This window comes from Triticum aestivum, chromosome 7B (assembly GCF_018294505.1).
Source record: "Triticum aestivum cultivar Chinese Spring chromosome 7B, IWGSC CS RefSeq v2.1, whole genome shotgun sequence".
In the NCBI taxonomy this organism is placed as follows: domain Eukaryota; kingdom Viridiplantae; phylum Streptophyta; class Magnoliopsida; order Poales; family Poaceae; genus Triticum; species Triticum aestivum.
This window is the reverse complement of record NC_057813.1, coordinates 570,773,881-570,918,059: the sequence shown is the minus strand read 5'-3', so window position 1 is coordinate 570,918,059 and position 144,179 is coordinate 570,773,881.

Here is a 144,179-nt window from a genome sequence, read left to right as displayed (position 1 = left end):
AGCTCCTGCAGGTCGCATATGGCTTCGGATCGCGATGGTCCCAAAAGCAAAGTTATAGACCTTGCAATGTAGAAAAATTTGTTAGTTGAACACTTTTTCATCCGAGGTCATCTTGATGTCGAAACTGGCCCCGCAAATCTGCAAATAGTGTTAAAATTCCAGTTTTCGGGGTGCTCCGCGTGCAAACGTTCGGTTTAGCCCGGAACCTCCCCGAAAGTTTTGCCCGGAACTTCCGGGGCAGACTTATGCAGCACATTATTTTGGCTCTAACTTTTGCATAAGAACTCCGATTTAGGCGTTTCTTATATCAAAATCGATCGTTTCGACGAGACGAAGACAATCCGTGTAGAAACCTTTCCCATATGAGGCCATCTTGGGGGCATAATCATCCGAATAGTGTTCTGAATGCAAAATCTCAGTACTTCAAACACAACTTCGGCCTTAGAGATTAGATCGGATGGCTACGGCCCAAATATCGAAGTTTCTCCTTTTGACGATACGGAACTTTCTCACTTTGTGCACTTTTCCATTTGAAGCCTTCTTAATTACGTTTTCGACCATGCCAAAATCTGGTGTCAACATGAAGCTGCAGAGATGACTCGCTGAGCACCGGTATACAGTTGCTCAATCAATGTATAGGCCACTTTTAGCTTCATCCGCATGTTTGTCCCAAGATGAGTAATGCGATTGCGTGCGAGTTAAACCGGTTTAAGAAATTCAAGTTAAACCGGCGGAGTTGATAGTACTACAGAGCAGGTGTTCTAAGGTACTTACCAAACACGGCAGCCGTCATGGAATTCACTTGATGCTTCAGACCCATCAGTTCTTCTTCCACTGGTTTAAGGGCTGCTTCAGCATCTTATGCCCGCTTCAATAACGTAGCCCTTTCAGTCTCCCAGTTGGTGCGTTCAGTTTTGAAGCCCTCTTTAAGTTGCTCCATGGTTGACAAAGCACCCTTGAGCTCTTCTTTGTCTTCAGAGGTCTCTTCTTGCTGTAACTTAAGGATTTCTTGAAGATCGGCGATTTGGGACTCTTTGATCTTCATGTCAGCCTGCAAAATCAGATGATACAACAGTTAAAAATCTCTTAAAGTCCCAAGCACATAACAAGTTATACACTTGGCACTTGGGGGCTAATGTGGATTGCTTTTTAAAGTGGGTATTTTTCAAGTCCCAAGGCTCAATCCAGGTATTAAGCTTGGCACTTTGGGGCTAATGCACATTTGATCAATCATAAGGAAAGGCAATTAAAAAAGGACAGACAGTCCTAGTTTGTCTTCAAGAAGACAAACCGGCCCTTGGGGGCTACTACATTGAAGTGTTCTTTATGTCAAAGTCCCGGTTTATCTTCAGGAGAGAAACCGGCACTTGGGGGCTACAATGGAGAAGATATACAAAATAGAATGTTTCAAAGAGTGCATACATCATAAAGCTCCTTCATCAGGTTCACCAAACCGGCTTCAAAGTCACGGCTGGTGTACAGGCGGTTTAAAAAGCCGGAATGAAGTTCTTCACCGCTAAGGTTGATGAAGTTGGATAAATCCGTCTTCCCGTTCCCCTTGCCCATAGCAGTGAATTCCTCCTTGGCGGTATGTTTGGCCAAGATAACCGGATTACCAGGACTGGTGTGAGCCGTGCCAGTAATTACAACAACATCATCATCGTTTCTTGGTGGACTTGGCGGATTGCTGGTACCCCTAGCTGGACTTGGCGGATTAGCAGCCGGGCTCGACAGATTAGCAGCCGGGCTTGGATGGGTAGCATGAGGGCTCAACGGATCAATATGAGTCGCCGGGTCAGCCTCCGGCAGATTAGCCTCAGTGTTCTCGCCTTGTGGGATGGAATCATCCATAACATTGGTATTTCTACCAGTATCCTCAGCAGCCTTCTCCGGTTCAACCTCACCAATAGGAGTACCAGTTTTAGCCTTCTTGCTCAGGCGGGCTTTGGCACTGTGACATCACAACAAAGATTAGCACGGTAAACCGAGCTATGAAGGAAAAACGTGAAGAACAATATACTTACCCAGGGACGGGTTTAAGGGGACGCAGCTGAGTAGTTGATGAACCGCCAGACGAATTGGAAGACGCCTGGTAATTTGGATCAGACGGATTAAGTGGGTATCTGAAGAAACCCTTCAAAGGATAAAGTTTTTCGGGAGAACAAGTAACCTCTGGTCGACGTTTCCAGGTTGGTGTATCCGGTAAACCGGAAGAGGTGATTTGCTGGCCACTGTGCCGGGTTGTGCGACGTTCTTCAGCTTGCTGTGTCTTCAAAGAAAATTTTGGATCCAGATATGCAAGAGGGTGAGAGTATTTTACTTTTCGAACTGCACGGCGAATTCTTTGGAACCGGCACAAGATCTGAATCAGAGGAAAGAGAGTTTACCTCAACATGGTCTGCACGACTGGCTGCCGCATCATCCTGGGAATAGTCATTGTCAATAAGGTGTATGAAAAAGGAACCTAGTGAATCAAGTTCTACCTCTGGATCTGATTCGTCAATATCTTCTGGCGGATCAGAAGACTCGGTGGTTTTCTTCTTGCCAGCTTTCTTGGTGACTTTGCTCTTTGCACGAGGAGCCCTAGCCGGTTTAGTACGTTTCCAGAAGGAGTTGTTGGCCTGAAAAATTAAAACAAAGGAGCATTAGCACATTGTTAAAGCAGAGGCGAATCATTGAGCATTAAGTTAAACTTTACCGCTGGCGGTTTGTTGGTGGCGCAAAAAGGTGGCAACCTGATTTGACTGCATGCTGTGATCGGTTCGTCCAGCATCTTCTTCACAGATTCAGTAACTTCAATATTTGTCATTACTATTTCAAGATATCGTTGAGGATCCTTGACGTTGCCCGTATATTCATGCATTAATCCGGGGCGGTGACTTAAAGGCAAGATACCCCAGGAAACCCAGCAGCGGACGAGATCAATACTATTCAAACCGTTGGCCATGAGAGCCCGGAGCTTGGCGAGTTGAGGTGCATAAGTTTTTCATTCTTGGGCAGTTAAGCGTAGAGGTAACGGGTGGCCATTGCTAAGCCGGTGAGGGCGGTAACCCGGCAAGGGATTTTCTCCAGCAGGGGCAGTATTCCGGCAATAAAACCAAGTTTGGTTCCAATCTTTAGGATGGCTGTGGTGTTTTGCATGAGGAAAATCAACTTCTTTCTCTCTTCTGGATTGATACCCCACCAAGTTCCATCTTGGGACCGTCAGAGAACTCTGTGCGGCGGTTTAAATGGAAAAAATCCTGAAATAGCTCCACAGATGGTTCTTCTTGAAGGTAAACTTCACAGAATACTTGAAAATTGCATATATTGGACACGAAATTCGGTCCAATATCTTGTGGATGAAGTTGAAAGCTCGCAAGGACATCCCAGAAGAATTTTGATCCGGGCGGGCTGAATCCCCGGTCTAAGTGTTGCATAAATACAATCACCTCTCCATCTTGAGGTTCAGGAGGGCACTCAAAGCCCAGAACTCGCCAATGAAGGACCCTTTTTGAGGCTAAAGCGCCAGTGGTGACATATCCGTTGATTTGTGTCTCCGTGATCCAGGACGGAACCCAATTGCAAGTAGAGAATTGTTTGGTCATCTTGGAAAAGCAAACTATAAAAGAAAAAAGAAAGCCAGTTTACGGTTGACGGTTTAAGTATACTACTCGGTGTTAAACCGGAAAATTGCTATTCAAGTCAAGTTGGTGGCTTAAGTGAGGACTAATGGTGTATGGAGGATTGACTATCAAAGGTTAAACCGCCCTTAGGCAGAAGAGCCAGAGCTGAAAATCTACTAAGTGTTTACAGAAACAGGTTTCACAATATAGCAGTATAATTTTGGATCTACCGTGGATAAGTAAAGAAAACTTTTCTGAGCCCTACAATGGTGCTAAGAGGAACAGAGACGATCCAAACAGACTCGGTTCGGGAGCGGCAAGACGCTACGGTATGGTGAACTAACAAAATGGATCTAGCCGCAGATCAAAGCTAGCAGGCGCATATATAAACTCAGTAAAAAGACTAAGAGAAGGGCGCAGAAGAACTAATGAACAACAACGAACATGGATGAACTCGAAGCCCTAATGGAGATCTAGGGTTACAGGAAAGTGAACTTACCAGGGCCACTCAGCGGCGGAGGAGCGCGACAGGGTTTCTGGAACAAACAGGGTGATGCAGTGGCCTTGGTCAGTGCTGATTTGAAGGTCGACGGCAGCGGCGGCGCTGGGGTCCTTTGGGTCGCGAGGAGGAAGACGATAAGAAAGGGGAGAAAATGGAAGGGCCCGTTGGGCTTATTTATAACAGGGCAGAAGATAAGCGACAGGCGCGAGAATCAAGGAATCCAAAGTGGCAAGGGGTGCAGCTGTCACCTCGATTTCCGGGATGCCATTAAATGAAGGGAATCTTTTCAATCGTTTTTTACAGAGTTGATGTCATGATGATTCGTTGTTGTGATCAGAGGATGACGTCACGGCGGTTTAACAAAGTTCATAAGAGAAAGACATCATGACAGTTTACGAGAAATGAAGGAAGATGTTCACAGGATTTTTCTAAGTACTGAAGATTGACATGAACAGGTTCAAATCAATCTGGGGCCTAATGTTGGGGATATAACTACTGAGTGTAAACCGCCCAGGAGGGGCCGGTTCACCCTCAACTATATTGGAACGCATGAAGACTCAGAAGATGGCGTTTTACTGATAGAACTTAAAGTCCCGGAGCCCAAAGGCGGATTAGGGCCCATAGTGGTAAACCGCCATAGTCATGTAACTTGTATTGTAAGATAAGGAAAGGAGAGACCGAGCCAAACACTTGTATGAGTCGGCCTCGGGACTCTGTAAACCGGCCGGACGTCAACCCGTGTATATAAGGGGACAACCCGGCGGCGGTTCAGGGACAAAAAAAAACAACTCGAGAGCCAGGCATAGCGTGTTTAGCTCCCTGGTAATCGAGCCCCCAATAATCCCAACACAACTAGACGTAGGCCTTTACCTTCATCGAAGGGGCCGAACTAGTATAAAAACCCTCGTGTCCTTTGTCCGGTTTAACCCCTTTAAGCTAACCCGTCGCGATGGCTCCATGACTAAGTCCTTCTATGAGGACATCTGACGTGATATTTCCACGACAGTGGGTCTTATGGAGCAAACAGCCGGGTCGGGGATGCGCTGACGATGGCGAATCGGAATCGGCGATCTCGGTCGTCTGAGGTTGAAGAAGACGATGAAGATGGTGCTATGGGGATGTCCGGCGTTGCTTGGCTCATCGGAGACGAAGATGAAGATGCTGCGGAGCCTATGGGCAAGACGACGAGGCATGGGGATGGTGGTGGCCGCGGTGACAGTGAGAGGCGGCGACAACGCTCTGGGGTGCGTTCGGGGAAGAGCGAGGGAGGAGGGGAGCGAGGCCAGGGAAGCAGAGGACTGGGCGAGGGGGCACTGGGCATCTCCCAGGCGCGAGAGGATGGGCACGGGAGAGGCCAGCCAGGCAGGGAGGAGGTGGAGGCACTACAAAAAAAAGACATATCCATGATATTTTGGGCCGAACGAATTTTTTTTCTGTCATACATATGACACTTCTATGACAATAATTGTGACAAAACCCGGTATCATCATAGATGTGGTGGGCTCCTACTTCTATGACAAAAAATCATGACAGAAAATGGGCTTTTCGTCTTGGGCGGGCCGGAGACGCAGCTGCATGACATTCTTTGGGCCGCCCATGATGGAAAAAACTATGGTAGAAGCGAGGGCGAGGAAAATTTCGGGGAGTTCCCGGTTACGGTGGGTGGTCGGGAGCCGAGCGATGCGCGTTTCTCTCGTACACGTACGCGCGTGTGTGCGAGGCGTTGGCTCTAACTGAACCCGAGCGAGGCATTGGGCTCTAACTGAACCCGAGCGATTGCACTGCAGGCTACGCGTTACTGAACCTGAGTGATCGATCGATGGCTGTTAACTGAACCCGATCGAGCGATTCCTTTGCTACTGCTGCTAACTGAAGCTGATCGATTGAATGAACAGTGAGCGTTGCGGGGGGGGGGGGGTGGATGAACAGTGAGCGGTGGCGTTGCCTATGGATGAACAGGACCCCGTGGTGTGGAGGGCTGGATGAACAGTGGACGATGGAGGGGTGCCCGTGGAGGGGTGGATGAACAGGACCCCGTGGTGTGGAGGGCTGGATGAATAGTAGACGGTGGAGGGGTGCCCGTGGAGGGGTGGATGAATAGGACCCCGTGGTGTGGAGGGCTGGATGAACAGTAGACGGTGGAGGGGTGCCCGTGGAGGGGTGGATGAGCAGGACCCCGTTGTGTGGAGGGCTAGATGAACAGTAGACGGTGGAGGGGTGCCCATGGAGGGGTGGTTGAACAGCAGCCGGTGGAGTAGCGCGGTGTGGAGGCTGGATGAGGTCGACGGTAGCCAGTGGAGGCTGGAGGAGGTCGACGGTGGAGATGAACAGTATCCCGTGGAGTCCCGTTTTGTGGTACGCCACACCCCTCCCGATGAACAGGACCCCCGTTTCGACCGTAGCGCTCCAACACAAGTCCGTTTGGTCCGTTTTGCGGTACACCACACCCCTCCCGATCAACAGGACCCCCGTTATGACCGTAGGAGGTATGTTTCCTCCGTTTTGTGGTACGCCACACCCCTCCCGATCAACAGGACCCCCGTTTCGACCATAGGAGGTCCGTTTCCTCCGTTTTGCGGTACGCCACACCCCTCCCGATCAACAGGACCCCCGTTTCGACCGTAGGAGGTCCGTTTCCTCCGTTTTTGCAGTATGCCACACCCCTCCCGATGAACAGGATCCCGTTTCGAACGTGGCCGGTCGAACACAAGGCTGTTTCCTCTGTTCTGCGGTACATCAGGCCTCATTTCCATCGCCTATTCCGGCCAAGCCCTCCCGATGAACACGACGACGCATTCCGTTCTGACCCAGCCGGTTGGCTCCCCATGAACACGACGACGACGTTGTTGCTCCGTTCCGACCCAGCCATGTACATGAGCCCTGGCCGTACGTATGCGCGAGTAGGCGTTCGAGACCCCGCCCGTATGTACGTATGTGGCTGTATTTTCTTTCTTGCACCCTGGCCATTGTACGTACGTGTACATGATACATGCGTGCCTCTACTACGACACGTGCGCGCCTCTAGTACGACACGTGCGAGCCTCTACATCGACCAGTATGTACGTACATGTTCACGACCAGAATGACAACGCTACGTACGCTTCGACCAGGTGGGTCCCGACTATCAGACACTTCCTTGCCTGCGAAGATGTAGCTGGTGGGTCCCAGCAGTCAGGGGGGCGAATCTTTTTTTTTCCCGGACGCACTTCCTTGCGTGCGAAGATGTAGCTGGTGGGTCCCAGCAGTGAGGGGGGCGAATCGTTTTTTTTGCCCGGACGCACTTCCTTGCATGCGAAGGTGTAGCTGGTGGGTCCCAGCAGTTAGGGGGGAAACATTTTTTTTCATGAAATATGGTGGCCCGTCCGGTGGGTCCCTGCTGTCAGGTGGAGGAATCATTATTTTCCGCATAATAAGGAGGCACTTCCTTGCTCCGGACGTGGACCCCGTTGTCAGCCTCTCCACGTACAGTCCACGTCCGATTGAATTCTTTCCTTGACGACGTTGACCACGCCACGCCGAGAGCACCAGGGCAGTGGACGACGACGAGGCCTAGGAAGGGGACGACACGGAGCCGGTGAAGACACGGCAGTGGATGCCCACGCGGAGAGGAGTATGAGGGTTCACTCGTTCGGCTGCGGTGTGAGGCTGCCGTCACCGCGGGGCCTGGCCAGCGGTGGGAATAGTAGGGGGCGGTGAGGCCTCCATGGCAGCACAACCGGCCACGGGAGGCAGGAGCAGGCGGCACGACCGGCGCTGCTTTGGGCGGCTGGAGCAAGAAGACCAGAGGTTGAAGAAGCACTACGGCCATTGAATGGACATCGTACGATCACTGGAGCTAGAATCGTTCATATTGACTAAGTTGACAAAGCCCTCTGCCCCGTCAACTTAGTAGGCCCATAAGTCAGCCTCCCACAAAGGTGGGTCCCAGCTAGCAGGGGGAGTATTCATTTTTTTTGTGCATAATAAGGAGGCACTTCTGGTGGGTCCGAGCTGACAACGGGGGGGGCGTTTTTTCGCGAAATAAGGTGGCCCGTCCGGTGGGTCCCAGCAGTCAGGGGGGACGTTTTTTTGTGAAATAAGGTGGCCCGTCCGGTGGGTGCCTGCTGTCAGGTGGAGGAATAATTATTTTGCGTGTAATAAGGAGGCACTTCCTTGCGGCCGCCGTGGACCCAGCTATCAGCCTCTCCACGTACAGTACTCTTCCGACGGAAGTCGGTTGTTGACCATGTTGACCATGCCGCACCGAGAGCACCAGGGCGGTGGACGACGGCGAGGCCTAGGAAGGGGATGCCGCGGAGCCGGGGAAGACGCAACAGTGAAAGCCCGCGCGGAGAGTAGTACAAGGGTTCACTAGTTCGGCTGCAGTGTGAGGTTGCCGTCGCCGTAGAATAATAGGGGGTGTGGGTGAGTGGAGGGATGGCCTGGCCAGTGGTGGGAGTAGTATGGGGGTGGTGAGGCCTCCGCGGCAGCACAGCCGGCCATGGGAGGCAGGAGCAGGCGGCACGACCGGCGCTGCTTTGGGCGGCTGGACCAAGAATACCAGAGGTTGAAGAAGCACTACGGCCGTTGGATGGACATCATACAGTCACTAAAGCTAGAATCGTTTATTATTGGCTAAGTTGACAAATCCCTTGGTACGCTCCAACTTAGTAGGCCCACAGGGCAGCCTCCGAAACGGTGCGCCCCAGGTGTCAAGGGGAGGAATCATTTTTTGGGCGGCTGAAGCTAAGAATATACCAGATTGAAGAAGAAGCACGACATCCGTTGGATAGACATCCAACGGCCACTGCTGGTAGAACCGTGTGTTGACTATAATAAGTTGACAAAGCCTTGCATACGTGTCAACTAATTTTTTTAGGGGACGCGTCACTTAGTAGGCCCACAAGTGTGTGGCAGAGAACTTATAGCCCATTTGCGTTTCGTAAGAATGTACAACCCATTTTTGGATTCTAATGGAATTTACAACAGCCCATTTACAGTTTGTTAAAAGTACAGCCCATTTTCTAGCTAGGACAACGATTAATAATTTCAACCAACCGTTGAAGACATAATTCAATAAAATTTCCCACATTTTGATGGGATCCGAAATATTTTCATCCCGAAATTTCTAGTCAGATTAAATATAAATTTGTATTACGTAAAAATCCAACAAAACATTGTGCGCGCAACAATGAAAATTTAAGATTTTCAAAATCCATAAATAATATTTTATAAACTAATTTCGTGTTTGGTGCACTTTTTTATAGTTACTGCCCAGTTTTTATAGTTACATCCCATTTATTATTTTTTAAAGCCCATTGTCCTGTTAAGCCTAATGCATCCCTCCTAGGAAAGATTTGCAGCCCAGCGGGGCGGAGAATAACAAGTTGACCCTGGATATTCCTCAAAAAGACGTATAGCTGGGCTAGCCATTTTCATCTTGAAAAAATTAGTATCTGGGCTGGATATCTGGCTTGGGCTAGACGGGCCATAGCTCGCCCAGTTAATACCCTTCTCTCCTCTGAACAACAACGAAATCATCACCAAGAAAAACTCTGCAGTGCTCACGCCTCAAAAACACAAATACTGCTCGAGCTGCTTGGTCCCAGCTGTCGGCCGCACCTTGTGCAATTCTCTCATTTATATTGACTACATATGTTGACAATGGTGTGGGACTGTGATGTCAGAAAACCAGGAGAAAGCAAAAAAATATAGTTGTACATAATAAGGAGGTACTTGCGTACATACGGCTATGGCCCTAGTGGGTCCCTAGTGTCATCCAGTCAAAATAATGTCATCTCTTGAATCCTCATGTTCGTTGACGATGTTAACAATGCTCGGCGCCACGGTGACCGCTACAACTCGAAGGACAATGGAGAGGGCCTCGCGGGCCCTACGGATGGTCTGATATAGCGCCTGCTCCTCATTCAAGAAGCCAGGATCATCGGACACCTATGAGCACCTTCGAGAAACTGAGATGGCATGAAACAGTAAGGCCGCTCTTGGGAGCTCTAGTTTATTTCAAACCTGTATTAACATACATGAGTGTAATTTACTCATCATCGGCAACAACGTGTAAAATACAGGCATAATGAAACAGAGGGCCCAAGGTCTGTAAGTAAAACTGGCGGGTTACGCATGTAATTTGATAGACCAGTGTATATTTTATGAGCACTGCTATATGGACGACATTACCAGACGATACATGCACGACGTGTGTATCATGCCATCCATAGGCAAGGCTGAAACAGCAGCTAACGGCTGGATTAGCGAGTGACGTTCAATGTTTTTACTAGTCAAAATCGACCAACCAAGCGCCTTCGCCTGAGACCATCTGCTTTAATTTACAAGCGTCAGTTTTACAAGCGGTTTTGGTTGGAAAACGATGATCCAATCACGACCTAATATCATGAGTTGGTCGGAAGATCATATGGTTTCACGTCTAACCTACCCGACTTGTCGTATAGGCTATGAATGAAACATCAGACGATGAACTTCTTAAGCACGGAAACAAAGAAGAGGATGATCTTCTTAACAAGCAAATCACTGGCATTAGATCGACATGCAAAACAATACGAAGCATTATTCTCAGGAGGCACGGTGAACAGCTCGTGATGCCGCATGCCACAACATTCCAAGCTCAACTTTGCAATCAAACACAAGGCCTGGCATTACATAGACAATATTAAGAACAAACTCTTAACACAGGAATATCTCAGCAGAGTAACTATTTACTTCTAAACTGAACACAGGAATAGGAAAAAACACTCGACGCTGCTCACAGCAAGGGCGTCCCACTCAAAAGTATCAAATGCATGTCTTCTGGCTAACATCAATGAGCAAATTTTGACAAGGTTTTCCAATTCCAATATATTAAACTAACGTCTTATTGCTAACATCAATGATTAAACATTGACAAGCTTTTCCTATTCAAAATATGTAATGCCTATGATCGTGGAGTCCTGTCGTAGCTTCTTAAATTGCCAATGGTCTCTACAGACTAGTCATGTCACCAGTGTCTAATAATACTCTATAAAGCTTCTCGGTCATTCCTTCTGTAATGTAGCGTAAACAGTGACTGCTTCTTTCTGCAAAGTGGAACGACCAACTGGACCTAGTAATGCAGCAGTTTGCCTTGGACACATTGGCTCCTTTTATGCAGTTCAACTAAAATCAAAGTCGGAATAAAACCAAGCTTTAATTTTGATATCCCTGTAAGCAACAATAGGTACAAGGGAAACAATTACTGAGAAATAATGGTTGATGACTTGTACTCCCACAAGAAAAGCATCTACTGATCTACTTTACCTTAATGGGAAACAAAGCAGGAGAGTAGCAATTCTCCATCAGTGTGATTCATTCATATTGACTGAGACATTATCTTAACAATGCCTTGTTTCAACATGTATAAAGAACGACAAAGCAGAAAAGTACCATTCCTAAAACAATGCAAACGATTCATTTTAACAGAGAAATTATCTTAACAATACCTTGATTAAACATGTAGAAAGAACTACAAAGCAGGATAGTACCATTCCTAACAAGTGTTGCAGTTTTGAACCAAGATTCAGTAGTTAATTAATTCTGAGAGTGGCATTGCTTAATTTTACCAGGGGCAATAGATTAACGAAAAGCATAAACAGTTCCAGGGGAGAGTGGGCGCAACAACAGTATGTGCTTCCATCTACTTATAAAGGGGGTGATGCAGAGTTCGTTGTAACAAAGCAACAAGCATCATGTCTGGGTTGGTCCCATTTTTGTTCACTACTTAATGGGAAAAGACAGCAATACAATAGCTTCAATTCAACATTTATTTAAAACAGTACAAATACAAGTAGCACAACATCTCAAAGCACACTGCACAATCATGTGGATGAAGGCCTGCACTGACCTTTCATGAGACGACCATTATAAAATACGAATCTACCAAAGCAAATAGGAAATCCAATCTCGTTTTGTGCAGTTGCACTGAAATCAAGCAAAGTGTTTCGCGTAGCAAAGCAAAATGTCGCAATAGCAACAAGTTGAATAGATATCCCTGTTTAAATAGAGGCAAAAAAGGATTCAATTACTAGCTAATAAAGGAGGATGAAACATGCGGCCACAAAAATGGTAATCCCGCCAATCCCTAACAAGTGTTGCAGTTTTGAAATAAGATTCAGTAGTTAATTCTGAGAGTGGCATCAATTACTGGCTTATAAAGGGGTGATGCTGAATTTGTTGTAACAAAGCAACAAGCATCATGTCTGGATTGGTCCCATTTTTGTTCACTACTTAATGGGAAAAGACAGCAATACAATAGCTTCAATTCAACATTTATTTAAAACAGTACCAAAACAAGTAGCACAACATCTCAAAGCACACTGCACATCATGTGGATGAGACCAAGATTTGAAACAACTCGCCACGAAGACTGGAAACAAATGATCTCCTTTTGTGCAGTTCCACCAAAATTAAGTAAAGTCACCGGTGTGACATTCAAGTTGAACTGCACAAAACACTCTCAAAACATAAGTGTTTCGAGTAGCGAAGCAAAATGTCGCAATAGCAACAAGTTGAATCGATACCCCTGTTTTAACAGAGGCAAAAAAGGAAACAATTACTTGCCGATAAAGGAGGATGAAACAAACGGTGACAGAAAGAAGCATCTAACTTATCTTGGATGGAAAACAAAGTAGGATAGTAGCATTTCTAAAACGGTTGCATTGATTCATATTAACAGAGACATTCTCTTGAAACAACATTCGTTAAAAAATGTAATTTACTTTTAACAGTGGCATTGCTTCAATTTTCCGGTGGCATTCTTAGATTAACAACAACAAAATAGCTGTATGGGACATGCCAGCACCATGTGCGTCCGCACATATAAATGGGTGATGCAGAGTATGAGGCCAAGCAGCATATATGTGTTGGTCCCATATTTGTTCTCTTTGAACCTTTTTCCTATGTGAGGGCAGAAAATCTAGTCCTGCACAAACTACCCGACCCCCTAGTTTCTTTCCCTTTTCAACAAAGAGATCGGTTCCTTACAGATGTGTGTACTAGGTTACCCCTTTTTTCCCTTTTCGACCTACAAAGCGGCTGGATAGCCAGTCTATACTACTTTCCGCCCCTCCTTTCCTCATTGAAACACGTCCTAGATTCTTGCTCCAGCCCACCGCACCCTTCTTTCCTCTTTGAACCAAGACCTAGATTCGACTACAGATCGAAAAAGATCCACATGCAGCTAGAGCAACGACGGTTTCAAAGAAACTTATACCTTAGGGTCGTCGGGATGTGGCAAGGCGTGCGGCAAGAGGCCAGATCTGCCCACACTACGTACGACAGCGAGGAAGAAGGGTTCGGTGGCCCTCCCGCACAGGCGCTGGGTGAAAGAGAACAGCGCAGACGGCAGTGGATTGCCTCACTCGCCGAAGGCGATAAAGTGAACGCTGCACCTCCTCCCCTTCCCGGTGCGACGAGATACGAACGCCTCCTTCACCAGCTATGAGAGGGGAGAGAGAGACAAGAGGCCAACGCTAGTCTTGTTTAGATCTGGTGAAAAGAGGGTGAGAGACTGTGAATATAGCAAACTCTAGCAAATGAACGATGAGCCTCCAGCGTATAACATATACGTAGTGCGGCGAGCGTGTGGAGAGTGCAAACCCTAGTGAACAAGCGCTGAGGCTCCCGCTTATATATATATATATATACTACTGTAGTATGGACTGAGCTCCGGTGCCTTCACCGCACCTGCTTTTGGCTGTACGACAGGTGAGCCAGCCACATTTTGGGCCCACCTGTCATAAACCCAAAGGCAGGTGCACTAAGTCAATGAAGTTGCGTCCATATAGTACTCTCGTGTATACGACTAATATTGTGGAGTGGTTTTCTTATTCTCTCCATAACAATCGTTTTAAATTGTGTAAGTACGAAACGAAACTCTTTATTTAATGTAAAGTGAAGAAAACTAGTACTACTACTTCTGATGAACTAACGAACCACGCCCACATGTCCTGGTCGCACTTCCTGTCCTTCACGTGTGGTACACTACCCTCCCTTAAGTGAACAACCACACATGCGCCAAATTATCGGAAATGTGTGAGAGTGTGTACAAATAAAGAATTTTAATTTCAATTATCGGGAAGGTTTGAGAGTATTACAAAGTTTGACTTCAGTCAAATCTAATATGCGGATTAAATAAAAATGGAGGGCTACTACGTCCACCCGGGTTTTTAGTCCACACCATTTTTTAAATCAAAGTTAATAGCTGGACAAATAAAATTATAGGGGAGCTGGAGACAAAGTTGTGAGAAGGCTTAGAAATCAATACAAAACTTATGCTCTTAGTACCAACGTCGATCCTTCTTCGAGGAAACATTTGGTTCATAGCCAATTGTGTGATAAAATTGCACCAACATGAAAGACGACTGCGTCTCCAACGCAACCAAGGTGAACTGACGAAGGATATCATCTTTGTGCGTAACAAGCAAAGAGCACTGATGGAAGACAGCTTGTTTTTCATTGAAAATCGATCAGCTTCACCAGCCGACGCAACCATGAGGCGCAACTATGAGCATCGATAGGTCATTGTGGTGATGCATCATCCATTTGGCATCAAGTTTGGGTGAGGCACCTATGAAGTTTGACAAACCCTCACTATGGTCTGTTTCTTCTTAGTAATCAAGCTCGAGGAAGGAAGAACCACGTGGCAGAGGACAGTGAGGCGGAACAACAATGGCCATCCAATTTTGTGCAGTTCCACTAAAATTGAGGAAGACATGCCCGGGTATGGAGACACGCATCGCTATTTCCAAAAATATAAAAAAGGGTTAGCAACAACATCTCAATTGTCAATAAGAATTAATGAAAAGTACACCAACAAACAGAAGCATCATAATTATCTTGATGGGAACTAAACCAGGATACCTGAGAAAAAAAGCATTTCTTCATTTAACTAGTGATAGTACTGCCACCATATGGACAATGACCGCACAACCACCATGTACTTTTTTTCGAAACAAGATGTATACCTCCACCGAGGCATAAATCATGACAACTTTTCGAGTGGCATTTCCTCTATAATAGTACTAGTAGGTGACGTTGGACCAGCCGACGAACACTAGCTACTATGCATAGGGAGCTAGGGAGTAGTCGCATAGAAGAAAACCCGCACGCAACGACCTGGGGAGCTGGACCAGCTATACCTCAAGTGGGCGAGATGTCGTTTAGGCGGGCAGGCGGGATCTGCCCACATGACGGCAGCGAACAAGGGCGCGGAGGATCTTTGTCCGCGCCAGCGCCGACTCCGAGAGGACGGTGCGCATCGGCTTCCTCCGTCGCCGACGGCGACAACGTCAACGCTGCACCTCCTCACCTCCCGCAGCGGACGGGATTCAGCCGGATCTGTGACCACCGGTGAGGAGAGAGATAGAGTGGACACTGTCATCTTGTTTTGATATGGAGAGGGTGAGAGAGCGAGACGTGAGAAACTCTATCAAACAAGAGGCTATAATGGAGTAAAAAAATCTCTCCATAGCAGTGGTTTTAAATAGAATAAGCGTGTTCCCGGAAAAAAGAAACGAAAATTGGTGGACAATTTTTTAAGGGTTTGTGTAGGACACATCTAGATGTGACATAGTTATGTCATATCTAAGTTGATGTCCACTCTGTTTGTTGTCTATTTTTTATTGTCCTAGTTTTTTTGTTTCTTGTTGCTACTCCCGCCGTCCAGGTGTGTAGGGCAGCGTGATTCCCTCAAAAAAGGGAAGGGCGGCGCGATCTAGGCGCGAGTGGAGAGGGCGAAGGGAAAATTTAAACCAGGAAAATAGCCAGTTACCGAGCAAGTTTAGCCCTTAATTCTCGCTGGTAAATCTCGCTAGACACGCCAATTTATTGCCTGGCCTTTCCCTTCCTCAACGAGCTGCGCATGCATGCAACAATACTCACGCTAGTTAATTGCCTTCCGATTTTTTCGCTCGGGCTTACCAATAATCAACTAACTAATTGTGCATGCATTGGCCTAACACATACCGCGGGTCATCAGTTTTGATTAACACGACATTTAAAAATGGCTGCATGGGGAGCTAGAACAAGAGAATGTAAAAGGAGGCTGGTTTAACTACCTATATGCGACTAAAACATTTGGAAAAAATGGACTCTCTTAGACGCCCTACACACCTGGACGGAGGGAGTACATTATATACATGTGAGAGCTTAGATGTGATATCCTTAAATAACATCTAGATGTGAATTAGACAAACTGATTTTCTAACGTACCAAGAAAGAAAACTCGGTCAAAAACATGCCCCCGCTTCCAGGTCGCGAGAGTCGTTGCGCACACACACATAGACATACACATGCATATCCGTGTTTACATAAAATTTCATTTCCATCTCCATCTCCAATCATATTTGTCCAACTGGCACATTATTTATGTTGTTAATTATATACGCAGCAATATTAACGTATAGCATCTCTTGTTTGCGCACGTCCGGACCGCTGCCACAGCCAGTCCTGACCAACCCGAACCCTCTTCATCACCCGCGCGTGCTTCCTGCCCGAAACGGTCAGTGCCGCATTCATGCCCGGCCAGAGCGGACGCGACCTCTCACTGGCGCTGGCATTGAAGTGGTGCGCCGGCTGAGAGAGCGTCGCCCACGCCGCTTCCGGGTGCACGCGGCTGCTCCGTGTTCAAAGGTCACAATAGCCGGCTACAACATGCATGTAAAAAGTTCTTGGGAGTCCGTGCTACAGCTAGCTGTCCTCCCCCAACTCGTCAATCTCTTCTAGTAGTGCTAGTACTCCATGGCGCGGTCCATCGACAAGCAGGCGGGAAAGTTATCGTATACTACTCGGTTTGCGGTGAGTGGCATGCCGAGCGACCGTGTGGGGTCGATCCGTGGAGGAGGGTGAGACACGAACACGACAGCCGTGATTTAAGTGTTGGTTTTGCTCGATGGCGTGATCCAACGAAACAAAACGTTGGTTTCTCTCCGTTTCCATTTTTTCTCCGGAAAAACAGAAACTTTCCACTCCATTTTCATTCCTATTCCAAGGTTGCCCCATTACAACATTCCATCAAATACAAAGGAAAACTAACACGCATGCTGATACATCTCAATGATTCACAGATTATAGCCAATATTTACTTCACAACTAAAGAAAAAAGTTGTGAGAGCGTGTACAAAAGAAAAACTACTGATGGGGTCACTATGACTTAAACCCTAAACCCTAAACATGATTTAATTTCCTGGCCAGCTAGAACCTGTCGAAGGAAAGAAGGCTGGCACCCTCGGATCATACGATGCTTTTGTGTAGTTCCACTAAAATCGACCTGAGCATCCCTGATGGCAAAGATATTGAAGAAGTGTGATTAGAATAATAGTACTAGCACTAGTTCATGAGACATAAACTCATCACAAGTAGAAGCCGGTAGAAGTAGAGAAAGATCGACATGGAGATGGAGCTACGGTAGTGGAGCAAGCCGGAAGGAAGATGGACTATAGCTGGGACGTCGGGCTGTAGCTAGAAGGGCGGTTGGGACGCGGCATCGGCCCATACCGCGGTGACCCCCGATTGGGACGCACTGACTATGGGTTTTCTCCCTCGCTGATTCGACCGTGTCTACGCAGAACATTGTTCCCTTCCCCCAGCTGCGGGATCAAGCCCATCGTTCTATGCTTGTGAAAAGAGCAACCTAAGCAAGCAGGCTTTTAGCTTAGGCTCCTACTAGTGTATATACAATGGTTTTCTTTTTCTCTCTATATCAACCATTTTATATTGCGTACGTGTCATTCAAGAGTGAAATGATGGTTGCTTCTTCCGACTAACTTACTGTGTGATTTGACTGCTCGTTAGTGGCCCATACACGTACTCCCCCTACGTGTATGCAACAGTCACACGTACACATGGACACAAAAATGCGCGCGACGCCCTAATGCATGCATGTCCGAGCACACGATGGAACACACACGGTCATGCTCAAGTGCTCAACCTACACATGCATGCACACACATACTCAGTCAGGGTGAGCTAGTGACCGTATAAACACCGGAAAATATATATATTGAGCGCAATGAGCGTATTATGAAGTCCAACGACCAGTGTCTTGGCTGATCGTCCTAAGAATGCTTATATATGAATAAAGCTGTCTCATTTAACCAGAAAGGAGGGAGTATGGACTAGCACTACTTTTTGGTGTGTCCCATCAACTCGCAGAACGAGGAGAAGCTTGCAGGACAAGGTGAAGCTCGCTTACGCCTTTTGACTAATGCAACCTACCCTCGGTGGACATGCATCAGTCCATTCGGTGTCAGACTGTCAGAGGCATACACTGTAGTACCCAACATGCGGAGTACCATCATTGTTCGACTTCACGAAGAGGTGAAGAGCCAAGCGCAGTAGTACGAGTAGTACTACTACTAGAACCGCATGGTGGAGCGTTTGTACTCTTATTTTTTTATCTCTGATAAAGTACACGTTTATTCCGGAGAAGGGCGGAAAACGGCAGCCCAACATGTAATGAATGATATCGATCAACCAACCATGCTCGAATATATCTTGGCCTCCATGCGAGCCCGTCTGTGTGTTCTCTCTCCTCGTCTCTCTCAAGGAACGGCGGGTTGGATCTTTGCCGTCAATTGAGATCGGTTTGCTCACACTCCTGTCCCACATGTCAGTGATATGCCAAGAGGAGGTGCGTTGACCAACTGGCCATACGCGTACTTGGTTTTGCACCTTCATACTACTCCTCCCTCCGTCACAGTTTACCGGGAGCGCTTCATTATGATGCATTTCTCTCAATGCATTTCTAGCACCAGAGAGACTTTAGATGCGTTTGGTTTAATGCTCAATTAATTAGGGCGTGGTAACCGCAATCAAGTCCACAATTTTCTCTCCATGTACTCTGTACTACTACGGAGTGGAGTAAGTGCATGCATGTGTGTACCCGGGGTGGAAGCACTGCATGCAAGTGTGTACGCATTATTCCCTCTAGTAATAGACACCGCACTATAACTACCAATGCTATTTTTCAGGCCGATCACTAGTCGCCTTGGTCGCACAATTTTTTTTTATTTTTTCTGAAGCGCGTTGTATAAACAGTGACGGATGGAGTAGTATGAGCGGATTCAAAGAAGAGCATATTGATGGTTGCTTCTTCAGAGCAACTTACAGTGGGAAAGGTGGGGCTTATGATTTGACTGATCATTACTCACTATTAATGCGGCGCAACGACCGGGCTGAGTCTCCCATGCGGTTGTGCACTACCCCTCGGTTCTTAAATATACTCCGGAGTATTTGTCTTTCTAGAGATTTCAACGAGTGACTACTCAAATATTTGTCTTTTTAGAGATTTCAAATAGACTGGCACATATGGATGTATATAGACATATTTTAGAGTGTAGATTCACTCATTTTTCTCCGTATGTAGTCACTTGCTGAAATCTCTAGAAAGACGAATAGAATATTTAGGAATGCAGGGAGTACACATACGAAGCAAAAAGAGTGAATCTACACTCTAAAATATGCCCGTTTGAAATTTGTAAAAAGACAAATATTTAGGAACGAAGGAGTATAATTTTGTGCATGGCACATGGACCCGGATGCTGAAGAGGCTTCTGGCAATGCTATCAAGCTTCCATCATTTGTTTACATAATTGACGTACTATACAAATAATTTTCCAGCGACATGAAATTGTACAATGGTGTGAGCTTTCAGCTTTTGTTTCGTGTGTCTTGCCATCGATGCTCTTTCGGAAACAATAAAAAACTAACTTCCTTGCTAATACATGCCAATTATTAGCAGATCAGAGCTAATAATTACATCACAACTGAAAACAGAGTTGTGAGAAGGTGTTAAATTAAAATTGATCCATGCTTTCATTAGCAGCAACGTCCCCCCAGCTCTATCTAAATCAATAAGGCATGTTGGAAAAAAAGTAGATGTCTGGAGCATGCAACATTCCGATCATTTTGTGCAGTTCCACTAAAATAGAGTTGAGCGTCCCTGTTCCAAAGATATTGAGTGTGATTACGATAATAGAGGAATGCTGATGAAACAATAAACACACAAATAGAAGCCAGTCACCTTTGCAGTCTCTCTTAAGACTAACTAGTTGGAGAAGATTAGGCTCGGAGTTGGATGAGGAGGATGGAGCAAAACCAATCTCCCTTTGTGCAGTCGCACTGAAATGTAGAGACGTTGCCCATGTGACATTTTAGTACAACTGCACAAAACACTCTTAAGAAAAAAGTGATTTGTGCAGTTCACCAAAAGGTCGCAATAGCAACAAGGTGAAATGGATAGCCTTGTTTGCAAAAAAGAGGTAGAAAGGAAACAATTACTGGCCAATAACAGTTGATGACACATGCGCCGACAAAAAAGAAGCATATTCCTTATCCTAAGGGAAGATAACAACACGGTTGTGTTTGTCTAAAACGGTGTGAGGACGAGAATGCAATATGGAAAGTACGCCGGACGAGCAACGTTTTGGGCAAAGAACTATGGAAGATCCATATGCAGCGACGTGGGAAGACGGGCAGTGGAGCAAGGCCGAAGGGGATACCTGGAGGTCGTCGGGATGTAACTAGGTGAGCGGCGGCGGGCAGAATCTGCGAGAAGGTGGCGTAGGCCCTGCCGCGCCGGAGCTTGGTCAGAGAGAATGGCGTGTACCGCAGATCGGGACGTGCTGCCTCGGCGTCGTCGAACGGAGAAAGGATACACTTCCTCCCTTTCCCCCGATGAACGGGATGCGGCCGGATCAGTGACCAACGGAGAGAGAGAGAGAGGCCACCGCACTCCCTTTCCCCCGGTGGATGGGATGCGGCTGGATCAGTGACCAACGGTGAGAGAAAGAGAGGCCACCACAGCCTTGTGTGAGATACTCTGAACAGCGACAAACCACGCAGGTAGGCTCCATTGTATATAGTGAGCGGACTACCTTTTTCTCCATAAAAATCGTTTTATATTATGTGTACGTGCCATTGAGCGCTATAACTTTATTTAAAAATAACGCGGCAACGCGTCAAGTCAAACTTTGTTTCATGCACGCGTGGTACACGACCTCCCTAGGTAAACAACCGCTACAGGCGTTCAAACTAGCACGTGGGCTGCCATTTCATAAAGAAATGAGCTCTACCGTGTACCCGCGCGGGTGTGGCTGGGCACGAATCGTTTTATATGCCGTAAAGAAGGAGCTGAGGGGCCTACACACACCATGGGTGAATGACCTAAAGTGAAAAGACGAATTTGCGCGATGGAGCTAGAGAATGCTGAGGGAGGGTGAGAGGGATGCGGGCGTGTGCATGCACAAGAGAAAGTTAGCGCTAGCTACAAAGATAAGAGGGTTGTGTGGGTGTAAAAGACGAATAGAGATCATATATACTTCATTATAAAAAGCGAATTCGGATATTTTAAGAATTTACCATAGGGTTTTAAACCGACGCATGTGTGAATATATATAACGGTGGTACACATGGTGTGGTTATGAACATGTTATACTATATTTAATATATTTTATCTCTACTCTTATAAAAACGGAGTTGTTGATGATGGTGTGCCTGCCATCCTGCATTATAGGCCATCCGATTTATATCTGGCGGATAGCAAGGAAATTATGATGGTTGAAGTTGGCAACAATCATGATTGTAGATTCTTATTGAAATAGAGAAACCAATTCAAATTTAGTTCGAATTGCAGCGGTAGTATAGACATTTGGAATGCACTAAAATGTTGGTATGAGTAGGTTACATGCATTACACAGCAAGCGAAAAAAATTAATCGGACATAACATGGATTCATACTCCAGCTTTGAATAGCATTTGTATAGTAAAACGGGGCAAGACTCTCTCTTTGTGTGGTGTGAATAGTTTTATTTTTTTCGTTTTCTTTTTGGTTGAGGGAAGTGCGGATTGATTTGGTACGTACAAGTACAATATTACTACACGTTAGGCTTGTCCCTGAAATTCAACGCGTCTTGTTATATCCCGAAAATTCAAATATCGTGCTCTCAAAACTGGCGCCTTCACAACCCGCGCCTTGCTATCCCGAAATTACAACGCGCGCGAAAACTCCCTCCAGCTGCCAAATCCCGACACGCGAAATCCCCCTTCTGACCCTGAGCCGAAAGGGCCGCTAGTTCAAATTGGTGGGGGGTACTTTTGTAACACACCCTACATTTTGGACAAGCGCGTCCCTAAGTCATGCTTCACCCCCTCCCATCGCCCCCTTTTCGCCATTTGAAATTCGAGGCCGCCATAACCTCTCCGCTCCAGCCGTGAAACCCCACCCTCCTCCGTCCGCCACGTCACCACTGCCCAGCCGGAGCCTCTTCCCCGACGATGTCGTCCACCGCAACAGCTCGATGTGCCTCGTCCACCTCCTTGGATGAGGATCCGTCATCCATCTCGCCGTCCCGCCGGTTCAGCCGCCACGTCCTCCACCTCCAAGGAGCTGCTTTGACGATCGCCTCGTCTATCGCGGCTGCTCCATCCCCACAGCGCCGCCTTAACCTGCTCCACCGGAACCGCAGCATCCTCACCGACTCCTCGGACGAAGCCGAGGCCTACTCGGCGCCACCAAAGAGGTTGTACACTCATCGCATCGCACCTTCTCCTTAACTCGACCTCCCGGCACCGATGGTGCTCCATCCCGCACCCCCATGGAGCGGCTACCTTGAAGCCGGCGCCGCGGGCGACATCTCCATGGCGGCTCTCCCCCAGTGCGAGGCCCCTTCGGCGGCGGCGTCCATACTAGCTCGATCTGCTGCTGCTACTCCGTCTCTTGCTCACTCGCTCATGCTGCTGCTGCTGCTGATGATGCTCCGGCTCTCGCTCCATCGCTCGCTCGCCCAGATGCTGCTGCTGCTCTCCCCCTCGCTCGTGCTGCTGCTCTGCTCCGATTAAGCCACACTTCAGTCGACTAAATCGACTTTTGGGTCAGTCGATTTTCAGGGGTTGGGGGGCTCGCCGGAGTTAAGGAAGAACCACCCATAGCGGGGACGGGGGCTCGCCGGAGAGGTACCCCACTATCTATCTTAGGGTTCAGGGCGGGGGGCGGGGGGCCTAGAGGGCTGGCCGGGGTGGCGGTGGCGAGTTGTTTTGGGGCGGCGAGGCGGCGCTGGGGCCGGCGGTTCAGCCGGTGGTGGCTGGCGGCTCAGGGGGGGTGCAGGTTGAAGATGAACTGTAGGCCCTCCCTAAACTACATGTCAAGTGCCTCTCTGCTACCATTGCGTTCAGTTTTGACAGTAGCATTCAGATTCCACAGTAAATTTCAGTTTCGATAGTTAAGTTCAGAGTCAACAGTTTTTACCTCATCTGTTGTAGTCAGGTGGTTTTTGGTGATGTTAATTTTACATCCATTTTACATCATCTACTGGAGATGCTATTAGAATCCCACTTGAGATTGATGATGTCTGTCTTGTGCTGCTTCAGCCTTGACGTCTTACGGCTCACCGGAGCTGCTCCAACGACAGAACGATCCATCACAACAGAGCAGTGCCCTGGACGCCATCTACAGATTCCTCAGATCTTCCTCCACACCTCCGACAGCCACCTCTGCCTCAACTGCTTCAGCGACCAACCCAATGATGCTGAGGTCGACACGGCTACGGCAAAGAGGTTGTACACTTGTTGCATCACTTATTACTATACATTCACGTCGATCCATTAGGGCTATTTTGGTTCGACAGAAAAACGTCGATCCACTGGTTGTTACCATCACTCTAAATTTCTACATGCTCTCCTTACATAATCTCACCATATTTTTTTCGTATGCATGTCAGATATTGTCCACAGTCATGCAGAACATGTAGAGAAAAAGAGAAGAGTTTTGCGCGGCAATACAATGTCATGCAGACATCGCTCCATGGTGGGTTCAATGGCAAACCCTCCCCACCCCTCTCCAGATTGTAATCCAGAGGAAGATATCTGTTCTGAGGCGGTTTCAGACGCCGCTGACCACTCCTATTTACCCCCCAAGGTGTTTGCTCTACCTTGGCATGATGATGTTAGTCATATCATGCATATGTTGCCTTGCAGTGCCTACTTTTGACATCATATATGTCATCTGCTTAGTTTAGACATGTTCTGTAATGCCACCTGTTTAGTTTCTATATCATATATGGGAATTATGCAGTCTCATGTCTTTTAGCCATTCATAATATATGTGAAATGTGCAATGCCATCCTGTTTAACTAGGCATCATATATTTGAATGATATCTTGCCCATCCTTTTCTTCATTACATTTCCATTTGTCGACAATGTTTGTACATTAAACTACTCTTCCTGTGAATCAGCCAATTGGGTGGGAGATGGAAAAATCTGGAGTGAAAACAAGGCCTTCAGAGTAGACAGTGCTACCTGTCGAAGCGGATCTCTTGTTGGGTCCCGATAGCTCCTCAGAGATGGATTCAGAGACAGATGATCAGTCCTATTCCCCCACTGAGGTGTATGCTCTAACTTGGCACGGTTATACTGCTCATATCATGCATACGGTGTCTTGCATTGCATAGTTTAGACATCATATACACAATATTCAACACCATGTTCTTAGTTCAGACATCATATCGAATGCCCTCTGTTTAGCATATAAATCACATATGTGAATTAAATGATGCAATCCTGATTACTTAGATAACATGTAGGTGAATTATGTCATGCGGTCCTGTTTAGCTATTCATCATATCTTTGAATTATGTTATGCTATGCTATCCAGTTTAGATAGACATCATATATGTGAAATTATGTCATGTTATCCGTTTTAGTTAAACAATATACATGTCAATTATTTCATGCCCTCTTTTTTCCACACTATGTATTGCATCTGTCTCTCATACAATGTCTGTACATTCAACTATGTTTTCTGTTTATAAGCTATTTTAATTGGAGCGGGTGATGCCAGTATCTAGCGGACGAAAAATACGGTCTTCAAATAAAACAGTGCTACCTCTTGGTGGAGATAGCACCCCGGTTGTACATGCACAAGAACCATCCCTACCACACATAACCCAAACTCTCGCAGATTGTACCCCTACTGTGATGGACGAAGAACTAGCTTCACCCAATCTAACCCCAACCCCAACCGATAGTAACCCAGTTCCTGTTGACACAGCACCATCTCCACCATAGAGCTCCCAAACAAGAGCAGTTAGTAAGACAGCTCCAGTGCCCAAAGGGCCAGTACTATCACGGCGAACCCCAACTCCACCAGTTAGTACGCCTATTCCTGTGGAGGAAGCACAACCAGCTAGTCGTAGTTTAGCATCTATCGCAATTGATGTTGTTAAATCGTATGTGCGTATCTTCCCATCTTGGAAATATTATACTGAAGATGAAGGAAAATGCAAGTTGCAGGTGTTTGTCCAGGAGTTATGTGTAAGTAATGTTATTCATGGCAATTACTTTGCTTCTCCCATACATCCTACCTCCATGATGGTTATAATATAGCAAATTTTTTCATTTTTCTTTATAGAGAAGGACCGATTTGGAAACTCAGGATGAGGTAACATGTGCTAATACCTCTGCTATCTTCAAGAATGCTTGGTGGCAGTATCGGAATTACCTGAAGAAAACATACTTCACCGGCAAAGAAACTCATCAAATTCCCTTACGTTCAGCTGAGACACATTTACTGGACGATGACTGGGAACGCCTTGTTCTGTACTGGTCCCGAACCAAGAATGTGGTAAGGTCTATGAGCTCATTTTCTATTTTTAAGTATTATATTCTTGCATCTTACTGTACTCTGTTCATGTAGAACAAGTGCCTAAACCTGAAGAACAACTGTTCTAATTTAAGATTCCATTGCAATCATAGTTCAAAAAAGCGTTAGGTGTTAATTGTGCGTTTTGCCCCCGCCTTGCGCTTTATTGACCAAAGCGCATGCTTATGCGCAGTTATGCACAGATTATGCGTAGTTACACGCAATGCGTTTTGCCAACGCCTAGAGCCTAGGCGCGCTTAAGCGCTCGCTTAGGCGCGCCTTTTTTAACTATGATTGCTTTGCTCTTGTATCACTGTATTTACTCATACAAACTTACTTTTAAATTGAAGGATCCAATCGAAACACCAATGGCACAGCAGGTATGTTCACACATGTTTCTTTAACAGGTTTGCTCTTATTAATAGCTCTATTGATTTCAATTTCAATTGTGTATACAGTTGACTTTCATATCATGCACATTACTAGCATCACAACAGAGCCAATAGTGTTGTTGTACATGTAGACCTGTGGTACCCATCTGAAATCTTGTTGTGCCGTGTAGTTTCCCACGCTTTGTACTCTTTCACTGCTGCTTTGTCTTGAACTGATATGATTTGAACCGTGTCTCTATTTTGATTTGGCAAGACAATGCAGTGACCATAGGACATAGATATATGTTTGTTTGATGCTTTTATTATGTACTAGTACTTGGCAATAGAAGACTTGGTAGTTTAATCCTGTCCACCTTACTAATGAACTGGTTCACCGAAATGAGTTTCATATACTAGTACATGCTAAACTTGTTATGTGTCTGCTTGTTTCTTCTTTTAGAATGCTGACAGAATATTGGGGAAGAGTGCCTTATTAAGCAATGGTAAAGGAAGTAATGCAGATAAGGTTCAGGATAGTGACACATCCTTGTTGGTCTCCAACAAAGCTGATAAAACAGCTAAGGAAGACTATCTTGAAGACAACGAGACAACCCCAAAGTCCTATCTTGGTTTAGTGTTCGAGTTACTGGCCACTACCGCTTGCACAAGCTATTCAAACTCACTGTCTGAATCAGTTCGGTTTCTTGAGTCTCAACTACAAGCTGAAAGACATCGATCAGCTGTGCTGCGACAAGAAGCGGAAGGACTGCGGAAGTCCCTGGAGCATTCAGATGCATACTTTCTGGTGCAACAAAAAGCGTTGGAGGATTTTAGCGCCAAACAGGACAAAGCTAATCAGCTTGCTAAGATTATTGCCAGCATGGTGGATACCCAGGATAACGTTTCTTGAGCTCTTCTAAAGTTGTTTCAGTTATGCTCTTGTTTTGCTGTCGCGTTTATTTGCACTGGTGACCAATTTTGACAGCCAGTGTATGTAATGTGCTGCTTTGTTCCCTATATTTGCACTAGTGGCGAACTTTGATGCCTAGTGGATGTAATATGTGTAATAGCGGTAATAGGCTAGCGTTAATTGCTTGCTTATTTATTTCCTTATTGTCTTGTTTTGTTGTTTGCTTGTAGTCACTGCAGTTCTTTTTCTGTTTTTTTCTAGTGGCCACAATAGCCTATTTTTGGTAACTAGGCCAAAATAATCATGGCAACACACGGACTGTTGTAACCATGGGCCTCCTGCAGGCCGTATGATCCATGGGCCTTGGTCCGGCCGTAGGATCCATTGGCCTTCTATACGGGCCGTAGGATCCATCGGCCTTCTATACGGTCCTTAGGGTCCATGGGCCTTCTACGGGCCGTAGGGTCCATGGGCCTTCTACGGGCCGTATGATCCATGGGCCTTCTACGGGTCGTACTATCCATCGGTCTCATACGGGTCGTAGGATCCATGGGCCTTCTACGGGGTGTATCATCATTTCGCCAATCATGGGCCATACTATTCGTGGACCATAACGGGCCGTTAATAGGTCGTATTTGATAACTCTATGAAAACAGCCCAAAGGGTTTTTTTGATATGAAAACGGCCCAACGTATTAACGGTCCGCAAATGGGCCGACTGTAACGACGGGCTGAATTTGGCCCACAAGTGGAAAATGATAGTAATGGGTCGTATCTAACCGAATGCTGCAAATGAGCCCAAGAATCAATGGGACCTGAGAAGGCCAAAAGATAACTTGGGCTGGAAACGGCCCAATGGAACAATGGGCCATTAATGGGTATAAAGAGATACACTGTTCACTACGGGCCAGTTTCACCACAGGCCGTTAATGAGCCAAGAGTTACAAAGGTCCGCATATGGGCCGAAAGAAGTCATGGGCCACACATGGGCCGGAAGTTAAAACGGGCTGAATCATATTGGACGGCCGAGATGACGCTACTGGGCCTAATTCGGATAGGGCGTAAGGGGCCCTGGGTTAGCGGGATGTAAATGGGCTATATGCGAATAGGTCATTAACAGGCTTTCCATGGGCTGGCCCGCCACCTTTTGACCAAGTCAAATGGGCCGGCCTTTTCACAGGAATGGGTCTCTGTTGGGCCGTGCCACGTGTCGCCGTATCATAGGCGCCTTCGGTCCAATGAGCGGATGACATCTGTCCCAACGGTGAGCCAACACGTGTTTCCTCCAGCCAATGATGATTTTACACGTGGAAAATCCCCATTGGTCAGGGATGTTAACGGGTTATCGGATCCAAAAATCGGCCCGATAGGTTAACGGTGTTCCGTTATGGTGGATGCCACGTGTCAGTCACCCTTGACGAAAGCACTTCTGTGACGCGCGATTTACCGTCATGGAAGTGGACACTTCCGTGATGATAATTTTGGTAATGTCATGGAACACTCCTACGACAGCACAGGTATGACTATCTTGATTCTGTCATAAATTTGTCATGGATGTACATGCATGACAAAAAACGCGACCTACTATGACAAACACGTATCATCACGGAAGTGTATTTTTTTGTAGTGAGGCCTCGGGCGCACGCGCGCACCGACACGCCTCTGCCTACTGGCAGAGGTTGAAGACAACCGCCTCGGCCTGGTGGGTTGGGCCGGCCATCTACAGTAGCAAGGCCGCACAGGTAAGTCTCTGCCTCTCTCTGTTATTTCTAATTACTTTATGTTTCTTATTTTGCAGGTTTGTTTTGATTTAGTTTAAAATACCAAATCACTTTTATAAATCCTGAAAATAATTGTGGGCATTAAATGAATTATTCTAGCAACCCACATTTAGTTTCAGAATTATCTAAGCATTTAAATAATTATATCAATTAAAAGCCCAAATTCAAATACATAATGATTTAATTCAAAAAATCCAGAGATGACCTAGAAAATGTGCATCATTTTTGGTAGAGCTTTTAGAACAATCCAAAAATGATGAACTTTTGTAAAGGGCATTTTGGGTTCATTGAAAAGATTTTAAGTTCAGCCTAGTTGAATTCCATTTGGTGCTAGGGCTTGAACATCCCGATTTCAAGTTTCAAAATTTTAAACATGATGCATGTGTTGGAAATATGCCCTAGAGGCAATAATAAAATGGTTATTATTATATTTCCTTGTTCATGATAATTGTCTATTGTTCATGGTATAATTGTATTAACTGGAAACCGTAATACATGTGTGAATACATAGACCACAACATGTCCCTAGTGAGCCTCTAGTTGACTAGCTCGTTGATCAATAGATGGTTATGGTTTCCTAACCATCGACATTGGATGTCATTGATAACGGGATCACATCATTAGGAGAATGATGTGATGGACAAGACCCAATCCTAAGCATAGAACAAGATCACGTAGTTCGTTTGCTAGAGCTTTTCTAATGTCAAGTATCATTTCCTTAGACCATGAGATTGTGCAACTCCCGGATATTGTAGGAATACTTTGGGTGTATCAAACGTCACAACGTAACAGGGTGGCTATAAAGGTGCACTACATGTATCTCCGAAAGTGTCTGTTGGGTTGGCATGAATCGAGACTGGGATTTGTCACTCCGTATGACGGAGAGGTATCTCTGGGCTCACTCAGTAATGCATCATCATAATGAGCTCAATGTGACTAATGAGTTAGCCACGGGATCATGCATTACAGAACGAGTAAAGAGACTTGCTGGTAACGAGATTGAACGAGGTATGGGGATACCGACGATCGAATCTCGGGCAAGTAACATACCGATAGACAAAGGGAATTGTATACGGGATTGGTTGAATCCCCGACATCGTGGTTGAAAGTGCAACTATCCCTAGGTGGTTTTGGTCATTCATAACAACATATAGCTCATCGAGCTAATGCTATTCCAAGACTATTATTTCAGGAAAGCTCAGTGAATGGCATGGCATGGATGATGAAAGTGGATCCCTCAAAATACTAAGGACAAAGGATTGGCTCAAGCTTAAAAGCTCAAGACACTTCATTTTACATTTTAGTGATCCAAGATCACATTGAGTCTATAGGAAAAGCCAATACTATCAAGAAGGGATGAGGTGTTGCTTAATGAGCCTCTTGCTTCATGTGCTTAATGATATGCTCCAAAACCCTCAACTACTTTCCCACATCCACAAATGACCTAAACCTAAAGCCAAAATCGGTCACACCAATTCTTTCTATCCGGCGCCACCGATTCCAAAAGTCATAGCCACTGCCACAAACCCTAAGCAAATCGGTCTTACCGATAGGGATCTCGGTCTCACCGAGATGGGGTTGCAATCTCTCTGTTTCCCTTCGTAACGCTTCGGTCTAACCGAAGTGAGCGATCAGTCCCACCGAGATTGCAATGTAAACTCTCTGTTTCCTTTTTGTAACATTTCGGTCTCACCGAAAAGAGCAAATTGGTCCCACCGAGTTTACCTGACCAACTCTCTGGAAAGCTTATTACCAAATCGGTCTCACAGAGTTTGTGTAATCGGTCTCACCGAGATTACGTTATGCCCTAACCCTAACCGAAGCAGCCTCACCGAGATGCATGTCAGTCCCACCGAAAATCACTAACGGTCACGAGGTTTACTAAATCGGTCCGATCGAGTTTAACGATTCGGTCCCACCGAGTTTGGTAAATTGTGTGTAACGGTTAGATTTTGTGTGGTGGCTATATATACCCCTCCACCTCCTCTTCATTCGTGGAGAGAGCCATCAGACTAAACCTACACTTCCAACTTACCATTTCTGAGAGAGAACCACCTACTCATGTGTTGAGGCCAAGATATTCCATTCCTACCATATGAATCTTGATCTCTAGCCTTCCCCAAGTTGCTTTCCACTCAAACCCTCTTTCCACCAGATCCAAATCCTATGAGAGAGAGTTGAGTGTTGGGGAGACTATCATTTGAAGCACAAGAGCAAGGAGTTCATCATCAACGCACCATTTGTTACTTCTTGGAGAGTGGCGTCTCCTAGATTGGCTAGGTGTCACTTGGGAGCCTCCGACAAGATTGTGGAGTTGAACCAAGGAGTTTGTAAGGGCAAGGAGATCGCCTGCTTTGTGAAGATCTACCGCTAGTGAGGCAAGTCCTTCGTGGGCGACGGCCATGGTGGGATAGACAAGGTTGCTTCTTCGTGGACCCTTCGTGGGTGGAGCCCTCCGTGGACTCGCGCAGCCATTACCCTTCGTGGGTTGAAGTATCCATCAACGTGGATGTACGATAGCACCACCTATCGGAAGCACGCCAAAAACATCCATGTCTCCAATTCGTTTGAATCCTCCAAACCCTTCCCTTTACTTTCTTGCAAGTTGCATGCTTTAATTTCCGCTGCCTATACACTCTTTGCATGCTTGCTTGAATTGTGTGATGACTGCTTAACTTGTCCTAAAATAGCTAAAATCTGCCAAACTCTAAAATTGGGAAAAGGTTAAGTTTTTATTGGTCAAGTAGTCTAATCACCCCCCCCCCTCTAGACATACTTCAAGGTCCTACAAGTGGTATTAGAGCATTGGTCTCCATTTGCTTTGATTTCCATAGCTTTTGGTGGTCATAGCCTTGGTTTCACAACCTAGGAGAGTATGGCATCTAGCGAGGGAAATTATCACCGTAGAGGTCCTTACTTTGATGGTACTAATTTTGCTAGTTGGAAGCATAAGATGAAAATGCATATTCTTGGACATAACCTCGCTATTTGGGCAATTATTTGTATTGGCTTGCAAGGTGAATTCTTCGATGGGAGATAACCGAACCGTGAAGCTAATGCGGAAGAATTGAAGATGATGCAATACAACGCTCAAGCATGTGACATCATCTTCAACGGATTGTGCCCCGAAGAATTTAACAAAATCAGCCGTCTTGAGAATGCAAAGGAAATTTGGGATACTTTGATTGATATGCATGAAGGTACCGAGTCCGTCAAGGAATCCAAGTTGGATGTGCTCCAAAGTCAGCTTGACAAGTTCAAAATGAAGGATGGTGAAGGTGTCGCTGAAATGTACTCTAGGCTTGCTCTTATCACAAATGAGATTGCCGGCTTAGGGAGTGAAGAGATGACCGACAAATTCATCATCAAGAAAATCCTAAGAGCATTGGATGGAAAGTATGATACCGTGTGCACATCGATCCAAATGATGCCAAACTACAAAGATCTCAAGCCAACGGAAGTCATTGGAAGGATTGTTGCTCATGATATGTCACTCAAGGAAAAGGAGGAACTTCACAACAAGTCAAGTGGTGCTTACAAAGCCTCAAGTGAAGCCCCCACATCATCAAGTGAGAAACCAACCTTCAATGAAGAATTGAGCTTAATGGTGAAGAACTTCAACAAATTCTACAAAAGTAGAAGCAAAGAAAGAAGCTCCAAGTCAAGGTCTTACAATGACAAGAGATCTTCTAGTCGAGAGTGCAATTGCTACAATTGTGGGAGACCCGGACACTACTCCAATGAGTTTATGGCACCCTACAAAAGAAGAGAAGATTCTCCAAGAAGAAGGAGCAAAAGAGAAGAATCACCACCAAGAGAGAGGAGGAGTAGAGATGATCGTTATGAACGAAGACCCTCACGAGAAGTAAGGATTCGGAAAGAAAGGACAAGTCATCAAGGAGCTACACAAAACAAAGACATCAAGCTCATGTTGGTGAATGGGTTTCCGGCTCCGACTCCGACAATCACTCCGAGAGAAGCTATCACTCCGACTCTGAATATACTCAAGATGAAGGTGTTGCCGGTCTAGCACTTGTGTCAACCAACTCCTACGACATATTTGACTCACCAAATGAAGGTGTTGGAAGATGCTTCATGGCCAAAGGTCCAAAGGTAACACATCCCGAGTATGTTGATTTTAATAGTGATGAAGATGACTTGCTTGTGGATGATGATTTACTTGTTGACAACTCTAGTGATGAATACTATGATGAAACGTCAATTAATCATGCTAATCAAACGAATGACAATGATAAGGAGAAAATTGAGCTTCTAACTAAAGAACTAAACACTCTTAAGTTGGCTCATGAAACTATCTTCGAAGATCATCGAGAACTTTTAAGGGCTCATGAGAAGTTACGCTTTGAAAAGCTCAATCTTGAGCAAGAGCATGAGTTCTTAAAGGCAATCAATGATGATCTCCGCAAGAAAAGTTCTTCTTACATTGCCAAGTGTTTACTCTTATCTACTTACATGCCTCAAGTCAAGTCTAGTAACAAGTACAAGAAAGATACTTCCTCTAGTAGTAACAATAATAATGTCAAATCCAATGTTGTTGCTTCTAGTAGTTCTCTTGATTCCACTAATGATTCTCTTAGCCAAGTTACACTTGAGCAAGAAAATAGTTTATTGAAGGGAATTATAGAGAAAGGTGTTTACAAGAGCCTTGCCGGGAGTAAGCAATTCGAGGAAATTGTACGCAAGCAAGGAAGGCACCGGAAGAATCAAGGTGTTGGTTTTGAACGAAAGTTCAACGCCAATGGAGTTGAGTGGGAAGAAGATCAATACCCCAAGACAAAGTTTGTTCCTCAACAAGAGAAGTATGATCCTACTTCCTTCAAGGGGACACAAGCTCAAGATGATCTTCCACCACAAGACCACAAGAACAAAGGCAAGGACAAGCTTCAAGAAGAGATTGATGCATTTGAAGAAGCACCTAAAGCCTCGTTCAGTTGGGTCCCCAAGACTACGTCAAGTTCTACTTCATCAAGTACAACTACAACTCCAAGGATTCCCATCAAGATGATGTGGATCCCGAAGAAGAAGAACTAGAGAGTTCTTGAGGGTGACTCCGCCAACATTCTTCACTCATATCATTTTGGCAAGAACAAGTGCAATCAACTTTCACATCTTGCACTAGTTCAAGGAGTCACAAACCCTCATGTTGGTAAGGCAAGGGACAAGGTAACCTAATGTTTTCATGGACATCATCTTGTGTGTGCATCACTCTATGTCTATGGATATTCTTGTTTGTTCCTTGTGGGACTAACCCATGTAGGCAAGTTGAAAGTGCAACTCACTCCAAAGGATTGCTCCAAATGATCTACATCAACATTGAGCATCTACATCTTCAACACCTACATGAAGTCATCATCGACAAAACCCAAGGTTAGTTCATCCCTCTAAGGGGGGATCTCACATCTAGGGGGAGCTTAACTCTAAGAATTGAGTCAAAGCAACTCTAATGGTGTGAACACATTAATGCATTATGTAAAAGTGGTAACCCCACTTGAGCTTAAACGATGAGTATGACCTATGATCAAATGTTCTCATTTGACTCCTAAGTCAATATACTCATATATAGATGACCTAGTCATCGCCAATTGCTTGATAGATGCTAAAATTGGTTGTGCATGCTTTGCCACATATTTCAATTGCCATCTTATTGTGTGAGCATGTTGGTGCATATTTTACTCATTCAAGGACATCCACTTGTTGTTTTGTTTGTTTGGATTCTTTTCTTTGTGCCAAGTGGATGGACAAGAATGCCTAAGAACCTTCTTTAGCTATCTATGCTTTTCTCGTCTCAAACTCTATTCATGCTACATCACAAAATTTGATCAAGTCAGATTCGAACCACTCTGTGTGAGGAGCACTCGGAGTCCCCGATTCGTCATAGACTTAAACTTCCAAAACCTCTTAGTGATTCTCGGTCTGACCGATCCTTCCATTTCGGTCCTACCGAGATCATCAAGTTGATCTGAGTTTTCAATCTCGGTGCAACCGATTTGAACTTTTCGGTCTCACCGATTTGCTGTAACTGAACACAGTTATGCATCTCGGTGCCACCGAGTTGTTCCACTCGGTCACACCGACAGGGTCGAGCTATATATATAGCCACGGGCAAAATTTTGGAAATTTCTCCGAAACCCTTCGCCCGCGCAACAGCTCGCTCTGCCATCGTGGTCTCCGGATCGTCTCCTCGTCGCCAGCAGCCTCCTGTCGCTGGTCTCCGCCGCCGTCAACGGATTTCGTCCCCGCCGTTGCCGCCGTAGCAAGTCCACCGCCAAGTTAGGGTATGGACTTAATCTTTGTGCTATCCACGTCTGATTCCTGGCACATTGTTTTCATATTGATTCTTGCCACGATTGAAACTCTTCTATCCAGCCAAAGTAGTTCATAGATTAGATGTGATTCAAATTTTTAGGGTTAGGTTTCCGCCGAAACCATCTCGGACCCACCGAGTTGAAAAACTCGGTCTCACCGATTTGGCTTATGCCATTGCACTAGTGACTCTCGGTCTGACCGAGAATTACTAATCGGTGCAACCGATTTGAGGATTCTGTGAAACCCTAGCAGTCTCGGTACCACCGAACTGAAACTCGGTCCAACCGAGATCATCAGTTTAGGTTCCAAAACTGCTTCGGTATCACCGAGTTTGAAAATCGGTGGATCCGAAATGCTTTCTGTGGAAAACTAAGACTGAACTTTTGAGTCATTCTTTTGCAAAAACCTCTGCATTTTGTGATGCTCATCTTTTCTATCTCATCTATAACTCTTCACAGGGTCAGCAGTCAGCTTTTGCAGTATGTCTGATCAAAGTGACAGCCAGAACAGGTCAGAAGAGCAGATGGACTTGAGTGAGGGCACTAGTCCCTCAACTTCAGATGAAGGGAGCAGAAGTACTCCTAGCAATTTGCCTAAGGCTGCAACTAGGCAAAGGAGGAAAAGAACTTCAGATTCAGAGGATGAAGATTACAAAGCTGAGGAAGATGAGGCTACTTCCAAGAAAGTGGTGCTCAAGAAGGAATATGGCTCAGCAAAGGATATAAAGCCAGGCATGAAGATTAAAAGGCCTGCAAGAAGGCAACCTATGCCCAAGGCCAGAGCATCAACTCAACTGCCTAAAAGGCCTGATCCCAAAGAGCCAGCTGCTGAAGGAAAGAAGAGGAAGGAAAGGGTCAAGAAGACCATGGCCAAAATTGTTGGTCAACCTTCCATGATGGAAGAGGAAGAGCTTGCTGCACCAGCTCCAAAGGAAGCTAAGCTTATGGGAGATGCAATTAGATCATGGGCTGCAACATCCAAGCCCAAGGAATCACCCAAAGCTGCCTCCAAGGCCAAGCAAGTTCCAAAGAGGAATACTAGGAGTATTCCAGCTGCTGAGAAGAACAAGGCCCCAGTGCCCAATGTTGCTGAAGATTCAGAAGAAGGACATGTTCTAAGAAAGCTCAAGCCCAAGATACCAGACCACAATGATGCCCATCCTATGGCTGAGGACATGAGAATCAGGAAGGATTCAGGGCTGAGACTATGGAGAATGGAAGATCCATATGCTTTAAGAAGAAGAACTGTTGTTGACTACAGGTTCCACACAAAGGAACAGCAGGACTTCTATGAAATAATTCTGTTGGACAAGAAGCCCATATTCTGTGACATGAGGTGGGTTGACTAGAAATTCATCAAGGAAAATGAACAGCACTATCCTGGACTGCAAGACAACTTTGTTGCTTGTGGAGTTGCAGAATTTGTTGGACAGAAGTTCACCAACTGGAATGATGAGCTTATCATGCAGTTCTACTCCACAGCACACTTTTACCCAGATGGAAGAATAGTTTGGATGTCTGAAGGTACAAGGTACCCGTCCACTATTGAAGAATGGGCAAGTCTGATCAATGCCCCCAAGGAGAATGAGGATGACCTAGACATTTATGCCAAGAAGAAGTTGGGTCACAATTCAATGGCTCACATGTACAAGGAAATTCCAAACAAGGCATTAGAGACTCACAAGTTTGGATCAGTTCACTTTCTGCTGTCAGGGTTGCAAACCATAAATTGGATTCTGAGGCACACTTGTTGCCCAAGTCTGGTGACCATAACATGATCAGAGGGCATGCCATCAACATGTTGCATGTGTTTGATGTGCCACAGAAGTTCAAAGTCATGAGCCTGATCATTGAAACAATCAAGAGGACTGCAGCAGATCAGAAGAGGAGCTGTGGATATGCACCTCATCTTGAAGAATTGATAAACTCAAAGACGGGCACAGGAAAATATCAGTTGGATAAGGAACACTTTCCACTTTATCCAGACTTTGAGGACAATGAGGTTGTCATGAATGAAGATGATCCACAATCAGTTCAAGCTCAGGAGAAGAAGGAGAAGGCAAAGAGGGAGAAGGCTGCCAAGATGCCAACTCAAGAGGAGGCATCTGAATATTTCTTGAAAACCAAACAGGAGCAGCTTGGTTACTTGATAGCATCATCTCTGAGGATTGAGAAGGGGTTGGCCACCCTAACTCAAAACCAGGAGAGCCTGGAAAGAATCATGGAACAAAAATTCTATGATCTAGATGTCAAGGTAACTGAGATTCAGTCAGTTGTGGAGCAGCTGCAGGATGACATGCAGGAGAGGAAGGGCAAGACTACCACCAATGTGTTTGCCAGAGTGCCCAGAGCCCAGAGGTCAGTTGCAGTGCCAGTGACAGACACTAGAGCAACAACTTCAGCACCAGCCACTGCCCCTACAGTTCCAGTGCAACCAGCTCCAGCACCAACTCCTCCAGCTCCATCCACTTCAACTGAAGCCTTCATCCAAGGAGCCATCTCTACACCACCACCAGAAGATCAAGCCTGAGAGTCGATCTAGCACTATGCATTTTCTATGAACTTTTTGGTAACTTGTTGCCAAAGGGGGAGAAAAATGTATAGATCATAGGCTTCGAGAGAGAGAGAGTGTTGCTTTTGTTCTCTCTTGCTTTATTTGGTGGTTTTTCAATCTTTGTTTGCTTTTGGTTGAGATACTATGCTTGTGAGACATTGATGATCATGTGTTTGATCATAAGCTACACTTATGCATGCTTGATATTATCCTATCTATCTTATGTGATCACTCACTATGCTTGGTGATGAGTGCATGTATTCATTGTTTATTATTTTGAGCGCTCCACCAAGATGTATGTGACATGGAAGAGTAACCCATGAGCCTAATTCATTGTGCATTTGCAGTCCAAAGCAAATCTAAAACTATGCACAAATTTAGGGGGAGCTCTTGCTTATCACATACTTCTCAAAGCGACGATGTTATTTAAATTTTATTATCATTTGTCGAAGCTTTGATCTATATGTTGTCATCAATTACCAAAAAGGGGGAGATTGAAAGTGCAACTATCCCTAGGTGGTTTTGGTAATTCATAACAACATATAGCTCATTGAGCTAATGCTATTCCAAGACTATTATTTCAGGAAAGCTCAATGAATGGCATGGCATGGATGATGAAAGTGGATCCCTCAAAATACTAAGGACAAAGGATTGGCTCAAGCTCAAAAGCTCAAGACTCTTCATTTTACATTTTAGTGATCCAAGATCACATTGAGTCTATAGGAAAAGCCAATACTATCAAGAAGGGATGAGGTGTTGCTTAATGAGCCTCTTGCTTCATGTGCTTAGTGATATGCTCCAAAACCCTCAACTACTTTCCCACATCCACAAATGACCTAAACCTAAAGCCAAAATCGGTCACACCGATTCTTTCTATCCGGCGCCACCGATTCCAAAAGTCATAGCCACTGCCACAAACCCTAAGCAAATCGGTCTTACCGATAGGGATCTCGGTCTCACCGAGATGGGGTTGCAATCTCTCTGTTTCCCTTCGTAACGTTTCGGTCTAACCGAAGTGAGCGATCGGTCCCACCGAGATTGCAATGTAAACTCTCTGTTTCCTTTTTGTAACATTTCGGTCTCACCGAAAAGAGCAAATCGGTCCCACCGAGTTTACCTGACCAACTCTCTGGAAAGCTTATTACCAAATCGGTCTCACCGAGTTTGTGTAATCGGTCTCACCGAGATTACGTTATGCCCTAACCCTAACCGAATCGGCCTCACCGAGATGCATGTCAGTCCCACCGAAAATCACTAACGGTCACTAGGTTTACTAAATCGGTCCGACCGAGTTTAACGATTCGGTCCCACCGAGTTTGGTAAATTGTGTGTAACGGTTAGATTTTGTGTGGAGGCTATATATACCCCTCCACCTCCTCTTCATTCGTGGAGAGAGCCATCAGAACGAACCTACACTTCCAACTTACCATTTCTGAGAGAGAACCACCTACTCATGTGTTGAGGCCAAGATATTCCATTCCTACCATATGAATCTTGATCTCTAGCCTTCCCCAAGTTGCTTTCCACTCAAACCCTCTTTCCACCAGATCCAAATCCTATGAGAGAGAGTTGAGTGTTGGGGAGACTATCATTTGAAGCACAAGAGCAAGGAGTTCATCATCAACGCACCATTTGTTACTTCTTGGAGAGTGGTGTCTCCTAGATTGGCTAGGTGTCACTTGGGAGCCTCCGACAAGATTGTGGAGTTGAACCAAGGAGTTTGTAAGGGCAAGGAGATCGCCTACTTCGTGAAGATCTACCACTAGTGAGGCAAGTCCTTCGTGGGCGACGGCCATGGTGGGATAGACAAGGTTGCTTCTTCGTGGACCCTTCGTGGGTGGAGCACTCTGTGGACTCGCACAGCCGTTACCCTTCGTGGGTTGAAGTCTCCATCAACGTGGATGTACGATAGCACCACCTATCGGAACCACGCCAAAAACATCCGTGTCTCCAATTGCGTTTGAATCCTCCAAACCCTTCCCTTTACTTTCTTGCAAGTTGCATGCTTTAATTTCTGATGCCTATACACTCTTTGCATGCTTGCTTGAATTGTGTGATGATTGCTTGACTTGTCCTAAAATAGCTAAAATCTGCCAAACTCTAAAATTGGGAAAAGGTTAAGTTTTTATTGGTCAAGTAGTCTAATCACCCCCCATCTAGACATACTTCAAGGTCCTACAGTGGTTCATCCGATGAGATCATCGTGGAACATGTGGGAGCCAATATGGGTATCCAGATCCCGCTATTGGTTATTGTCCGGAGAGGTGTCTCGCTCAGGTCTGCATGGTTCCCGAACCTGTGGGGTCTACACAATTAAGGTTCGGTGACGCTAGAGTTGTTATGGGAAATAGTATGTGATTACCGAAGGTTGTTCGGAGTCCGGGATGAGATCCCGGACGTCACGAGGAACTCCGGAATGGTCCGGAGGTGAAGATTGATATATTGGATGAAGGGTATTGGAGTCCAAAATTGTTCCGGGGGTACCAGGTGACGACCAGCGTGTCCGAAAGGGGTTTCGGAGGCCCCGTCAAGCGTTGGTGGGCCTTATGGGCCAAGGGGAGGGGGCACAACAGCCCACTAAGGGGATGAGCGCCCCTCCCACCCCATCTCATGTAACCTGGAGAGGTTGGGGCGCCTCCCCTATGGCAGCCACCCCTCTCGGCTTGGGGGGAAAGTTTCCTAGGGGTGGGGGGCCCAAACCCATCTAGGGTTTGCCCTGTGGCCGCCGCCCCTCCCCTAGGGAAACCCTAGGGCGCCTCCTCCTCCCCCCTTCCCCCTATATATAGTGAGGGAGAGAGAGGGCAGCCGCTCCCCCTTCCCTGGCGCAGCCCCTTCCTCCTCCAACTCTTCCTCCTCCTCCTCCGTAGTGCTTGGCGAAGCCCTGCAGGAATACCACAAGTCCACCACCACGTCGTCGTGTTGCCGGAGCTCTCCATTAACTTCTGCTCTCCCCTTGCTGGATCAAGAAGGAGGAGACGTCCCCGGGCTGTACATGTCTCGAACGCGGAGGCGCCGTCTGTTCGGTGCTAGATCGGATCTTCCGCGATTTGAATCGCTGCGAGTACGACTCCATCAACCGCGTTCTAGTAATGCTTCCGCTTAGCGATCTTCAAGGGTATGAAGATGCACTCCCTCTCTCTCTCGTTGCTAGTATCTCCTAGATTGATCTTGGTGAGACGTAGGAAAATTTTGAATTATTTCTACGTTCCCCAATAGTGGCATCATGAGCTAGGTCTATGCGTAGATTCTATGCACGAGTAGAACACAAGTAGTTGTGGGCGATGGTTTGTTCCATTTGCTTACCGTTACTAGTCCTATCTTGGTTCGGCGACATTGTGGGATGAAGCGGCCCGGACCGACCTTACACATACGCTTACGTGAGAGAGGTTCCACCGCCTGACATGCACTTGTTGCATAAGGTGGCTAGCGGGTGACAGTCTCTCCCACTTTAGTCGTATCGGATTCGATGAAAAGGGTCCTTATGAAGGGTAAATAGCAATTGGCATATCACTGTTGTGGCTTTTGCGTAGGTAAGAAACGTTCTTGCTAGAAATCCATAGCAGCCACGTAAAACATGCAACAACAATTAGAGGATGTCTAACTTGTTTTTGCAGGGTATGCTATGTGATGTGATATGGCCAAAAGAATGTGATGAATGATATATGTGATGTATGAGATTGACCATGTTCTTGTAATAGGAATCACGACTTGCATGTCGATGAGTATGACAACCGGCAGGAGCCATAGGAGTTGTCTTAATTTATTGTATGACCTGTGTGTCATTGAAAACGCCATGTAATTACTTTACTTTATTGCTAACCGTTAGCCATAGTAGTAGAAGTAATAGTTGGCAAGACAACTTCATGAAGACATGATGATGGGGATCATGATGATGGAGATCATGGTGTCATGCCGGTGACGAAGGTGATCATGCCGCGCCTCAAAGATGAAGATCAAAGGCGCAAAATGATATTGGCCATATCATGTCACTTTATGATTTGCATGTGATGTTTGTCATGTTTACATCTTATTTTCTTAGAACGACGGTAGCATAAATAAGATGATCCCTCACTAAAATTTCAAGAAAGTGTTCCCCCTAACTGTGCACCATTGCAAAATTCGTTGTTTCGAAGCACGACATGATGATCGGGTGTGATAGATTCTAACGTTCGCATACAATGGGTGTAAGCCAGATTTACACACATGAAACACTTAGGTTGACTTGACGAGCCTAGCGTGTACAGACATGGCCTCGGAACACAAGAGACCAAAAGGTCGAACATGAGTCGTATAGTAGATACGATCAACATGAAGATGTTCACCGATGATGACTAGTCCGTCTCACGTGATGATCGAACACGACCTAGTTGACTCGGATCATGTATCACTTAGATGGCTAGAGGGATGTCTATCTAAGTGGGAGTTCATTAAATAATCAGATGAACTTAATTATCATGAACATAGTCAAAAGGTCTTGCAAATTATGTCGTAGCTTATGCTTTAGTTTTACTGTTTAAGATATGTTCCTAGAGAAATTTTAGTTGAAAGTTGATAGTAGCAATTATGCGGACTGGGTCCGTAAACTGAGGATTATCCTCATTGCTGCACAGAAAGCTTATGTCCTTAATGCACCGCTCGTTGTGCTGAACCTCGAGCGTCGTCTGTGGATGTTGTGAACATCTGACATACACCTTTTGATGACTACGTTATAGTTTAGTGTATAATGCTAAAGGTTTAGAATTGAGGCGCCAAAGACGTTTTTGAAACGTCGCAACATATGAGATGTTCCAAAGACTGAAATTGGGATTTCAGACTAGTGCCCACGTCAAGAGGTATGAGACCTCTGACAAGTTTCTTAAGCATGCAAACTAAGGGAGAAAAGCTCAATCGTTGAGCATGTGCTCAGATTGTCTGAGTACTACAATCGCTTGAATCGAGTGGGAGTTAATCTTCCAGATGAGATAGTGATGGTTCTCCATAGTCACTGCCACCAAGCTATTAGAGCTTCGTGATGAACTATAACATATCAGGGATAGACATGATGATCCTTGAGCAATTCGCGATGTTTGACACCGCGAAAGTAGAAATCAAGTAGGAGCATCAATTGTTGATGGTCAGTAAAACCACTAGTTTCAAGAAGGGCAAGGGGAAGAAGGGATACTTCATGAAACGGCAAATTAGTTGTTGCTCTAGTGAAGAAACCCAAGGTTGAACCCAAACCCGAGACTAAGTGCTTCTGTAATGAGGGGAACGGTCACTGAAGCAGAACTACCCTAGATACTTGGTAGATGAGAAGGCTGGCAAGGTCGACAGAAGTATTTTGGATATACGTTATATTAATGTGTACTTTACTAGTACTCCTAGTAGCACCAGGGTAATAAATACCGGTTCGGTTGCTAAGTGTTAGTAACTCGAAATAAAAGGCTACGAAGACTAGCTAAAGGTGAGATGACGATATGTGTTGGAAGTGTTTCCAAGGTTGATGTGATCAAACATCACACACTCCCTCTACCATCGGGATTGGTGTTAAACCTAAATAATTTTTATTTGGTGTTTGCGTTGAGCATAGACATGATTGGATTATGTTTATCGCAATACGGTTATTCATTTAAGGAGAATAATGGTTACTCTGTTTATTTGAATAATACCTGCAATGGTCTTGCACCTAAAATGAATGGTTTATTGTATCTCGATCGTAGTGATACACATGTTCATGCCAAAAGATATAAGATTGTAATGATAGTACCACATACTTGTGGCACTGCCATTTGAGTCATATTGGTCTAAAACGCATGAAGAAGCTCCATGTTGATGGATCTTTGGACTCACTCGATTTTGAAAAGATTGAGACATGCGAACCATGTCTATTGGTATATATGCATGAAGAAACTCCATACAAATGGATTGTTTGGACTCACTTGATTTTGAATCACTTGAGACATGCAAATCATACCACATGGGCAAGATGACTAAAAGGCCTCGTTTTCAGTGACATGGAACAAGAAAGCAACTTGTTGGAAGTAATACATTTTGATGTGTGCAGTCCAATGTGTGCTGAGGCACGCAGTGGATATCGTTATGTTCTTACTTCACAGATGATTTGAGTAGATGCTAAGTATATTTACTTGATGAAACACAAGTCTGAATTATTGAAAGGTTCAAGTAATTTCAGAGTGAAGTTTAAGATCATCGTGACAAGAGGATAAAATGTCTATGATATGATCATAGAGATGAATATCTGAGTTACGAGTTTGGCACACAATTAAGACATTGTGGAAATTGTTTCACAACTAATACCGCCTGGAATACCATAGTGTGATGGTGTGTCCGAACATCATAACTGCACCCTATTGGATATGGTGCATACCATGATGTCTCTTATTGAATTACCACTATCATTTATGGATTATGCATTAGAGACAAACCCATTCACTTTAAATAGGGCACCACGCAATTCCGTTGAGACGACACCGTATGAACTATGGTTTAGAGAAACCTAAGCTGTCGTTTTTTAAAAGTTTGGGGCTGCAATGCTTATGTGAAAAAGTTTCAGGCCGATAAGCTCGAACCCAAAGCGGATAAATGCATCTTCATAGGACACCCAAAAATAGTTGGGTATACCTCCTGTCTCAGATCCGGAAGCAAAAGGGATTGTTTCTAGAATCGGGTCCTTTCTCGAGGAAAAGTTTCTCTCGAAAGAATTGAGTGGGAGGATGGTGGAGACTTGATGAGGTTATTGAACCATCACTTCAACTAGTGTGTAGCAGGGCACAGGAAGTTGTTCCTGTGGCGCCTACACCAATTGAAGTGGAAGTTGATGATATTGATCATGAAACTTCGGATCAAGTCACTACCAAAACTCGTAGGTCGACAAGGATACGTACTACTCTAGAGTGGTACGTAATCCTGTCTTGGAGGTCATGTTGCTAGACAACAATGAACCTACGAGCTATGGAGAAGCGATGGTGGGCCCGGATTCCGACGAATGGCTCAAGGCCATAAAATCCAAGAGAGGATCCATGTATGAAAACAAAGTATAGACTTTGGAAGAACTACTTGATGGCCGTAAGGCTGTTGGGTATAGATGGAAGACGAACAATGATGGTAAGTATCACCATTAAGAAAGCTCGACTTGTCGTTAAGATGTTTTCCGACAAGTTCAAGGAGTTGACTGCGATGAGACTTTCTCATTCGTAGCGATGCTAAGAGTCTGTTGGAATTATATTAGCAGTTACTGCATTATTTATGAAATCTTGCAGATAGGATGTCAAAACATTGTTTCCTCAACAATTTTCTTGAGGAAAGGTTGTATATGATACAACCAGAAGGTTTTGTCAATCCTATAAGATGCTAACAATTATGCAAAGCTCCAGCAATCCTTCTAAGGACAGGAGTAAGCATCTTGGAGTTGGAATATACACTTTGATGAGATGATCAAAGATTTCGGGTTTATAGAAAGTTTATGAGAAACTTGTATTTCCAAAGAAGTGAGTGGGAGCACTATAGAATTTCTGATGAGTATATGTTGTTGACATATTGTTGATCAGAAAAGATGTAGAATTTATGGAAAGCATATAGGGTTGTTTGAAAAGTGTTTTTCAATGGAAAACTTGTATTAAGCTACTTGAACATTGAGCATCAAGATCTATAAGGATAGATCAAAATGCTTAATAGTACTTTCATATGAATACATACCGTGACAAGATTTTGAAGGAGTTCAAAATAGATCGGCAAAGGAGGAGTTCTTGGCTGTGTTATAAGGTGTGAGTATTGAGTAAGACTCAAGACCTGACCACGGCAGAAGAGAGAGAAAGGATGAAGGTTGTCCCCTATGCTTTAGACATAGGCTCTATAGTATGCTATGTTGTGTACCGCACCTGAAATGTGCCTTGCCATGAGTCAATCAAGGGGTACAAGAGTGATCCAGGTATGGATCACAGGATAACGGTCAAAGTTATCCTTAGTAACTAGTGAACTAAGGAATTTTTCTCGATTGTGGAGGTGGTAAAAGAGTTCGTCGTAAAGGGTTACGTCGATGCAAACTTTGACACTAATCCGGATGACTCTGAGTAGTAAAACCAGATTCGTATAGTAGAGCAGTTATTTGGAATAGATCCAAATAGCGCGTGGTAGCTGCATCTACAAGATGACATAGAGATTTGTAAAGCACACACGGATCTGAAAGGTTCAGACCCGTTGACTAATAACCTCTCTCACAAGCAAGATATGATCAAACCCCATGGGTGTTGGATTCATTACAATCACATAGTGATGTGAACTAGATTATTGGCTCTAGTGCAAGTGGGAGACTATTGTAAATATGCCCTAGAGGGAATAATAAAATGGTTATTATTATATTTCCTTGTTCATGATAACTGTATATTGTTCACGCTATAGTTGTATTAACTGGAAACTGTAATACATGTGTGAATACATAGACTACAACATGTCCCTAGTGAATCTCTAGTTGACTAGCTCGTTGATCAATAGATGGTTATGGTTTCCTGACCATGGACATTGTATGACATTGATAACGGGATCACATCATTAGGAGAATGATGTGACGGACAAGACCCAATCCTAAGCGTAGCACAAGATCGCGTAGTTTGTTTGCTAGAGCTTTTCTAATGTAAAGTATCATTTCCTTAGACCATGAGATTGTGCAACTCCCAGATACTGTAGGAATGCTTTGGGTGTATCAAACGTCACAACGTAACTGGGTGGCTATAAAGGTGCACTACAGGTATCTCCGAAAGTGTCTGTTGGGTTGGCACAAATCGAGACTGGGATTTGTCACTCCTTATGACGGAGAGGTATCTATGGGCCCACTCGGTAATGCATCATCATAATGAGCTCAATGTGACTAATGAGTTAGCCATGGGATCATGCATTACAGAACGAGTAAAGAGACTTGCCGGTAATGAGATTGAACGAGGTATGGGGATATCAACGATCGAATCTCGGGCAAGTAACATATCAATAGACAAAGGGAATTGTATACGGGATTGATTGAATCCCCGACATCGTGGTTCATCCGATGAGATCATCGTGGAACATGTGGGAGCCAATATGGGTATCCAGATCCTGCTATTGGTTATTGGCCAGAGAGGTGTCTCGGTCATGTCTGCATGGTTCCCGAACCCGTGGGGTCTACACACTTAAGGTTTGATGACGCTAGAGTTGTTATGGGAAATAGTATGTGGTTATCGAAGGTTGTTCGGAGTCTCGGATGAGATCCCGGACGTCATGAGGAACTCCGGAATGGTCTGGAGGTGAAGATCGATATATTGGATGAAGGGTACTAGAGTCCGAAATTGTTCCGGGGGTATCGGGTAACGACCAGCGTGTCCGAAAGGGGTTTCGGAGGCCCCGACAAACATTTGGGGGCCTTATGGGCCAAGGGGAGGGGGCACATCAGCCCACTAAGGGGATGAGCGCCCCTCCCACCCCATCTCATGTAACCTGGAGAGGTTGGGGAACCTCCCCTATGGCAGCCACCCCTCTCGGCTTGGGGGGCAAGTTTCCTAGGGGTGGGGGCGCCCAAACCCATCTCGGGTTTGCCATGTGGTCGTCGCCCCTCCCCTAGGGAAACCCTAGGGCGCCTCCTCCTCCCCCCTTCCCCCTATATATAGTGAGGGAGAGAGAGGGCAGCTGCTCCCCCTTCCCTGGCGCAGCCCCTTCCTCCTCCAACTCTTCCTCCTCCTCCGTAGTGCTTGGCGAAGCCCTGTAGGAATACCACAAGTCCACCACCACGCCGTCGTGCTGCCGGAGCTCTCCATCAACTTCTGCTCTCCCCTTGCTGGATCAAGAAGGAGGAGACGTCCCCGGGCTGTACGTGTGTTGAACGCGTAGGCGCCGTCCTTTCGGCGCTAGATCGAATCTTCCGCGATTTGAATCGCCGCAAGTACGACTCCATCAACCGCGTTCTAGTAACGCTTCCGCTTAGCGATCTTCAAGGGTATGAAGATGCACTCCCTCTCTCTCTCATTGCTAGTATCTCCTAGATTCATCTTGGTGACATGTAGGAAAATTTTGAATTATTACTACGTTACCCAACAGTGTGGATGCAGAAGCAACTATTTGCAGGCAAATATTCTAGGGCTGTGACAGTTTCTCTCGAAAGAAGTGAGTGGGAAGAAAGTAGTACTTGATGAGGTAATTGTACCTTCTCTCAATTTGGAAAGTAGCTCATTAGAGAAATCCGTTCCCATGATGCCTACACCAACTAGAGAGGAAGCTAATGATGATGATCATGAAACTTCAGATGAAGTTACTACCGAACCTTGTAGGTCAACCAGAACACGATCGACACCAGAGTGGTAAGGTAATCCTGTTCTGGAAGTCACGTTACTCGACCATGGCGAACCTACGAACTATGAAGAAGCTATGATGAGCCCAGATTTCGATAAATGGATTGAGGCCATGAAACCTGAGATAGGAACCATGTATGAGAACAAAGTGTGGACTTTGGTGGATTTGCCCGATGATCGGCGAGCCATAGAGAATAAATGGATCTTCAACAAGAAGACTGACGTTGATGGTAATGTTACTGTCGACAAGTTCAAGGAGTTGAATACGATGAGACTTTCTCACCCGTAGCGATGCTTAAATCTGTCTGAATCATGTTAGCAATTGCCGCATTTTATGATTATGAAATCTGGTAAATGGACGTCAAAACTGCATTCCTTAATCGGTTTATCTAAGAAGAGTTATATATGATGCAACCAGAAGGTTTTGTTGATCCTAAAGGTGCTAACAAGGTGTGCAAGCTCTAGCAATCCATCTATCGACTGGTGCAAGAATCTCGGAGTTGGAATATATGCTTTGATGAGGTGATCAAAGCATATGTTTTATACAGACTTTCGGTGAAGCCTGTATTTACAAGAAAGTGAGTGGGAGCTCTATAGCATTTCTGATATTATATGTGGTTGACATATATTGATTGGAAATAATATAGAATTTCTGGATAGCATAAAAGGATACTTGAATAAGTATCTTTCAATAAAATACCTCGGTAAATCTACTTATGTATTGGGCATCAAGATCTATAGAGATAGATCGAGACGCTTAATAGGACTTTCACAAAGCACACACCTTGACAAGATTTTGAAGGATTTCAAAACGGATCAGTCAAAGAAAGAGTTCTAGCCTGTATTGTAAAGTGTTAAGTTGAGTAAGACTCAAATCCCGACCACGACAGAAGATAGAGAGAGAATGGAAGTCATTCCCTATGCCTCAGCTATAGGTTCTATGAAGTATGCCATGCTGTGTACCAGACCTGTTATGTACCTTGCCATGAGTTTGGCAAGGGGGTACAATACTGATCCAGGATAGATCACTGGATAGCGGTCAAAATTATCCTTAGTTACCTAAGAGAACTAAGGAAATATTGCTCAGTTATGGAGGTGATAAAGAGTTCGTCGTAAAGAGTTACGTCACAAGCTTTGACACTGATCTAGATGATTCTAAGTCTCAATCTAGATACGTATTGAACGTGGGAGCAATTAGCTAGAGTAGCTCCATGCAGAGCATTGTAGACATTTGCAAAATACATACGGATCTGAATGTGGCAGACCCGTTGACTAAACTTCTCTCACAAGCAAAACATGATCACACCTTAGTACTCTTTGGGTGGTAATCACATAGCGATGTGAACTAGATTATTGACTCTAGTAAACCTTTTGGGTGTTGGTCACATGGCGATGTGAACTATGGGTGTTAATCACATAAATATGTGATCTATTGGTGTTAAATCACATGGCGATGTGAACTAGATTATTGACTCTAGTGCAAGTGGGAGACTAAAGGAAATATGCCCTATATGCAATAATAAAGTTGCTATTTTATATTTCCTTATTCATGATAAAGGTTTATTATTCATGCTAGAATTGTATTGATCAAAAACTCAAATACATGTGTGAATACATAAACACATACCGTGTCCCTAGTAAGCCTCTACTAGACTAGCTCGTTGATCAAAGATGGTTAAGGTTTCCTAACCATGTACATGTGTTGTCATTTGATAACAGGATCACATCATTAGGAGAATGATGTGATGGATGATACGTCTCCAACGTATCTATAATTTATGAAGCATTCATGCTATTTTATTATCTTTTTTGAATGATTACGGGCTTTATTATACACTTTTATATTACTTTTGGGACTAACCTATTAACCGGAGGCCCGGCCCATATTGCTGTTTTATTGCCTGTTTCAGTATTTTGAAGAAAAGGAATATCAAACGGAGTCCAAACGGAATGAAACCTTCGGGGGCGTGATTTTTAGGAAGAATATGATCCGGGAGACTTGGAGTTCACGTCAGAAGAGGATCGAGAAAGCCACGAGATAGGGAGGCGCGCCCACCCCCACTGGGCGTGCCCTACCCTCTCGTGGGCCCCTCGAGGCTCCCCCGACCGACTTCTTTCACCTATATAAGCCTACGCACCCTAAAAACATTGAAAAAGAAGATAGATCGGGAGTTCCGCCGCCGCAAGCCTCTATAGCCACTAAAAACCTCTCGGGAGCCCGTTCCGGCACCCTGCCGGAGGGGGAACCCATCACCGATGGTCATCTTCATCATCCCGGCGCTCTCCATGATGAGGAGGGAGTAGTTCACCCTCAGGGCTGAGGGTATGTACCAGTAGCTATGTGTTTGATCTCTCTATCTCGTGTTCTCTCTATGGCACGATCTTGATGTATCGCGAGCTTTTCTATTATAGTTGGATCTTATGATGTTTCTCCCCCTCTACTCTCTTTTAATGGATTGAGTTTTCCCTTTGAAGTTGTCTTATCGGATTGAGTCTTTAATGATTTGAGAACACTTGATGTATGTCTTGCCGTGCTTATCTATGGTGACAATGGGATATCATGTGCCACTTGATGTATGTTTTGGTGACCAACTTGCGGCTTCCGCCCATGAACCTATGCACAGGGGTTGGCACACGTTTTCGTCTTGACTCTCCGGTAGAAACTTTGGGGCACTCTTTGAAGTACTTTGTGTTGGTTGAATAGATGAATCTGAGATTATGTGATGCATATCGTATAATCATGCCCACGGATACTTGAGGTGACAATGGAGTATGTAGGTGACATTAGGGTTTTGTTTGATTTGTGTCTTAAGGTGTTAGTCTAGTTTGAACTCTATGATGGATTAAGCAGAAAGAATAGCTTCATGTTATTTTACTACGAACTCTTGAATAGATAGAACAGAAAGGATAACTTTGAGGTGGTTTTGTACCCTACCATAATCTCTTCATTTTCTCTCCGCTATTAGTGGCTTTGGAGTGACTCTTTGTTGCATGTTGAGGGATTGTTATATGATCTATCTATGTTATTATTGTTGAGATAACTTGCACTAGTGAAAGTATGAACCCTAGGCCTTGTTTCCTACCATTGCAATACCGTTTACGCTCACTTTTATCACTTGTTGCCTTGCTGTTTTTATAATTTAATATTACAAAAACCTATATCTATCATCTATATTGCACTTGTATCACCATCTCTTTGCCGAACTAGTGCACCTATACAATTTACCATTGTATTGGGTGTGTTGGGGACACAAGAGACTCTTTGTTATTTGGTTGCAGGGTTGTTTGAGAGAGACCATCTTCATACTACGCCTCCCATGGATTGATAAACCTTAGGTCATCCACTTGAGGGAAATTTTCTACTGTCCTACAAACCTGTGCACTTGTAGGCCCAACAACGTCTACAAGAAGAAGGTTGTGTAGTAGACATCAAGCTCTTTTCTGGCGCCATTGCCGGGGAGGTGAGTGCTTGAAGGTATATCTTTAGATATTGCAATCGAATCTTTTTGTTTCTTGTTTTATCACTAGTTTAGTTTATAAAAGAAAACTACCAAAAAATGGAGTTAAGTTTGTCTCAAACGCTTTGTCTTTTTAATATCTTTCATGAGTATGATGAAAAGGAAAATTGTGCTCAAGTGCTAGAAGAAGAAATCTATAGAATGTTTGACACTTAATCTTTGAATGATGAGCATGATTGCAAGGTTGTTAGTATGAACTCTTTGAATATCCATAGTACTAATGATGATTGCTCTAGTCATGATGAAAATATCTCTCATAAGCATGTCAATTTTTGTGGAGTGCATGTTTGCATGAACACACCAAATAGAGAAGATATATATTGCAAGAGGCATATGTATTTAAAAACTAAAAGGTTGCAAGAAAGTCTTGATGTTTGTGCTGAAAAATTCAATATTTTTCGCGTTCCTTGTGAACTTTGCAATGAACATGGTCATTTAAATCTCCAATGCAAATTTTTTCATGATCAAATCATATCCAAAAATTGTGATAACTTGATTACCCTTGGGCATCATAAAGAGCTTAATCTTCTTTTGGGGTATGAAGAAATGAAACGTATAACTGAGGGTATTCCAAAATTTAATTTTGATAGCTTTCTTGATTTTGATCTAGAGAAGATTTATATGTATTGCGCGATGAATTGCATTGAAAATCCTTATATTGCCAATTACATAAAGAAAAGAAATCAAATAGAAGATGATGATAATACTAATGAAAGGGAAGAGACTTCACAATATCCTCCTATTATTTCTTATGATAAATCAGGTGACGAGAAGGAACTTTCTATTGAACTAATCTCATCAATAAGGAGCTCAAGGAAGATAGTTGAACCCACACATAATGTGAAGAAGAAAAGGAAGAGAAGGAGCAGCAAAGGTAAAAAGGTATCCCTCCCAAATGATGTTGCTCCTACTACTCATTGTGATGATGGTAATTGCTATACTATTGGTGCTATCCATACTACTAACAATGAGAATGATTATGCTTATGATATGAAAAGGCCCAAGCTTGGGGAAGCTATGTTTGATGAGTATGAAATATTTGAGAATATATTTGCTGAAATTAATGTTTTCCCGAGCTTGGGGATGCTACGTTTAATGAAGATGATATTTTTAGCCTCCCAAGTTTTGATATGCAAAGTTGTTATGATGATAGCATGCCTTGTACCTATGATGATTATATTGATGAAAGTAGGTTTGGAAGAGTGTCAACTTTAGGAAATAGTGATCCCACTATTTTGGAGGAGGTTGAATCTTATAATATTTATGAAAGTGGATTTGGAAGAGTGTCAACTTTATTTAGTGATGATTCCACTATCTTGGAAGAGGTTTCAATCGATTATGATGAGAACAAAGTTGCTACTTATGATGATTGTTGTGATGAAACTTATGCTATAAAAAGTAGTGATGATTATATTTATAAAACTTGTCATGATTATGATTACCCTTTTTCTGAACATTACTCTTTTAATGTGGAAACAATGTTTAGTGTTCAAGTCTCTTATGATACTCTCACTATTCTGAATGAGAAGAATTTTGCTTATGTGGAGAGTAGTAAATTTTCTATGCTTGTAGATCATGAAAAGAATGCTTTAGGTGCTGGTTATATTGTTGAATTCATTCATGATGCTACTGAAAATTATTATGAGGGAGGAACATATGCTAGTAGTAATTGCAATAATGTCAAGTTTCCTCTCTATGTGCTTAAAATCTTGAAGCTATGCTTGTTTTGCCTTCCTATGCTAGTTGATTATTGTTCCCATAAGTTGTTTGCTCACAAAATCCCTATTCCTATGAAGTGGGTTAGACTTAAATGTTCTAGTCATATGCTTCATGATGCTCCCGTTATGTTTCAATTCTTATCTTTTATGTGAGCATCATTGCCATCATCATGCCTAGCTAGAAAGGCATTAAAGAAAAGCGTTTGTTGGGAGACAACCCAATATTTATCCTTACTGTTTTTGTGTGTCCACATTATTATGCTACTATATTAATCATGTTTTATAGCTTTTGTTTCAATAAAGTGCCAAATAGAACCTTTGGGAAGACTTGGGTGAAGTCTATATGATCTTGCTGTAAAAAACAGAAACTTTAGCGCTCACGAGATTAGCTGCCATTTTTTACTGGAGAGTGATTTTAGGTTGATTCTTTTTTCAGATGATCAATAGACAAATTCCTCAGGTCTGGGAATTTATTTCAGAATTGTTTGAGTTCCAGAAGTATATGTTTGATACAGATTACTACAGACTGTTCTGTTTTTGACAGATTCTGTTTTCTATGTGTTGTTTGCTTATTTTGATGAATCTATGAGTAGTATCGGAGGGTATGAACCATAGAGAAGTTGGAATACAGTGGGTTTTACACCAATATGAATTTATAATGAGTTCATTACAGTACCTTAAAGTGGTGGTTTGTTTTCTTTTACTAACGGAGCTTACGAGTTTTGTTCTGAGTTTTCTGTGGTTGAAGTTTTCAAGTTTTGGGTAAAGATTCGATGGACTATGGAATAAGGAGTGGCAAGAGACTAAGCTTGGGGATGCCCAAAGCACCCCAAGGTAATATTCAAGGACAACCAAGAGCCTAAGCTTGGGGATGCCCCGGATGGCATCCCCTCTTTCGTCTTCGTTCATCGGTAACTTTACTTGGAGCTATATTTTTATTCACCACATGATATGTGTTTTGCTTGGAGCGTCATTTTCTTTTGTTATTATTTTCTTGATGTTAGTTATAATAATGTTTTGCATCTTTATTTTCAATGAAAATGTCAAGGATAGCCTTTGCCGTGCTTATTTTGCTAGTATACATGTTGCTGTTTGAAAACAGAAAGTTTACCGTTGTTGCAAAAATTCCCTAGAAAAGTCAGAGAATGGTATAATGTTGAAACTTTTTGCATATTAATCTCTGATAAATTTATTACAGTGGGAATTTTCTCTCATAATTTTTGGAGTCAGGGAAGTATTGATACTCTTGCACTCTTTGCAGACTTTACTGTTTTGGCAGATTGCTGTTATGGTTGCATTGTTGGCATATGCTTGCTTGTTTAATGATTCTATTTGAGGATAGGAGTATTAAATATGCAGAGGCATTTAGTATGCAATGTTGAATAATAATTTTAGTGATTTGTTACAGTAGAAAATTATAAGGTTTTGCATTGGTTTATACTAACCTATCTCACGAGTTCTTGTTGAGTTTGTTGTGGATGAAGCTTTTGATAAAAACAGAAACCATGATATGAGAGGAATTAAGGAGACACAAAAGTTCAAGCTTGGGGATGTCCAAGGCACCCCAAGATAATATTTTAATGACTCTCAAGCATCTAAGCTTGGGGATGCCCCGGTAGCATCCCACCTTTCTTCTTCAACAATCATCGGTTAGTATCGGTTGAGCCTAAGTTTTTGCTTCTTCACATGAGTCGTGCTATCCTTGCAATGCTATTTTATTTTGTTTTGCTTGCTGTTTGAATTCAATACCAAGATCTGAAATTCTTTAATGAGAGAGAGTCTTCACATAGTTACATAATTATTTAGCTACTCATTGATCTTCACTTATATCCTATGAGTAAATGGTTGAATGAGTTGAATGTCATAAATCTGAAATTATATATGTCTCGCTTGCTTATCCCATGGGGAGTAATGACTTCACATCTAAGAAGTAGAGGTTGTAAATTTATTGAAGGTTAGCAAGCATTGTATTGGTCATTTGAACAATTCATGAAAGAATATTGAAGGAAGAGAGATTTCACATATAAATATACTATCCTAGACATCTTTTATAATTGTGAGCACTCATTAAGTATGACATGCTAAAGAGTTGATGTTGGAAAAGGAAGACAACGTAATGGGTTATGTTTTCTCACATCTCAGTTAAAGTATATTGTCATGGATCATTCAAACATGTTGAGCTTGCCTTTCCCCCTCATTCTAGCCAAATTCCTTACACCAAGTAGAGATACTACTTGTGCTTCCAAATATCCTTAAACCCGATTTTTGCCATGAGAGTCCACCATACCTACCTATGGATTGAGTAAGATCCTTCAAGTAAGTTGTCATCGGTGCAAGCAATAAAAATTGCTCTCTAAATATGCATGACTTATTAGTGCGGAGAAAATAAGCTTTGTGCAATCTTGTTATGGAAGCAATAAAAGCAACAGACTCAATAATAAAGGTCCATATACAAGGGGCAATATAAAGTGACGTTCTTTCGCATTAAGATTTTGTGTATCCAACCCTAAAAGCGCATGACAACCTCTGCTTCCCTCTGCGAAGGGCCTATCTTTTACTTTATGTCTTTTACTTTATGCAAGAGTCAAGGTGATCTTCACCTTTCCCTTTTTCATTTTATCCTTTGGCAAGCACTTTGTGTTGGGGTGATCCTGATATATATATCCAATTGAATGTAAGTTAGCATGAACTATTATTGTTGACATCACCCAAAGGTGAATACGTTGGGAGGTAACACTATAAGCCCCTATCTTTCTCAGTGTTCGATTAAAACTCCATAACCATAGTATTGCGTGAGTGTTAGCAATTGTAGAAGACTATATGATAGTTGAGTATGTGGAGTTTGCTATTCCTGAAAATAAGATGAATTGCAATTGTTTGATGACTAAGAATGAAGTTTGCTAGTTTTCAAGAAAGTTTATGGTCTATGCTTTAACATGTGAATTGCTTGTTACTTGTTCGTGAGAAGTTTTATGAGATGAACTACTGTTATGACATATAATCATGCTAGAAAAGGTGATTGAAATTATCATTGATCAAACTTGTGCACCTTCTAGCATTCACACTTCATAAATTCTTTCTTTATCATTTACCTACTCGAGGACGAGTAGGAATTAAGCTTGGGGATGCTGATACGTCTCCAACGTATCTATAATTTATGAAGCATTCATGCTATTTTATTATCTGTTTCGAATGATTATGGGCTTTATTATACACTTTTATATTACTTTTGGGACTAACCTATTAACCGGAGGCCCAGCCCATATTGTTGTTTTATTGCCTGTTTCAGTATTTCGAAGAAAAGGAATATCAAATGGAGTCCAAACGGAATGAAACCTTCGGGAGCGTGATTTTTAGGAAGAATATGATCCGGGAGACTTGGAGTTCACGTCAGAAGAGCATCGAGGAAGCCACGAGATAGGGGGGCGCGCCCACCCCCTGGGCGCTCCCTACCCTCTCGTGGGCCCCTCGAGGCTCCCCCGACCGACTTCTTTCACCTATATAAGCCTGCATACCCTAAAAACATCGAAAAAGAAGATAGATCGGGAGTTCCGCCGCCGCAAGCCTCTGTAGCCACCAAAAACCTCTTGAGAGCCCGTTCCAGCACCCTGCCGGAGGTGGAACCCATCACCGGTGGTCATCTTCATCATCCCGGCGCTCCCCATGACGAGGAGGGAGTAGTTCACCCTCGGGGCTGAGGGTATGTACCAGTAGCTATGTCTTTGATCTCTCTCTCTCTCTCGTGTTCTCTCTTGGCACGATCTTGATGTATCGCAAGCTTTGCTATTATAGTTGGATCTTATGATGTTTCTCCCCCTCTACTCTCTTGTAATGGATTGAGTTTTCCCTTTGAAGGTGTCTTATCGGATTGAGTCTTTAATGATTTGAGAACACTTGATGTATGTCTTGCCGTGCTTATCTGTGGTGACAATGGGATATCATGTGCCACTTGATGTATGTTTTGGTGACCAACTTGCGGCTTCCGCCCATGAACCTATGCACAGGGGTTGGCACACGTTTTTGTCTTGACTCTCCGGTAGAAACTTTGGGGCACTCTTTGAAGTACTTTGTGTTGGTTGAATAGATGAATCTGAGATTATGTGATGCATATCGTATAATCATGCCCACGGATACTTCAGGTGACATTAGGGTTTTGTTTGATTTGTGTCTTAAGGTGTTATTCTAGTTTGAACTCTATGATGGATTAAGCGGAAAGAATAGCTTCATGTTATTTTACTACGAACTCTTGAATAGATAGAACAGAAAGGATAACTTTGAGGTGGTTTCGTACCCTACCATAATCTCTTCATTTGCTCTCCGCTATTAGTGGCTTTGGAGTGACTCTTTGTTGCATGTTGAGGGATTGTTATATGATCTATCTATGTTATTATTGTTGAGATAACTTGCACTAGTGAAAGTATGAACCCTAGGCCTTGTTTCCTACCATTGCAATACCGTTTACGCTCACTTTTATCACTTGTTACCTTGCTGTTTTTATAATTTCAGATTACAAAAACCTATATCTATCATCTATATTGCACTTGTATCACCATCTCTTCGCCGAACTAGTGCACCTATGCAATTTATCATTGTATTGGGTGTGTTGGGGACACAAGTATCTTTGTTATTTGGTTGCAGGGTTGTTTGAGAGAGACCATCTTCATCCTACGCCTCCCACGGATTGATAAACCTTAGGTCATCCACTTGAGGGAAATTTGCTATTGTCCTACAAACCTGTGCACTTGCAGGCCCAACAACGTTTACAAGAAGAAGGTTGTGTAGTAGACATCAATGGACAAGACCCCCCCCCCCCCCCCGTTAGCTTAGCATAATGACCGTTTAGTTTTATTGCTATTGCTCTCTTCATGACAAATACATATTTCTTAGACTATGAGATTATGCAACTCTCGGATACCGGAGGAATGCCTTGTGTGCTATCAAACGTCACAACGTAACTGGGTGATTATAAAGATTCTCTACAGGTATCTTCGAAGGTGTTTGTTGGGTTGGCATAGATTGAGATTAGGATTTGTCACTCCGAGTATCGGAGAGGAATCTCTGGGCCCTCTGGGTAATACACATCACAAGAAGCCTTGGACGCAAAGTGACTATTGAGTTAGTTGTAGAATGATGTATTGCGGAATGAGTAAAGAGACTTGCCGGTAACAAGATTGAACTACGTATGAAGATACCGACGATCGAATCTCGGGCAAGTAACATACCGATGGACAAAGGGAATAACGTATGTTGTCATAGCGGTTCAACCGGTAAAGATCTTCGTAGAATATGTGGGAGCCAATTTGAGCATCCAGGTTCTGCTATTGGTTATTGACCGGAGAGGTGTCTCGGTCATGTCTACATAGTTTTCGAACCCATAGGGTCCGCACGCTTAAACGTTCGATGACGATATTGTATTATATGAGTTATGTCATTTGGTGACCTAATCTTGTTCGGAGTCCCAAATGAGATCACGGACATGACGAGGAGTCTTGAAATGGTCGAGAGGTAAAGATTGATATATAGGATGATAGTATTCGGACACCAGAAGTGTTCCGAAGTGTACCGGGTACATATAGGAGTATACCGGAGGGGTTACCGGAACCCCTTAGGGAAAGATATGGGCCATAAGAGGGAGCACACCAGCCCATATGGGGTGGCCCCTCCCCCCCTCCCCCAAGGAAGGAGGCCGAGTGGGAGAAGGGAAAGAGGGGATTCGCCACCCCTCCCTTCCTTCTCTCCTTTCTCTTCCCTTTTCCCCCTCCGGCCAATATGGATGTGGGGAGGCTGAATTTGGAGGACCCCAAGTAGGATTCCTCCTACTTGGTGCGCACCCTTGCTGCTCCCCTCCCCCTCCCACCTATATATACGTGGGAAGGGGCGCCTAGAACACAGAACAATAACAATCGTTAGCCGTGTGCGGCGCCCCCCCCCCCCCTCCACAGTTTGTGCATCCGGTCATATCTTCGTAATGCTTAGGCGAAGCCTTACGGGGATCACTTCAGCATCACCGTCACCACACCGTCGTGTTGACGGAACTCATCTACTTCCTCGACACCTTGCTGGATCAAGAGGGCGAGGGACGTCATCGCGCTGAACGTGTGCAGAACTTGGAGGTGTCGTATGTTCGGTACTTGATCGGTCGGAGCTAGAAGAAATTCGACTACATCAACCGTGTTGTCGAACGCTTCCGCTTTCGGTCTATGAGGGTACGTGGACACACTCTCCCCCTCTCGTTGTTATGCATCTCCTAGATAGATCTTGCGTGAGCGTAGGAAATTTTTGAAATTGCATACTACGTTTCCCAATAGTTAGGTGTTGGTGCGATGTCTGTTTGATATTAAGCTCGGCCATTCAGCATCCCTTCATCATGAGGATAGTAGTAGCGGCGGGTGTTGCCAAGGTGGTGGCTTCAGACTTACTGATGTATTACCTTTGTAAGGACTTTGTGAATAATTAATACAATGGCTCTATGCAACACCCAGATGCAGAGGCCGGAGGTATATCCTCTTTTTCAAAAAATAAAATAAAAAATATGCTCACTCCTGTAAACGCACACACACATTATATCCATATGAGCATCTCCGAGAGATTAAGTCGGCATAGCATATTGAGATTGACGAAGTTACCATAAGCACCTCATAGTGAACGGAAAAGTCTCCTCCTACTAAACAAACATTGCCAAAAAATCTAAAATAAATCAAAAAGTATGTGGGCTCCCCGTTTTGCCCCTTTCAAATATTAGAAAGGTTAAATCCTTCTGCCTCTACAAACGCACGTTATCTTTATTTACGTAAATCTAATTGGGCGATCGGTTGAGGGTGCGTCCATCGTCTCACTCGGGTTTAAAAAATGTTCATACTTTCGCCAAAGTATATCAAAACCGACGTGGGCTATGGTGCCTCGCTCGTCTACAATGCTCCGAGTAGCTATAGTGTGTACATAATGTAAAAGTCAAAAGGAAAAAAGAACGTGGAATAGAAACCTAATGTGCGTGAAGGTAGCTTAATAGAGTCAAGTGTGTTTTAAACCATAAGATCCTCTTATCGTACGATGAGCTTTGCAGTTGCTCAAACGTAATCAGTAACTTGGTGATTATAACGACAACTTACAGGTTCATCAAAAACTTTGACATGGGACTCGATAGCTCGAGAGTGGAATTTGCTTCTCCGGCGATGGAGAGATATTCTTAGAGATCTCTCGGTGTGATGTCATCCATTATCGTCTGGCCAAACACAAGTGACAACGTCACGGGGATACGGGAACATGAAACTGAGAAAGAAGAACAAAACTAGCAACAAAGAGACCGGTACAGTGAGCATGTGTATGACTCAAGAGGATACCGACATATGTCACCTCGGGTTTGTTAAAGTATCACAAAGCAAACGAGAAATCACATGATAACCAAAGGTTCACTCTAATGTCATTCGTGTAATCATAGGGATTGATATAAACGTCCACAGTTCCAGTATCGGTCATTGAACGAAGGGGTTTCGTTCATGGCTATGTTTTACCGAACCTACGGGGTCACAAGTTTAAGATAATCATGATCTTCTATGTGTTAGTAGGATGAGAGTATTGAGGATTTATTTGTGAAATAGTTTCATTAATATTTGGAATAGTTCTGAGAGACACCGGAAGCGTTTCAGAGTTTATCGGGCAATACCGGGCAGTTCCTGATAAATAGTATATAGGTGGAAAATATTTCTGATGATGTCAAATTAATAATAAAAATCTTTGGAAATTATTAGGAGGCTTTTATATTTAGTTTAATATAAACGAACCTTAAAAGGCCAAATGGTGGAAGGGGGGTTGGGCCAGCATGGCCCATGTAAGGGAGGTTCCCTCGTATGGAGGCCACATTGGAGTGGGGGGAGGCTCCCCCCTAGGCCGCACCGAGGGGCCTTTCCTCATTGTGTGGCGCCCCTTCCTCTTCCTCCAACCTATATATATTAGAGGCTTCGATGATATTTGTTACACAAGTTTTGGAGCCTACTCTAGATCTCTAGTGCTACTTCTAGTTAAGATAATTAAAACTAGTTCTAGTTCATTCAATCCTCATAATTAGAGTCCCCGTGTGATTCTAATCTCCTCATCTAATTCTCCGACGGAGATTAGTTCTGGACGACAACGTGTTGGAAATATGCCCTAGAGGCAATAATAAAATGGTTATTATTATATTTCCTTGTTCATTATAATTGTCTATTATTCATGCTATAATTGTATTGACCGGAAATCGTAATACATGTGTGAATACATAGACCACAACATGTCTCTAGTGAGCCTCTAGTTGACTAGCTCGTTGATCAACAGATGGTCATGGTTTCCTGACTATGGACATTGGATGTCAATGATAACGGGATCACATCATTAGGAGAATGATGTGATGGACAAGACCCAATCCCAAGCATAGCACAAGATCGTGTAGTTCGTTTGCTAAAGCTTTTCTAATGTCAAGTATCATTTCCTTAGACCATGAGATTGTACAACTCCCGGATACCGTAGGAATACTTTGGGTGTACCAAAAGTCACAACGTAACTGGGTGGCTATAAAGGTGCACTACAAGTATCTCCGAAAGTGTTTGTTGGGTTGGCACGAATCGAGACTGGGATTTGTCACTCCGTATGACGGAGAGGTATCTCTGGGCCCACTTGGTAATGCATCATCATAATGAGCTCAATGTGACTATTGAGTTAGCCATGGGATCATGCATTACGGAACGAGTAAAGTGACTTGCCGGTAACGAGATTGAACGAGGTATGGGGATACCGACGATCGAATCTCGGGCAAGTAACGTACTGATTGACAAAGAGAATTGTATACGGGATTACTTGAATCCTCGACATCGTGGTTCATCCGATGAGATCATCGTGGAATATGTGGGAGCCAACATGGGTATCCAGATCACGCTGTTGCTTATTGGCCGGAGAGCTGTCTCGGTCATGTCTGCATGATTCCCGAACCCGTAGGGTCTACACACTTAAGGTTCGATGACGCTAGGGTTATAGGGAAGATCTGTATGTGGTTATCGAATGTTGTTAGGAGTCGCGGATGAGATCCCGGACGTCACGAGGAGTTCCGGAATAGTCCGGTGGTGAAGATTTATATATGGGAAGTCATCATACGGTCACCGGAAGTATACGGGGGTTTACCGGTATTATACCGGGACCACCGGAGGGGTTTCGAGGGTCCACCGGGAGGATCCACCTACCCCGGAGGGCCCTTATGGGCTGTATGTGGAAGGGAACCAGTCCCAAGTGGGCTAGGCGCCATCCCCCCTAGGGCCCATGCGCCTAGGGTTGGGGGGGAACCCTAAAGGGGGGCGCCCCCTTGGCTTGGGGGGCAAGCCCCCTCCCCTTGGCCGCCCCCTCCCCTCTAGATCTCATCTAGAGGGGCCGACCCCCTTTCCCCTTCACCCTACAAATAGAGGGGAGGAGGGAGGGCAGCCTCACCACATCCAAGGCGCGGCCCTTCCCCTCTCCAACACCTCTCCTCCTCCGTTTGAGCTTGGCGAAGCCCTGCCGGAGAACCCCTGCTCCACCACCACCACGCCGTCGTGCTGCTGCTGGAGCTATCTTCCTCAACCTCTCCCTCCTCCTTGCTGGATCAAGGCGCGTGAGACATCACCGGGCTGCACGTATGTTGAACGCGGAGGTGTTGTTGTTCGGCGCTTAGATCGGAATCCACCGCGATCTGAATTGCTACGAGTACGACTCCTTCATCTGCGTTCTTGTAACGCTTCCGTGTCACGATCTTCAAGGGTATGAAGATGCACTCCCCTCTCTCTCGTTGCTAGTTTCTCCATAGATTGATCTTGGTTATACGTAGAAAATTTTAATTTCTGCAACGATCCCCAACACAAAGTGCGGCCGGATCGTGAAGACTGTATGCTTGCAATCTGTAGAGATGCCATGCTTTCGATCTTTGGTTCAAGGGACTGTTCATGCGTGGTTCGGGAGATCTTTCATCTACGGTTCAAGAGACGCCAAGTACTATCTACACCGACTTGTCTACTTCCGCTAGTACTTGGAGTCGATAACGATCTTGATCCAAACCTCTCATCCATCTTCATATTGTTCCTCGGTGATCGTAGGGCATTTTTTTCTTTTCTACTATGTTTCCCAACAAAACTTACCATGCTTCTCACGCTCTAATTATCAGCCTTCCAACGATATAGTTATCAACCTTACCAAGCTATTTGTTATCAATGTGCTAATGTTGAACTTATCAACCTTATCATGCTAAAATTATCATGATTTTCATGTTCTAGTTACCAACCTTCTAACGATATAATCCCTCCATTTCAGAATATAAGGTGTATCGGTTTCCGTGAAGGTCAACCATTTGAATGTTTGACCAAGATTATAGAACAAAATAACAACCTCTGCAATATATAAAAGATAAAATATGAAACTACCTCTCATGATGGATCAAATGATATAAATTTTGTATTGTGGATATTGATATATTTTTCTAAAAGCTCGGTCAAACATGCACTCGTTTGACTTTTGAAAAAACAAATACACCTTATATAAAGAAATAAAGGGAGTGGTTATCAACCTTATCATGCTATTTGTTACCAGGGTGTTAATGTTGAACTCATCAACCTTGTCCTGCTAAAGTTATCATGCTTCTTGCGTTTTAGTTATCAGCCTTCTAACGATATAGTTATCAACCTTTTTTACAATGTTTAATTTTTATGAGGGCCCTAATGTCGAAGTTACCAAAATGGTCATGTCATAGTTATCACGTTGCTTATTCCAAAGTTATACAAACTATCTTTTTGCTAATATGGTAGAAAGAAGAAGGGTTCAAATACCCATGTCTATGTATTATGGTAAAAAAAAGATGGATGAGTTGGTTAGTGGGTTTAGTAGCTACTATGGAGACCTGAGTTTAATTCCCCTTTTAAGCACTTTATTTCTTTTTCTTCCCTATCTAGACTAACTGATATAAAACCGTAGGAGTAAAAAAATTGTGAACCGAGGTGAGAATACAAATTGGTGGGATGAAAATCAGGGAGAAATAAAATCGGGGAAGCGGGATAAGCGGAAGGGTCGATGCGGCGGGACGAGCGGGAGGATCGATCGAAGTTTGTTCGGACCTATCGGTAACATTAGAACGTTCAGAAGTTACTCACTCCCTTTTATTTAACATATATCAAAAGAAAAACACACGTAGACTAAAATTGTGAATTTTGTACTAAAAAAGTAGCATGTGTTGGATGAAAAGTAACCGATGAAAAATGATATAATGAAACAAAGGGAAACAAAGAAATGGATGAAAACCGAAAAAAAACAATGAAAAGGAACGAAAATAATAAAGAAACAAAGGAAAACGAAGAAAACCTAAAAGTAAATAAATAATTAAACAATACTAAGAGAGACAAAACCAGTGAAACCAGGAAAAAAACAAAAGAATCGAAGAATTCATAAAGAAAAGGAAAATAAATTAAAAACCAATAAAAAGACCGAGGAAGAAACAAAGAAGATAGATTAAAAAATATAAAGAAACCAGAAAAAACAAAAGAAAATTGTGGAGAAACAAACAAAACTGAAATAAGAAAAAACTGAAAATCAGAAGGAAACTTGACCAGACAAGGAACAACACACGATCGTTAATGGGCAAAGCTAGCATGCTCTAGCGTCAGGCGCCTCCATAAATGGCATGTCCAGGCGTGTGGGAGGCATGGCCTCAGTTTTTTGGTTCTTTTTTCACATTTTTTTACTTTCATTTATACTTCCAAATATTCTAAAGTAATATATTACAAAATAAATCACATAAAACAATTGGGAAAAATGTTAACCAAGCATTTAAAAAATATCTAATGTTTATATGTTTGATTGACATTTTTGCAAATACAAGGTCAACATTTTCTCTACACACATTAAACATATTTCAAATGCTTGACTAACATTTTCCAAATACTTGTTAAATATTATTTTTTTCAAATATTGATTAACATTTCTGAATATACGATTAACTTTTTTCACACACATTATATATTTTTGTGTACAATATTCATATACATGAGAAACAATTTTTTTATAAATTTTTATGAAAAGTTTAGCGAGTATAAAAAGTTCATATTGTAATCGACAAAGATATAATCTACATGAAAAAAAAGGAGACCTCAAAACCTATATTTTTCTATACGTATATAAAAGTATGGTCCTGTTGTTTACAGCAAATGTACAACGTACAATAAATAAAAGTAGACATCAAAACTTATATTTAGAAAAATGTTAAAGGGTATAGAAAATTGGTTCTGGTGTATGAAAAATGCACGCTGTGTGTGAAACATGTTTATTGACATGAAAAAATGTTCACCCTGTATTTGACAAAATGTTGAACATGTATCAAATAAATATTGTAAACTTGTATTTAACAAAAGTTATAAATTGCGTATTAAAATTGTCTAACATGTATCGACAAAATGTTTCACGTGTACACTAAAAATGTACATTTTATACTGAGAAAGTAGACATGTGTTGAATAAAAAGTAACAAATGGATACTGATATAAAGAAACAAAGAGAAACAAACAAATGTAATGAAAACCAAAAAAGAGAAAAAAACTAATGAAAAGAACAAAACAAGAAAAAATAAAACCAAACAATATATAAATAAATAATTGAAGAAAACAAAGGAATAAAAAACCATTGAAACCAAGATATAGGAACAAAGGAACCAAACAAATCGTAGAGACAAGGAAAATAAAACCTGACTGAAACCGAGGAATAAACAAAAACAGAGTTAAAAATGCAAAGAAAATAGAACAACCGACGAAAACCGTGAAGAAACAAACATAACGAAAGAAAAGACTGAAATTTGAAAGAAAACTAGACTATACAAGGAAAAGCACACGATCAATCGAACAAGCGGACCTAGCGCTCTCTCGCGCGAGGCGTCAGGCCCAGGCACGCGGGAGGCCATTACCCTGTTTTCGTTTCACATTTTTGTACTTTCAAATTATACTTATAAATATTCTCAATAAATGTATTAAAATAATTAAAATAAAACATTGGAAAAAAATGTTAACCAAACATTTCAAAATATGTTAAAATGTGCATAAAAAACTGATTCTTTTTTCTAATTAAGAAAAATACAATGTGTGTGAAATAAGTTGATCATGTATTTAAAAAATGTTAATTAAACACTTGAAAAAATGTTGAATAAGTATTAGAAAATTTTAGTCAATCATTTGAAAAACGTGAAATGTGCATGGAAACAATTTGACCATGTACCAAAAAAGGTCAAACTTATATTTGAAAAAAATGTCAATCAAGCATTTGAAAATGTAAAATCTGCATAGAAAAAAGGTTGTCCATGTATTAAGTTTTTTGATTCTTCAATTTTATAAAATTTAATCAAGAATTTGAAAAATATTGACTATGTATTCCAAAATATCAACCAGGCCTTTGAAAAATGTTAAATGTGTGTATAGAAAAAAAATTATGTACACAAGAAATATACAATGGGTGTGAAGTGGATCGAGTACTTCAAAAATATTAATCAAGTATTTGAGAAAATGTTAAATTAGTATTTTGAAAATCTTAATCAAACATTTGAAAAGGGATAAATGTGTATAGAAAAATATTAACCATTTATTAAAAAATTGTATTTGAAAAATGTTAATCAAGCATTTGTAAATATCAAAATATTTGTAGAAAATGTTGACCATCTATTAAAAAAATATTGTATTCAAAAAATGCTAATCAAGTATTTGAAAAATATGTATAGAGAAAATCTTGATCATATATTAAATTAATTGTTAAACATGTATTAGATGTTCTTGACGTACACGAATAATGTAGAAAGAAAACAAAAAAAATAAAAATTGAATAAGAAACAAAAGAATCCAAAAGAAAATGAGCATGAAAAATGAAGACCAATGAAAAAATGCAAAATATAATGGAAAATAGTGAAAATCTTTAAAGAAACAAAGAAAAACTACATATTGGTGAAAGCCAAGAAAAAAATTAAAGAAAAAAGAAAAAGGAAAATAAATAAAAGTAAAATAATAAAAACCAAGAAAGAAACACAAGAATAAAAGGAAATTAAAGAAAAAAAGTATAGCGACGAAAAGAACCGGACAAGAAATAAAAAACACAGCAAAAATGTAAAAAAATCGAATGAACACATCAGCCAATGACTCAAACGAGTAACACGCTACTGGGCCCGCCAATACGCATGTGCAGGAAAGCTTCATGGAGACGGACGGTGGTCTTGCTATAAGAGAGACATAGCCATTCACCGAAATCACTAGAAGTACTCGTTGCAAAGATCATTCCCACTTTCTCATATTGCGACAAGTGACGTGCTGCATATGCGTCACTTGTCGCAACCTGGGAGTTTTTTCTTTTTTCGTTGATTCGTTTATTCAAAACGTTTCATCCCTTAAACCGTGCGTCCAAATCTCGAATCGTTTTCACCGTTGGATTCCTCGCGTTGAGATCTTCAAAATTAGATCCCATGTTGATAGGTTTTGACGAACTTTTTTTCAGAAAAAATGGAAAAAAAATCGAACTGGAAGCATGGGACTTTTCCCTTTCTGGAAGAGGCACGCTCGCGGAATCACAATTGTGCCTCCTGCGAAAAAAGAGAGAAACCGTATTTTTTTTCCGTTGTTGAGAAGTCACGGTCATGCTTCTTGCGAAAGTACAACCATGCCTCTCGCGGAAGCTAAACCGTGCCTCTCGCGAAAGAAAAAAAAAACAGAAAACGCATTTTCTTTTCGCTTCCGAGAGGCACGGTCGTGCCTCTCGCGGGAGCAATACCATGCCTCTCTCAGAGTGAAAAAAAGCAGAAAACATATTTTTTTTGTTTCTGAGAGGCACGGCCGTGTCTCTCGCGAAAGCACAACCGTGCCTCTCTTGAAAGCAAAACCGTGCCTCTCACGAAAAAAAATAAAAAATGTGTTTTTTCACGTTTTCGAGAGTCAGGGCCGTGACTCCCGTAAAAAAAGTGCGTTACTTTCGCGCAATTTCTTTTTTCAAAAGTTTAGGAAGATCGATGAAAAACCGAAACGTAAAAAAAACCGTGAAAAAAGTTTAAAAAACAGAAAACGCGTGCGGAAAAATAAAAAAATAAAATTCGGAGGGCGCGCAGACACGTGGCAGGCGGCCAGAGCGCGTCAAGTGGCATTGATCGTTGCGAGCCTCCCAAAAAAGCGTTCGTTAACTAGTTGCTCTCATCATTCACTGTGACCGAACAAACGTGAGGCAGTGAGAAAAAAAAACACTGAAACGGACTGCCCAGAAATGACAGGGGGAAAACGTCTCGCACACGAGGGTGACGTTGAATTGTGTGGCCGAAGCCCATCCTTCTTTTTCATGGGCCAGAGGCAGTTAAGTGCATCCGGGCCAGGTTCTCCCGTGCCCAAGTCTGTCTCGTACAAAAAAAAAGGTTAGTGGTAATCTTGTCCCAAATAAAAAGGTAAATGTCAATCATTGCCTAAAAAAGGGAAATGATAATCAGATTGAAACCCCTAGAAAAAAGGTAATCACAGTGCATTGTCTTAAAAGGTAATTACACTGCAGATGAAAACAAATCACACAACTCATGATGTCGATCGCTGTGTGTGTCAAAGCATACGGGAATACTCGTAATCGTGTAGCGAGAACCACCAGGGAGCAGGGAGGTGCAGACACTTGTGCAAGCATGGATGACGACTCACCGGCAACCTCCAAAGCCGCACAAAAGGACAAACGGTTCCCCGGCCATGAAATAGATAGGCCGCTATCGATCATATTTCTGTGTTGGTGTCAACTCAAGTCCAGTCATTAGTGTTTGAGAGTATATACTCCGACCACTTGAGCGCTCTCGTGAAGGATAACACAGAACAGCACGAGCGGAACGACGTTGATGCGGCACACGAGCAGAGATGCTGAGCATGAAGCCATTTCTAAAGCTGCCTACGTATTGCAGTGGCCAACCAACTGAATGCATGAGAAGACACTGCCACCGAATGCCAAGTCTGATCACTGTCTCACTAACAAAAGAACCAGACACCAAGTTGCAGTTAATTCGGATAAATATCACGTCAAGTCAAACCATATCTGTATAAGATCGCCCAGTAATTTGGTTGTCTTTCTTTCTTTTTGAAACCCGTTCATGGAGCGACTGAGGCCGAGTGCGTCGACGGAACGGAGCAGGTCGTTTTTCAGCAATGTCGGGCGGGCCTGTCGGCAAAAGTCGACAAAATCCTGAAAACAACAGCGCATGTATATATATATATACATGCTCTCCCCGTCGGAGCTCGGATTCTTCTTTTCGCTGATCACTCCCAAAGCAGCGAGCTAGCTGGCTCGCCATCGATCGGTCAGGATCACCTCGTGCGGTTCCACGTTGCTGTTGCTGCAAATCAGGCTGTTGTCCCACGAACGGGTTTTGAAATCGATCGATCTCTCAGGCCGCTTTACACATCGATCGATCACCTCCCAAAAAAGGAAAAACTGAATATAGTACGTACTATACTCACTAGTTGATGTCGTGTTAATTAAGTGACGCGATCACTACATACATGCATGCTTAAACGTAGTAAAACACATGTGCACAATATTTTTTTGAAACGAGGCAAAAGACTTGCCATTTTCATTAACTAGGAAGAAGGTCTAGACATAAAGCGGCAAAAAGAAAAACATGTGCACAATATGAGGCCGTGCATAGGTGGGTCAACCGTCAACGCAGAGCAGTCCACAGTTCCACACGCGCCCACGTGTTGCCCAACTTTTGATACTCCAAGGTATATATACACTCTCACGCTCACGCTCACGGTAAAACTATATACACTCCCACGCTCACGGTACTTTATACACAGAGATCGAGCGACATTGCTCATCACCTGGAATTTCGCGAAAGGCAAACGCACCGCACGTGAACTTAAAAAAGAAAAAAACATTCGTGAACTAAGAGCGTCTACGACCGGATTTGACAAATCCGATCCCTCAAACGCTCGTGGACACGATCGAGCGCGTCCGCGAACAGCGACCGGGCATGTCTTAAATTAGCTTCTGTGCATCCAAGTCTTCTCATATTTCAAATCCCTAAAACCATTCAAAGCATGAAAAAGAAATTCTACATACTACCCTACCTAATCTTCATCGTCGGAAATGTCCACGAAATCAGTGCAGGACGGACGCGTAGGAGGACTCCGGCTCCTCCGCCTCCTGCCCGACCTCCATGCATGTAGGTGACTATCGCCTCCTCTTCGCGGCTTGCTGCGCCTCTGTCTCCTGCCGACGACGGCGTCTCGCCTCCGCATCCGACTCCGAGCGAAGCGAATCGAGTTCGGTCTGCTGCTCCGCATGCAGATCCGCGTCCCCAGCGTCCCCCACATCCTCCTCCGGCTCCTCCTCAACCTTCTCCTCCTCCAACTCCTCCTTCGGATTCACTGCATCCGAAGGTAGCCCCGCGGCGATCCGGATTTTGCGCCTTGCCTGGATCTGCTCAAGGAGCTGCAGCCGGCGCTCCGGCGTTAGAAATGGGTAGCCCCTTATCCGGCGGCGTGAGGGCATGGCTACTAGTGGTATCGGACAGGGAGTGGAAAGTGACGGCGGCAGCGGACGGACAAAGGAAAATGTGAAGGGTTAGGGTTTCGATGCCGGCGGTCGACTTAAATAGCCGGGCTAGGCACTACGCGACACGCAGGAGCGGCGCCACGCGGCGACATTGTTCCGTGTAGGATCCCGACATCGTCCGACGTGACGGACACGCCCAGACGTTTTCGTATCCGCCTCATATTTAGGCTGGATATGATAGGTGCCGGTTAGCCCGAGTGTTGGAGGCCCGTTTGAGACTTCTGTCTGGATCAAAATTCTGTAGCCGGTCAGTGACTGGGCAAACGTTTGTAGAGGCTTTGGGGTGCCCAGCTGTAGAGGCTAAAGTGCCCTGAAATGTGGCGTTCACGAGTGCCGTTGCTAACCGGAAAAAACGGTTAAAGGTAGCCCGGAAAAGAGCTCGAAAGATCTAAATGTGCACTTGTGCAATGTGTGCAGTGCGTGATCCAACGCCAGCAAAACGTGCAAAACATTGGCAAAGCATGTGACCATATATAGATTAATTAACAAGACGCCCTCGCTTTCTTAGTAGGCGTGGTATTGTATATTTGTATTGAAAAAAGTTTAAAGCATGAGCTGATTTACTTACTTCTTTTCATATGCTGGAACGCAAAGCATCAGCTAAAATGTCGATAGATATGGAACGATCGCATGCGTGTAAAGCAGGCACATGGTGCATCAGTAGTTCAGTACTGTAAATTTAAAGTTACCCATTGCATAGACCAGAAGAGTCTCAATGACTCACTTAACTTGGAGTTCCTTCACTCCGCTAGAAGCATATTTTTCAATCCAGTCTGAGCACCGCTTAAACGCTTTTTCTTTTGTAGACTAAAATTTACCGCCCTTCATCCGCCCTTCCTGCACAGGTAAACCAAGATATTTATCCTCAAAACCATCAGAGGTGATTTTGAGAACCACCAAGATAGATACTTGATCTTCCAAACTACACTTTTTACCAAACAAAACGGAGCATTTATCCGGGCTTAACAGCTGACCCGTCCCCTCCTCATAGGCTGCCAAAATACGTTTAATGGCCAGGGCTTGCTCCAACGAACCCTTGAAAAATAGGAGACTATCATCAGCAAATAATAAATGTGAGACCCCTGGAGCATGTCTGTTCAGCCGAAAATCCTGTATAGCCCCATTCGCCGTAGTACCATGAAGTAACAACGAAAAGGCCTCAGCCACAAACAAGAATAGGTAAGGAGACATAGGATCCCCTGCCTGAGACCACAAGATGGTTGGAACGAATCTAACATTTGGCCATTAAACCGCACAGAAAATTTCACTGGCGTAACACATGCCATGATCCATTTTACCCAAACTGGGGCAAAACCATGTGCATGCAGCATACTTTCCAACAACCTCCAATCCACATGATCATATGCCTTGGCAAGGTCCAGCTTGTACGCACAATATTCACCTCGGCTATCCTTTAGCGTACTCAATGAATGCATACATTCAAAGGCTATGAGAGCATTATCAGAAATTAATCTTCCAGGAATGAATGCACTTTGGGTAGGAGAAATCATACCGTCCAACAGCGGTCTCAGTCTATTGACAAGACACTTGGAGATAATTTTATATATGACATTGCATAGACTGATTAGCCGAAAATCTTTTATCGATTGGGGGTTCTTCACTTTTGGAATAAGCACAATGGTTGTATTATTTATCCCCTCCGGCATACATCCCGGGATAAAAAACTGTTGAACTGCACAAACAATATCTTCCTTTAGCAGACCCCAATTCCTCTGAAAAAACCCGGCAGGGAACCCATCTGGCCCTGGAGCCTTCAACGGGCCAATTTGAAAAAGAGCATCACTAATCTCTTGTTTAGAAAAAGGCTTACAAAGATCCTTATTCATCTCATCATTCACCACAGGTTTCACAAGCGAGATAATATGAGAAGGGTTTACCGTCTTATCACAAGAGTAAAGATTCTTAAAAAATGAATTCCTGATACCTTTAATCTCCTCCATATCATGAGAGAGGGATCCGTCGCTCCTTTTAAGGGCCGAGATATTGTTCTTCTTAGCTCTCCATGTGGCCTTTCTCTGGAAAAAAAATGTTGTCACGCCCAATATGCGATACTGTCCTAAAGAGACTCGAAGGTCCCACCAAGGATAGAACCGCATATTGATACGATTTTGCAAGGTGGATATCATTACATCAACATTACATAATAAATGGGGATACATACAAGGCATACAAATGCTGCAAGAATACAACACCACAATACATAAGAGCATCATCCGACTACGGATGAAACACAAACAGAAACTCAACGACATCCACCTTGCTAGCCCAGGCTGCCAACCTGGAACCTATCCCCTGATCGAAGAAGAAGCAGAAGAAGAACTCCAAAACAAGTAACATCGCTCTCGCGTCAAGATCATCGCATAACCTGTACCTGCAACTGTTGTTGTAGTAATCTGTGAGCCACGAGGACTCAGCAATCCCATTACCATGGGTATCAAGACTAGCAAAGCTTAATGGGAAAGGAAGGGATAAAGTGGTGAGGTTGCAGCAGTGGCTAAGCAAGTATGGTGGCTAACATACGCAAATAAGAGTGAGAAGAGAAGCAAACGGAACGGTCGTGAAGCTAGCAATGATCAAGAAGTGATCCTGAACTCCTACTTACGTCAAACATAACCCAAAAACCGTGTTCACTTCCCGGACTCCGGCGAAAAGAGACCATCACGGCTACCCACGCGGTTGATGCGTTTTAATTCGTATCTGGTGTCAAGTTATCTACAACCGGACGTAACAAATTCCCATCTGCCACATAACCACGGGCACGGCTCTCGAAAGTTTATACCCTGGAGGGGTGTCCCAACTTAGCCCATCACAAGCTCTCACGGTCAACAAAGGATATTCCTTCTCCCAGGAAGACCCGATCAGTCTCGGAATCCCGGTTTACAAGACATTTCGACAATGGTAAAACAAGACCAGCAAAGCCGCCCGATGCGCCGACAATCCCAATAGGAGCTGCACATATCTCGTTCTCAGGGCAACACCGGATGAGACAGGCTACGAGTAAAACCAGACTTCGAGTTTCCCCGAGGTGGCCCCGCAGGCGGCTCGGTTCGGGCCAGCACTTAAAGAAGCACTGGCCCAGGGGGGGCTAAAATAAAGATGACCTTTGGGTTGGCCGACCCAAGGGAAGGGTATAGGTGGTGGTGAGGCAAATGGTAAAACCAAGGTTGGGCCTTGCTGGAGGAGTTTTATTCAAAGCGAACTGTGAAGGGGGTCCCATAAATCACCCAACCGCGTAAGGAACGCAAAATCCGGGAACATAACACCGGTATGACGGAAACTAGGGCGGCAAGAGTGGAACAAAACACCAGGCATAAGGCCGAGCCTTCCACCCTTTACCAAGTATATAGATGCATTAATTAAATAAGAGATATTGTGATATCCCAGCATAATCATGTCCATCATGGAGCAATCTTTAACTCCACCTGCAACTAACAACGCTATAAGAGGGGCTGAGCAAAAGCGGTAACATAGCCAAGCAATGGTTTGCTAGGAAGGGTGAAAAAGGTTAGAGGCTGACATGGCAAACTGGGAGGCTTGACGAGCAAGAGATAGGTAGCGCAGCAAAGCGATAGAACGAAGCAATCTAGCATAGCAATGATAGTAATGAGATCCAAGGTGATGGTCATCTTGCCTGAAATCCCGCTAGGAAGAAGAACGAGTCCATGAAGATGACGAACGGGAGTAGTCGAACGAATCCTCACAATCGCAACATTACCGGAACTAAGAAGCAACACAGGAAAGAAACAAACAACATGGTAAATGCATAAGCATAAACATGGCATGATGCACAATTCAAGTATGATGCATGTCCGGTTTAATGAGGCATGGCATGGCAAAGTGCAACAAACAATACTACAAGTTAAGTGGAGCTCAATATGCAACGAGTTGCATATTGACAAAACACCACATTGACATATTTAGTTTAATCTCGTTTAAGCTACCAAATAATATTAAATGTTGTTAACCATAGCAAGAGGTGAAGCATAAGTAAACTAACTATTTAGGCAAATTTAAATGAGGCCGGAACAACAAACAACAATTTCGGAAAATCCTCATATGCATATTTCGAATTTGGTATTGTTCTTTCTTAAAACATATTTTATTGTTGTTAAACAGGAAAATAAAGTCCACCATGTTAAACTAGGCATTTTTCCACCCCATTTACATATAAAGTTTATTAAATTTGGAGCTATGGTTATTTAGTTATGAATTAAAGCATTTTAGCATGGCATTTAAGCAAATTTAAACAAACAACATTTTAAACATTTCAAACATGGTTGAAAGTAGCATATTATGAAACTAGATTCAATTCTAAGCATTTTACATGTTTAAATCATTTTAAACCGATGCATGGTTGATGAGTTATTAAATGCATGAACATGGAGGGGTTTTCTGCAAATCTGTAAATCACTGGATAAATGGAAAAATTCGCAGCGCATGAAAAAAAATACATGGGCCGAATCTGGCTGCATTGCTGGGCCAACAAAGAGGAGGGATGTGGGCGCTCACACATGGGCCAAGCCCAGCTGGTGGAGTAGGAGGCGGACAGGCCGGCTAGGCGCGACTGGGCCTGACTGCTACTCGGCCACGGGAGCATCTGGAGGCGCGCCGGCCCAGGAGCGGTCAACGTGCCTGGTTCCTTCGATGCAGGGAAGCAGGGGATCAAGCTCGTGCTCAACAGAAGGCAGCGATGGTGCAGGGGACAACAACGACGACGTGGGACTTGAAGGGGAGCGACAGCGGGCTGCAGGGAAGGCCGGCGAGGTGGAGACGGGGTGGATCCGGCTGGCCGGTGCTGGATCTGGGCAATGACGGCGCGGGCGGAGCTCAAGGGCGGCATCGGTTCCCTGTGGAAGAAAAACAGGGAGGGAGCACATTCAGAGAGAAGAGAGGAGTTGGGGGTGCGCGCGGCGGAGGAGCTCACCGGCGGCTTGGCGTCAGGAGGTGCGAGGAAGGCCGGGACGGTCCGATCTGGGAGGACCCAACACGGAGGAGCGGCTCCCAATGGTGGCTTGAGCATCGGGCGGCCATGGCGCGGGGTGCTCCTGTCGACAGAGAAAGAGAGAACAGAGAGAGATGTGAGGCGATGGAAGAGAGGGGGCTTCAACGAAGGGAACGGGGAAGGGAGTAGGGGCACGGCCTGGTGGAGGTGGTCGCCGATGGTGACTCGGGTGCAGCTCCTGTGAGGTTGCTGCAGGGCCGGAGGAGCTGAGGAGGCCCGTGCCTCGCGAGCTGCTCGGGGGTGAGGAGGTGGGCGCTGGAAGATGCGGTTGAATGGATGGATCGATGGAATTCGATGGGGATTGGCCGGCTTTGAAATCCAGGGAGACCAGGTGGCTGCGGGATGGATCCCGAGAGAGTGGCGGCGGGGAGGGGGATTGGATGGGACACGGGTCCTTAATTTTAGGGTTTGTCTAGATTTAGGCTAGGAGTCCCTTATATAAGGAAAGAGGGGGAGTTTAGGGTACATTCGGACCCTCCAATCGAAATCGGGCGGTTGAGAAAAATAGACTAGGTGAGTCCAAATAAGAAAATAGAGATGTTTTAAAGATGTTTGGGGATGATCTGAACGCACTGGTCACGACCGAGCGGTTCGGGTTCGGAGCAGTTTTCGGACGCGCGCAAGAGGGGGCTGCGAGCTGGCAAGAGAGGTTAGGTGGAGACAAGGGGCCTGGCAAAAGGTTAACAGAGACAAAGAGAGAAGGGGCAACTGCGAACGGCTACGAGTTTTATGAAAACATGCGGATGCAATGCGCATGATGCCATGAGATGAGATGCATGACATGAACAAAATGCAAAATGAAAACAAAAACCCAACCACGAAGGAAATATCATATCGCATCTCCGGAAAAGGCAAGAGTTGGATTTACAAATGTGGGAAGTTGTATCCGGGGCGTTACAACACTCCACCAGTACGAGAGGATCTCGTCCCGAGATCTAGGATGGCACCGGAGGGAAAAGGAAGAGGAAGATAAGAGGTAAAACTAAGTTGCTTCTTCGACAAACGAGTAAAACCATGAACCTTGAGAAGTTGAGCAAAATGAAAGAAAGAAAACAACGAAGATGAGCAAAGTTGAAAACACTCCGTTAGAAAAGAGGAACAAGGGATACGACAAGAACGAAGAGGTTTAGTGATAAGTTAGATATTGAAACCACTCCGGTTAAAACTAGATAGAGAAGGAATAAGATTGATATAATTTGGGCAGCACTCCGACGGAAAGAAGAAGGAAAACTAGATAAGATGAAAAGAACTTGAAGAGATGACACAACACTCCGGTTAAATGGATAAGCATGAAAATAACACGATCCTCACAATTCGAGATGATGAGTGAAAAGAGCAACATCACAATGCCTCCGGAAGAACGAATAGAAGATAGATCATTGGAATAACAGAATGAAGAAGAAAATGCCAACTTCTGCCACAACTGAGCTTGGAAAGCACCCTTCCAAGAAGGTTATAACAGAGTTGTGGGAAACCAACAATGAAAAGAATAAGCTTGTAGTGGGCTTATGGAAACATCTCAACACTTGAGGTGAAATTCCGCCACTAACGAAAAAACAATTTCTTGTTTGAGATCAGAGAAGAGATGAAAACTTCTTTCGCCGAGAGGATAGGAGAAAACTCGGATCATTGATAAGCACCACAAATAGCAACATTCCTTAGGGAAGGCTTTAGGTGAAATCTATACCAAGATAACTCCAAAGAAGAGATTGATGGATTTAAAATACCTCATTCTTGACAACATGTGAATCGTGAAACATGAATGGAAATTGTCAAGAATGATATAACACCACCTCAAAAGATAAGATAGAGAGAATTGCACTTCGGAATGCAAGATGAAGAATTCTTAAACTCCTCAAAACAAAACATGTGTTGGGCACCATGTTTATATTTGAGTAAAGCTTGGCGGGTCATAACTTCGAGCGAAACCTTGAAGAACACTTGAAGAATGAAAGGAATCCTTGACGAACTACCATGTAGAGCCTCCATGAAGAACTCCGGTAATAAAAGGATAATAAAAGAAAAAGAAGTTGAAAACACAAGGTGAAGCCTTGCGATGATTTAGATGGAGCTTCGCGACGATATAACCGAGAAAACTTGGAACTCCGGAAAAGGAAAAGATGAAACACTAGAACCGAGAATTACTTCATCATGAACAATCTCCGGAAGAAAAGAATTGAATCACCTCGAGGAAATAAGAATAAGATTTATTGTATGCTTATCCTTCATCAAATTAAATTGATGACAAGCAATGGATTTGGCATACTATTTATTCTCGTAGAAAGGATTGAAGAGAGATATAGAGCCAACTTGAAGAAGTTATTGATGGGACCACCGGTGGGATTGGAAACAACGAATGAAATGATATGATAAAGAATGAAGTGAAATCTTGAACGAACCACCGTAAGAATTGAAAATGAAAGTAGCAAAGGCACAATTCACCGGGAAGAATTGAAAAACGAATGAAGATACTTGAGGGATTTAGATACAAGAGAACGAAGAGATCATGAACTGATTAGAGGATATTTGAACGATGCATCAGAAGAATTCAAGAATGAGAGGTGAAAGCTGAGAATGAATAATTCTGAGATGATGGGCTACGGAGAATCAAACTAAAAAGGCTCTCGAATTGCTCCGGATGGATGAAAAGAATTCTCACAATCGAAAACAATTATGAGAGGATGACATCAAGCTAGAACCATGAATCTTGAAGAGAATGGAGCGAGATTTAAGAGAGGTCCTTCTTTGGTCTTTAAATGTTGAGAATGATGATTAGAACCACCATGAATTGTTGAGATACTCCGGGAGAAAATTAGAAAGGTTGAACCAACGATGAAAATATTTTGAAAGCGATCTTGAAGAAAGAATATGACTGATGAAAGTTCATTCTTACGTCAAACTTCGAAAGGAATTTGGGAATAGCTCCGGGAAAATTAGAAGAGTCAGGTAAGATCTTGGGAAAAGACCTATGGGTTAGGGCCCACTAAAAAGAAAACACCGTTGGAAAGGGATGTTGAAGAGGTAGATGATGCACCGGAACGATTGAAATATTTGAATGAGGTGACAACCTCGAATTAATTGGAACACAGACGAATCTCCTAAGATGTCTTCCAAACTCCGGAATGCTTGAATGGCGAGAGGTAAACGAGCAAGGAGAACACTTGATCCAAGGAAAAGAATATGATCAACCGGAAAAACATGAATTGAGTCCACCGGAGAAGAGATGAAGACTGTCAAACAAAAGAGAATTCACCGGTTGAAACAATTGAGGGAAGACTGAAGAGATTCCACACGAATGAAATAGATTCTTGAATGAAGGCTCAGACTCCGGGAAGAAGAGGGTGGGAGGGCGGGAAAACAAAGGCAACTTGGAAGGGGAAAAACCGATGAATAACTTCAAGAGGAAACACCCGTTGAAAGAATGTAAATGCTTCGCACGAGTAGGAAGGATACTCGATTATGGACTCCGGCTCCGAGAAGAAGAGGGGTTGGCGGGAAAAAGAAAAACAACTGAGGGTTGAACTTGGGAACGATGAAGAGGCTCGAGTCAACTTGATGAGAAAAGCACCGGATGAAAAGAGCTGAGAACCAATGATCGGAAAACCAACTGCGTGATCCTAAAGAAAATTTGAAAGGGAAGAGGAGTAGTTCAAAACACCTACGTCAAGATTCCTCACCAGAGCGACGAAGGGGCTGAGGAGTAAAAATAATTCCTACTCTCCGATCTAACTAGACTCCGAAAACAGTTTTCTTCTAGACTCGACAACGGCCAAACTACACGATCAATCAAGGGGGTTCCTATGGTCGGTCGAGGCTCTGATACCAACTTGTCACACCCAATATGCGATACTATCCTAAAGAGACTCGAAGGTCCCACCAAGGATAGAACCGCATATTGATACGCTTTTGCAAGGTGGATATCATTACATCAACATTACATAATAAATGGGAATACATACAAGGCATACAAATGTTGCAAGAATACAACACCACAATACATAAGAGCATCATCCGACTACAGATGAAACACAAACAGAAACTCAACGACATCCACCCTGCTAGCCCAGGCTGCCGACCTAGAACCTATCCCCTGATCGAAGAAGAAGCAGAAGAAGAACTCCAAAACAAGTAACATTGCTCTCGCGTCAAGATCATCGCATAACCTGTACGTACAACTGTTGTTGTAGTAATCTGTGAGCCACGAGGACTCAGCAATCCCATTACCATGGGTATCAAGACTAGCAAAGCTTAATGGGAAAGGAAGGGGTAAAGTGGTGAGGTTGCAGCAGCGGCTAAGCAAGTATGCAGGCTAACATACACAAATAAGAGTGAGAAGAGAAGCAAACGGAACGGTCATGAAGCTAGCAATGATCAAGAAGTAATCCTGAACTCCTACTTACGTCAAACATAACCCAAAAACCGTGTTCACTTCCCGGACTCCGGCGAAAAGAGACCATCACAGCTACACATGCGGTTGATGCGTTTTAATTCGTATCTGGTGTCAAGTTATCTACAACCGAACGTTAACAAATTCCCATCTGCCACATAACCATGGGCACGGCTCTCGAAAGTTTATACCCTGCAGGGGTGTCCCAACTTAGCCCATCACAAGCTCTCATGGTCAACGAAGGATATTCCTTCTCCCAGGAAGACTCGGTCAGTCTCGGAATCCCGGTTTACAAGACATTTCAACAATGGTAAAACAAGACCAGCAAAGCCGCCCAATGCACCGACAATCCCGATAGAAGCTGCACATATCTCGTTCTCAGGGCAACACCGGATGAGACAGGCTACGAGTAAAACCAGACTTCGAGTTTCCCCGAGGTGGCCTCGCAGGCGGCTCGGTTCAGACCAGCACTTAGAGAAGCACTGGCCCGGGGGGGCTAAAATAAAGATGACCCTCGGGTTGGCCGACCCAAGGGAAGGGTATAGGTGGTGGTGAGGCAAATGGTAAAACCAAGGTTGGGCCTTGCTGGAGGAGTTTTATTCAAAGCGAACTGTCAAGGGGGTCCCATGAATCACCCAACCGCGTAAGGAACGCAAAATCCGGGAACATAACACCGGTATGACGGAAACTAGGGCGGTAAGAGTCGAACAAAACACCATGCATAAGGCCGAGCCTTCCACCCTTTACCAAGTATATAGATGCATTAATTAAATAAGAGATATTGTGATATCCCAACATAATCCTATCCATCATGGAGCAATCTTCAACTTCACCCGCAACTAACAACGCTATAAGAGGGGCTGAGCAAAAGCGGTAACATAGCCAAGCAATAGTTTGCTAGGAATGGTGAAAAAGGTTAGAGGCTGACATGGAAAACTGGGAGGCTTGACGAGCAAGAGATAGGTAGCGTAGAAAAGCGATAGAACGAAGCAATCTAGCATAGCAATGATAGTAATGAGATCCAAGGTGATGGTCATCTTGCCTGAAATCCCACTAGGAAGAAGAACGAGTCCATGAAGAAGACGAACGGGAGTAGTCGAACGAATCCTCACAATCGCAACATTACCGGAACTAAGAAGCAACACCGGAAAGAAACAAACAACATAGTAAAAGCATAAGCATAAACATGGCATGATGCACAATTCAAGTATGATGCATGTCCAATTTAATGAGGCATGGCATGGCAAAGTGCAACAAACAATACTACAAGTTAAGTGGAGCTCAATATGCAACGAGTTGCATATTGACAAAACACCACATTGACATATTTAGTTTAATCTCGTTTAAGCTACCAAACAATATTAATTTTTTTAACCATGGCAAGAGGTGAAGCATAAGTAAACTAACTATTTAGGCAAGTTTAAATGAGGCCGGAACAACAAACAACAATTTCGGAAAATCCTCATATGCATATTTCGAATTTGGTACTGTTCTGCCCTAAAACATATTTTATTGTTGTTAAACAGGAAAATAAAGTCCAGCATGTTAAACTAGTCATTTTTCCACCCCATTTACATATAAAGTTTATTAAATTTGGAGCTACGGTTATTTAGTTATGAATCAAAGCATTTTAGCATGGCATTTAAGCAAATTTAAACAAACAACATTTTAAACATTTAAAACATGGTTGAATGTATCATATTATGAAACTAGATGCAATTCTAAGCATTTTACATGTTTAAATTATTTTAAACCGATGCATGGTTGATGAGTTATTAAATGCATGAACATGGAGGGGTTTTCTGCAAATCTATAAATCACTGGATAAATGGAAAAATTCGCAGCGCATGGAAAAAAATACATGGGCCGAATCTGGCTGCACTGTTGGGCCAACAGAGAGGAGGGATGTGGGCGCTCACACATGGGCCAAGCCCAGCTGGTGCAGCAGGAGGCGGACAGGCCGGCTAGGCGCGACTGGGCCTGGCTGCTACTGGGCCACGGGAGAATCTGGAGGCGCGTCGGCCCAGGAGCGGTCAACATGCCTGGTTCCTTCGATGCAGGGAAGCAGGGGATCGAGCTCGTGCTCGACAGAAGGCAGCGACGGTGCAGGGGACAACAACGACGGCGTGGGACTTGAAGGGAAGCGATAGCGGGCTGCAGGGAAGGCCGGCGAGGTGGAGACGGGGCAGATCTGGCTGGCCGGCGCCGGATCTGGGCAACGACGGCGCGGGCGGAGCTCAAGGGCGGCATCGGTTCCCTGTGGAAGAAAAACAGGGAGGGAGCACATTCAGAGAGAAGAGAGGAGTTGGGGGTGCGCGCGGCGGAGGAGCTCACCGGCGGCTTGGCATCAGGAGGTGCGAGGAAGGCCGGGACAATCCGATCTGGGAGGACCCAAGGTGGAGGAGCGGTTCCCGATGGTGGCTTGAGCATCGGGCGGCCATGGAGCGGGGTGCTCCTATCGACAGAGAAAGAGAGAACAGAGAGAGATGTAAGGCGATGGAAGAGAGGGGGCTTCAACGAAGGGAACGGGGAAGGGAGTAGGGGCACGGCCTGGTGGAGGTGGTTGCCGACGGTGACGCGGGTGCAGCTCCGGTGAGGTTGCTGCAGGGTCGGAGGAGCTGATGAGGCCGGTGCCTCACGAGATGCTCGGGGGTGAGGAGGTGGGCGCTGGAAGATGCGGTTGAATGGATGGATCGATGGAATTTAGTGGGGATTGGCCGGCGTTGAAATCCAGGGAGACCAGGTGGCTGCAGGATGAATCTCGAGAGAGTAGCGGCGGGGAGGAGGATTGGATGGGACACAGGTCCTTAATTTTAGGGTTTTTCTAGATTTAGGCCAGGAGTCCCTTATATAAGGAAAGAGGGGGAGTTTAGGGTAGATTCGGACCCTTCGATCGAAATCAGGCGGTTGAGAAAAATAGACTAGGTGAGTCCAAATAAGAAAATAGAGATGTTTTAAAGATGTTTGGGGATGATCTGAACACACTGGTCACGACCGAGAGGTTCGGGTTCGGAGCAGTTTTCAGACGCGCGCAAGAGGGGGCTGCGAGCTGGCAAGAGAGGTTAGGTGGAGACAAGGGGCCTGGCAAAAGGTTAACAGAGACAAAGAGAGAAGGGGCAACTGCGAACGGCTACGAGTTTTATGAAAACATGCGGATGCAATGCGCATGATGCCATGAGATTAGATGCAGGACATGAACAAAATGCAAAAATGAAAACAAAAACCCAACCACGAAGGAAATATCATATCACATCTCCGGAAAAGGCAAGAGTTGGAGTTACGAATGTGGAAAGTTGTATCCGGGGCGTTACATTTGTGTTCCTATCACCCCATTTCATTTTGTACAAACACGATCTCTGCTTCCACATGATTTCTTCCTTTATCAAGAGCTCATCCATCTCCGCAAGGATTTTCTTCCTTTCCATAACAGCAGTATGGTCATTTCTTTTGAAGAGCACATTTAATCTTTTTCGCACCGTTTCAAGCTTTTTAGGAAAATATCCAATATGTTCCTTACTCCACCCATGAAGGGACCTCATAAGAATATCCAACTTATTTGCCACATCTCCCAGGTCACTGACATGCGTACTTTTCCTAGAGATAGGAAGAAAACTCATTGGCTGGCATGGGAGAAATTGTCGAGACCCAAAGGTGAAGGAGGTATGGGCTTTAGAGATTTGAGATTATTTAACCAAGCGCTTTTGGCGAAACAGGCTTGGCGTTTATTGGTGGTTCCGGACTCGCTTTGTGCAAAGGTTATGAAAGTAAAGTATTATCCTCATGGGCATTTGCTAGACACTGTATTCCCTCATGTGACGTCAACTACTTGGCAAGGTATTATGCATGGTCTTGAGCTACTGAAAAAGGGGGTCATCTGGAGAATTCGCGATGGTGCAAATATAAATATATGGAGAGACAATTGGCTTCCTAGAGATTCGGGTCTTCAAATTTCTGGAAAAAAAGAACAGAACCAGACTCAAATGGGTGTCTGACTTATTCATCGGTGGCTCAAAAAGATGGGATGAGAATCTTATTCGGCATTTGTTATTTCCACATGATGCTGAGGAAATTTTGAAGTTGCGTATTATGAATTGTTCTCAGTTAAAAGTGCGTATAAGCTGGTGCTCAATCTTAAGGACTCTACAAGTGAGGCAGGGAGTTCAAGTGGTGCTGCTAATGGGGAAAGGAGACTTTGGAATATAATTTGGAAGGCTCAGGTCCCTCAGAAAATCAGATTTTTTGCATGGCGTGCTGCTACACACAGTTTGGCGGTTCAAGTCAACAGAGTTAAACACCACCAAACTACCATTGGTTTGTGCTCGATTTGTGGAGTAGAAGATGAATCTGTTTTTCATGCACTGGTTAGCTGTCCCAAGGTTCGTGCGCTTCGCTTGGCGGTACGGGAGGTTTGGAATTTACCAGGTGAAGTGGTGTTCAAATTTTCAGGGCCGGATTGGCTTCTTATCTTGTTGGATCAAGTAAGGTTGCCTGTGCATGAACAAATTATATTCATGTTTTGGAGGGCCTGGCACTTGAGGAATGATTTGATCTTTGGCAAGGGAAAGGAAAAAATCTCCGACTCTGTGAGTTTCATTCAGAATTACTGGGCGTCTTTCTCGTCCTATCATCCCAATGAGAGGATGGAAATTAGCATCAGAGGTAAACAGAGGGTGGATGGCTTAAATTTTACTAATGATATGCAAAAGAATGTTGTGATTCGGCAGGCTCCCACTACGGAGGTCATTAAGATTAATGTTGACGCAAGCTATGTGGAGGCTTTAAGGGCTGCAAGTGTGGGCGTCATGGCCAGGAACCATATTGGAGAAGTTATCATTTCATCTTGGGATTATATTGGGGTGTGCAATAGTGCGGATGAGGCAGAACTGAGAGCGACCCTTGCGGGGCTGTACATTGGTATTACTCTCCACAAGGCCATCATTTTAGAAACTGATTGTTCTTTTGTGGCTTCTTCCCTTGGAAATGATCTTCTAGACAGGTCTTCCCTAGTTGATCTAAAGATAGAAGCATTGAGTTTATCCAAGCTGATGATAAATTGCCAGATAGCCAAGATAAACAGAAGGGCTAATGGGGTGGCGCACGAGATTGCGAAATTCAGCTTTGATAATAGGTCCGATGGTGTGCTCCTTAATAGTGTTCCTGCCTGCGTGGCTGATTTTGTAACGGATGATTGTATGAATATTTCAAATTAATCAATATATGGGAGGGGTTTTCAAAAAAAAAGTAGTTCAGTACTGTGGTACATGTCATTTTCGTTCCGGCTTAATGTACTGGATAGGAAGGTCCACCCAGTTCATCTAAACCAAAAGGAGGTCCACATATACAGTTGGTTGAGTCTAGCTACAAGCTAAGCTAAGTTCAGCTAAGCATAACACGCATGCAACATACGTGCATGTACGTTTAAACTAGCACATGGTAATGCAGTAGCTTAGCGACTACTCTCTTCGTACCATAATATAAGATCGTTTTGTAAGCTATAAGGGAGTAATTAATAGGCGGCGGCGGCAGCGGCAGTTGCAACTTCTTCTTTTTACCTTTCTCCTCTACGCGCGAGTTTACAAATGTAATGATGCCGTAAGAGGTAAGAGTGCATGATCACGGAAGCTGCTTCAGCATGGCCCTTTGCCACATGCCAGGCATAAGTAAAAGAATGTCTACACGCAGTAACTTCATCCGTTTATTCTTTTTCCTAAATTTCGCTCAGTACTTTTGATGGCAGGAGTTTTCCTTTTGAATATTGGTTGGCTGGATTTTGATCTGACGGTCCATCGATCTCGGCAGCATATCACTCGCTTCCTCCTTCCATGCCGCTGTCGATCATGAAATAGATGCGGCTGCTGGTTGTGTCATGGAATTGTCACGTCAGATGTCCTAAGGAACGGACTTCATCATGGAGCCATCGCAACTAGGAAGATTGAAGGGGTTAATCGGGACAAGAGACACGAGGTTTATACTGGTTCAGCCCCTTACGGTGAAGGTAAAAGCCTACGATCCAGTTTTGAGTGGGATTGCTTATGTCTCGATCACCAGGGAGCAAATCGCTTGACCTAGCTCTCGAGTTGTTGTTACTTGCCCTGAACCGCCGCCGGGTCATCCCTTTATATACAAAGATCGACGCCCAACGGCTCTACAGAGTCCCTGCTGGCTTATAAACAGTATCCGGCTCGGTCTCTTAATATTTCTTGCCTTACAATACAAGTCATACCTATACGGAGGTTTATCACTACGGGCCTTAAGTCACCTCTGGGCCTTGGGCCCTTACTAAGCCGCCGTCTTCAACCTTGAGCTTTGGGCTTCAAGAATGCTTACAGGTATAACCTGGCCCCTCCCGGCGGGTCATACCAAATAGTTATATCCCCAACATTAGGCCCCAGATTGATTTGAACTAGTTCATGTCAGTCTTTGACACTTTAAGAAAAGTCTTCTGCTCCTGGCTTATGAAATTTTCTGTAACCCGCCATGACGTCATCCTTCAAATTTTTGGTAACCCGCCATGATGTCACATGTCATAACTGCATGTTTTGTCCAATATACCTCAACGGATCTCTGTCTTAATGACCATCCGGAAATGGAGGCGCCTTTGTGGCTGGATAACTATGTTTTTTTGGCCTCCTCGTTTTTCGCGCCCATTCAACAGGTTTTTCCTTATAAATAGACCCGACTAGGTCTCCTCTCATTCTTCGTTTCACATCTTCTTCCTCTCGCCCCCATCTGCCACTGGAGCTCCGCCGCCGTCGCCACTGTGCCCTTCGTCCTTCATCGAGCTTTATTATTTATCATAATATATACATTGGCAAAAATATGTACATCAGGGGAGCCTATGGCTCAAGTATAGTAGGGCCGAAGATGAGCAATATTCCATGGCCTCCGGGTCTCCTCCTCCGACTTACGTGAGTCTTTGTGCTCTCGAACATCGATAAGGTAATATGACCCGTTATTCAAGTTCTTGCTAACCACAAAGGGTCCTTCCCAAGGTGGTGATAACTTGTGTGCAACAGTTTGGTCCTGGGTGAGCTGGAGCACCAAATCACCTTCCTGAAAGGTTCTGGACTTAACACGGCGGCTGTGATATCAGCGCATGTCTTGCTGGTAAATCACCGAGCGAGCTGCTGCCAAGTCTCTCTGCTCATCTAACAGGTCGAGATCATTCTGACGCGCCTGTTCATTCTCTGCTTCAACATAAGCCACCACACGAGGCGAGTCATGACAGATGTCAAAAGGGAGAACCGCCTCGGCTCCATAGACCATGAAGAAAGGTGTATAACCCGTAGATCTATTAGGAGTAGTGTTGATGCTCCATAACACAGAGGGTAACTCCTCAACCCAACACCCCAGCGTCCGCTGCAGGAGGACCAAGAGCTGGGGCTTGATGCCTTTCAAGATCTCCTGATTGGCTCTCTTGGCTCGACCATTGGACTGAGGGTGAGCCACTGATGAAACATCCAACCGGATATGCTCATGTTGACAGAATTCCTCCATGGCGCCTTTAGACAGATTAGTGCCATTGTCTGTTATGATGCTGTGTGGAAAGCCAAAGCGAAATATCACCTTCTTCATAAATTGAACTCCCGTGGCTGCATCACACTTACTAACAGGCTTTGCCTCAACCCACTTTGTGAACTTATCAACCGCCACCAAGAGGTGAGTCTTTTTATCTTTGGACCTTCTGAAAGGCCCAACCATATCAAGCCCCCAGACTGCAAACGGCCAAGTAATTGGAATCATCCTCAATTCTTGAGCCGGCACATGAGCCCGTCTTGAGAACTTCCGACAACCGTCACATTTACTGACTAGATCCTCCGCATCAGCATGAGCCATCAGCTAATAAAACCCATGACGAAAGGCCTTGGCCACAAGGGATTTTGACCCGGCGTGATGACCACAATCCCCTTCATGGATCTCATGTATAATTTCTTGGCCTTCTTCAGGGGAGACGCAACGCTGAAACGCCCCTGTAACACTGCAATGATGCAACTCGCCATTGACAATTGTCATTGATTTAGACCGCCGGGTTATCTGCCTGGCCAATGTTTCATCCTCAGGTAACTTGCCCCGGGTCATATAAGCCAGGTATGGCACCGTCCAATCTGGAACGACATGAAGAGCCGCCACCAACTGTGCTTCCGGGTCAGGAACCGCCAAGTCCTCCTCTGTAGGTAACTTGACATAAGGGTTATGCAGAACATACAAAAAGGTGTTAGGCGGCACCGGTTTACGCTGAGAACCCAGCCGTCTTAAAGCATCAGCCGCCTCGTTCTTTCTTCGGTCAATGTGCTCCACCTGATAACCCTTGAAGTATCCCGCAATTGCATCGACTTCACGGTGATAAGCCGCCATGAGAGGATCCTTAGAATCCCACTTGCCTGATACCTGCCGAGCCACTAGGTCTGAGTCGCCGAAGCATTGTACCTGGCTTAGGTTCATCTCCTTAGCCATCCGGAGACCATGGAGTAAGGCTTCATACTCGTCTGCGTTGTTAGTACAGGGAAACATCAACCGGAGCACATAGTGAAATTTGTCACCTCGAGGGGAAGTCAAAACAACTCCAGCTCCCGAGCCTTCCAATTGCCTGGACCTGTCAAAATGAATTGTCCAATATGTGTTGTCCGACTTTTCTTCAGGCATCTGCAACTCTGTCCAATCGTTGATGAAATCGACCAGCGCTTGAGACTTGATAGCTGTGCGCGGCACATATTTTAAGCCATGAGGCCCAAGCTCAATGGCCCATTTGGCGACTCGTCCTGTGGCCTCTCTGATTTGAATGATGTCCCCTAAAGGGGCAGAACTAACCACAGTGATGGGGTGGCCCAGGAAGTATTGCTTAAGCTTCCGGCTTGCCATGAGTACCCCATAGACGAGCTTCCGCCAATGCGGATAACGCTGCTTAGACTCAATCAGCACCTCACTGATGTAGTAAACTGGCCTTTGAACCGGGTGTTCCTTGCCAGCCTCCTTACACTCCACCACGATGGCCACACTGGCAGCACGCGTGTTAGCAGCTACATATAATAACAAGGGCTCCTTGTCAATGGGAGCAGCAAGAACCGGCGACTCAGCTAACTACCTCTTCAGATCTTCAAAAGCAGCATTTGCAGCGTCACTCCAGATGAAGCCATCTGTCCTCTTAATCATTTGATATAATGGCAGGGCCTTCTCTCCTAATCGGCTTATGAACCGGCTTAGGGCAGCGATATGACCCGCCAATCATTGAACGTCATTGATACATGCTGGTTTGGCCAGAGAGGTGATGGCTTTAATCTTCTCCGGGTTAGCCTCGATGCCCCTGTTAGAAACCAGAAAGCCCAAAAGCTTGCCTGCAGGCACACCAAAACACACTTGGCCGGGTTAAGCATCATCTTGTAAACCCGAAGATTGTCAAAGGTTTCCTTGAGATCATTAATCAAGGTCTCCTTCTCTCTGGATTTAACCACTACGTCATCCACATAAGCATGAATATTGCACCCAATTTGATTATTAAGACAATTCTGCACACATCGCTGGTAAGTCACCTGGGCACTCTTAAGCCCCAAAGGCATTGAAACATAGCAGAAGGCTCCAAACGGAGTAATGAATGTCGTATTCTCCTGGTCTTAAACGCCATCTTGATCTGATGATAACCAGAGTAAGCATCCAAAAAACTCAAACGCTCACAACCCACCGTAGCATCAATGATTTGATCAATACGAGGGAGAGCAAAAGGATCAGCTGGACAAGCTTTGTTTAAGTCCGTGTAATCCACACACATACGCCAAGTGCCGTTTTTCTTAAGCACAAGCACTGGGTTAGCCAACCACTCCGGATGAAAGACTTCGATGATAAACCCTGCTGCCAAGAGCCGGGCTACTTCTTCACCAATGGCCTTCCGCCTCCACTACAAAAAAAGACACATCTGTGACATTTTGGGCCAAACGAATTTTTTTCTGTCATACATATGACACTTCTATGACGATAACTGTGACCAAACCCGGTATCATCATAGATGTGGTGGGATCCTACTTCTATGACAAAAAATCATGAAAAAATGGGCTTTTCGTCCTGGGCGGGCCAGAGACGCAGCTGCATGACATTCTTTGGGCCGTCCATGACGGAAAAAACCGTGGTAGAAGCGAGGCCGAGGAAAATTTTGGGGAGTTCCTGGTTACGGTGGGTGGTCGGGGGCCGAGCGATGCGCATTTCTGTCGTACACGTACGCGCGTGTGTGCGAGGTGTTGGCTCTAACTGAACCCGAGCGAGGTGTTGGGCTCTAACTGAACCCGAGCGATTGCACTGCAGGATGCGCGTTACTAAACCCGAGCAATCTATTCCTTCGCTGCTGCTGCTAACTGAAGACGATCGATGTTGCCTCTTTGGATGAACAGTGAGTGTTGTGGGGGGTTTGGATGAACAGTGAGCGGTGGGAGTGGATGAACAGGACCCATGGCGTTGCCTCTGGATGAACAGGACCCCGATCGATCGAGCCGGTTGGGGCTAGATGAACAGGATCCCGTGGAGGGCTGGATGAACAGGACGACCCCGTGGAGGGCTGGATGAACAGTAGACGGTGGAGGGGTGGATGAAGAGTAGCCCATGGAGGGGTGGTTGAACAGCAGCCCGTGGAGGGGGGTGGTTGAACAGTAGCCGGTGGAGTAGCGCGCGGTGGAGGCTAGATGAACAGGAGCCTATGGATGAACAGTCGCGGGTGGAGGCTGGAGGAGGTCGACAGTGGATGAACACTAGCCCGTGGAGGCTGCAGGAGGTTGATGGTGGAGATGAACAGTATCCCGTGGAGTCCCGTTTTGTGGTACGCCACACCCCTCCCGATGAATAAGACCCCCGTTTCGACCGTAGCGCTCCAACACAAGTCTGTTTCGTCTGTTTTGCAGTACGCCTCACCCCTCCCGATCAACAGGACCCCCGTTTCGACCATAGCGCTCCAACACAAGTCCGTTTCATCCGTTTTGCGGTACGCCACACCCCTCCCGATCAACAGTACCCCCGTTTCGACCGTAGGAGGTCCGTTTCCTCGTTTTGCGGTACGCCACACCCCTCCCGATGAATAGGATCCCGTTTCGAACATGGCCGATCGAACACAAGACCGTTTCCTCCGTTCTGCGGTACGCCAGGCCTCGTTTCCATCGTCTGTTCCGTCCAAGCCCTCCCGATGAACACGACCACGCACGTTCTGACCCAGCCGGTTGGCTCCCCATGAACACGACGACGACGCTATTTCTCCGTTCCGACCCAGCCAATGTACATGAGCCCTGGCCATACATATATATGCACGAGTAGGCGTTCGAGACCCCACCCGTATGTACACATACGTGGCCGTATTTTCTTTCTTGCGCACTGGCCGCTGTATATACGTGTACATGCTACGTGCGTGCCTCTACTACGACACATGTGTGCCTCTACATCGACCAGTATATATGTACGTACAAGTTCGCGACCAGAATGACAACGCTACGTACGCTTCGACCAGGTGGGTCCCGGCTGTCAAGCACTTCTTTGCATGCGAAGATGTAGCTGGTGGGTCCCAGTAGTCAGGGGGAAAACGTTTTTTTGTGAAATAAGGTGGCCCGTCTGGTGGGTCCCTGCTGTCAGGTGGAGGAATAATTATTTTGCGCGTAACAAGGAGGCACTTCCTTGTTGCGGCCGTGGACCCAGCTATCAGCCTCTCCACGTACAGTCCACTTCAGATGCATGTCGGTCGTTGACCACGTTGACCAGGCCGCACCGAGAGCACCAAGGCGGTGGACGACGGCGAGGCCTAGGAAGGGAACGAGACGGATGCAGGGAAGACGACGCAGTTGTTTCCCACGCGGAGGGGAGTACGACTGTACGAGGGTTTACTGGTTCGTCTGTCGTCGCCGGAGAATAACAGCAGGTGTGGGTGCGTAGAGAGATGGCTAGGCCAGCGATGGGAGTACGGTGGGGCGGTAAGGCCTACGCGGCAGCACAGCCGGCCGCGGGGAGGAGGGCGCAGACAGTCCCGCCGACGCTTGTTTGAGCGGCTGGAGCAGGAAGAGCAGACATTGAAGGAGCACGATGGCCGTTGGATGGAAATCCAACAGTCACTGCTTGTGCGTCAACCTTTTTTTAGGAAAGCCTCAAATCTGTGGAAAACAGCATACAACCCATCTGCCATTATTTCTAATAATTTACAGCCCATTTGCTAATTCTTAAGGTTTTTTTGGAGCCCATATTCTTTTTGTTAGCATTACAGCCCATATTGTGACCACGGTTAAAAAATTATACGAAATTTTGCATATTTTGGTGCGGTCCGAACTGTTTTTAATCCCGAAATTTCGGGTCACATTCAAACTGATTTAAAAAATAAATGTATATCAATATAAAGTCCAACAAATTTTCCACGCATAAAAATCAATGCAATTTAAAATCTCGAAATGAAAATAAATAAATTTGAAACTAATTGTCGGTTTGATGTGTTTTAAAAATGTACATCCCATTTCTCATTACTGATAGGCCATTTTCTCGGCCAGCCGAATGAAGCTATCCTTGTCTTGAAAGATTTGCAGCCCAACAGGCCTGACAAAGCGACTTACTTGGCAAATCACAAAAAAACTGGGCTGTGGCCATGGACCCAGCTGTCAGCCTCTCCACGTACAGTACTCTTCCGATGGAAGTCGGTCGTTGACCACATTGACCACGCCGCGCCGAGAGCACCACGGTGGTGGACAACGGCGAGGTCTAGGAAGGGGACGATGCGGAGTCGGGGAAGACACGGCAGTGGATGCCCACGCGTAGAGGAGTATGAGGGTTCACTCATTCGGCTCCGGTGTGAGGCTGTCGTCGCCGCAGAATAACAAGGGGTGTGGGTGAGTGGAGAGATGGCCTGGCCAGCGGCGGGAGTAGTAGGGGGCGGTGAGGCCTCTGCGCATCACAGCCGGCCATGGGAGGCAGGAGCAGGCGGCACGACCGGCGCTACTTTGGGCGGCTGGAGCAAGAAGACCAGAGGTTGAAGAAGCACGATGGCCGTTGGATGGACATCGTACGGTCACTGCAGCTAGAATCGTTCATATTGACTAAGTTGACAAAGCCCTCCATCCCTGTCAACTTAGTGGGCCCAGCTGTCAGCCTCTCCACGTATAGGATACTTCCGATGGAAGTCATTCCTTGACCACGTTGACCACGCTGAGTTCCGTTGCATGCATGCGTCCATGGGCGTGGTGCGTCCCCACTGTCAGCCTCTCACGTACAGTCATCTTCGCAGCGATAGCCTGGCTGGCGGTGGGGTAGCGCTTTGCAGCGATGCGTGCTAAGCAGAGCCGCTAGCCGCCGGAGGCCGGACCAGGCGGTCCCGGCGACGCTGGAGGAAGAAGACGAGAGATTGAAGGTGCATGCCGGCTGTTGGATATAAATCCAATGGCTGTAGATGTCACAATCATTTGTTGACCAAGTTGACAATGCCCTGCGTAGGCTTCGACCTATTGGCCCACATGTCATCATGCAAAAATGTGGCATATATTTAACCCATGTTTTCTAGAATGTACATTCCATTTGCTGGGCTGGGTGAACAAATAATTTCGCGTCAATCAGGCCCATTTATATTTTCTAAGAAATCCCAGCCCATTTGCACTTCCTTGAAATACACGAATTAGCTGGGCTCGTTATATTTTCTAAGAAATCCCAGCCCATTTATACACGAATCCCAGCCCATGTCGAGAAGCACTAGCATTGAATGAGGACCTGGACCTGGAAAGAGTACATATTGCTACTGACTGTCTAAGAGTCGTCCGGGAAATCGAAGCACCAAAGAACCTTGGTGGACATTGTATGGTGTTTCATGAGATCAAAGAACGAAGCAATTTATTTAGGGCTTGTCTTTTTAATCATGAACAACGCGAATGTAATGAGGAGCCTCATAGACTAACACGTATGGCTACGTCTCTTGATATAGGTAGGCATGTGTGGCTTGATGCACCACCTGCTCATTTATGTATCCCTGTAAGCATTGAACTTAGGCAATAAAGTGCGCTGTGATTCTAAAAAAATGTTTGGCTCGTTATATATATAATGTTATGTTAGAAGGAGCAATTAATATCAAAGAATAAACCGGAGAGGCACATTTTTTATATATAATTAACAAATTAACAAGTTATTGCTCAAAATAAAAATGAGCGCGTTATTATTCAATTGGTCCTTAAAATTTTCGCAAGAGTTTGTACGCAATCACCAGGATTTTCCTTGCCTGTGAGTCAAAAACAACCAGGATTTTCCTTGCCAACTTCCATTAAACATTTACTTTTATAAGTTAATAACACGTGGGTTGTTTTTATAATGTATATATAAGTCTCTATAAAATATACGATAATAGTAATAATATAAATATATATAATGTGGTTAGAAGGGAAAACATAAATTGGACACAACATTATTATTCTTATATATAGATAAATAGAACAGAGACCTGCATTTTATTAAAAAATACATTGGGCTGCCGATCTTTAAGAAAAAGCCCATAGGCCGGTATGGACCTCAAAAAATAAGTTGAAACCACTGTCTCCGTATGTCGTGGGCTACGCATGTTAAAATACAAAACCTAGGCCTAGCTGATACTTGTTCGCCCTCTGGAAAAAATGATACCAGATCCCCGAGCGAACTGGATTAAAGAGGGGGCCGGCGGCACGACTGAAGAAGCACATCAGGAGCGATTTTTTTTCTTCAGTGGATGGCTCTCGATAGCATTTTTTTACTTGCCTCTGCACCATACAACTTGTATTTTTAGCCTCCCAGTCTGTCGTGGTGGACCAGCAGCCCATTTGCTGGGCGGGCCAACCTACAGAAACCAGCACTCGATTTTTCATCAAGCCCCAAAAACAACGCAGTACTATGTTTGTTTTGAGGCCGAAAACATTACGGCAGGGGTTGAGCAGGGGAGAGGGGAAGACAGAGTAATAAAAAGATTAAAAAGAGCTGATGCGCCGTTGCTACCCTAACAAAGCAGGTGCAATTCTTCTCAGGAAGAAGGTGTGCCGTTGACACCCACACGTCACATACCCCACAGTAGGCATACTAACAAGTTCACACACAAATACAACAGAAAAGGTAAACATTCGTATCAAACTCAGGTTCACAGGACACGTTCATATTCATAGCCAACATTCACTATCAACAACTCAAAAGATTCATATATACACAAGCTCAGCATATCTATGCATCCAAATGATTGATAGATCACACGACAATATTCATGCATAATTCACAAAAAGATTCAGATATACACATGTTCAGTATGTTTATGCATCCAAATGATTGAGATCACAGCCAATATGATCCATGGACGAACTTTAATTACCTAGGGTACAGACTGGTAAATGGTGTTCAGTCGGAGGTACTTCTTGCTAAAATTAGTTCTTGTACGAGTAAACTTTCGAGTACATAAGAGGCAGCACAGACAATCTGAACTTTGCTTGTAGGTTTATCCTCAAATAGTGGCCTCGTGCCGAGCGAGGTTTGAGCAACTTGGCCACTACTTTCATCCAACTAGTTTACTGGCTCATCTTGGTCCTGTAGCTCGCCAAAATTCTACATTGCAGACGAGAAAGGAGGCAGTTGAGAAAATGAACCACCCAAATTTTTTGTGCAGTTCAACTGAAATGGAGCATCCCTGGCGTGCAGACTGATTAAGTGCCAGATGAATATACGCGTCAACCAACTTGTCTGGAATCTTTAGACTCCATGCCATACAGTTCGCTACCATATCTGCCGATAACCAAAAGGCACAAGTTGGGACCAAAGACTGGACTGTGTTCTTCTGGGCTATGCGCCAAGCAATATTTTTGGCGTTCACTCTCCTAATACTTGGGAGTTTGACAACTGGTTGACGCCGGTTGATACTCGAATGAATATAGGCACTTCTTGTCAACATCGATGCTTGTCTGAGTGAACTTTGGAGTACATGGCAGCAGCATAAGTATCTGTCCATCTGATCATTTTGTGCAGTTCTACTGAAATCACCCAATGCAATGATTTGCCTGCGAGTTCAGGCTCCAAGTTACTCCTTTATAAAATCGGCAAACAGTAGCACAATACCAAATTACCAATACATGACAAGCACAATAATCAGGATAAAGACCAGTACCAACCTGTGTGAGGTAGCATATCAATTACTATTTCCTTTCACTGGAAGTCGAGATAAGCGACTGACAGGAAACGAAGGAAGCAAGCAAGCCGAGACAAAGCGACTGACATGAAGGGAAGGAAGCGGTCGAGGCAATGAAGCACCCAAAGTTTTTGTGCAGTTCCACCAAAATCGAGCATCCCTGTTGGCACATATATTGAGAGAGTGAGATTACTGTAATAGTGGGACTAGTTGATGAAACATACACTAACAAACAGAAGCACCCTCATTATCTTAATGGGTAAAGTTAGCAACATAGTAGTCTTGCTTAAAGAGAGGTATTAGTTTATTTAATCAGTGCCAATTAGCTCAACACTCAAAACATTGCCATGTATCATAGGTTGCAAAACTTTAACGTGCAAAGATAAAGGAGTTTCTCATGACAGTAGCAACACAGTAGCACAATACATATATAGGTACAACAAACTAATATGGCTGAAGGCCTTAGGCTGGTACCAACCTGAGCAAAATATGCTTATTCAAGTAATTCCAGAAGAGATGATAAAGCACTCACTGGAATCACTCAATAGTATATATTTTTGTGCACTTCAAATGTATGGTTGAAATAACTCTTGTTTACCAGTGGTGAGATTATATCGAAAGATTATCAAGAACTTCTAGCAGAGTTAAAGCACTGGCTGGGATACAGTTCATTGTATTCTCTAGTGCAGTTCCACTAAAATGTACGATTGGCACAACATGATCCCTGTTTGCACAAGTAGGAAAAAGGTGAAACCTTCATTAGCTTAGTGAGAAAGGATAGAAAGACAATAGCATTATTATGTCATGACACTACCAAGATTCCCTCCCTGCTCCACCACATGATTCACCTCCAGATACATATATACACATACATGATTCAGCATAGGGTGCTACTAAAGATTTGTTTAACTCTGACGGGAAAATTAGGCAGCAATAAATTAGTGCTACTTAAGTACTCCTGATTAATTAAGTGACCTTGCAGGAGAGACGACAGAAGTGGAAGGGCTCCCTGGAGGATCGTCTCACATGTAAGGGAGACATTGCCGGAGCCCTTGAATGGCCTCGACTGAGGCCTCGGCTTCAGCAAGATCAACTTGGCACTGTTGATCGTGTAGAGCTGGGTCACACATGCATCCAGAATCCGGTTAATTAGTATGATGTGTCGTTAAGCCAAGTACTACTATGCTGCATTTCTCTATCTATCTCTACTCTATTATCTATTACTCTTATACTCTTACAAAAAACAGATTTGGTGATCTTGTTGTTAAGTGCATCTCGATGTTACGTGCAACGAACGAGCATCTTGCTAGTCTTCCAAGTAAATTAAGACTAGTAGCAACACAGCAATACAACACCACTAGCAAGATGTCAGGATAACATAGGACGGTACCATCGTGTGATCTTCTTCATTTCCTCTCTCTTCTTCTTCTTCTTCTTCTTCTTCTTCTTCCTCTTCATGCTCTGTTTCTCTTTCTCCTCACCAGTTGGTGAAACCAAGTACATGATTGGCCTTCTAGTTCAGAATTGGTTTTGTCAGTGAGGGAGTACAAGTGTACTAGTAAAAAATAGCATTATTTTCTCATGGCAGTCGGAAAATAGAGATGAACACATGCATTAAATATCATTCTTACCTAAAGGAAGGTTATGGCGCCAATATGGATGATGAGGATTGGAACACAGATCTCCCTTTGTGCAGTTCCACCGAAATGAACCAACTGTTCCATTCTGACATTCCAGTTAAACAGCACAAAAGTCACTTCTTTTAAGAAGAGTTTTGTGCAGTGCACCAAAAGGTCACAACAGCAACCAGGTGAATTGGATATCCCTGTTTGCACAAAAAGGTACAGAGGAAACAGTCAGAGTCTCAAACAATTACAGGCAAAAACATTTGGCTAAACTTGTCGTGGCTTATAACAGTGGCATGGCTTCATTTTTACCAGGGACATTAGATTAAGAACAGCTAAATATTTGGTATAAGGGCATGGGACAGTGGGTGCACCAGCAGTCCAGCACCATGTACGTAAACAGGGGCATAAAGTGGTGATTCATAGTTTGTTCCCCCGAGAAACAAACATCCAAGAAACATATCTGGGTTGGTCCCATTTTTGTTCACTCTAGCCACCTACTCCTATGTGTGGATAGCAAATCTAGTCCTGGTCATACCACTGTGTACATCGTTACCCCTATATTTCCCTTTTCGACCAAGATACCGGTTGGATGACCAGTCTGTACTACTTTCACCCCCTTTCCTTCCTGTTTGTACCAAGTCCGATGTACATACTAAATTCCCCCACCCCCACTTTATTTCTTGTTTGAACCAAGTACTCCCTCCGTCCGGAATTACTTGTCATCAAAATGGATGTGTCTAGAACTAAAATACATCTAGATACATCCATTTCAATGACAAGTATTTTCGGACGGAGGGAGTACAAGATTCGACTCCATGAAGTAGCTTTACCTCTAACAATAGAAGAAAAAAATACTAGGTGACGTTGGACCATCCGATCGAGAGGGGCTGAGAGGTAGAAAATGATGCACATGCAGCGACGTAGCGAGCTGGGGAAGTAGAGCTAAGGCGGTTTCGAACGAAGATATACCTGAAGGTCGTCGGGATGTGGATAGGTGGGCGGCGGGAGGCCGGATCCGCCCACAGGCAACGACGAAGGGATCGGAGGACCTCCCGCGCCGGCGCTCGGCCAGAGATAACGGTGCGGCCGGCAGTGGGTCTCCTCCCTCGCTGTCGACGACGGCCTAAACGCTGCCCCTCCTCCCCTTCACCGGCGGAGGGGGATACGTCCGGATCTGTAACCAGCGGTGAGGATAGAAAGCCAGTGTTTTTTGAAGGGAGAAAGACAGTGTTACTACCCCTATCTTGTTTAGATCTGGAGAGGATGAGAGTGTGTGAATAGAGCAACCCTAGCAAGCAAGCGCGGAGGCTCCGGCCTATATATACGTAGTGGGGTAGTTTTCCTTTTTCACTCCATCAAAACAATCGTTTAAAATTGTGTACTACTACATGCCAGGTCGCGGTTTTTTTAGTTGTTGATTGTTTTTTGAGATAGCTACCCGCTTGTTCCAAGTGGTGTTACGGTGTGCCAGGTCGCACTTTGTATCGTTCAAGTCTGGTACTACAAGTCCCTCCATTAAATGAACAACCACCCCCTCGTAAAAATTGTGAACAAGCCCACGGCTAAAATTAGCGGAAACGTGGGTTGCCCCAACATGCATTATTATTTATATTTTCTACTCCACATGTCATAGACACAAAAATAATGTGTCATAGACACAAAAATTGTGGCAAGATTCCCTTAGGCAAGCCAAAGTGTGTCTAACAATTTGAGCAACTCAGGTTAGGCAAGTGTGGCAAGTGTGGGAAAAATAATGTGGCAACATAAGACAAACATAGTCACAATCCAAACAGCCCCGTAATTTTTTGTGACATGCATGAAAATTTGGTTAGTTAAATTTATAGTCAAAATTTGGCAAGGTGCATCAAATCAACACATGCAAGTATCAAAAGGAAAGTCACGGCATGCATGCATGCGTTGTACTCCCTCCGTTTCCAAATATAAGTCTTTTTAGAGATTGCAACAAGTGACTACATACGAAGCAGAATATGTCTACATACGAAGTAGTCCATTTGAAATGTGTAAAAAGACTTATATCGAGTGCAGTGCTTTGATGTGTCGCGTCAACTCGTACAAGACCGAGAAATTTGATTACTACAACGCCCTCTCCCTCGCGGACTGAGCTCCGGTGCCTTAACTGCACCTGCCTTTGGCTGCATGACAGGAGGGCCAACCACCTGTTGGGCCCACCTGTCATAGACGCAAAGGCAGGAGCAGTAAGTAGAAGCTTTCGCTACACGCTATCCCTCCCGCACGAGGTGGACGGACATGCAGCAGTGGATTCGATACTGTAGAAGTAGGAGTAACATCATTGTTCGTCTTCTCGAAGAGGCGAAGAGCCAAGCGCAACCCGAACGTGGCAGTTGCGAACGCTCGCGTGGTGCGGTGCCTTGGAGCACGCATATAGTAGCCAGGCTCTTGCATGAGACAAAATTGCTATTGTTTAACAATTAAACTCCATCATCCATTGGTTGATACTCATTCTGCATAGGTCCACGCGCTTAGCACCGTTTCCTCCTGGGGTCACCAATGTTTATTTGCTAATTAATAGCATTGCTTGCAATGAACTAGCCATTGCAAGTCATTAAAAGCATGCACACCTCTCATCTCTTATTGGTTGATATGTCAAGAAACAAGAAACAAGGTAGAAGTTAATGCACCGCGCCTAAGTGTTTTGGGACTATTTGGTTTTCGTAAGATGACTTACACACCTAGACGGAGGGAGTAGTATAGCCCTGTAAACCGGAAAGGAGTATTTGCCTTTCTAGAGATTTCAACAAGTGACTAGACTACACCGCGTGCAGCCGTGCAGTACTCCCTCCCTTCCGGTTTATAGGGCTCAAATCTCAAATCTCATGAACCAAGGCATTTTGCGATTGGAGGAATGTATCTCGTACTACTTTACAAAACTACCCTAATTAAACTCATGCATTAATTACGTAGTTCTCTCGTTTTCCTCTCCGCCTTGGTCGCGGTGCACAATATTGAGCACTCCTATATGACTAGCCGCTCTATCTACATGCGGGACATTTCAAAGCATCCGGGCCCGCGTGCCATCCACCAAATCACAGCGAGGTGCTACAGTCGAGACTCACCTGTCACCCCGGTGTGGCCGTCATGACCCGTCATATCACAAAACCCACACCTTTACCAGCAGTGGTAAGGTGGCCTCCAAGTTGGACTGGACGAAGCAACCATCATTTCACTGGAACGCTCGTTCAAGCCCTTTCTTCCCTTTCTTGAAGAAAACCTCACTCCAGGCTACTCACTTCTGCCATTTTTCTTCTGTACCGACGAAGGAAAGGTGGGCGAATCAGTTATGCTGCTATATTTTCATTCCAAGAATCTTCTTTTTGCGAAGCACCGACCGATTCTCACATCCTATTCTTTTCCCGTTTTCATTGCGATTGTGGTTTCCTTTCGATTGCTTTTTGTTTGTCAGTTCATTGATGGATCCTGGAGCACTAGGCAAAGAGTTGCCGGCGGACAACCCACTGGAGACAGCGATCTCCAGGAAGCGAGCACCGACCAACGAGTTGACCATGTTGGCGGGCCAACCCATGGAGACGAAGAACTCCAAGAAACAAGCACTGGCCAAAGAGTTGAGGACGTTGGCGGACGAACTCCTCAAAGAAAGTTGGAAGAACAGCAAGGGCCCCACCGTGCCTACCCCAGGAACTCTGATTGCCACCTATGTGAGGCTCAAGACCGAGTTTGAGGAGATAGTCGCCGTTGAGAAGCAGTATTCCCCTGGCAAGGTGATGGCCCCCATCGAGGACGAGGAGATGGCCCCGGGAGGGATGAGATCCCCCGGTGAGCTGCACAAGGTAAAAAATAATGGCTTATTACCATAGTTGTGGTTTTTGATTATTTGCAATGTGCTTGCTAATATGTTAGGGTTGTGCAGGTGCCGGTGGACGTCCTTGATGATTCCGATGTCGTGGCCCGTCCTGTTGGCATCGCCCCGGAGATCGATTCCGATGCCGCTGTCCATCCTGTGGACATCGCCCCAGAGATCGATTCCGATGTCGCGGTCAGTCCTGTGGACATCGCCCCAGAAATCGATTCCCATGCCGCTGTCCGTGCTGTGGTCATTGCCCGAGAGATCGATGACAAGAAATAGTTGGTCGCGCTAATCCTTCAGGGTAGTTTGCATTGCCTGTGTTTAATTACCAGAACGATGCGTGTTATCAAACCATCTTAGGGCTAGTGCACTGTCTTGTGTGGGTGCTACTTTTGTTTGATAGTGAATCATGCGAACCCTCTCCGAGTTATGGAAACAGATGTATCCTCACCAGCTTTTGATGTAATATATGGCATGCTTAGATGTAAGTTTGAACTGTTTATCATATCAGCAGGGCTTGTTTGATGATTCTTGGTGTTAGTAGGCTAGCTACTGTGCCAGCTATAGTACTTGCAAAACACTCACCGAAGAGAAACGTTGGGGCTGATGAGCTCGTGGTACGCTTATACTTATCCCTCGTCGATCGACCAATAGCCCTAGCTCCTAAAATTGTAGGCTTAGCGATCGATCAGACAATAGTCGACAGGATACATTCAGGCCTCATTTGGTTCATAGTGTAGGAAAATCGTAGCAAAAGTACAGAGAACGTGCAACACAAAATCATAGCAGTGCAGAGACGTACTCCCTCCGTTCCAAAATAGATGACCTAGGCGGGCTAGTTTGGCCTAGTGGGTTTTAGTGATATGACGTGGTACAGTGCCGTCCAGTCTTCGCGTGTAGCAGTATGCGGTACAGTAAGTTTTTGAAGAAGCGGAATTCAACGAAGTCATGATGGTTCCTTCGTCCGAACAACTTACAGTGGGAAAGGTTGGGCCTGCGATATGACCGGGGTAGACCAGGATAATTTTGTGCATGGCAGGTGGACCAGGATGGTCGACGTCCCACATGTCGGCGAATGAAAGTATTCTTTCCTTTATAGAGGACGAGCAATGAGTATTCATTGTTTATTTTTTATGAAAGCTATTGTCTCCACTGTTACTCCTTGACTTTGTCAATGCCTCTCTCTCCTCCACATAAGCGGGGACTACTTGCTATGCATGCGACGGGCAGCTGGCGTCTTGAGGGGCCAGGGCGGTCAGAGCGGGCTCCGGAAGCGGTCCGGACTCCAGCATGGCCCACCTCACATTATCACCATATATTTCTTGGAGTCCGTGCGCGGCGGGCGGGCGATCTCTTCTCCCTCCCCCGTTTCTCTCTTCTCAGCCGACACCCGCCGAGCGATTAGATTTCGGCTATCAACGGTTTATTCAATTACAGTCCCACATGTCAGTGAAATTGCAAGACAACGCGTGTCCCCTCTGGTGAGCGGCGTGCGAGCCGGACTGTCAGGGGTGCAACGCGTACGAGTCGTAAGTGTGCCGCCTTTTCCTTTAGAACTTGCGAAGCGTAACATTGACGAGGGCGGTGCTTTCCCGCTTGTTAGGCGGGCTAGTTCGAGTGATATGACGTGCTACAGTGCCGTCCACTTGCTCCATTTTTATGTAAGCAAGATAAAAATGGAGGACTGTTAGCAATTATAGCATGATAGTTAGGGCATCTCCAGCGCTAGCCCACAAATTTACACGGGCATCTGTCCGAGGACACTGATGGATGCCATCCGATGCTGCCCGCATACCTTTCGACAACTATATGAACTAACCGGACGAAATTCGTGCAAACAAAGCAAATTTCAAATTAACCAGATGAAATTCATTACATTTCGAAAACTTTTCCTACAAACTGGACGAAATTCATTACATATTTCGCACAAACCGTACTAAAACCTACTGTAAACCTAATCTAAACGATCGCCGGCGCCCGACCACCATGTCCGGCCATGAACCCGAGAAAGCCGGCCATTGCCTTTGCCTCCTCCTCATCCGCCTCGATAACCTCCTCCTCCGGAGCACAAGGTTCTAAAGATTTCCGCCTCCACGTCGCCGTCAAGCGGCTAATCGGCCGCCGATGTTTACCCCACCAAGCTTGGCGTCGACTGAGTGGAGTAGCGGTGGCCTTCCCGGGACCAGAGCGGCGGCGACCTACCGTGTACTACTCTTCCTCGCTGCCGGCTGCGCCCGCGCACGGCGCCGGCTTCGTGGTCGTGGCGGCGGAGGGCGGCCGGGGGGTGCCGGCGATCTCCTTCGTTTGCTCCTGCGACAGTACGTCGAAGAGAGCTTTGGAGCGCGCCCGGAGCGGAGCCGCCGATGTCCCTCGTCTGCTCCTGCGACAGTACGTCCAAGAGAGCTTCGGAGCGCCAGGAGGCCATGGTTGAAGTGGTGCCGACAGAAGGAAGGGACCGGAGGAGAATAAGTGTGGGTCTTTGGCTATGGCTGGGAGCTGGGGCTCAAGTTAATATAGCGGGCGAATGGCAATGAGCCGCGGCAGACGGATGGACAACTGGCGCCGGAGTAGGTTCGTCGGGCGTGAATGCGGACGCTGCTTCAGTGACTTAACTGCAGATGCGTTGGGTTACTGACATGTGGGCCCAACGGGCATCTGGCCCGCATGTCAGTGACACACCAATTGCACCTGCAGTTAAGTCCGGTGAATGCGGCATTGACATTCTGGAGAGACGGTGACCGTTTCAGGCGGGAAGCGCGCGCTAGCGATGGAAGGGGTTTCGGTGTGCAGTGGCACTAAGATCGGTCGCTCACGATAGTACATACTCCGTACCATACTACCATAGTACCCTCTCTAGCTAGGCTGTTTTATAGATTGTCGTTGTGATGGACGATATACATGAGCGAGGCGGTCCGAGTATGACCGTTGGTGTTGAGCCAGGTGAATACATGCTCGGCGTTCGCGTAGGCCTCCATCAAACGTCTAAACAGTAATGTCAGGCACCGCCGGGGCGCGCAGGTGATGGGCTCGCCGTTTGCGTTGCGCCATGAGCAGGACTTTGATTTAGAGGGCGACGTGCATGCATTAGCATGCTTTGACAGCGTGAGCGTGAGTGTCTGACGCGAAGTATTTCATTTTCATTTGGCTGACGAGGGTGCGTTGCAGCGACGAGTCCGTGGTTTGATTCCCCACATACGCATAATTTTGGTTTTTACAGTATTTCTTTCTCCATTGACAGGTAGGCCCGCGTAGATAGATAAAGAACACGAGCTGATGAGGCGCATGCGGACTGTTTGACTGGTCAACCAGACAAATACGGAGCTATACGCTGAGCCAGTGACCGTATAATCACCATATCTCGTATACAATGATCAAAGTGAGCTATCAAGACAAGTTCGATGACCGCCAATGCATTTTACTCGGTAATAAATGACCAGGATTGAAGGGGAATCCAAATTTGCTTCGTCTTCTGTCCTTGAGCTCTTGACAAACCAATGCACTATACGGTTGTCCGGCCACTCCACCCCAGAGCTCTCACCAAGCATCGTTCATGCCACCGCGCCGCACATTAACCGGTAAGGCAGCGATGGCATCCGCCGCGCCGAGTTCCTCGCCGCCCACGACCTCACACAAAATGGTAAGGAAGCGATGGCATCCCGCCGTGCCGAGTTCATCGCCGCTCGCGACCTCACAACTATGTGGGAGGAATTTGAAGATGCCAAGGCCGAATGGGCGGTAGAGCAAGAGGCGGCCAAAGCCGCACAAAGGGAGCAGAAAAGTCAAAAAGCACTCAAGAAAAGAGAGGCCCGCCACTGCAAGAAAGAAGAGGACGCACGCGCTACTGCGGAGAGGTCGGCGGAGATCCAAGCACGGAGGGGTGTCGCCGACAAAGCCGGGAAGGAGAACGACGGCGTCTGGCCAGCATGTGAGAAGTAGTAGTACTAGTAGTTAGTGTGTGTGTCTGTGTCTGAGTACGAGCATGTACCAGTACTACTAGTTACTACTGTAGTTTTTAGAGCAAATTACCAGTACATTAGCCTAGACTAAATGGAAAAATTCCTATCCTATGCATCAAATGGCATCTCTTTCTCTATAGGAATTGAGATGCATGTCATCTCACTTCCTATGATTTTCATATTCCTATAAAATTCCTATCCTATGAACGAAAGGAGGCCTCTGTTGGAGTAACTACTGTAGCTAGCAGTACTGCTGGTACAGTAGTTTTCTTCAAGAAGCGGAATTCAACGAAGTCATGATGGTTCCTTCGTCCGAGCAACTTCAAAGTGGGAAGTGGGCCTGTGATTTGACGGCTCATTAGTCATTGTTACTGCGGCGCGACGACCTGGGTGACTCTCCCTTGGAGTTCTGCGTGCATGGCAAGTGGACCAGGATGGTCGACGTCCCACATGTTGGCGAACGGAAGTATTCTTTCCGATATCGAGGAGCAAGGAAACCGCGTGGTATAGTATCACTGCTGATTGGTTCGCAAAAAAATAGTATCACTGCTGATTTATAATTATTTTTTATTTCTGATGAATGCTAGCGTTTCAACTCTTACGACGAAGGGTGCCAAACACGGCACGTGCTGGATGTCCCACACGTCAGCGAAAGGAGTGGGACATGAACAGCGTGGTAGAGCCCAGCGTAAAAAAACAGCGTGGTAGAGCGTCTCCACTTCTTCCACTTCTGGGTCGGAGACCACACGTAGTAGTACTTAGTGGTATGAACGATACAAAGTGCGACCTGGAGAGAAAGACACGTCTAGTTGGAAGGTCTCGGGGCATACACGTAAACAAATATAAAAGTTAATATGTGCCTCCAACTAATATAGTAGTAGTAGAGTACTTAGGCACGTACTCCATAACATCACCGTGCATTGCACGTACAACATTTAGTGGTAGTACGTAGTAAGAGACAAATGCCGCCCAAGAGTTCCCTTCTCGACCCACTTTTGGGTGTTTGGTAGAGTGTATGGAGGGTGCATGAGTCCACACTAGTTTAGCACAAATACACTAGAAGCATGCATGAAGAGAGCATGCATGAAGAGGGGTGTTGAGTTGAGCATGCATGAAGAGGGGTGTTGAGTTGAGCATGCATGAAGAGGGAACAACTATGCTGAGACGAGAACGCAACCAAACACACCCTATATGCCACGCATGTTCATACCATTTGTGCCTTTCTACTTCACTTACTGCGCTACATTACTCAGGTTCGTACGTCCACTCCTGGGTACATGTCCGTCTCGTAGTTCCAGTCCCACGTGTTCTTCATATAGATGGAACGATCCTTGCATAACACGTGCACCTTGATGCTAGATGTCTCGCGTGTTGGCAAAAGGATGAACAAAGCTCACGTAAAAAAATAGAGTGGAAGAACATAGATTCCGGACGACCGAGAAGGAGCAAGGAACCTCGTGGTGGAGCGTCTGCACTCATAATATTTAATATTATTCAGCGATATAAAATTAACCAATCATCTCCACAGTGGACTGGAAGAGTACGAAACACGGCAGCCCAGTGTAGTTACATCATACTAGTACATGGCTAACCCACGCTATCACCATATTTCTTGGCTTCCGTGCGACACCTATCTCTAGTAATCCAGCAGCCTGTATCGCTTCTCCCTCCTCGTCTCTATCAAAGTGCGGCGGGCTGGCGTTTTTGCCGTCTATTGAGGTCGGTTAACTCATCACATGTTAGCGACATGCCAAGAGCATTCTAAAAAAATTCCTTTCACGTTCCGTTTTCAAAAAGAAAAAAATCCTTTCACGTACGAATTTGCCTGTATGCTTTGAGCAACTTGCATGTCCTATACTGCTCCTGTTTGATACTCTAACTTAGCTAGAGGTTAGACTAACTCATGACTAACCCTGAACTAACTGTAGCCAAAGAGGTGTTTGGGTGACAGGGTTAGATTGACAATAAATGCACTTGATGGAGAGAGAAAAGTGATTTTTCAGTGGTCCCAATGAGAACTATCTCCAGTTAGCACCTCTTGGGTGGGATAGTTTTTTTTGGTGGGTTCGGTGCAACTTGCTCCAATTTAAACCCTCATGCTTGGATACTTTAGGGCTATTTGAGCCCCAACTAGCTCAAACTAACTCTAACCCATGGATCCAAACAGGGCCTATGGCCAGTCTCGACGCGGAGCAGTCGCGTGCACCGGGAAGCGGCGCTCTCTCGGCCGTCGCGCCACTTCAAAGCCGGCGCCAGTGAGAGGTCGCCTCCGCTCTGGCCGGGCATTAATGCGGCACTGACGCTCCAGGGCGACGCTGACCGTTTCACGCGGGAAGCGCGCGCTGGCAAGGGAGTATAGGTTTTGAACCGTTTCAGGTGTAGTACTGGTAGTTTGCAAAACTACTCAATTATTGCACTCAGTTTCCTAAGAAATTGTGGTAAAAAACGTTACTCCACAGCCCGCTTCCCTTCTCCTTCCTCTTCCACCGCCCGCGCACGTCCGCGGGAAGCGACCGGTCAACCCTTATATAGGAGTGCTAGCACAAAAAGATGCATGCATGACCACTAAAATTTCCATATTAAAGCGCCGCTCCGGCGGGAGTATGGCGTATGTTGTTACCTTCGGCCGGGCCATGGCTACCGGGCGACGGCGACCAGAGAAGAGGCGGCGGGAGGGGAATGAATGCAGCTACTGTTTGGGTTCGCCTTCCGGCTTAAATAAATGCGCAGCATCACGTGTACCCGCGGGTGCACAAATTGTAACATACGTGTCTGCTTAAGTGGGCGTCACGTAACTGGTGTGTGTGTGAGAGAGATTCTGAGAGACAGAGTGCGTGTGTGCGACTCTACTCTTCGGACATGTACTCAACCTTTTGCATCGGGATATAAGTATAATGGTATTTACTTTAGCTAGTGATTTACGTGGCCATGTTAACGTGGTTGTGTCAAAAAAATGTCACTTCCTGCTCGTGATTTGCGTTATATAATTACAAGCAAGATTCTCGTGCATTGCACGGAACATCAATATGCATTTTTTTACAAAACACCTGTTGTGATTGACCCATGCAGGAGTAATCCCATGTGTAAAAACTAATGATATCTCGAGAATTTTATCGGAAAACTGGTATCTCGAGAATGTCATCGAAAAAATGAAAGATGAGAGATAAGGCGAGGAGGAGTGGAGCGTGGTGGTGACTGGTGGTCGGAATGGGCGGAGGCATGGGGATGGACGGCGCCGGCAGGCGGCAGCGGCCACCATGCATGCTAGATTGTTCCAGAGACTTATTCCTTTTTTAATTGCTGAGCAATGAGGTTGTGGGAGATAATGATGTGGAGAGAGGTGCGGGTATCTTTTGTAAAATTATCATAGTTTGCTTTCTATCCGTCAGATATAGATCATACGGTCTGTATTACAAGATGGCAGGCACACCATCATCGCCAACTCGTTTTTTATAAGGGTACAGATGATAAGTTTGCTGACTACTAAAGTAAAGTGGAATTTGTCCATGTTATGCAAGTAAATAAAGGTGATTGTTTATCATACGGGTAAGGTTGGATGAAGGGTGGTAGGAACAAATGCTCCGCCTAGAGCATGTGTGTGTGAGATGGAGTCTTAGTGTGTGTGTGGGGTGTGTGTGTGTGTGTGTGAGAGAGAGAGAGAGAGATGGAGTCTTAGTTTGTGTGTGTGTGAGAGAGAGAGAGATGGAGTCTTAGTGTGTGTGGGGGGGTGCGTGCGTGCGTGTGTGTGTGTGTTGTGTGTGTGTGAGAGAGAGAGAGATGGAGTCTTAGTGTGTGTGTGGGGGGTGTGCGTGCGTGTGTGTGTGTGTGTGTGTGTCGCGGGGTCCTCTGTGGCGGATGTAATTTAAGTGTGCATGGCTTCATCATAGAGAGGTGATGTGTATGGCAGAGGCCACCAACGATGGGGTGCGAGAGAGAAAATGCCCGTAGAGAGGGAAGAGAAGGTGTGTGCGCGTGAGAGGAGTCGATATCGAGAGAACGTGTTTGTTCGAGAGACACCGAGGAAGACTACTATATATCGATGGTGCATGTAGGCGGGAATTAAACAAAGGGATGGTCTTATTGGTTTCGGGGATATAGGGGAAGAGTGAGAGGCGGGGGGGGGGGTAGCTAGAAGGAGATTGTTAAGTGTGAGTGTGTGTTTTACCCATCCAGGCGGAAGTTATGTGCACAAAAGAGGAGAACGATTCGATGTGGCGTTAGGATTGAGGGTAATTAACTACGTATGGAGACATAGAGACCTTGAACGTGCATGTGTGAGAGGTATACATGTATACGTGGGATGTGTGTGTGTGCGCGCGCGCATGATCGAGATAAAAGAAAGAAGACATAAGTCATAAGATCAACGACATGGGAGAGACGGATCGGTATGACAATATGCATGCATGTGAGAATGCAGGGAAGAAGGCCCGACAATTGAGCATGTGTTTTTGTCTTTAAGAGATAGTGGCGTGGGCTGGAGCATGCATCTATGGCGAGCAGAGGGAGTGAGGCACAACGATTGTGCAAAAGAGATCAACCTATAAATGCATATGTATGGAGAGACATATATAGTGTGGGTGATAGGAAGCAAGACTCCGTGCGAGAAAGAAATGTTGACGGAGAAACTACAGATAGATACAGAGATGGAGATGCTAGCTAGAGGGACATCCGCTAGTTTGGGTGTTGGAGATGACCGTCGGGTGGTTCAGAGGGTGAAGTTATATATGTGTGTGAGAGGGCACTTGACTGCATGTAGAGAGAAACATATGTAGTGTGCGTGATAGGAATCAAGAGTGAGGGCGAGAAAGAAGGTTGATGGAGAAACAGATAAATAGAAAGATAAAGATGCTAGCTAGTGTGCGTTAGAGATAGGAGTCGAGTGGATCAGAAGGCTGAGTTATGTGTGTGGGTGTGAGAGAGATAGAGAGAGGGTGCATGTGAGTCACATACAAACAGATATCAGAGAGAAATGAGATCCCGAGAGACGGAGTTTTGTGTCTGCGAGAGAGAAAGATATTTCACAACGAGAGTGATAGCTAGAGAGACATATGAGGGAACGCAAGATATCTCTAGGGAGAGAGAGTGTGTGTGAGCGACATACAAGAGAACAATGGAGAAATATGAGACCCTGGGAGACAGAGTTTGTGTTTGTGTGTGAGAAAGAGATATTTAAGAGGAAGAGTCGTAGGTTCTCATATCTAAGGAGCGAAAGACATCTCTGTATGAGGGGTGTGCGAGTGGCACACATGGGAATAGTAGAGAGAAATGAGACCCCGGGAGACAAAGTTTTGTGTTTGTGTGAGAGAAAGAGATTCCACATGGAGAATCATAGTTAGAGACACATAGCAGGGAGCGAGATATACTTAGAGAGAGATAGAGTGATGAAGGTCGAGGGAGAGAGTACCGTCAGTGTGTTACGAAGATAAAAGATCATTGTCGACATACAGGTAGCACGAGAGATACCTGAGAGACGATGAACGCGTATAGGTCCAGAGAGATAGTCCTATATAAGCATGAGTGATAGCTATATGAGACGAATATCTGGATTAAAGGGGATTCAAATATTTAAACTGGAGATCACGACATCGATAATATCATAACGCAAATTGGTGTATCAAACATGCATATTCATTTGAATTTGGGCACACGTGTAATGTTATATAGTTTATCAATATTGGTGATCCATAGATTCTTTAATTACAAACAATGCATGGTTTATATGCAATTAATGTCTAAACGGGATTACACTATATGTTGCGTGTGTGAAACACATTATACATGTTTGAGAAGTAAAAAAACCCGCATGAAACACACATTAATTGGAGACAGTTAGCGAGGAATGCATACATTGGATTTCAACATAAAGTGGTTTCAAATATTTGAAAATCCAAATTGATGGATACAACCTTATGAATCTGAGATCATGCCATTTGTAAACCATATTTATGTATAAATGGTGTTGTGCTTTTGAAAGTATATATAAAAAATGATGTATATAGAATGTAATTCCAATTGAAAATGGATCCCGCCCGAAAAAATAGAATACAAACGGGATTCGAATTGAGTTGGCACGGTAAACGTGCACTCTGCAAAATTTGAACGAAGCGGGGAAAGTCGCAGTAACCGCCCGAAACCAAAATCTGCGAGATGGAAATCACTACTGCCTATCCCTGCCACGCAAAGCCTATCTGCTGGATTTCTATAGGTTTCGATAGGGGTAGGTTTGTAATTTCACCCAAACGTGACGTAACCGCCTCTCACCCGGATTCATACACGGTGGGCGCCAAAACACAGTGTGTCCTCGGCCGAAATCGACTCCCTCCCCGATTCATATTCATACACGGTGGGCGCCAAAAACAAACTCTCGTCGGCAAATATTCGGTGTATGCGAGATTACCGTCCTATCCCCAACCGACTAATGTTGCTGTGATGTAGTAGAAATTTGAAACGGGGGCTAAGTTTGTAAATTTCCTCGCATTTGAGACAAGCGCGCCCTGAATACATGGTTCCCCCCTTCCTCTCTACCTCCCTTTTCCCCATTCGTACTCCGTGGGCGCCAAAACACCCTCTCCACCCCACCCTCCTCCGTCCGCCGCCGTCCGCCACCCCATCCACCGCCGTCCTCCTCCACCATGCCGGAGCTGATACCCCGACGCCGCCGTCCATTACAAGAGATCGACCTCTCTCATCCACGGCTTCGGACCGGGATCCTTGCATCCCGTCCTCTCGCTTCATCCCCGCCGTCGTCCACCTTGCCGGCGCCGCTCCTACGACCGTCTCGTCCACCGCGCCCGCCGCCACCGTCTACCCTCCTAGATCTGCTTCCACGCCGCCGACAGCCATCGCTACCGCAGCACCGTCAAATTCTCAGCAGATGCGTACACGGCGCCGCACCAGAGGCGGTACTCTTTCGTATCTGCTCAACTTATTTATCGCAGCAAGAAAATAGATCGCCACTGCTTTACTCTGATTTCTTGTCTTGGTTGCGAAGTTGCCTTTGTCCGGTTTGCACCTTCAGATCTGCCATGGCACGCTCAACACTATACTCCCAATGCTTATGGTTTTCCCCTTTTATATTCCACACTAGTTAAATCACAGTAGACTAAATTAATGGTCATTTTCAGAGCTCGCCGGAGTTCGCCGGTGCGAACGAAGGGGCTCGGGTGGTTGTGGGGCCTCGCCGAACGAAGAAAACTCGACGCGGGTGGGGGTTGGGGCGGGGTGGGGGTGGGGTGGCGGAGGAACACAGGCGGTGGGGGCCGGTGGTCCGGCCGGCGGCCCCTGCGGTGTTCTGTATGGGAAGAATCAGAGACGAGGAAGAAGAAGGGTTAGGAGACGTAGGATCTTCATCCAACCGCCTGAAATGGTCGAGAGACAGCTGGGAGTTGCATTCTTAATGCGCTCTGGTTCATCATGTGTGGGCACTGCGCAACCAACATTTTATTATCCAAAATCTGCTTGCTCTTCTTTACCATGTTCCTCTTCCGTTCTTCTTTAATATGTACTCTCTCCGTTCCTAAATACAAGTCTTTGTATAGATTCCACCATGGACTACATATGGAGCAAAATGAGTGAATCTACACTCTAAAATGTATCTGGATACATCTGTATGTGATCCATAGTGGAAATCTCTACCAAGACTTATATTTTGGAACGGAGGGAGTATGATAGTAGTACAGTATGTTCCTTGTACTGAAGATGAGCAGGGACATTTGCAGTGTAGAGGTCTATACGGTCGGTTGTGATGGACACTTTGAGCCTCTTTGATTCGTAGGATCTTGTAAACATAGGAATAGGATTTGTAGTGGCCTGCCCACTTGAATCCTATAAGAATAGCAAGGAAATGCGGGGAGCTGTGTCGCCTTTGAGAGTTACACTGATATTAACAGTACCGCACCTTCACTTGAAGAGAGCTGGTATCCGAAGCCTTTCTAGCCGTACCGGCAATACTAGCACATATATTCCAGCAAGTTCCACTTTGCTGATTTTACTCTGATGCTTAAGGTTTTCCCGTTATATCTACACTATGATCTGTGTAGCTGCTTTGTGTCGCACTAGCAGCAGTCCACTCTTGAAGCTAAACACTGCAATGACTTACAAAATTGGCACCAAGGCATTGAGTGCCATTCTGGATGCAATGAAACTCATACGCTCCCCACCTGTTGATTCTTGTTCAGAATATGATCCTAATGACTATTCTAACCTCGAGGAGTCAAAGGCAGATGGCCTGTCCTGTTCACCCATCAAGGTGCCTGTTCTAATTTGGCAATGTTTTATTGATTGCGGGTATCTTGCATATGTTGTCTTGCATTTCTTCTACTTTGTTGCACCGCCATCTGCTTAGTTTACTCATCATATATGTCGAGATGCCATGCCCATCCATTATCAATACATATTCCATCTGTCATCATACCATGTTTTTCCACTCAAATGTTGTTCTTGTGCATCAGACATCAAAAAGGAAGAGGGTGATTGCCGAACCTGAAGGAGCACCAGCAAAGTCCTTGAAAAACGTGGTGGTGCCGGAGAAATCAGACAGCACCCCACTTATATTGGCTGTACAACCAGTGACACAAAACGTAGGACCGACTCCAGCAGACTGTACCCATACTTCACTGGCCACACCACTAGCCCCACCACACAGGACCTGCACTCCAGCAAAAGGTATACCGATTTCATTTGCCATAGCACCAGCTGTACCACAGAAAAATCCCACTCCAGCAAAAAGTACAGCAAGTCCACCGGCCGAAGACCTATCCCAACTGCAGAGACGGCCAATTCCTGCAGATTGGAACCCCATTCCATTTATTCCCAGTTTAAAAGACAATGCTTTCAATGTTGTTAGGGACTACGTGCATATATTCCCATCATGGGAAGATTATTGTGAAGACAAACACCATTTTCACATCTTCCTGTCCAACTTACGTGTAAGTGCTATTATTCATGGTTATTATTTTCCTGTTTTCTGCTGATTGAACACATCAATGATTTACATTACATTGTTGTAACTAGGCGAGGGTCAATCTGGATAGTCATGACGAGCAAAGCTTGCTTGTGCTTTTCAAGGAAGCATTGCAGCAGTATCGGTGTTACCTGAGGAAATCACACTTTGATGGCAAGTCTATAAACGAATTTCCGGTGAAGTCTCCTGTGCTAAATTTAGAAGACATTGAATGGAAAAACCTTGTTATGCACTGGTCTCGTTCCCAGGATGAGGTACTGTCTATGAAATCACATGACAATTTGAACTTCTACTTTTCCGCATGTGCCTTACGGATCTTTTTTGCAGGAAATCTGCTCGAAGAAGAATTCCGGTTTGACAAGAACGACAGGATATCGCAAATATGCTGCCCGCTGCTTTGCTCTTGTTAGTACCTGTTGTCCTGTATCACTGTACTTGCATACATACCTGGTTCATTATGTGACAGCAGTATGCATGATAGCTTGCTTATCAATTGTTCGCTCCAAATTATCTGATCTGTATGAATGGTTACATTAGTGTAGAATATATCCAATGCCAATGTTTTTTAGCTCTGCATTGTTCTTGTAAGTACATGCTGTCCTTTATCAGTGTACTTATAATGACAGGTAGTTGTTCATGTACCATCACTCTGCAGCTTATTTTCCTTTGCCCTCCATTTTCTACACATCAGATCTATATTTACTCTTACCATAAGGTTGGTACTGAAGAAGTTTAGCTGTGCATTGCTCTTGGCTGTACCTTTTGCCTGTATCGCTGCACTTACATTTATAGCTACTTGGTTATGTAGCATCACTCTTCATCTTATCTTAAATATTCTCCATTTTTTCGTATATTATCACATCTATATTTACTCTTAACAAAATGTAGAATAAAGGCAATGCTTTTGAAGAAGATTCTGTGGTAAACTTCTTGAATTGCCCCCCCCCATCAGCATGGACAAGGCCTTTATAGAGCCTGTCTTCACCAATAATGTAAGTTTGTCCATCTCAAGCCTTCAAACTTTGTTGTATATATTTGGTTAGGCATGACTGCAACAGCTGTTTATTTTTGGTGTTTGCATCAAATTGCTTGTTTAAAGTTTATTATGTAGTTCATAAACAAAAGTTTGTCCTTTCTCAATTTAAGTTTTCAGTTGTACAACCAAGTTCCTTCTTCATACCATGTAAATTAAACTATACAGAGCAAGTGATCTTCTTTTGCACTGCATGTATGCTTCTGTTCTTCATCCGTAATCCAGTGGTGTGGTGAACCTACCCACTACAGCACAATGTCATATTCTGCAATGTCTTAACTATGAACAATGTCATATCATTCTACTATTATTTAAACCGTCTCTTTATTTGCCAATCTGAAATGGTATAAATTGACAGCACACTAACCATTGATACTTATGAGTTCTTGATCTGTAATCCAGTGGTGTCGTGAAGCTGCCAACTCCTTCACAATGTCATTTCCTGCCATGTCTTGACCTGAACAATACCATATTGTGTTAATGCAATTTTAAACTGTGTCACTTTATTCGTCAGTAAGAAATGTGATGAATTGTCAGCACTGATACTTTTATGTGCAAAACCTGTCATCTGTCTGCTTGTTTATCTTTCAGAGTGAGGAAGATATAAGTGTTGAACAAGCGCAGTCTCATCATCTTGCTCAGCTGCTTGCGCTGCAGCTCCCCAGCAGGGCTAACCTTTCTTGAACTCTATTGAAGTGCTGTCGGTTTTGTATATTATTTTGTCGGCGTGTTTATTTGCACTGGTGGCGATCTTTGATGCCCAGTGTATGTAATCTGCTGTCTGCTTGTGCTTTATTATCATAGTGGCGAACTTTGATGCCCAGTGGATGTAATATGCCGTAATTTCTTTATTGTATAGTCTAGGTTTTTTCTTATTCACGATGCTGCAGTTATTTTACTGTATATATATCCTGTCTTCGCAGTAAACCGGCCAAACCGTAAAATTACGGTACATAATCGGGCCGTCATGCAATCACGATGTAGGTTGGGCCTGAAACGTGCCGAACAGCTCACGGGCCGGCAGCAGCCCGAAATGAACCCCGGCCCATGATTGTGCGAATCAAATCACGGGCTTTTAACAGGCCAAAATTGTCTCGGTCCTTGTTTGGCCCAATCAGATATCGGCTGCGAGCAGGCCGGATGCAAACCGGGCCGTAGTTAGGCCCAACTATATGACGGGCTTTTAACAGGCCGAAATTAATATAGGGCCGAAATGTTAAACGGGCCTTTAACAGGCCAAAACTAATATCAGGCCGAATTACTAAGTGGGCCTTTAGCAAGTGGGCCCAAAAGCATAGTGTCCAGTTGACGGGCCGAATCTGATATGGGCCATAATTGAGCCCAAAGCCTCTTAAAGGGCCGGACCTGATCTGGGCCGTAATTTGGCCCAGAACGTGGTAGGCTTTTAACGGGCCGGATCTCATATGGGCCACTATTAGGCCCGGAGCGTGGCAGGCCATTAATGGACCGGATCAAATATGGGCCGGCATTTGGCCCAAAACATGGCAGCCAGTTAATGGGCCGGCCTACTAGGGTCCTCAAAATCTTGTGGGCCTACAGCTGGGCCGGCCCATTAATGTCGGCGAAATCTCGTGGGCCTTTAGCTGGGCCGGCCCATTATGATCCGCAAGAATCTTGTGGGCCTTTACCTGGGCCGGCCCATTATGGCACACAAAAATCTTGTGGGCCTTTACCTGGGCCGGCCCATTATGGCCCGCAAAATCTTGTGGGCCTTTAGCTGGGCCAGCCCATTATGGTCCGCAAAATCTCGTGGGCCTTTAGCTGGGCCGGCCCATTATGGTCCACAAAATCTTGTGGGCCTTCAGTTGGGCCGGCCCATTTAAACTTGATGGGCCGGTCCACGTGTCAACATATCATAGGCGCGTCTCGCCCATTGGATGAGTGACACCTGTGCCAACGCGGACCTGACACGTGTCTCCTCCAGCCAATGATGATTTGACACGTGGAAAATCCCCATTGGTCGGGGCTGTTAACGGGTTATCAGATCCAAAACCCGACCCGATAGCTTAACGGCGTTCCGTTACGGTGGATGCCACGTGTCGGTCACCCTTGACGAAAGCACTTCTGTGACGCGCGATTTGTCTTCATGGAAGTGGACACTTCCGTGATGATAATTTTGGTAATGTCATGGAACACTTCTACGACAGCACATGTATGACTATCTTGATTCTGTCATATATTTGTCATGGATGTACATGCATGACAAAAATCGTGACCTACTGTGACAAACACGTATCATCACGGAAGTGTATTTTTTGTAGTGCTCTCTTCATTAAACCGCCGAAGAAACTGCTTGACCAGCTTAAACTTTGGATCAATATTAAGAGTGTGCTTAGTGAGTTCTCTCGGTACACCTGGCATGTCAGAAGGTTTCTGTTGGGGATATAACTACTGAGTGTAAACCGCCCAGGAGGGGCCGGTTCACCCTCAACTATATTGAAGCCCACGAAGACCCAGAAGATGGCGCTTTACTAATGAAGCTTAGAGGCCCGGATCCCAAAGGCGGATTAGGGCCCATAGTGGTAAACCGCCATGGTTATGTAACTTGTATTGTAAGTTAGGAAAGGAGAGACCGAGCTGGACACTTGTACGAGCCGTCCTCGGGACTCTGTAAACCAGCCGGGCGTCAACCCGTTTATATAAGGGGACGACCCGGCGGAGGTTCAAGGACAAGAAACAATAACTCGAGAGCCAGGCATAGCGTGTTTTGCTCCCTGGTTATCGAGACCCCAATAATCCCATCACAACTAGACGTAGGCCTTTACCTTCATCGAAGGGGCCGAACTAGTATAAAATCCTCGTGTCCTTTGTCTGATTTAACCCCTTTAAGCTAACCCGTCGCGATGGCTCCACGACTAAGTCCTTTCACGAGGATATCTAACGTGATATTTCCATGACAGTTGGAGCCCACCGTGGGGCTATTGCACGATGGTTTTGAGTTCTTGAAGGGCAGCTTTGAAGGACTCAAAGGATACTCAGTGGGCCAGATGACTACGAGTCGTCGCGGCAAGCTCTACATCGACGACGCAGGATGGGGCCCCGAGGCCGGCTCAATCGAGTACGGGCACCGGGTCCCCTTTGGCGGAATTCACGTTTTCATCGGCAAGGTCGGCGAACCGGGCCCTGAGCCGGACATCTACACCGACCTCGTCGAGACGGTTCAGCGTGCAAGCCCCGCTCGGATTCAGCCCGCCATGAAGCGTGCGTTCGTAGGATATGTCCACGGGATCGGATCTGAACCGGTGTCCGAAGGTGAAATAGTCGCTTATTCCGACGGTGAATCATCCGCGGGTGAAACCGAGTCCCTATACCAAGTTCATGACGGTGTATTCGAAGGGTATTCCGATGGCACCAGTATTCCGGAATTTCTTGAACCGCCAAACCGAGTCAGAATCTTCATGGCCGGAACACAGCCAACTTTGCAAAATTCTACTGCGGTGGCATCTAGACCAGCAGCAGGGGCAGGAGGCTCCGCGCGCCGGCCGGCTTAAATTCTGTCCGGATTGATGGACGCCTGGACAACGTTATTGGCCACAGCAGTTACCCCCGAGACTCAAGATCGACATAACGCGGAGGTCGCCAAATTACGGGATCAGATAGCGCAAGCCAAGGAGGCCTTGGCGGTAGAAGATACCAGGATGGCTGAGGAACGGGTCGCTTTAGATGCCCAGGCGCAGAGGATTCAAGTCGAGAATTATCGACTTTTGATGGATCAAAACGCTTCGAATGAAGTATTCAGGAGGAGACATCGATCTCGCTTGCCGACGGATTACAATGCGATGAACCTCTTCGATACGCCAGGGGCAGGGACTAGCAATCCGGCAGCAGCAAATTGGACTATCGTGCCAAGGACTGGAGCGCTGGATTAACCTCAGGTGATGGGTCCACCTCGACGGATAGACAACCCACCATGGTATACCACACCCCCGCCGGGTCACTTCTCTACCCCTTTGGATAATATGATAGCAGCAGCATCATGGCTGGCAGCTATTCCGATGGAGGGTGAATCACCAGCGGCGGTTGAGACACGGCGGGCCAGGGATCTTCTTCAAACTACTATGACGCAGCAGCAGGCTTACTCGTATAGCTGAGACAGGATTCACATGACCCCACATCCGAGCAAAAGCTATAGTAGGCATATAGATGAACCGGAGGTGTCCAACAGTGCTCGGCGCCGTATTGTCCCTCAAGGACCCAATCCGGCGCATGGTGAGGTGAATGCTCAGGACATGGTGGATAATGGCAGAGCACGAAGGGAGACCGCTTTGGCAGCACAGTATACGGGTCGTTATCAACCCGATGGTTCAGCCAGCAGCATCGGTAGACCAAGGCCCCGGGCTTGCCTTCAGTTCCTGGGGAGTATCGTGTCTCATTCCGGCTCTCCGTAATGTGCGGCTGCCTAAAGATTTCAAGGGTCCATGTAAGGTGCCTAATTACACCACTGATCAACCGCCCGAGGCATGGGTGGAAAGTTATGAGATGGCAATGGAGATGCTGGATGTGGATGAACTGGCTTGTGCAAAGTACTTCACGATGATGTTGGTGGGAATAGCCCGTACATGGTTGAAGAACCTACCAGCTAACTCCATCGAGTCATGGGACCAATTGAAGGCCCGATTCATAGCAAATTTCAAGGATACATGCAAACAACCTATGTCCATCATGGATCTGGATGCCTGTGTTCAAGGGGAGAACGAGTCAACAACTCATTGGGTGCGCCGGGTTTCAGAAGTTTTGCACTCGTCAGACCGCATTAATGCTGGCCAAGCAATCATAACGCTGGAGCGTAATTGCCGATTTAAATCACTGAAGATGAAGTTGGGACGGCTCAAGCGCCACTGCAATGACATGGGAACCCTTATGGCAGCCTTGGTAAAGTATGCCGATTCTAATAATACCAAGGATCCCGATTCTGATGAGGAGAAACCGGAGAAGGGAAAGAAGAACGACGGTGCAAAGGGACAGCAGCACAACCAAGGGGGCCATGGGAATAATGGTAAGCGCAAAGCAGATAGTTCAGATTTTATGGCTAACACCAATATGCAGCATCGTAAAGGTAAACCGCCCCAGCGCGGTGGCAGGATGAATCTGGAGCGTTTGTTAAACCAGCTCTGCCCAAAGCACGGGACCAAGGAGATGCCAGCAACAAATCTTTGGAAAGATTGTCATATTATGAAGGAGTTCAAAAACTCTTATCTCTTCCGATATGATTAGGGTCCATCAGGCAGTTCAGGTCCAGGTTTTCATGGTGGAGGCGGTTCAAACTCTGGATTTCAGAATAATCAGGGCAACCAGAACAACCAAGGTGGTAACAACCAATAGAATAATCAAGGGAATCAGCAGCAGTCAGGTTATCAGAGTCACCCAAAGTAGTTGAATGGTGGGCAGTATCATGTGTTCACTACTAGTTTGTGCAAGCGTGATCAGAAGCTTCACAAGAGGGCAGTTAATGCTGTTGAACTGGCAGTACCACGTCATTTGCGGTGGTCCGAGCAACCCATTGTGTGGAGCAGAGAGGATCATCTACCCCGGGTTGACAATCTGGGTCACCTGGCCTTAGTGGTGGCACCTCAGGTGGGAGGTTATAAGTTCACCAAAGTGCTTATGGATGGAGGGAGCAGTATCAACATTCTGTATTATGAGACCTTCCGTCGCATGGTGTTGACAGACAAGAGTCTTAAACCATCAAACACTGTTTTTCATGGTGTAGTCCCAGGTAAATCGACATATCCTGTTGGCAATATCGCTTTGGAGGTTGTGTTCGGTGATGAGCATGACTCCTGGTCTGAAACATTGACCTTTGAAGTGGTGAAGATCCAGAGCCCATACCACGCACTGTTTGGACGGCCGGCTTATGCAAAGTTCATGGCAAGGCCCTGTTATATTTATTTGCAGCTCAAGATGCCGGGTCACAAGGGAACCATCACAGTTCACGGAAGTCGTAAGATCACTTTGGATTGCGAGGAAGGTGATGCGGCTTATGCTAAATCGGTTTGTGCTACAGAGGAGTTGAAACACTACAGGGACAATGTTGATCCGGCAGACATGACCCCTCTGAAGAAGCCCACCACTGAGCATGACCCGAACCTGAAATTCAAACCGACTGATGAGACTAAACTTGTTGACTTTGTTCCTGGCGATTCATCCAAACAGTTTAGCATCAGCACAAATCTGGATTCGAAATAGGAAAGCGCGCTCATCTAGTTCATCCGTGAAAACCGGGACATTTTTGCATGGAAGCCTTCTGACATGCCAGGTGTACCGAGGGAACTCGCTGAGCACACTCTCAATATTGTTCCCAAGTTTAAACCGGTCAAACAGTTTCTTCGCTGCTTTAACAAGGAGAGACGGAAGGCAACCGGTGAGGAGGTAGCCCGACTGTTGGCTGCTGGTTTTATCATTGAAGTGTTTCACCCTGAGTGGTTGGCTAATCCGGTGCTTGTTCTTAAGAAAAATGGCACTTGGCGCATGTGTGTGGACTATACAGATTTGAAAAAAGCTTGTCCGGTCGATCATTTTGCTCTCCCGCGTATTGATCAAATCATTGATGCGACAGCGGGTTGTGAGCGTTTGAGTTTCTTGGATGCTTATTCAGGTTATCATCAGATCAAAATGGCAGTTAAGGACCAGGAGAAAACCGCCTTCATTACTCCTTACGGAGCCTTCTGGTATGTTTCTATGCCCTTTCAGCTCAAGAGTGCCCAGGCAACTTATCAGCGATGTGTGCAAAATTGTCTTCACACACAGATCGAGCGCAATGTTCATGCCTATGTGGATGACATTGTAGTAAAATCCAGGAAGAAGGAGACATTCATAGATGATCTCAAGGAGACCTTTGACAATCTGCGTGTTTATAAGATGATGCTCAATCCGGACAAGTGTGTTTTTGGTGTTCCGGCAGGCAAGCTTCTAGGTTTTCTGGTATCCAACAGAGGCATTGAGGCTAATCCGGAGAAGATCAAAGAATTACATCTTTGGCTAAACTGGCATGCATTAATGATGTTCAGCGTCTGGCAGGTCGAATTGCAGCCCTAAGTCGGTTTATCAGCCGCTTAGGAGAGAAGGCGATCCCTCTATATCAGATGTTGAAGAAAATAGACACTTTTGTCTGGAGTAATGCGGCCGATGCAGTGTTTGAAGACTTGAAGCGTCAATTGTCTGAACCGCCGGTCCTTGCTACTCCGGTTGACAAGGATCCCTTGTTGTTGTACGTGGCTGCTAATGCCCGTGCTGTCAGTGTGGCAATTTTGGTTGAGCGTAAGGAGGCTGGAAAGGAATATCCGGTTCAATGACCGGTTTACTATATCAGTGAGGTGCTCATCGAGTGAAAGCAACGATATCCGCATTGGCAGAAGCTGGTATATGGGGTTTTTATGGCAATTCGGAAGCTCAAGCAATACTTTCAAGGCCATCCCATCACAGTGGTCAGTTCTGCTCCTCTGGGTGATATAATTCAGGATAGGGAGGCAACTGGCTGGGTTGCAAAGTGGGTAATTGAGCTTGGTCCACATGGATTAAAGTATATGCCTCGAACAACCATCAAATCTCAGGCGCTTGTTGACTTCATCAATGATTGGACCGAGCTACAGGCACCAGAGGACAAACCGGATAACACATACTAGACTATTCACTTTGATGGATCCAGGCAATTGGAGGGCTCGGGGGCTGGAGTTGTCCTTACTTCCCCTCGAGGTGATAAAATTTGTTATGTTCTCTGTTTAATGTTCCCCTGTACTAACAATGCAGCTGAGTACGAGGCTTTACTCCACGGGCTCCGTGTGTCCAAGGAGATGAATTTAAGCCGGGTACGATGCTTTGGAGACTCTGATCTGGTGGCCCAGCAAGTTTCTGGCACTTGGGACTCTAAGGATCCACTCATGGCGGCTTACAGACGCGAGGTGGATATTATGGCGGGTCACTTCAAAGGGTATCAGGTTGAGCATATTGATCGGCACAAAAACAAAGCGGCAGACTCTTTAAGCCGGCTGGGATCTCAGCGTAAACCGGTACCTTCCAGTACCTTTTTAGATATCTTGCATAACCCGTGTGTTAAGTTGCCTACAGAGGAGGATTTAGCTGTTCCTGATCCGGAGGCCCAATTGGTGGCCGCTTTACATGTTGTTCCGGATTGGACGGTTCCATATTTGGCGTATATGAACCGGGGCGAGTTACCAGGCGATGAAGTTCTGGCCCGGCAGATAGTCCGGCGATCCAAGTCCATGGTTATTCACAATGGCGAGTTACACTGCTGCAGCGTTTCAGGCGTATTTTAGCGTTGTGTTTCTCCTGAAGAAGGCCAAGAGATTCTACGAGAAATTCATGAAGGGGATTGTGGTCATCATGCCGGTTCAAAGTCCCTGGTTGCTAAAGCTTTTCGCCATGGGTTCTATTGGTTGACAGCTCATGTGGATGCAGAGGATCTGGTAAAGCGGTGTGACGCTTGTCAGAAATTTTCACGCCGAGCTCATGTTCCATCTCAAGAGCTAAGGATGATTCCCATCACTTGGCCGTTTGCTACTTGGGGGCTTGATATGGTGGGGCCCTTTAAGCACTCCAAGGATAAGAAGACCCACCAGTTGGTGGCGGTTGACAAGTTCACTAAATGGGTTGAAGCAGAGCCCGTCAGCAAGTGTGATGCAGCTACGGCGGTTCAGTTTCTCAAAAAGATTATATTCCGCTTTGGCTTTCCACACAGCATCATCACGGATAATGGCAAACCTTTCAAAAGGTGAGATGGAGGACTTCTGTCAGAGAGAGCACATCCGACTTGACTTAGCATCCGTGGCACACACCCCCAGTCCAATGGTCAAGCTGAAAGAGCCAATCAAGAAATCTTGAAGGGTATCAAGCCCCGGCTCATGGTTCCTTTAAAGTGGACGCCGGGTTGTTGGGTGGGAGAATTGCCTTCTGTATTATGTAGCATCAATACCACTCCCAATAGATCAACGGGTTACACCCCTTTCTTCATGGTTTACGGGGCAGAGGCGATCCTCCCAAGTGATATTCGTCATGAATCGCCCCGAGTTGCCAATTATGTTGAAGCGGACAATGAACAAGCACGCCAGGAGGCGTTGGACCTATTAGATGAAAAACGGGACTTGGCTTTGGCTCGTTCGGCGGTTTATCAGCAAGACCTGTGGCGTTATCACAGCCGCCGGGTTAAAACAAGAACCTTTCAAGAAGGCGACTTGGTGCTCCGGCTCATCCAGGATTAGACCGATATGCACAAGTTATCCCCACCTTGGTAAGGACCCTTTGTGGTCAGCAAGAATCTGCACAATAGATAATACTACCTCATTGACGTTCGAGACAACTCACACAGTTCTGAGGAGGAGACCCGGAGGCCGTGGAACATAGCTCTCCTTCGGCCTTACTATACTTGAGCCATAGGCTTTTCTTATGTACATATTTCGACAATGTATATATTATGATCAGTATAATAAACCGGCATCCTTGCTCTAAGCAGGGTCTCTGCTGTTTTTTCTCAAATATCTTTTGAGTTACATGGGGGCTTCAGCTGGCGAAGCGGAGTACTACCTGTTAAACCGGTTATCATGCCACAATACAGCATGGGAGCTTCACACCCAAGGGGCCAAAGAGAGTCTGAATGCTATGCCCAGCTCAAACATAGGCACCCAATGAGCACAACTCACAAAGTTACTTGGGGGCTCTTTGTGTAAAGTAACAAAGAGTTTGAAAGGACCCTTGTAATTGGGTATCGACCCACGGCTTGGAAGCCTGGTGTATTCACCTAAAACCCTGGGTTAACATGCCTTCATCAAGTAAGCCACACCTATCCAGGTAATCCTGGCACGACCCGCCGAACGTTTGACAAGTCAATCTTATACAGACCCTGAACTTGTCAAAGTTAAAAACGACGACTGGTTAGTTGGAGGTCCATCTTAAAAGGCTTTGCAAAATGGTTTAACTCAGTGGCCTGGCAGCCCAAGAAAAGCCTCGAATTTGGGCCTGGCAGCCCTTGAAAAGCCTCGACTACACGGTTTTATTTGCCTTTGTCAAGATTTTTCTCTTTAGATGAATTTTCTGTTGAACCGGTGTCTATTGACCCGGTATGGATTTTCAGTCATCATACTAACGCGGTGTTTGTTAACCCGGCTTGGCTTTCAACTACAAGTTGTTAGACCATATTATCAACCCGGTGTTTGTTAACCCGGCTTGGCTTTCAACTACAAGTTGTCAGACCATATTATCAAACCGGTGTTTAAAAACCCGGCCTAGCTTTGACTACATGTCGCCAGTTTGATCATCTGGTGTTCATCGTAACCTGGCATGACTTATTACACACCAGCATTGCATGGTGGGAGTTATCAATACTCATGATTTGGGTCTTCACCCTTACTACAATTGAAGTTAGTAAACCAACTAAGTTATTTCATATCAACATGTATGATTTATTATATTTATTCAGCTCTGGTTATCAGCCAGGCTTTATCTTGGGCATTATGACCCGTCCGGCGGTAAACCGCCAGGACAATTCTTTTTATGCAGATATCAGAATCGCATGAAAATTATAAAGTGTAATCAAGCACAGCAAATATCATGGCAGATCAACAACGTCATGCATCAGTGCCACAGAGCAAAGTATTTTAACTAGCCTATTAGAAGGCGCTTTGAGGCCCAAAATAATGATTGTTTTTACACAGAACAAAGTCTGGCAATAACCATATCACCAGATCAAGACTCATCATCGGGCTGACGTGATGTCAATGGATCTTCAGGCATTGGTTCAACCTCCTCCTCTCCACCCAATGGCTGGAAGTCAACGGTGGTCTAGTCAATCCGGGTTAAAGCTTCAAAGACAGCCTCGTCACTTATCAGATTGGACGATTCAATATTAGGAGCATAAGTGTGCTTACGAATTGGTGGAATAAGATTCTGCACTTCCTTCACAGCAGTGTCAACTCGATGGTTGTTGGCATCATAGAAGGACCGATGCGAAGTTAAATTCACCTCATTAGCCAACTGACTTGCTATCGGACGCATCTCCTTAGTCAGGGCCTTGAGGGCTTCATTGTCGAATGTTGATCCGTTTTCTTGTTCATCCGGATAGCCCTTGGCGATATCAACTGGATCCAGGTCAGCTATCCATGATTTGGCATGAGTGAGCGCTAGAAAAGCGCCCGCTCTGGGAGCCGATCGCTTCAACTCCTCTATCTGAGCAGGAGTCATTGAGAGCCTGGCCAAGGTATCCTTGATCAGGGTGGGTGCCGGTTTGTTGTATGAAGATGCAGAGATGACTCGTTGTGCACCGGTATATAGTTGCTCAATCAATGTGTAAGTTGCCTTCAGCTTCATCCGCATATCTGCGCCTAAATGAGCAATACGATTTCCAGCGACGGTTTAAAGAACTTAATGTTAAACGGCAGAGTTGACAATACTTCAGAACATGCTATTATAAAGTACTTACCAAAAATTGTACCTGTCATGGCATTCACTTGATGTTTCAGCCCAGTCAGCTCTTCCTCAATCGGTTTAAGAGCTGCTTCAGCGTCTTCAGCCCGCTTCAACAAATCAGCCTTTTCGGTTTCCCAGTTGGTGTGTTCAGTTTTGAAGCCATCCTTCAATTGTTCCATGGTAGTCAAAGCGCCCTTTAGCTCCTCTTTGGCTTTAGAGGTTGCTTCCTGCTGGGACTTGATGTTTTCTTAAAGATCGGCGATTCGAGACTCTTTGGTATTTATGTCAGCCTACAAAGTCAGATGATAAAGCAGTTAGTATCTCTTAAAATCCCAAGGTTCAATACAAGTATTACACTTGGCACTTGGGGGCTAATGCGGATTGCTTCTTAAACCAAATATTTTAAAAGTCCCAAGGTTCAATACAAGTATTAAACTTGGCACTTGGGGGCTAATGCCTCATTGATCAATGAAATGACAAACTGAAGGCAGTTGATATAGATAAAGGGTTAGCAGAAAGTCCCGATTCATCTTGATAAGGTAAACCGGCCCTTGGGGGATATTCAGTTGAAGTATTCTTAATATCAGAAGACCCAGTTTATCTACAAGAGATAAACCGGCCCTTGGGGGCTACTATGGAGTTGATATATGTTGCAAGCAAATTTAAAGTGTTTTGAAGATTACCTCATAGAGCTCCTTCATTAAGTTCACTAAACCAGCCTCATAGTCCCGGCTTGTGAAGAGGCGGTTTAAAAATACGAAATGAAGCTCCTCGGCGCTAAGGTTAACGAAGCTGGACAAATCTGCTTTCCCTTTCCCCTTGCCCATAGCTGCAAATTCCTCCTTGGCAGTGTGCTTTGACAAAATAACTGGGTTGTCAGGGGCAGTGAAACCATGACCAGTGATAACAACATCATCATCGCCACCTTTTGAGGGGGTTGGTGGATTGACAGTATCCCTGGTCGGGCTTGACACGTCGTCACCTTTGGCTGGGCTTGGAGGATCAGCATGTGGACTAAACGGATTGACTTCTGGTGCTTCAACATATGTATCCTGACTTTGAGGTACAGGGTCATCAATGGCAATATCAGCTTCTTTGTCAGCGCCTTCTGAAATTCTTCCGGTTCAACTTCTTTAGTAGGGACAGTGGTCTTTGCTTTCTTGCTCAGATGAGCTTTGGCACTATGATATTAAAACAAGAGGTCAGTTGGTAAACCAGTGCAAGAAGACAAAGTTAAAGACAGTATCCTTACCCAGGGACGGTCTTGAGGGGAGGCATCTGGGTGGTGGATGAACCGCCAGATGAAGAATTGGAAGACACCTGGTAATTCGAGTCAGACGGATTAAGAGGGTCACGGAAGCAACCCTTAAAAGGATAAAGACTTTTGGGAGAACAAAAAACCTTTGGACGGCGTTTCCGGTTTGGTGTATCCGGTAAACCGGAAGAAGTGACCTGTTGGCCGCTGTGCCGGGTTGTGCGACGACCTTCATGTTGTTGTGTCTTCAAAGAAAATTGTGGATCCAAATGAGCAAGAGGGTGAGAATATTTTACTTTCTGAACTGTACGGCAAAGTCTTTGAACCGGCACATGTTCTGAATTGGAAGAAAGGATGATTACCTCAACATGGTCCGCACGACTGGCTTCCGCATCATCCTGGTAATAATCATTGTCAATAAGATGTACAAAAAATGAGCCAAGGGAGTCAAGTTCTACCTCATTTTCCGATTCATTGACATCCTCGGGCGAATCAGAGGACTCGCCAGTTTTCTTCTTGCCCGCCTTCTTTATGACTTTGCTTTTTGGGTGTTGAGTCCTCACCGGTTTGTCTGAAGATTTTCGCTTCCACAAAGAATTGTTTGGCCTGGAAAAAATAAATAAAGGATTATCAGAATAAGGTTAAAGCGGAAACGGGTCAATAAAGGTGGAAAAGGATAAAATGCTTACTGCTGGCGGTTTGTTGGAAGTACAAAAAGGAGCCAATCCGGTCTTGCTGCATTGAGTGACCGGTTCATCCAACATCTTCTTCATGGCTTCAGTAACTTCGTCATCAGTCAATTCTATCTCATGAAACCGTTGAGGGTCTTTAACGTTTCCGGTGTATTCATGCATCAAACTGGAGCGGCGGCTTAAGGGAAGAATACCCCATGAAACCCAGCATCGAATGAGGTCAATGCCAGTTAAACCGTTCGCTAGGAGGGCCCGGAGCTTAATGATTTGCAGTGCATAAACTTGCCGCTCTTTAGCGGTGAGCCATGGAGGCAGTGGATGGCTATTGCTAAGTCGCTGAGCACGATAACCCGACAGAGGGTTTTCATCAGCAGGTGAAGTGTTCAGACAGTAAAACCAGGTTTGATTCTAGTCCTTTGGATGGCTGTGGTGTTTTGCATGAGGGAAGTCAAGTTCTTTCCTTTTCTGAATTGATACGCCGCCAAGTTCAGTGTTGGGGCCGTCAGAAAACTCGGTCCGGCGGTTTAAGTGGAAAAAGTCTCTAAAGAGCTCAACAGTTGGTTCCTCTTGAAGATAAACTTTGCAGAACACTTGAAAATTGCATATGTTGGACACAGAGTTTGGTCCAATATCCCGAGGATGGAGTTGAAAGCTAGCAAGCACATCCCGGAAAAACATTGAACCGGGTGGACTAAAACCCCGGTCTAGATGCTGCATGAATACAATCACTTCCCCGACTTGAGGTACTGGAGGGCACTCAGGGCCAGGAACTCGCCAATGGAGGACATCTTTTTTGGCCAAAGCGCCAGTCAATACATATCCATTGAGCTGCGTTTCGGTGATCCGGGAAGGAACCCAGTTGCATGCGGCGAATTGCTTGGTCATATTGGAAAGGAAACTGAAAAAAGCACGAAGGTCGGTTTACGATTCAAAGTTGAGGTATACCAACCAGAGTTAAACCGGGTAATTATGCATGTTAAACCGGCTATTGCTACTCAAGTTAGATGGTGGTTTAAGTGCGGGCTAATGGTACCAGGCGGGTTATGATTTTCTACAAGTTAAACCGCCTATGAGGGAAGCAACAGAGATGAAGTTCACAAGTGTTGCAGAAAATAGGTTTCACACAATGATGAAATTATTTTGGATCTACCATGCTTCAGTAAAGAAAAATTTCTGCGACCTATAAAGGCGTTAAGCAGAACAGACAAGTTCGAGCGTTCTACTGAGGATTCTTTACAAAGGAAGATCTACTAGTGCCGAAAATGGATGCGGAGCAACTACCGCACGAGATCTACGCTACTGTTGGATCAAAGAAACCACGACAGAAGCAAATGCGAAGAACTGAGATGAACGAGGAACTGTACAGATGAACTCGCTAACCCTAGTATGGATCTAAAGATGCGGAAAAGGAAAACTTACAGCAGTGGATCTGTTGCGGAGGGGCGCCGCTGTTCTCTGGAGCTTTTCAGGTTGATGCAGCGGCCTGGTCGGTGCAGATACGAAGACGACGGTGCGATCTGCGACGGCGGCGGAGCTCGAGCGGTAGGGGTTCACGAGAGGAAGAAGAAGAGGCAAGGGGAGAGAATGGAAAGACCCACCGGCTTTATTTATAAGGAGAAAGTGATAAGTGGCAGGCACGAAAATCGAGGAGCCTGAAGCGGCAAAAGAGGGCGCGCATGTCGCCTCAATCTTCGGGATACCATTTATGAAGGAATCTTTTTAATATTTTTATACAGAGATGATGTCATGATGATCCGTTGCTGTGTCCAGAAGATGACGTCATGGCGGTTTAACAAAGCTTACAGGAGAAAACATCATGGCGGTTTACGAGAAATGAAAGGAGATGTTCACAAAATTTCTTGAGGTACTGAAGATTGACATGAACAGGTTCAAATCAATCCGGGGCCTAATGTTGGGGATATAACTACTGAGTGTAAACCGCCCAAGAGGGGCCGGTCACCCTCAACTATATTGAAGCCCATGAAGACCCAGAAGATGGCGCTTTACTAATGAAGCTTAGAGGCCCGGAGCCCAAAGGCGGATTAGGGCCCATAGTGGTAAACCGCCATGGTTATGTAACTTGTATTGTAAGTTAGGAAAGGAGAGACCGAGCCGGACACTTGTACGAGCCGGCCTCGGGACTCTGTAAACCGGCCGGGCGTCAACCCGTGTATATAAGGGGACGACCCGGCGGCGGTTCAGGGACAAGAAACAACAACTCGAGAGCCAGGCATAGCGTGTTTTGCTCCCTGATTATCGAGACCCCAATAATCCCATCACAACTAGATGTAGGCCTTTACCTTCATCGAAGGGGCCGAAATTGTATAAAATCCTCATGTCCTTTGTCTGGTTTAACCCCTTTAAGCTAACCCATCGCGATGGCTCCATGACTAAGTCCTTTCACGAGGACATCTGACGTGATATTTCCACGACAGTTTCCATGCAAAAATGTCCCGATTCTCACGGATGAACTCTATGAGCGCACTTTCCTATTTGGGATCCAGGTTAGCACTGATACTGAACTATTTGGATGAATCGCCTGGAACAAAATCAACAAGCTTAGTGTCATCAGCCGACTTAAACTTCATGACCGGCTCATGTTCTATGGTTGGCTTCTTTAAAGATGTCATGTCTGCCGGGTCGACATTGTCCTTGTAGAATTTTAACTCATTCATCGCACAGACCGACTCAGCATAAGCCGCGTCACCTTCTTCACATTCTAGGGCCACCTTCCGGCTCCCGTGAACCGTAATGGTTCCCTTATGACCCAGCATCTTGAGCTGCAAGTACACATAACACGGCCGGGCCATGAATTTGGCGTAAGCTGGCCGCCCGAACAGAGCATGATACGGGCTCTTGATCTTGACTACTTCAAACGTCAATTTCTCAGCTCTAGAGTCATATTCATCCCCAAAGGCTACCTCCAATTCGATCTTGCCGACCGGATACGTTGACTTACCGGGTACGACTCCATGGAAAACAGTGTTGGACTGCTTAAGGTTCTTATCAGTTAGCCCCATGCGACGGAAGGTCTCATAATAGAGGATATTGATGCTGCTGCCTCCATCCATGAGTACTTCAGTGAATTTGTATCCACCCACTTGAGGGGCCACCACCAGGGCTAAGTGACCCGGATTGTCAACCCGGGGAGGGTGATCCTCTCTACTCCATATGATGGGCTGCTCAGACCACCTCAAATAATGAGGAATTGCCGGCTCAACCGTATTCACAGCCCTCTTATGAAGCTTCTGGTCTCGTTTACATAAATTGGTGGTAACCACATGATATTGCCCACCGTTCAGCTGCTTTGGATGGCTCTGGTATCCACCTTGCTGCTATTGCTGACCGCCCTAGCCAGATTGTTGGTTTTATCCACCTTGGTTGCCCTGGGAACTTTGGAAATTGGAATTTGACCCGCCGCCCAGGCCATGAAAACCGCCGCCACCTGAGCCGCCGCCCTGCCCATTGTTACCATCAAACATGTTGGAATTTTTAAAGGCCTTCATGATCGTACAGTGCTTCCACAAATGGGTAGCCGGCTTCTGCTGAGTGTCGTGTCTCGGACAGGGCTCATTCAACAATTGCTCAAGTGTGGGGCCTGACCCGCCAGATTGGGGAGGTGGCCTCCCATTGCGCCGCTGGTTATTACCCTGCGCGCTGGTGTTAGCCATGAAATCCAAACTATCGTCGGCCTTATGTTTATTACCTCCTTGATTTGCCGGGTTGTGCTGAGGGCCCTTGCCGTTGCCGTTCTTCTTGCCCTTCCTTGCCTTGTCATCATCAGACTCGGGATCCTTGGTATTATCAGAATCAGCGTACTTAACTAGAGCCGCCATCAGCGTGCCCATATCATTACACTCGCGTTTGAGCCGGCCCAGCTTTTGTTTCAGAGGCAAGAAACGGCAATTTTTCTCCAACATTAAGACTGCAGAGCCGGCATCCATCTTATCAGATGAATGCATTATGGCTTTAACTCGGTGCACCCAATGGGTTGTAGACTCGCCCTCCTCTTGCTTGCAATTCGTCAGATCCATGATCGACATGGGCTGCTTGCACGTGTCTTTGAAGTTTTGGATGAACCGGGCCTTTAACTCCGCCCAAGAGCTGATTGAATTAGGTGGCAGGCCTTTCAACCAGGTGCGGGCAGTTCCATCCAACATCATGGTGAAGTATTTAGCCATTGCAGCATCACTAACCTCCAATAGCTCCATAGCCATCTCATAACTCTCAATCCATGCCCCAGGCTATAAGTCGGCTGTGTAATTCGGCACCTTCCTAGGTCCCTTAAAATCCTTGGGTAAACGCTCGTTACATAGAGCCGGAACCAGACAGGGGACTCCTCCGGTCCTGGTGGTCACGCCTGCCTCGATAGAAGCCGTCAAATAAACCGCATATGGCTGGTAAGCCGTCAACTGAGCCGCCTGCTCAGCTGCCTGTTGAACCGCTCGCTTAGCCTCTTGACGGCCTCATTGCGCGCCAGGTTAAGCCCACCTGGCTGGTCACGGCGCCTGACGTTGCTCGAAACGGTCGCTGAATCCATGTGCCTGCTATAACTCGGGCTTCGGCTTGGACGAGGCATCGAGTGGATCCTGTCCCGGTTGTATGAGTACGCCTCCTGATGTGCCAAGGCTGTCTGAAGAAGTTCCCTGACCCGGCGGGTTTCAACCGCCGCCGGAGAGTCACCATCAATTGGGAGAGCCGCCAATCGTGCAGCTGCCGCTATCATGTTCTCCAACGGGTTAGAATAGTGACCCGGGGCTGTAGGTACATACTGAGGCGGTGCCATGTTTACGCGAGGAGGTCCCATCACCTGTGGTTGAACCGGCACACCGTCTTCGGGTGTCGCAACATGGTCCGCTCCTACGCGTGGAGAGAGCCACGACGGGTTGCCTGTACGCGGAGAAAGCCACGACGGGTTACTGGGCCCTGCCCCTGGCGTGTGAAAAAGATTCCGAGGATCATAAACCGGGGGGAGTCTAGGCTGAGTCTTCTGATGCCTCCTCCTCATGACCTCATTAGCCGCATTCTGGTCCTGCGTGAGCTGGAAGCTATGTGCCTGGATCTGCTGAGCCTGTCGTGGAATTGTCACGTCAGATGTCCTCGTGAAAGGACTTAGTTGTGGAGCCATCACAACTAGGAAGCTTGAAGGGGTTAATCGGGACAAGGGACACGAGAGGTTTTATACTAGTTCGGCCCCTTACAGTGAAGGTAAGGCCTACGTCTAGTTGGGTTGGTATTGATGTTTCAATGACCAGGGAGCGAGATACGCTATGCCCGGCTCTCGATGAGTTGTTTCTTGCCCTAAGCCGCCAGCAGGTCGTCCCCTTATATACACGGGTTGACGCCCTGCGGTTTACAGAGTCCCGGCCGGCTTATAAACAGTGTCCGGCTCGGTGACTAGTTAAGTCTACCTTATGATACAAGTCGTATTACTGTGGCGGTTTACTACAACGGGCCTTAAGTCGCCCGTGGGCCTTAAGCCCTCTATGAACCGCCATCTTCATGCTTTGGTCTTGGGCTTCTTTCTGGTGAGTCCTCTTTGCGTAACCCGGCCCCTCCTGGGCGGCTTACTCAAATAGGTACATCCCCAACATTAGGCCCCAGATTGATTTGAACCTGTTCATGTTAATCTTAAAATACCTTATGGAACTATCCTTCAGTCTTTTGTCTTGCACGAAAATTTTAACCCATCGTGACGTCATCATCTGGATCCGGGTTAAATCATCGTGACTTCATCTTCAATAAAACTTATTTTTACTCCGTCATATCCTCCAATGGATCTCTGCCTTTGCTGACCATCCCCAGAATCGAGGCGTCAGGGCCGCTGGATAATAATTCTTATCTCCTCATTTTTTGCGTCGTCTTAGTTTTCCTTTCCTTATAAATAGGCGCGACCTAGGTCTTCCCATTCTCCTCCTTCCAGTCGTCTTCTTCCTCTTGCTGCTTCTCTGTCGCCCGAGCTCTGCCACCGCGGCCATCGTAGATCTCGTCGTCACCAACTCCGGCCGCTGCATCAACCTGGTTTGACCAGAGTAACGCGACAACCTTCCGCTGCAACCCTGCATCCGTAAGTCTCCTTTTTCCTACCTCTTAGATCCACATTAAGACCTTCCTCGAGTTCGTCGGAGTTCATCACCATTAGAACCAAACCCTGGTTAGTTCTCTTCTTAGATGCCTCTTCTGATCTGAGAATGATATAAAATGGCCGCGGTAGTTGTTTTCGCACTTGTTTTGGATATAAAACAGATCCCTTTCTCTGCCTAAGAGCCTCATTCAAGCCTATAAACACGTCTGCATCAGCTTTTAGGTCTAGAAAATTTTCTTATCAGAACAGATCTTTGATCTCCAACAACAGTAGCAGATTATGAAACCTGTTTGTATCACCCGGAAAACTGCTTCTGTGAATACGCTTAAACTCAACTGCCTATGTAGCCGGTTCAAATAGATAACACTGATCTGTTAACCTTACTTGCTCTTATGACCTTAAGAAGTTTGAACTGCTTTTGATACATGTGGCGGCTTAGACACTGTTGCACAGCTATCCTTATATCATTAGGCCCCTTATTAAGCCGCCACCTTGAATAATTAAGATATTTCTCCCGGGTTAAAATTGAACCAGATCTTCTTATTTTGTCATAGGCCAATTGTTGTCATGGCTCCTAAGGCTGCCAAGGCCCCTGTGACCTGCAATTGGGTCCCATCCATAGTTACCAAGAGTAAACTGGCTGAGTTCGTGAAATCTGGCCACCTGCCAAAAAAGGAGGTCATGTCTTATCGTGCCCCTGACCCGTCTGAAGAGAGGCCTCAACCCAAAGAAGGGGAGGTAATAATTTTTACGGATCATATGAGCCGGGGATTTGCTCCTCCCGGCTCAAAATTCTTCAGGGAGGTTTTGAATTTCTTTGACCTTAGACCTCAAGACATCGGACCCAATTCCGTGTCAAATATTTGCAATTTCCAAGTCTTCTGCGAGGTGTACCTGGGAGAGGAGCCAAGTCTGCTATTGTTCAGGGAACTTTTCTACTTGAACCGGCAAAATGAACGTGCCAACGGGCCCAGTCTTGAGCTTGGCGGCATCTCGATCCAGCGACGGAGAGACTGCCTTTTTCCTTATGCTGAGCTGCCGAGTCACCCAAAATCTTGGAACCAAACGTGGTTCTACTGTCAGGACACTTCTCCGGCTGATGAGAAGCCTCTGCCCGGCTTTCGCGCCCTGCGCCTTGAGTCCAACCATCCGCTAACAGACAAACTGACGGCCGTTGAGCGTCTGCCTCTCAATCCCACCATCAAGAAGATCAAAGCTCTCTTGGGAAACGGTTTAAACGGCATCGATCTGGTCCGAGTCTGGGTCACTTGGCGAGTACTTCCATTAAGCCGCCGTTCCGGCTTAATGTGTACTTACACAGGCGAAAAGGATGACCCGTTACGCCATAGTCCTGACGACTTACCAGATGATGTGGTGGATGCTACGACCCAGTCGCTGCTGAAGGAGGGCACTGTGACGAGTAACACCTTCGGCTTACTTCCCTTTTGCAAGAAGAACCCGGCCCCTGCAGTAAGTTATCAATCTTAATAAATACTCTTTGCTATATTATACCTTTTTTGTACTCATAATTCCTTATCCTTTTCCACAGGCCGATGATAACTTCTGGAAGGTCAAATATGACCATGAGGCTGCCAAACAAGCCAGGACGACCAAGAAAACCGAAAGGAAAGCCGCCAAGACGGGAACCTCAAAGAAGAAGAAACCCAGCGCCTCCGACTTACTCAAATTGGATGATAGTTCTTCGGATGATGAAGAGGTAATCTTTAAATTTTCTTAATTCCCTTGTCATTACCTGTCTGACATTCTATCCCTTCAGGAGGATACGGGGAACAGTCAAGCAGCCGATGAAGAGGTAACTATAATCTCCTCCGACTCAGAGCCTTTGCCAAAGCAAAAGATCCGAAGGGTGACCCTGAAAGTAAGATTTTCACATGCTCTTGCTTATCAAGATCCTCAATTTCTTTTGAAGCAACAACAGCTTGAGAACCGGAGGCAGACCCGGAACAACAAGGATGCGGAACTCTCCTCCGGCTTACCTGACGTAACCAGGAAGCGTCGGACTGAGGTTATCTCCGATTTACGTTCTGTTTTACCTTTAGCGGGCTTAATTCGTCAACCTCTCAATTCGTCTGACTCCAATTATCAGGATACCTCTCCTTCTTCCGACGAATCCATGCAATCAAACTTGCCGGCTTTCAAAACTGCTCCCGGGTAATGTAACCTTATGTACCTTGAGCTTTACTTTACCCATGCTTTAGTATTCATCCTTCTGCCTTTGTTAACAGCATGCAAGTGAAACCCAGCAAGAGGGCAAAGAAGAATAAGCCGTCCCAAGACCCGATTGTAACTGAACCGGTGATTAATACGTCTGCTCCAGACAGCTCTACCCATCAGCCGCCTGAACCGGCCTCTGACATTCCAGTGCCAACTTCTGACCCGCCTGCCGAAGATACTCTCAACAGCTCCGATAACCCGGAAGCTCCTAGCCCGGTCAAGACGTCTGAACCGGAAGTTGAGTTTGTGAAAAATCAGTTTGTTGAACCTGGGCGGCCTACTGTCCTCGCCAAATGTTCTGCCAAAGAAGAACTTGTCGAACGCCGAAAGGCCAAGCAGGATATTACTGATTATACTCACTTAAGCATTGGTGATATAGTCTCGGGCTATCTGAATCAAGTGCATAATAGCCGTGACCTGGAAATTGACATGGTAAAACAAATACAGCACAAATCTGAGGTATAACTTATACTATTTACCTGAATCTTACATACTGTACCAGCCCCCAAGTCTATTGCTTATGAATAAATATGATGTAGACTTAGAAATCTGCTTTACTTGTTAGTTTATCCGGTTCAAAGAGAATATATTTAACCCGGTTATAACATGGTTGTTTTAAATTTGCAATATACATTAGCCCCCAAGGGTCAAGTATCTTTACTTGTAAAGTGCTTGAGACTTAATATGTGTGACCCGGTATGATAGGTTTAAAATTCTTCAGCATACATTAGCCCCCAAGTGCCAAGTATCTTTACTTGTAAAGTGCTTGGGACTTGAATGTTACCTTACGTGATCCTTACCATAACCTGGTGTCAATGCAGGCCACCATAAGTCAATTTGAATCGGAGCTTGCTGTCCTTAAGAGTCGTCTGGAAACTCAAGAACTTGAAACTCAGAAGGCCAACTCCAAATTTGAATTCAGTGTCTCTGAAAATGAGAAGTTGAAGAAAAATTTTGAGTCAGAGAAGAAAGCTTGGGCTGATGAGAAGGCTTCACTGGTGACTCGGGCCGAGACAGCAGAAGCATCTCTTGCAGAGGCAACAACCGAGCTGTCCGACTTAAAACGGCAGATATCTCAAATGGTCTCAGCCATCTTCGGTAAGTTACTGTGCAAAACCTCAAACATTGTAACCTTACAATGACTATTGTAATAATTACTTCCGGCTGACTGTTATGCTTGTGTACACACAGGCCCCAGGAGTACCAACCTTAAGCAAAACATGATGATCAAGCTTAAAGCAGTTTACACCTTAGTGGAACAGCTGTACTCCGGGTCACAACGTGCCTTGGCCGTTGTAGCCTTATCAAACACCCCTCCCCGCCTCTTACAAGACGTGCTGAAGCATCTCGCTGTGCTACCTCAGCGAATTCAGGATTTAAGGCGGGCATCCGCAAGAGCCGGAGCCGTAGCTGCATTGAGCCGGGCAAAAGCATGGCTTCCAGAGCTAGACCCGGCCAACCTTGCTCTTGGATATCCCAGTCGGAAGGAGGACGGTACTGTATTTGATGATCAGGACTTCATCGCCTGTGTCAAAGTTATACGTCCCGTGGCAACCCTTATTGGGAACGATACCGACCTCACCAAGTATTCTCCGGGCTATGATAGTGAGAACCGGAGAATTCCAAACGTTCCATATGATGAAGTCAGCCTGATCCCTCCTACTAGTAAGCATACTTTTGCCCCTGAAGTGGACCCAGCCGATTTAATAGATGATGAAGCTGAGTTTGAAGCCATGAGCGGCATTGACTGGGCCTCGTCAACTTTCCAGGACAAAACAGCCGACGGAGAGGCGGAGAAGGATAACCCGGAGTCTTCAAGCCCACCGAAGGAGTAAAGCGTCATGTGAAAAACAATGCTTCATTTGTTCAGACTCGGGGAGTCTTCTAATAGGGTAGAAAAACTTCTCCATGTTTGTCATGCCTTCGCGCATATTCCTAGCGCTTAACATTTTCGTAAGCCACCGTTTCTATATACTTCTGGCTTATGTTGATCGGTTATGCCCTTGGCGTTTTAAATTTGCTTACCTTATCCTGCACATAAAAACAAACAAAAATTCCCTTGCTGGTTTATTGCACCGGGGGTCCCATAAAGTATTAACAACCCGGAATACCAACCAAAGATACCATATACGAGCCGGTTTACGACTATAGTTGTTTGAACATAACCATGATAACATACCTGTGATCCCCTTGATAATCTTTCCTGCTGATATGATGCTCACCTGGTATTTAACAACCTGGTGTGACCAATATTAAACAGGAAAAGACAGAAAACATCGCATAATGCCTTTCACAAGGTCTCAGTATAGTCAAAATAATTTATACTTACAATGGATAATAACCAACATTGACAGGCTTCTGATTCGAATACGATCAGTAAACCGTTCCAAAGGGGTTAAGCTAAGATTCGGATACGATCATATAGCCCCCTGTGGCTTGGCGATGTCGATCAAATGGGTATCGACAACTATGTTCTCTTTGGTTCGAATACGACCTATGTTTGAACAGGAAGCCCCCAAATGACCATAAGATTTGTTTAATGACGCTGATTCGAATACAATCCACGTCAGACCCAAAGGGGTTAACCTGTGATTCAAATATGATCAAGAAGCCCCCAAGAGGGTTTGGCAGTATGCTGATCAAGCGGGTATCGACAGCTATGTTCTCTTTCGTTCGAATGCGACCTATGTTTGAACAGGAAGCCCCCAAGTGATCATGGCTAGATTCAGATATGATCATAATCCAGACCAAAGGGAAAGCCGGATTCAGATATGATCCGCTCCCTGTTGGTAGTGTCCACCACCTGATAAAGAAGACATAAAAACATTCTTTATGGGAAAAAAGGACAGAGGTCCTGCTTTATTGCTTTATATAATATGTACATCGTCAAAAGTATATACATCTTAAGAGCCGGTGGCTCAAGTATAGTAAGGCCGAAGATGGGCTATATTCCACGGCCGGCGGGTCTCTTCCTCCGACTTACATGAGTCCTTGCGCTCTTGAATATCAATGAGGTAGTATGACCCGTTGTTCAGATTCTTACTGACCACAAAGGGTCCTTCCCAAGGCAAAGATAGCTTGTGCATGTCAGATTGATCCTGGATGAGCCGGAGCACCAAATCACCTTCCTGAAAGGTTCTACTCTTGACCCGGCGGCTGTGATAACGGCGCAGGTCTTGCTGGTAAATCGTCGAGCGGGCTATTGCCAAGTCTCGCTCCTCATCCAACAAGTCAAGTGCCTCCTGACGAGCCTTTTCGTTGTCCTCCTCAACATAAGCCGCCACACGGGGTGAGTCGTGTCGGATGTCACTTGGTAGAACTGCCTCTGCTCCATAGACCATGAAAAAAGGTGTGTAACCCGTAGATCTGTTAGGCGTAGTGTTGATGCTCCATAATACAGAGGGTAACTCCTCCACCCAGCAACCCGGAGTCCGTTTTAAGGGGACAAAGAGCCGGGGCTTAATACCCTTCAGTATCTCTTGATTAGCTCTTTCTGCTTGACCATTGGATTGAGGATGAGCAACAGCCGAAACATCAAGCCGGATATGTTCTCGTTGACAGAACTCTTCCATGGCTCCCTTGGAAAGATTAGTACCATTATCAGTTATAATGCTGTGTGGGAAACCAAAACGAAAGATCACCTTTTTCATGAACTGAACCGCTGTGGCCGCATCACACTTACTGACTGGCTCCGCCTCAACCCACTTTGTAAACTTATCTACTGCCACCAGGAGATGTGTCTTTTTATCCTTAGACCTTTTGAAGGGTCCAACCATGTCAAGCCCCCAGACTGCGAACGGCCAAGTAATTGGGATCATCCTTAATTCTTGAGCCAGCACATGAGCACGTCGTGAGAACTTCTGACAACCGTCACATTTACTGACCAGATCCTCCGCATCAGCATGAGCCGTAAGCCAGTAGAAACCAAGACGGAAAGCCTTGGCCACAAGAGATTTTGAGCCGGCATGATGACCACAATCTCCTTCATGAATCTCACGAAGTATCTCTTGTCCTTCTGCAGGCGACACACAACGTTGAAACGCCCATGTCACACTGCAATGATGCAACTCACCATTAACAACCGTCATGGATTTGGACCGCCTGACAATTTGTCTCGCCAAGGTCTCATCCTCAGGCAGCTCTCCCCGGGTCATAAGCCAAGTATGGCAATGTCCAATCTGGGATGACGTGAAGCGCGGCCACCAACTGTGCCTCCGGGTCTGGCACTGCTAGCTCTTCCTCTGTAGGTACCTTGACAGAAGGATTATGCAAAACGTCAAAAAAGGTGTTAGGCGGCACCGACTTACGCTGAGATCCCAACCGGCTTAACACGTCAGCTGCCTCATTCTTCCTTCTATCAATGTGCTCCACTTGATACCCTTTGAAGTGCCCAGCTACAACATCTACTTCACGACGGTAAGCCGACATAAGGGGATCTTTAGAATCCCACTTGCCTGAGACCTGTTGAGCCACGAGATCTGAGTCGCCCAAACACCTTACCCGGCTCAAATTCATCTCCTTGGCCATCCGGAGACCATGGAGCAAGGCCTCGTATTCAGCTGCATTGTTAGTACAGGGAAACATGAGTCGGAGCACATAGCGAAATTTGTCACCTCGAGGGGAAGTTAAAACAACTCCAGCCCCTGAGCCTTCTAACTGCATGGACCCATCAAAGTGAATAGTCCAATGCGTATTATCCGGCTTCTCCTCAGGTGCCTGCAACTCTGTCCAATCATTGATAAAGTCCACCAAGGCTTGGGATTTGATAGCAGTACGGGGCATATACTTCAAAACATAGGGCCCAAGCTCAATAGCCCACTTAGCGATTCGTTCTGTGGCCTCCCTGTTCTGAATGATGTCTTCCAGAGGGGCTGAACTTACCACCGTTATAGGATGACTTTGGAAGTACTACTTCAGCTTCCGGTTTGCCATGAACACACCATAAACAAGTTTCTGCCAATGTGGATATCTTTGTTTAGACTCAATGAGAACCTCACTAATATAATAAACCGGCCGTTGGACCGGATGCTCCTTGCCAGCTTCCTTACGCTCCACCACGATGGCAACACTGACCGCTCGTGAATTAGCAGCCACATATAATAGCAACGGCTCTCTGTCAACGGGAGCCGCAAGAACCGGTGGTTCAGACAATTGCCTCTTCAAGTCTTCAAAAGCAGCATCCGCAGCATCACTCCAGACAAAAGTGTCAGTTTTCTTCATCATCTGATATAATGAAAGGGCCTTCTCACCCAACCGGCTTATGAACCGGCTTAAAGCGGCAAAACGACCTGCCAGGCGCTGAACATCATTGATGCACGCCGGCTTAGCCAGAGAGGTAATCGCCTTAATCTTCTCCGGATTAGCTTCAATGCCTCTATTTGACACCAGAAAACCTAAGAGCTTGCCCGCAGGTACACCAAACACACACTTGACCGGGTTAAGCATCATCTTGTAAACCCGGAGGTTATCAAAGGTCTCTTTCAGGTCAGATATCAAGGTTTCCTTTTCCCTGGACTTCACCACAATGTCATCTACGTAAGCATGAACATTACACCCAATTTGATCGTGCAAACAGTTCTACACACACCGCTGATAAGTCGCCTGGGTGCTTTTGAGTCCAAATGGCATAGATACATAACAGAAGGCTCCAAACGGAGTAATGAAAGCAGTCTTATCCTGGTCCTTAACTGCCATCTTGATCTGATGATAGCCAGAGTAAGCATCCAAGAAGCTCAAACGTTCACAACCCGCTGTAGCATCAATGATTTGATCAATACGGGGGAGAGCAAAGGGATCAGCCGGACAAGCCTTGTTTAAATCCATGTAATCCACACACATCCGCCAAGTGTCGTTCTTCTTGAGCACTAACACCGGGTTAGCCAACCACTCCGGGTGAAAAACTTCAACAATAAACCCGGCCGCTAAGAGCCGGGCGGCCTCTTCCCTAACAGCTTTCCGTCTCTCTTCGTTGAACCGTCGGAGAAACTGCCTGACTGGCTTATACTTTGGATCAATATTGAGAGTGTGCTCAGCAAGTTCCCTTGGTACACCCGGCATGTCAGAAGGTTTCCATGCAAAGATGTCCCGGTTCTTACGGATGAACTCGATGAGCGTGCTTTCCTATTTAGGATCCAAATTGGCACTGATACTGAACTGCTTAGAGGCATCTCCTGGGGTAAAGTCAACAAGCTTTGTCTCAGTGGCCGATTTAAACTTCAACGCCGGGTCATGCTCAGTAGTTGGTTTCTTGAGGGAGGTCATATCCGTCGGGTCAACATTGTCTTGATAAAATTTGAGCTCCTCCGCGGCACAAGCAGTCTCAGCGTAAGCCGCGTCGCCTTCTTCACATTCCAAGGCCACCTTTCGACTCCCATGCACAGTGATGGTGCCCTTGTAACCCGGCATTTTGAGCTGTAAGTAAACGTAACACGGCCGTGCCATGAATTTAGCATAAGCCGGTCGCCCAAACAAAGCGTGATATGGACTCCTGATTTTAACCACTTCAAACGTTAATTTCTCAGCCCTGGAATCATACTCATCTCCAAAGGCCACCTCCAATTCAATCTTGCCAATCGGGTAAGCCGACTTGCCTGGAACCACACCATGGAAAACAGTGTTGGATGTTCTCAGATTCTTCTCTGTCAACCCCATGCGCTGAAAAGTCTCGTAATAGAGGATATTGATGCTG